This window comes from Lepidothrix coronata, unplaced genomic scaffold (genome assembly GCF_001604755.1).
Source record: "Lepidothrix coronata isolate B3197 unplaced genomic scaffold, Lepidothrix_coronata-1.0 Scaffold95, whole genome shotgun sequence".
Taxonomy (NCBI): Eukaryota; Metazoa; Chordata; class Aves; order Passeriformes; family Pipridae; genus Lepidothrix; species Lepidothrix coronata.
The window spans coordinates 669,905-814,083 of NW_016690275.1; the positions used below are offsets into that span (position 1 = coordinate 669,905).

The 144,179-nt window shown below is 39.7% G+C and overlaps 4 protein-coding genes across 15 annotated transcripts in view; all 4 read left to right on the forward strand.

Annotated features, from left to right (window-relative positions):
* Positions 1-56,126: 56,126 nt before the first annotated feature.
* Positions 56,127-83,947, forward strand: MDM1 (Mdm1 nuclear protein). Of its 8 annotated transcripts, none has more exons than XM_017822183.1 (16): positions 56,127-56,642; positions 57,527-57,623; positions 59,870-60,222; positions 60,637-60,771; positions 62,526-62,681; positions 64,688-64,821; positions 66,942-67,041; positions 73,604-73,642; positions 74,009-74,184; positions 75,579-75,857; positions 76,822-76,833; positions 77,716-77,858; positions 77,975-78,075; positions 78,916-79,174; positions 80,227-80,295; positions 82,461-83,947. In XM_017822183.1, exons 1-16 carry the CDS (start codon positions 56,487-56,489, stop codon positions 82,565-82,567), a joined length of 2,316 nt encoding a protein of 771 aa, XP_017677672.1. In that variant the 5' UTR covers positions 56,127-56,486; the 3' UTR covers positions 82,568-83,947. The 8 variants fall into 8 exon arrangements, with proteins under 8 accessions (XP_017677672.1, XP_017677674.1, XP_017677673.1 ...); XM_017822185.1 differs by having other exon boundaries at positions 56,128-56,642; positions 62,526-62,669; XM_017822187.1 differs by lacking the exon at positions 56,127-56,642 and adding an exon at positions 56,991-57,083.
* A 9,065-nt stretch (positions 83,948-93,012) lies between these two features.
* Positions 93,013-97,855, forward strand: IL22 (interleukin 22). Of its 2 annotated transcripts, XM_017822080.1 has the most exons (7): positions 93,013-93,263; positions 95,032-95,112; positions 95,192-95,440; positions 96,242-96,307; positions 96,404-96,547; positions 96,773-96,838; positions 97,247-97,855. In XM_017822080.1, exons 3-7 carry the CDS (start codon positions 95,246-95,248, stop codon positions 97,352-97,354), a joined length of 579 nt encoding a protein of 192 aa, XP_017677569.1. In that variant the 5' UTR covers positions 93,013-93,263; positions 95,032-95,112; positions 95,192-95,245; the 3' UTR covers positions 97,355-97,855. The 2 variants fall into 2 exon arrangements, with proteins under 2 accessions (XP_017677569.1, XP_017677570.1); XM_017822081.1 differs by lacking the exon at positions 93,013-93,263 and having other exon boundaries at positions 95,024-95,112.
* An 8,892-nt stretch (positions 97,856-106,747) lies between these two features.
* On the forward strand, positions 106,748-118,309 carry IL26 (interleukin 26). Of its 4 annotated transcripts, none has more exons than XM_017822207.1 (7): positions 106,748-106,775; positions 110,376-110,482; positions 112,501-112,579; positions 112,834-112,890; positions 114,340-114,405; positions 117,759-117,824; positions 117,909-118,309. In XM_017822207.1, the coding sequence occupies exons 3-7, from the start codon at positions 112,553-112,555 to the stop codon at positions 117,993-117,995; spliced, it is 303 nt and encodes a 100-aa protein (XP_017677696.1). In that variant the 5' UTR covers positions 106,748-106,775; positions 110,376-110,482; positions 112,501-112,552; the 3' UTR covers positions 117,996-118,309. The 4 variants fall into 4 exon arrangements, 3 of the variants coding, with proteins under 3 accessions (XP_017677696.1, XP_017677697.1, XP_017677698.1); XM_017822208.1 differs by lacking the exon at positions 106,748-106,775 and adding an exon at positions 106,804-106,906; XM_017822209.1 differs by lacking the exon at positions 106,748-106,775 and adding an exon at positions 109,702-109,739.
* Positions 118,310-139,865: 21,556 nt separating this feature from the next.
* The window catches only part of IFNG (interferon gamma), a 5,417-nt gene continuing 1,103 nt past the window's right edge, over positions 139,866-144,179 (forward strand). The window contains exons 1-3 of the mRNA XM_017822210.1: positions 139,866-141,487; positions 143,259-143,327; positions 143,690-143,869. Of these exons, the coding sequence (XP_017677699.1) occupies positions 141,365-141,487; positions 143,259-143,327; positions 143,690-143,869 (372 nt within the window). The 5' untranslated portion in view covers positions 139,866-141,364. The remainder of the gene's footprint in view (positions 141,488-143,258; positions 143,328-143,689; positions 143,870-144,179) is intronic.

Consider the following 144,179-nt stretch of genomic DNA (forward strand, 5'->3'; position numbering starts at 1 on the left):
AATGGGTCTGAATAACCTGGGATATTTTTTATGTGCGGCAGTACCTGGAGGAAATGTATCATCAACCAAACACAGTGTTTGGTTTCAACAGGCTGTGCACAGACTCTTCGCAACTTGGAGAGCACTGACTCCTTGGTGTCACTGCACAGCAGAGCTGAGAAGAACCTCTTTATAAGCTAATGGTTATAAACCAGGTTGAACAGCAAGATATCTCTTGGCAAACACTGAGGAGCATGTCTGTTCCTCCTCCTGCCTCCTTCCCAGCTGCCCCTTATTTCACTTCTCAGAATTATTTCTACTTCTATCTTTCAGAGGTTTTGGTGCTGAGGGCCCAAGGGCAGTTCTGGGGCATGCAGCTCCCCAAAATCAGAGACACCACCCTGAAATCACATGCTCACACAAGTGGTGAAGCTTGGCTTCGGACTTTCCAGCTCCAAAATGGGTTTTGAGCAATGCAAATTCTTGATGAGCTACCGAAGCAGGAAGCCAGCTGGCTCTGAGGCTGCATCAGCTGCTTTCCAACCCTCCTCACCATAGAGGTGGATGATAAGGGAGAAGGGTTCAGGAGGACAATAGTGACTGCTACCACGAAGGAGAAGGGACAACCAAGACTTTGTCTTTGGCCTGGCCATGGAGTTGTAGCAAGGAAACTGAGAGGCTAATTAGATCTCTACCCGACAGAATGATGAGAAGCATAGGAGCTAATTTCATATGAGGTGTTACTGTGACAACCCACAAGGCAGCAGCGCACTGAAAACAAAGTACGGAAATGTAAAGCTGAAACCAGAGGAGGGAAAAAAGAGAAGATAAAAAACATGAAAGTAAGGGGAAAACAAATACAACAGAAGCAAGAGCAAATGAAAAGGTCAAAATACAATTTGAAAGGATGGGGACAAAAAAAATGTAGGTAGTGAGGGGACACCAAGAGAGATGCACAATCAGAAATGAAGTGTTTGATAGCCTGGTTAGCAAACAAGATACCAGGATGTGGTGTCTTCACACTTAAGACCCTGAGATGTTTTGGGTTGGGTTTTTTAGTCTGATTTTAACTGCTCAAAGTTAGATGTTCAGCCTGAGGAGGTCTCTTAGGCTCTATCAGTAGTTGGCAGAGAGAAACAGGTACCAGGGGAGGTTCGGTCGTTCTGCAGTCAGTGTGGACGTGGTGGCTCCACAGATGTTTCCTTTGCTGTCAGCTATGGCTTTAATTAAATTGCAGCTCTTTTTGTCTCCTTGCCTTCTCACTCCTTTGCACTGTTGTATGACTTGTGCTGGTGAAGTTGTTGAGAGATGCAGTGAATTGTGCTGGGAAATCAAAGAGAACTCTTCTTAGTCTATGTTGCTTGTTCAATCTGGTGGTCACAGAGAGGCCACACAGAGTTTCGCTGAACTGCTGAGAGAGTCTTGTGGAGCCACAAATGAGTGGTTAGCAGAAATTGTCATACCTGGTTAAGCCCTCACTGCCAGTGGAAAAGCTGCCCACTTGCTATAGCAGTGATGGTGAGTGATTGTTCATTGGAGGTGTCTCAGTAGGGAGAGCTCTGATGCCTAGCCTGGCCTGGCAGCCTCACTCCTCCATGGCCTAGCTCTTTGCAACTAGCACTTCAGGTCAATTACTCGTTGCAATAATGGAATATCTAGGCCGCTATATACATGGAGCAGAGTTACCTTCATGGCACAGGGGTCCAGGAGAGTGTGTAGGAGCTGATCCCAAGGAGTGTTGGTTGTGGTGGACCATGGCTTTACGCGCCTGGGGGGCGTTGCACGCTGCATGATTGCTGCGTGGCTCTGAGACTCTTTGCTACCTTGAATTGCATTTCACATTGCAGGAGTTCACTTCTGTGAGTCTTCCGTATTCTTCATTTTCCTGCTGGGCTAATCACTTTGGCAGCACCAGTGCGAACAGCACCAGTGCCAGCTACCTTTCATATTTAAAAACTGCTCATATATACAATTCATTAACTAATTACACAAAGGAAACTCTGGTGCAGCAGCTGTCAGAGGGCAGTGAAAATTAATGGAAACCAGTTCAATAAAAGCCTTCATTTGGAACAGCTAAAATGCACGGTTGATTTAAGTATCTGACCAGGCTGGATTAAGTAATCTACGCTGGGCACAGACCTTCAGCAGTCACTGCACTGCTAATGAGTGAAACAATTCTCTTATTATAAAATCATTATCAGTCAATAAAATGAGCTCAAACCACAAAATGGGAGCAAAGTTCAGGGATCTGAGAATTCATAGTTTAGCCCCATCACTGAAAATGTCAGGAAATTAAAAGAAGCTCTATGTAAGTCACCACACAGTGGAACCCAACACAAAAACAATCCCCGAGTGCCATGGCAACATTTATGGACTCTTGTGAAACAAACTGCTGTTTCTAAGGTGAAAGAATGGGACCCAGTTCTCCATGCCCACCTTCCTCCCATCGGTATGGTTCATGCAGCTGCTAATTATCTAGCAAAATGCAGGCAGGAAAGACAGAGGTGAACACTTGGCTTGAAAGAAAAAAAAAGAGCAATACAGTTAAGTATCTAAATTATTGTTTAAAGACATAACATAAGAAAAAATCTGAGCTAATATTACGCCTACATGAGGGCACAGTTCTCCCTGAAGGTCCCACACTGCCTCTAGACCTAACCTGGGCTTGCACAGAGCTGTCTTAGGAATTATCAAGAGCAGTATAGATAATGATAATTAGTGATGGCCAACTGACTCTTGCTGAAGTTGAGAGTAAAAGTAACTTTTTCTCAACAAAGATTTTTCTCAACAGAGGTTATATCAGAGGAAGAGTTTATTACATATACCTCTCATTTAGTTAGGATCTGCTCCTCAGGACTTGGTTTGACTGATGTTTATTCAGCACATTCTTTCCCTTCAATTTTTTCAAAGAAAAGATGTCACTTTTAGGCAGCTTCAGCAGCTCTACACTCAGACTGGGCTGATCCCAGCTTGCCAGCTAGTCCTTGGGCTGCCTGGTTCTTCCTCCTGCACACATGGCTTTATGCCTGAGGAGCTGCAGACAGGATCTTTGACGTGCTACTTCCTTTCATGGGGATTGAAGGAGGAGTCACTTTGTCCAATTAATTTACTCCTAGAGGGTTGATAACAGGACAGATTCAGAGAGGTCATGGCAGGGCAGAAAAAGAGAAGATGGAGAGAAGATGCTGGAGAAGGTGAAATATTTTATGTAAAAAGGCAGTGCATGTTTTTTCTTAAACAGATTTCATACTCTAGCCACTGAATCAGGGCATATGTGTGGTCACCTGGAATATGAACAGGCAGTTCACTGTGCTAAATTCAGACTATTTGCAGCCTCAGGAAGACATTACTGCACCAGTTGCTGATACTGTCAAGTTTCAAGGTTACCTTTCTGACCATACAGGAGAGGAGCAGATATCAGGGCAATTCATGTTCTAAACCAGAGTCTCAAGAATGTGAATCCTTGCAAATTCTGGAGCACGATATAAGAAAATATTGAAAATACTTTCAAAAAGCACAAACCCTGTAAAAACTACTAAGAAAAAGAGAAAAAAAATCTATGAATTATAGAATATATGTATATTGATTTAAGATACACCAGTACAGTGACTTAGGACAATAGTACTTAGCTTTGTTTTACAACTTTTTTATTTATAGATCTTAAAATTCTTTATAGAAATGAAGGAAATATACTTTTATTTTGCATATTGCAGCTATCAAAGGGATTGAATCACAAAGGAGCCTAATGACTAACTCATGGAGAAACACTGGGTCTTTGTCTGTCTGGGTCTAGCCTAGACTTTTTATATGCCCAAATTTATCTTAATCTGCAGGTTTTGTTGGAAACTGATGCATATCAGTCTCCTATAAGAAACCTTTGGGTCTCTGCTACATTGCCAAGGCTAGTTTCAGACATACCATATTTAGGATACCTTATGAGTGGGCTAACCTTGTAATAGATACTTCCAAACTCTGTAACTAGGCAACTAAAAAAGAAAAAAAACCCCTCTAAGTTGGTTATCAAATTTGTCTTAGGGAACCCTTGTCCTGCTGTGCAACTTAAACCAAGAGATGATGTTGCAACATAATTACATTTTATTTTAAATTATATTGTCTCATAATTCATGCAACTGTATTATCCTTGTTTTACTCAAAACCATCAATCTGCATCATATCTACCACATCAGAGAGGCAAAATGCTAATTTTTATAGGATTTTACCTCTTGTTATTAAGTAACTCTGTTATCTAAGTAGTAAAGCATTCTGGTCTAAGTACACACATTTTATTTCATTGCACCTGACTTCTCTATTGTTAATGAATAAAAACTAAAAGAGGAAGTATAGCTCTGGGCTTTTTCTGTTTCTCTTTATGTATTGCAGTTTGTAGATCCCAAGAGTCATTTGGATTTAGTGTTTTGAATATCCATGGAAATACACAGATCACTTGTAGTGACTGCGGTCCTTGTCAGAAAGGTTCTGCAGATGAATCTTCGCTTGTCTCCACCTGCCAAGCTAACCCCTAGTTATTACTTGCTATGCTGAGTCCCAGTGAACTTCAAGAAGTTCACATGAAGCAGATGTTGTGATGCAATGCAGTGGATGAGCTCTCACAGAAAATTCAAGAAATCCGAAGCCAGATTTCTTACAGATCTTTGTAAACAAGCCCCAGCAAGACACAAAGTAGTAAGATATCCCAATTAACACTATATATCCCAATATTAAGAAAGAATAACTATGTTGCTATCAGAATGATGACTTTGAAGACTGTACAAAAAAGTTATATCCAAAGTATAATTAAATACTCTGAACTGAGTTGAAGGTGATAAAGGCCATAAATACCACAATTATCTGACACAGTAGATTATCAATTTTGATGATATCTATAAAGCTTTAAAAAAAGAAGAGAATTCTTAATATAGGGTAAAAAACCCCTTCCCAAATATTGTAAAGAAATGCAGTAGCATTTACATAGACTCATCTGTTTCTGCAGAGGGTTGAATTGCCTCCTCGGGGAACAGCAATTCCTAGGCAGAAGTGCCAGTGTGAAACCCTCTGTCCGACTGGAACCGGGAAGAAAAATCGGGCATTTCATTCTGGATGTGAACAGTTCAGGAATCTATATGTCTTTTCAGAAGGAGATTAATGATGGCCTGTTTTCCAATTATTTGTTTGTAGCAGCCAGGCTGTGTGGAACAACTCTTGTGACTTGCATCCTGAAAAGTTTGCTATTTGCAAAACATTTTGCCATTTTCCACTTCAGAAGCATCTAAATTTAGTAATAGTGCATAGCTCTGTCTCCCTGGGGGCCTCCAGTTCAAAAGTCCAGCTCTGTTTTGAATGTAAGTTTAGAGCAAACAGCACAGCATGACATAGTAGTGGCTAAGGAACAACCTGTGTCTGTTCCTCAGTGCAAAATCTTTGCCCACGCAACCTGAGGGTGCAGGAGCCCAGGTTGGATACTTGGGGGTGAGGCAATTCAAGGTATTTTCTCTCCTTCTTTCAGTGTGGACTTCACAGAGACATGGGTTGTTCTAGTTCTTCTCTGGATGTCTGTGGACCCATGTCTGCTTGCACCTCCCACCTCATGTTGTCTTGCTGAGAAGCAGTCAGTCATCTGAACGACAGCCCTATGGTCTAGTCGGCCACTCTTCCTCTGCAAAATCCTGCTTGCTGGGTCACAGTAACGTATGGAGCCATTCTGTCTCCCTCCTGCTTATACCCATGCTGTTCACCGTCCCACTGCTTCTGGGGCCTTGGTGTTCCCAGAAGGAAACAGAAAGCAGATCTGAGCTCCCTTGAACTGCAAAATCAGAATCTGTTAATCACTGCAGCAAACAGCAGTACACTGGAAAGATGGACTTTTGTAGAGGGGAAGATATTTGCACATGTTAGTGCAAAGTCAAAAGTATGAGTCTTTGACCCTTTCATTTATTATGTTTCTTGACCCAAATCTTCAGAGAAGCCATTTTGGAGTTTATAAAGGATTTTGAATTGCTTCAAACCACTTTCTGTTCCTAGTTAGTCCCATTCTGGGTCTAACTCCTCCCAGCTCCTCTTCTAACATTTTTTTGTTGAAGATCTTCGTTTCCCTCTTCCAGGTTTCTTTACAGATTCTATGGGAAAATTCTCCCCGGTCTTCCCTCCTTTCTGTCCACCTTTGACCCAACATAATCTCATCTACCTACACAAAATCAGGTAACATCCCTGTGGATATCTTGGACTCCCACCTCTCTGCCAGAGCTTTCTGTCTAAATCTCAGCACCTCACTCTGTAGGAATTCCCAAATGATGTCAGGTCAAACTGGATACACCAGCAGAGTGCAGTGGCTATTGTTGGCTAGGCTGTCCAAAGTCATCTCAGTGCTTTAGGCTCTCTGTGTTAATATAGTACAGGACCCTAAATACTTTAGTAAAACGTTTTTTCTTTTTTCTTCTCAGTAGCATTAGTAACAACAGTAGAAAAATTTCCCTAGGAACAGATTCTTAAGTTATGAACTCTAGATTTAAACAAGGAGCATTTATATCGAGTGGAAAAGAGAAGGCCTTTGTTTGAACACAACAATCAGGCGTGAAGAAAATACAGAAGTATGCTTGGCCAAATTTTTCAGCTTCATTTTCTGTCAAAAAGCTTGTGGTAACAGAATTTTTCTTGCTGAGCTTAAAGCTTGTGCTGTATTATTTTAGATATGCTCCATTACCTTATGGCACAAGGGATTTGTTTTTCTCAGTATACAATAGAATTCATGTTTCTGTTGTGAAATCATTTGAACATTATGAGAAATTGCACAGGGAACTATGTCCTTTGGCAAGAAGGAATGGTGGAAAGCAGAAGGTGCTGCTTATGAAACTCCATGGGATTGAGTCTGTCTAGCCACACGGCAGCATAAATTCAGCTCAATATTTATCGAAAAGGAATTAATCTGCACAGTCCCCCTATGCAGCCAAGTTCAGATTACTTCTTGATAACTTTTCTAATGGATTCAACTGTGCATGACGAAAAGCTTGCACCTGAAATCAGACACAAGTACTTTCACTGTTTAAAAACACGTGCTACTGTTGTGCTTCGTTGTGGGGTTTTTTGTTAGAGGTACATTTGTCTCATCTTCTGAAGGGGAATCAAACCTGTCTGCTACTCAAGGTCAAAGATCAACCTTCATTTGTCAATTCTTGAAATATATTAAAGCCAGGAACCTTAAGTAAGAACATGGAGGAGAGAATGCTGAAGATGTTACCCCCCTCACCGCAAAATGCTGTAAATGAGTAAAATTAGTGTGGGTTCCAGAGTGACTAGACATCTTAATGAAAGATGAATCTGTTGGGGGCTATTAAATGCAAAATCACTGTGTCTGGTTCAGGAATCCTCTGAACCAAAAATTGCTGTGTGCTGGATAGATATTCTGGGAACAACATGATGCACTTGCTCTGTTCCTAATTCTTTTCTAGGCATTTACTGCTGCCCACTGTTAGAGACTGGGCTGTGCTGATGTTCCTTGACTTGTGTCCCCGTTTCTATGTTTTGAAAGATTTCTGTGGATTATTTCACATTTCTTCATAGGAAAGGTGGGAAGAAGAGAGGAATCAAATGATAATGAAGAGAGGAAGGTGAATAGAGGTCACTGAGAGGGAAATTGAAAGAGAAGAAAGTTGTAAATATTGTCATATTTTCCCACTGTCCTTAGAGAGACTAAGCCCCTTTTGGATACATTGTGTGTAACTTGATGAATTATAGAAGAATGAAGAGCTTGGTGCAAGTTCTGATCTTCTTCCAGTCCAAACAGTCTGCCTCAGAGTCAAAAGAAAACAATGTGGTCAGTCTCTCTTGCTCTCTTCACATTCCCTACTGCTGCTAAATGGGTAATTTAAAAAGGCACATGTAATTCTAGCCTGCTATGCCTTACCTAATCAATTTAGGAATAGAGTACCTGTCCTCTGCTTTCCAACTTTCAAATAGCTTTCTTGATCATTTTTGTGGTATGCCTGTGTGGTCATGAAAGCTGAATATTTTGGTCCCTGTTAACTCAGACCTGTTCTTTCTCTTCTTCGTCTGCTGAACAATAATTTTTGCAGTTTCTATTTCACAAGTTAAGAGTTCCTCACTCTGCTGTTCCCTGCAGTTGGGGAAAATAAGGACAGAAGCTCTGGCCTTGTTTTCACGTAGTAGCCTGGACTAAGACCTAAAGTTTGGGAAACAGTTGAGCTATTTGGCAGCTGTTGACTACTTACTGACATGCAATGAGACTTTGAGTAACAATGTCTTATCTTTTTCTGTGTCTCAGATCTGTCTTTAAGGCAGCCCATTCTCAGTGATCTGTGGTTTCAGGCTAAATCATTTTGTGATTACAGAGGCAGTTTGGATCTGGCCAGGCTCAGTAGTTCAGACAGTGTTACACAGATAGCTATAGCATCTAAAGTAAGTTTGTCACTGAAGAAGCTCAGCCAATTTTGTACATTCTGTACACTGAACTGCTTAATCCCACCAGACTGAAGCTTGCTCTGAACAGAGCCAACTTAGGTGTCCAAACACCCCATGGCTCAAGGTGGCTTCGCACAAAGCCACTTCAGTTTAGCAAGTCTGGCTAACTCCTGCAGAGCCCTGGCTAACAACTGCACTGTGCTCCTCAGCCAGCTCTGAGGGTTCCTGCAATGTGGAGCATGAACAAAAGGCCCCAGCTGTGTGGTCCTGAAGGAATCATCATGCTCCAGAAGGGCGTATTAGCACTAATGTGGCACCAGCCATCCTGGCTGACTTCACAGCAAACCGTTCAAATGCTTTGGCACCAAGTTGCTCTGAACCATATTGCCTGCAATTTTCATTAGCTAGGTTATTTCAGACTTTTATTCCTGTTCTTCTCTCCCGTAGCTCTGGATAATGGCAAGTTGGCCACAGCATGAAAGCAATGATTTTGCCATAACTGTATGTATTATAAGACCCTGTAACATTTATGGCTATTTAATGCAGTCTTTCAATTTTTGTCCACCCTTTTTTGGCTTGGCAGCCTGCATTTTGGGATCCTAGCCACAGAGCACAAAGAAATTACTGGTTAACTCGTCCCTGTAATAAGCTGTACTTATGAGTCCTGTCTGTGGGATAGGCCAGAGAGCTGGAAATAGGACTTCATTGCATACAAAGAACCACAACAACTAGCACAATGTTGCTGCTTAGACAGTTAAATTCTGTAGCATGCACACAGAATAAAAATCAGAAGTCACCTGTCTTGATAAAGCTGGTTCCCATCAAAACATGCAGTGATTATCCATGTGGGTTTTTTTTCAAAAAGGAGTACTGAGGCTGAACATGTTCTTCAGATAAAAAAGGTAATTGTAAAGTATTACATTAAAAATAAAATCTGTGAAATGAGTAAAGAGGACTTTAAAAATTTGTCTTCCTTTGTCTACTCTCAATCAGATTTGAAAACTTTCTGGCACTGTGTTCCTCCTTTTAGATGGTGCAGTACCTTGGCAGAATTTCCTGAAGGCTTTTCATGACCTCCTACTGTAATTGCTTTGAAACCTACAGCAATCTCTATAGAGTCTTCTTAAAAGAATATTACAAAAGTTAGTAATGCAACTATTTTTCCGTAGACTTAAAAATAGAAGGATTGCATTTTCTGGTGTTTATAAGTGTCAGATATCTGCTTTGTAGATTTACCATAATTTTCCTATTCTCTTTTTCTTTTTTAAAATTCTTTCTTAAAAATATAATAGGTGTACCAAATTGCACAACTATATCAATATTTCAAAAGCTACCAAATCTTACACTTGCAAAAAAGGAAGCTTAACAATCTTTGCTAATCTCTAATGCAAGATGCATCCATTATTTATGAATATGGCAGACAAAGGGGAACTGCTCTTGAATGGAATCTTAAATACTACACAAGGGAAGCCCTGGGCAGCTACACAACACAAGATCCCTTGCTATAAAGCTACTGACCAGTGTCTCTGGAGATTAACTCTGAAAGTTAGCCTCCAGAAAACTTATACTAATTGTGTGTGAACTGGATTGATATTTATAAAAGATGGAAAGAATGAAGATAGGATCCTGCTATCCAAGCATCATTTTGTACCAACACTGATTGAGTTACAGCAGGTCAGCACTTTCTCCCTCTCATCTCAGATTTTCTGTGTCTCTTTTTTTTGTGTGTGAGGAAGGCAAATGACTTTTAGTAGTGGAACACTGGAGTGGAGGCCCTTACATGGCAGTTGGGGGAACATGTCTGGATCCAACAGCACCTATAACTTTTTTTCCCTCTATATGGGTTTCACTTACACTAGTGTATGTGGTACTAGCCTTAGTGCCTATTAATGCTTGAAAATGACACAGAGAGGCCAAATTGCAATTTCCTGAAAGCTGAGCTTAATAGACCTTTAAATACTGTTTATTTCTGCTGTGGCTGATGAAGATTTTCCATATTGATATTCCATACTGAGTTGAAGAGGAAGGGTCTGATAAGGGTGGGATCTTCTTCTCATCCATACAGAATCCATTTTTGGATATCCCGCTTCAGAAAAGGAGAAACTAATGGCAGAGTTTCATGAGTCAAGCATGATCAGAGCTCAAGGAATAATCATGAGGGCACAGACTCTGAGGAAAGGCAGGAGGAACTGAGGTTATTTTCTGTGGAGAAATGAAGAGATAGGAGTGACATGATGTCAGCTCTCAAAAGTGTTTTATCAGACACATCAAGGCCTGCCAGGGAGAGGGCAGGAAATTGTCTGACCTCTGTGTTCATGTCGGATAAGACCAGAAAAAAAGTGCTAAGGGTGCAATTCAAGTGCAGCACAGAGTTTGGACATTAGTGAAGATTTTTAATGGTAAGGATAGTAAGGTACTGGAATATATGTCCTAGGAAGCAGATCTCTAAGAGGACGCTGGTGAAGCATCTGTGAGAAGTGGCATAGGTATAGGCCATACTACTGTGGGTAATGGCATGAATTAGAGGACCTCCCAGGCTCCCTTCCTGCCTGCTATTTGTGAGTCTATTGCTATATACAAACACTTGCAGAGTATTTCAGATGGAAATATATTAAAAAAAATTTGGGACATAACCAAAACTACTCTTCTTAGCTCTTGTTTGTGCTGAATCTTCTTCCATAATCCACACACCAGGTACAAAACACCTACAAAGCCCTGAAACACCTGAATGAGGGCCCAATGTGAGGGCAGTATGAGGCATTGTGCCATACCACTGAAAATGGTGGGAAATCTTTCAAAACATTGTGAGAGGAGACTGGTGTCAGCCAACTCAAGAGCTCATTTATGGAACTGAATTAGCTCTTCCATTCCTTCCTGTGGTGCTATGTTCTGTAAAAACAATAAAAATTCAAAAATAACAAGAAGAAAAGCACAAATGTAATAGAAAATGCTTTCATCTCCCTAAGATTTCAAAATGTTAATACTTTTTAAGAACTGGGGAATAGTTTTCCTCAGGGACACTGTTTTTACCATTTCCCCCTTGTCTCATTTACTAAAAAAACCCAGTGCTTTGAACTTAAAAGGAATCACACAGAAATGATGGATTTATGAACATGACAAGGAGAACGGTGTCCGACATATTTTTTCCTTTAGAAGTATGTTCAGGTTTTCTCTTTGTGAATTTAGGCATGCTAAATTTTCCATTCTTTGTTTTAACCACATACAAAAACACTGCCTTTATAGTTTACATCAACATTAAGTATAAGCCTGTTCCTTGTAATCTGAGTGGAATGATTCTGTGTGTCAGTCTTACAAGGAGTTTGACTTCAGGGGAACAAGGTCTTAAAGGAGAACTACAAAGCACAGAGTGCTTTTGTGCCATGTAGTGAACTAAAGGGGGAAAGGTGGGATATACTCTATATTCTAAGAAGTCATGGGATAAATCTGTAAGCCTTTGTTTCTTCCTTCCACATCCTCTACTCTTTTCTCCTCTTCCCCTCTATGCTTTTTCCTCATTTTGTGACACCCTGTGAAGAGTGTAACACTTGCTCTGTACAAGTGCTCTATGGTTGGGGTGAGGTTCACCTTCAAACAATTCTTGAAAGTGAGTTTCAAATGGCCTTGAGCATTTTGGCTTGAAATTTAGAATGTATTTTGAAAAAATATGAGTATATTAGCTTTATTGCTAAACCCAATTATGTTTGCAAATACACTGGACTTTCCTTCAGGGTTATTTTTGTTGTTGTTTGTAATTTGCATATCTTTATCCTTACCTTTAGATTAGAAGACCAAGAATGCCACAGAGAGTTGTAACCATAAAGCAACTGAAGATGTTGGTTCGTATCTTTCCTTTTTTCTTTTCACCTGAAGTTGACAGTACTACATCGACTTCATGTCTTACTTATTATTGTGTGAAAAATTCAAATTAAAGAAACCAGACACTTGTAAATTGCTGGCATATGTAGTAGTAAATTAAAGAGCAGTCATCAACAGAAATAAAAGCTTAAAATGAATTGGAGTTCTGAGGATGCACTGAGAAACTGAAGAAAGACATCAAAGCCAGCAGAAAAAAAATTAACAACTTAGCAAGGAAAACTGGCTTTTAAGAAAAGACCTTGGATTCAGCAAAGTGATGCATGGCCCATAGAGTATAAAAATAATGAAGAAGAACAGCAGGGACTGCAATAAAAATGGTTGGAAATGAATACACCCTGGAAAGTAGTTGGTACAGTCTTTGCCAACAAAACTCATAGCAATTAAGCAATTATAAATGCTCAGGAAGTGTCTGAGGGTGAGATGATCTGCTATTTAATGTTGTTGTAATGTGCTTACATGTCAGGGAACAACTGGCCTTTTAAGTTAGTCAGATCAGAAGATTCATGAACCAGCTTTAGAGCTAAATCACAAGGAATCCCCCAGTAGTTTTTAGTAGTTATATGACAGCCTAGAGGGTCAGAAAAAAAGAGTGTAAGGCATTAGTAAAATTATGTCTTGGATTATCTTGTAACCCCCTTACTTATGCTTTTAGTCTCATTACCATTATGGGTTGCAAGTATCAAGTGTGTGTTTGAGAGACCCTCGTACATTCTATGCTAGGGGAAAACCTGTTTCCCAGGCTGTAGATAATTTTGCTGTATACTCTTCCATGTGGATTTGGGCTTCTGTTCAATTCTGAGAATTGTTATTGTCACCATGATGGTGATGAGTTAGATGAGAATTAACTCCAGAATACATGTATCACCAGCAGCACCTGTAACACCCTTGCACAAGTTTGCGAGCCCAATTCTGATCCCACTTAGCCTAGTTTTATGCCAGGGAACTTCAGCAAAGTGACTACTGCTTTGCTGCCATATAAGGGAGATCGAACCCAATATGACTCAGCTTGTCACTTGCCAGTCTATTCTAAGTAGAACTATAATAAGAACTTCCACAAAGGAAGCTAATATGCAAAAAAATAAAAAAGAGTAGCAAAATTGTGCCTTTATAGACATTTGTTCTACTTTTTTTTGGCTTTTGAACTGGATACGTCTACACAGACTATAAATATTTGCTCAAGGCAGATTTGGCATACTTATGAGCTACCTGTGTTAATTTTAATATACTTCCTGCAGTGGTAAAGATATGACAGCACAGGCTGGCAACTGGAGTACAGGCAGCCTCAGCACACACAATAGTCGCTTGCCCATGCCACCACTTTTTGTTACACTTGCTTAGCACTAGTCTGGATGTCATAAAATCATTTTGCCTGAAGAGTAATATGGCACATAGAAACACTCCTGAAGAGAATGTCTAGTAGGAGGGATGCAATTGTCTGGTGCTTCGAGTCACTGAAAGCTAGTTGTTTCCTAATGGACCCTTAATCAGGAGAAAGAACGACTTTGTGCTTGAGGAAAGCACTACCAATGCATGATTAACCTCACATTATGCCTCAGAGAAACATTATTTTGTTACTCCAAATTTTATAGCAAAGACATAGTGTTTGTAGTATTTTATTCATGGAAAAGCTTAATAGTTCCATTGGAAAGACAGGTTATAAAACAACTTCCACGGTGGCTGCAGCTATGGGGCTATATCCAGCAAATGCCTTAGGCATGCAGCTTTACCCACACGGGACAGGTTTGCTCATGTGACTGCTGATACTGCTTGCGTTTCACAGCAGTACACCCTGTTACCTCTACAAGGTCATGCTATTTGCATTGCATGCTGCTTTTAACACAAAAACACTTTTAATGTTAGAGGTGCTCAGCTATTCACGTAAGAAGTCATTCTGAAAGCAAGACATTATCCTGTAGAATATAGATCTAGTTATATGTACGTATAGTTTCCTCACCTGAGAAGATTATTGCAGCTATTGCTGTAAGGAGTCACTAAGGCCACTGTTCCCTTTGCTCAAATTCCTCATTGAAATAAATGTATGTCTTTTAGGAGGCCAGTAAGAAGCCAGACTATGCATAATAGGCAAGTAAAAGAGATTTGGGGAATGTGTAGAGGACCAGCCATCAACATAAATCATAAACTTATACTTCTCTTCCTCTGTCGCTTCCCTTTTTTTGAGCTATGGGACTATGAGTAAAACATTGGCTTCCCTGAATAAAGAATTAAAAACAATTTTAAAACGATGTGGACAGTTTTAACTGGATCTTTGTGGTCAGCCATAGGAAAAATGGCAAATGCACCATGATAATTAGTTAAAACTTGGAGAAGAATGCCATGCACTTCTAGCCCCAGGCTGCCTAAACTCTTAAGCCATGGGTCAGACAAAGCGATGTGATGGATGGGAGGTCTTCTGGAGAGCTGCTAAAGTGTGAGGAGTTCGTGAGGAAAGAGGAGTGACCCTGGAGGTTGGCAGTGAGTCTTTACTTGAAATCACCTCCTCCAGCTGATGGTGAAGCTCTTGGTGACCTTGAATGTGATATATGACATGATTAGCCAAGTTTATTATCTAGCCATGTCTGGAAAGTGGTAATTGATATTTCACCAATAGACCGGACAGAGGGATGCAGCAGGGTTGGACAAGGCCTCTCTGGGTCTGGCACTAGTCAGTGTGTCATTATCCACTGAGATAATGAAATGGCTTAGACTTAAAAATAATTTTGAGATATTGGAGATACAAGAGAGAAATAAAAAATCCTTGTAAGAGTGTAAGTGTAAAGTATGTCAGTTTTACAAGAATAAATGGGCTTTGCAGCAAGAAGGATTTTTTTTTTTAGCTATTTGAAAACATTCCTAATGGTGACACCCCTTCACATATGGCATGAAGAAGTTTTGCGGGCCAAAGGCCTAAAGAAACAGAGAGGAAGATTTGAGGAGCAGCACTGAAGCTACCAGCTTAGCCCTTTCATTTCTCAGGCCCTTCCTCTTTCCTCTGCACTCTTTTTGAGGATGCAGCCAGTGTCACAGCTGGTGTTAGTCACCAGCACCCCAGAGAGCCCTGCCCTGAGCCACATAGCCTTACTACATCCTAGAGAAAGGCTCAAAGAGGGAGAGAAACTCTCCTCTGTAATTACTGGTTTGAATTTGCCAAGCACAAAGGGTTTGACATCTAAGCAAATTCTAGGGACTATGCTTTAGGATTTTGTCCCTTCTTCCTGTCCTTGAGTTTAGCGGGTTTGGGAGTGACTGAGCTGTAGCTGACTATGCTCTACACAAACACCCCTGTAAGGAAGGTGTAGATTTTGGGCTGTCTCCAAGGCCAGATGACAGTTTCTTTTCCCTCAAGCTTTCCCATTAAAAGACGGATTGCCATGTATTATACTTACCAAGTGTGCTGTTTGAATAGTGTAAGCAAGTAGCTCTACATCTTGATTTGGGGGCTTACTTGCAAAGGTGTGGGGATGATATCTTACATGATGAGGCTGAAAAGTTTTAGGGTCTAATGCTCTTGGCACGGTGGCTAAAAAAAGGAAATAATTCTTTATATATCCAGGTCTGAGTGAAGACAGAAAAATAGAAACAATGTTTTTGGACTCTTCATGGCTACCACGAGTCATTTAATGATGCAGTAAAAGTCTTGCTCCCAGGTTCCTCTTCTGGGACATTACCACACATGTATACACACACACACACGCACACAGAGTGCACAGTGCAAGAAAGGTCTCTCTCATCCTGTCTGGCTTTTGCCATGTCCTTGGATGGCCTGATCCAGTTGTTACTGGTTTAGCCTTAGGCACACACAGGATGGGAAGATGGAGGGGAGTCTAAAGGCCTTACCAAAGTGCCCTGGCCCCTGGTAGACTGTAGGGAGGAGAAGCATTGCATTTATCTCCAGCTATTCCCAAACTAAATAAAAATAGCATTTGTGTCATCTAACACCCTGGTATTTATATTTCAGGAGACAGAGCTTAATTTCTTAATTAACCTGAGTAAATAATTAAAATTGTCCCAAACACTTCAAAGGAAAAAGCATTAAAAAATTATCTTAGCGTATGGGAATAAGATTATGCTAAAAAAAGAGGAAGCTACTCATGTACATTGCCATTTGTCTCTGTTGCTGCCTTGTCTGTCCCTTTGTAAGTGAAAGGAACATTTTCTGTTCTTCTATCTCATTTTATGTTTATTATATCTTGTCACCTTGTGGCACATCCAGCTAGATTTGCTAGAATTGGATGTTGATATTAATAATTACTTGTCTGAGCTAAATGAAAGTGCTAATGAAGTCAAGGCCCCTCTGGGGTTAAGGTCTGGGCTTCCATTTCTATGAAGGTATAGCTGGATTTTTGTGAAGAAAGCTAACATTATTTCCCCAAAAACACTTCTCTTGAGTGATAATACACCCTATCATCTCCCTTAGCAAATAGTAACAAGTGCTACACAGCAGCAAGCAATTTGCGAAATGTTGAGGAGGAAAAATAAAATTGCTGCAAACTACCCAAAGGCTACAGAGCTTAACTCAGCATGTGGCTGAACTGAAGACAGAGCTATTTTAAATAATTGATAGTGTTGTAAATGTACATGATGTGGTACAGGAAGAGGTCAGTGCCTAACACGTAATAAGCCTTTGCCCTGAAGGGTTTATGACCTGACAGTGCAAGTGGAGGAAAGCCTCATCAGAGGAAGGGGCTGCAGATGGCATGGCCTTTGGAACATAGATGTCTGAAGGAGCCTGGGGGTGCAAATTCAGAGTTGAGGCCAGTAGCTAGAAACGAGCAAGGGGGACCAGCAGAAAGCCAGATGCAGCTTGGAGGAGGCAATCAGACAATTCAGAGCTGTGCCATTTTAAGCAGGCTGATTAAAACACATTGGTGATTCAGGAGCAATGCTAGTGTGCCAGCAGAGCTTTGGGAGCTTGTGTGAAACACGATCACATACTCTGAACTCAAGGTTTGGTGTGATCGGTGCAAATAGGGAATCCTGTGACTGAGACCTCCTCAGCTCAGATGTAGAGTGGTTAAGGCAGTGGGTGGAGGCCTCTGAAGATGACACTAGTTATCTGAAGCATTAGAATGTAGGGAGGATTACACCACAGGTGTCAAAAAAATTTGTTGATATTTCCTACCACATTACCCCTGGATGCAGTACAGTTTAACCTGTGTGACTTAGTTCAGAGGGAAATGGCCATGCCCAGAAAGCTTCTATAAAATAATCTTGTGCTTCTAGAGCTATGTAGATGTGCTCCCCCACCCTCCCTGATCTCTCTTCTGTTGGCTCACACAGTGTGGGACACCTACTGACTGTATCGAAGCCTCAGGGGGCAGGGAGAGCAGTGCCGGTGAGACAGCCGGTTGCCAGAACATTATTTACTCCTTACCCTGGAACATAAAAATAATAATGAAACGAATGTTACTTGAAACAGGGAGAAAACAGCAAGCAAACAAGATTTTTTTAGATCTGACAGGTTCAGCTCTAACACATTTGCATCTTAAACATCTGTCTATGTGTAAAGAATTTTCATGCATTTGGATGCACAGAATCAAATCCACTTTGGTGCCACACTCAACAGCTGCCATAAGCATTTTCTGATACAACTAACTCAGTAGTATGTTAAGTAATTTATCAATATTTTAAGAAGAGGTGCTTTTGATAAAAAAACCCCTAAAACAACACCTTCTCCTTTTCCTCATTTAGCAGAGATTTTTTGAGGACAGCTTTTAACACCAGTTTTTAAACAGAATTCCCCATTCCTCTCCATAGAATCCCAGTTCTGAAAAGTGTTGTGGTACTACCATATGTCAGCTTCTCAAAAATGGTGTATTTAACCAAGCAATGAAAAGCCAATTTTGTGATACAGAACAAATATAGAGACATATGGTGAGTAGACCTGCTGGGGGAACACCAAACTTTCTGGTTTACTGAACAAAAATGTCTCGGTATTTTTACTGTCTATTGCCTAGTCTGCTTGCAAGAGAGCCCGTAAAATCAAGACATATGGGGCAGAATACATCTCACTTAACTTGAGTCATCTACAATTCAAACATCTGCATCAGAACTAGGCACCTTAGGCTATCTTTACTGTTATCAGATAGACAGGTACTTTAAAAAGTGCTTAATGTATTTCTGTTTGAGATATTTGGTTTGAGATAAAATTAACCATTTTATTTTTAGAAGGGTTTTTTTCTCCCATTGGGATCGACTATGCAGAAAGCTTAGGTCACTAATCCAGATGAAAACATCCCCAATGTCAACATGAATGTTCAGAAGAATCGCACCTATAGGTGAGATTTTTGGACCTAGAGGATGCTGAAAATGTCCAAAAGTGCAAATGAATGGTATGATTTTCACAGAAGTTGGAAGATTTATTCTTGTGGGGAAAAAAATGCCCAGCTCACCCAAAATATTTTCTGAAAAACTAATTTTGATTGAAATATTTTATTGAATCTTTGTTTTATCACACTTTTCTCTCTCTCTTAAAAAAACCACAAACAACCAACAACCAAGAACTAGGTGAAGCTGATGCATCTTTGCAGTGCTTGGTAGAATTTGGTCCTCTGATTGAATATAGGCCTCAGCATGTTTCTCTAACACACTGTGCTTTGCAATGTGAGGCCTCACTGCTTCAGAAACATTCATATTACTTCTTGAACTTTGCAATATATCCTAATGACAATATGAAATATGTGGAGTACAAGCTGTCTTTGGGAAAGCTTGGAAAATGTATTTGCAAAGTATGTCTTTGCCAGTATAAGATTTTATGGCAGTTGCTACATTAGAAACCCTCTTTATTCTGTTAAAATGTCATAACAATTTCTATCCTTGAGCTTCATTCTTTGGAGCACACCCAGACATGCACACTGTTTTGCTGCCGTTGTTCTTCTTATGATTGTGACGGAAGTCTAGCATTCTTGGTAAAGAGGAATGAAGGACTTGTCTGGAGCCAAAAATAACTAATGAGGAAGCAAGGGGGAGACTGATAATATCTTCCCCCTGTGGGGAACCCATACAGGCACTACAGTGGCTTAAGCTGGTGTCTTTTGCTTTATAAAACTGCTTAGCTCTACCAGCTCCCCTTGGCCTCTCTTCTTTAGGTCCACCAACATAGATTTTAGTTTTTTCAGACAGTGAGGGAACATTAGGTACTCTGTGCCTCCCTCCCCATGAGTGGCCATGTGCTCTGCATTTCTGAAATTGTATTTCAGCAGATCAGGGAGGAAGAGGCCACAATATTGATTTGGAAAACTGCATTACATTAATGGCAGCTCCCCTCTTTTCGGTTTAATTATAAAAAGCAGCCATGAATACAGATCTGTTCTTGTGTCTGTGGAAAACTGAAACTTCACTGAAAGCAAAATTAAAGCCCTGATTGCTTAGGTAGTCAATGGAATATCCATTTACAACTACATTTCTTGTAGCAAGAGCAAGGAATTCTATAAAATAAATGCAAATACAAAACATTACTCTTTCAAATAGGGTATGTATCAACAAATGTTAATAGTTCAGTGCAAAAGTTTCAAGGAAGGCAAAAGCATCTGCAGCTGGGAAAACAGAGCTGATGTGCTGAAGGCACAAAGATAAGGCCAACACCTGCTAGACTTCTTTGCACAGGAGTTTCCTGATGCCTCAGCAGGGTTTCAGCATGAGAACTATGGGTGAGATGTCTAGACTGTTTGTGTTCCCTGGACTGCACTTTGTTGTAGGTAACTATATAAATGGATTATGCAGTTTAGTTTTCTGCTTTCGTGGGATCCCTGTGAGCATTGAGAAACTCACAACATCAAGAGTGTGCTGTATAATCATCTTACTTGAAGTCAAAAGTGTGAAATATCAGTAGAGTAGCCTATTTACAGTAACTTTAATATTCCCTTTTAAATTCTAGGTGAAACTTCAGAGTTTTGAAGTCAGGAAAAGAAGCCACAATCTATCTATGCATTGCATATACTACCACATAAACTAAACAAACATAAGGAAATGACAAAGGAGCAGCTCTTCAACGTATGGGTAGAATGATTAGTGAAGAGGTTATTTTTAAGTATAAAACCCCTTTATCTGTCCTTAAAGTTCCCACTTGTTTAGAGGAACATTTTCTGATGCTGCTAACTTCCTTCTAAAGCTGTCTGTGCACTCTTCTGGATGATCCGTGTAACATTCAGAAATGTATACTCGTGACTAATTAAGTTGCCTGCAAACTACTTCTGACACACACAATTGTTCAACATAATGAATTCAGCAATAAAAATATAGCAAAGCAAGTAAAAATCGCACAATGAACTCTTTAGCCCCAAATATGCATTTTTCAGATTTAGTTGGGAAAAGAGCACATTTGTTTCCCATAGGACCAACCACAAATAAAGCACAAATGTAAATAGTTGTCTGAAAAATGCTACCTCTGCTAGCAGCTAAGTCAAGGCACTGCCAAATGCAGGACAGATTTTTATCTCAATTTGCAACGAGACTATTGCTGAAGTCAGAAGGAATACTGCAGGGGGGAAAAAGGCCTTTTATTCTATTAAACAAATATTGTGTGTAAGGCTGCATCCCACTGAAGCTGGAGGGTGCAAAAGAGAACTTAAAAAATAGGAGCTTAGGCAAATTAAAAAAAATGTGAGGAGATCATCACCTACAAGAGAGGCCTAGATAAAGTCAGTGAGAGCCTACAGGATAACACTTTTGGAAGTGAAATATATTTTACAATTGGAAGTAATGATAACCCTCTCCAGACTGCCAACAGAGGGAGACTAGAAAACAACTGAAAGGACAATACTTGAACAAGCCCTGAGAAGAACCTTGCACAAAGAGCTGTTCTTTGACCCACAGGCAGTAGAATGGTGGCTTGTTTGGTGAATGCCTAGGTATAATAATCTGTCTTTTTAAGGTGTTTGGAATTAAAGAGAGACTTAGCCTTTCCGAGGCTTCTTGTCAAATCATCAAAGAAGACATCTAGCTCCAGGTAATGGCTCAGTTCAAGAAGTCATAAGAAGAATCAATCAGATCATTGCTTAATATTTCAGCAAAGATCGCCTCAGACCACACGGGCCAGCAATAATCCAATGCATGATCAGAGCTCCTGTCATCCAGGTATCCAAACGACTTTCTTAGAAATGACATAAGCTTCTCAGCAGATGAGCACTATAATTTAAAGTCAGACATGCCTATGCGCATGTATGTTAAGAGAATTATACAGTTAAACAGACACTTAAAGACAGAACCAGGTGTTTTTACAGAAACACTGGATGTGGCACTCAGTGCCATGGTCTAATTGACAAGGTGGTGTTAGGTCATAGGTTGGACTCGGTGATCTCAGAGGTCTTTTCCAACCTAGCTAATACTATGATTCTGTGATTCTGTGACATAACCCAGCCTTCCTGACTCCCAGTCCCCTGTTGATATCAGCTGGATTATTTTCTTCCTTATCCTTCAAAAACAAATTATTCAGCTGTACGTCAAAATTGTATAGCAGTGTTTTCCAAAATTTGCAGGTAAAATTCTGTGCTGGATCCCCAGGAGATGTGATACACAGGGCTGGGGGTACTCACCTTTTTGTACACCTTCAGTGGCATGTACTGGACTTTTCAAAGGTAATGCAACTTACAACCAAAAGCGACCCTTGCTTTTCATCTCCTCTCGAGTCCTCTTCTAGCATTCCTTTAGGGCAGTATTGGCACAAGTGTCCAGATTTTACTACTATCTTCAGCAGTACTTTAACCAAAGGAGTATTTGCTGCTGCCAGTTTTGTGGATTTCTCTTGTTGTGCTGTCAGTACTGCATAAAGGGACTGAAACGTGCTGAAGGATCTTGCCATCGCTTACTTTTGACTCATGCGTTTTCTCCTTTCACATATTTGTAGGTTATACATAAAGTATAGTTAATAGGTAAAAAAACTTGAAGTGACCAAGCTATTTTTAAATACTACCCTTTGAAATGTTCTTTCTCCTGTAGTTAAAGCAATGTTAGCTAAATATAAGTACCTAGACATAGAATGATGAGAGTGGGCTTCTTTTTTAGCCCTTTTATGTACACTTCCCAGAGAGTTCATACAACCCACTAATGGTGAACTAATGGGATAGAGCTTGTAGCTTGTAGCAAGCTAACCTCTGGACCTACTACACTGCCTTGCCTTCTGATGGCCACGTCACCACAATTATAGAACAGGAAATTATAGAACAGAAAAAAGGAACTGTGGTACTTTAATCTACATAATACAGTTTTTAGTAGAGGACAAATACACTGTTGATGTAGGTGACTTATTACAAATACTCACACTGCATGTGGTTGACCGAAATGGCACAGATTCAGATTCTGACTGAAATGTATTAAGCTGCATGTTTCTGGCCCATCATTATAGTTTACAATTGCTAAAAATATCCATGCACTGCACAGATTGTAGAGATCATTTAGTCCAAAAGAGTCACAAAGAAACAGTTTTAATGATAATTTGGGGTTTTTTTTGCTTGTATAGTCTTTAAGGTGATTATTACAAAGAGAAGAATTAAGAGGAAAAAGGGCTGACAGTCTTTGTGTGGAAGGTAATGCTGTAGTCAGGACAGCTGTCAATTTTTTTTAGATCCATCTGTCCCTGAACTTCAAGAGAACTCTTTTCTTGACAGCATCCTGATTGAATCTCAGCCCTACACAGCACCACCTCAGAGTGAACAGACTTTGGCAGTGTCATGTAGAAGATTGCTTCCGTTTCTGGGAGAGAGGTGAAAATACTTATTGAGCGTGGTGTCCCTAGTATGACAAGGTAAGGTTGTCTCTTCCTTGCAACTCTAGTTCCTTCCTACTTGCACTTTCAGTGGCCTGGTCTGTGCTTTAACCTGGACATCTGGCAAAGACATGGATAACCAGGCTAGCAGGGTCAAATCCAGGTATGTACCTGGCCTGACTTTAGGGTTGTTTCTGGAGCTGGAAGAATTCGGAATAGTGATGACTATCCGAATAGGACACAAGTTTTCCCCTATAAAGGACAACAGAGATAATAATCAGAACAATTATGCAAAACTCACCAAAACTTTCAGGAATTTACAAGTATGTACTGATAAATATTCGAGTAGCAATTGGTGGGATTGCAAGTGCTAGTCCTTCTTTTCTAATCCAAACAAAGCAGAGAACAAACACCAAGAGACCATGAGAAAAGTAGTTACAGTGATATAAAAAAGTGCAACTGAAGTAAGAAGTGGTTGCTAAACGTTAGCAAATACAGTGTGGTAAGGAAAATCTATAAAAATAAGTACAAACAAACCAAAAGACAAGAGGGGGAACATAATTATTAAATTGTAGATAACTCTACAAACATCAGAAGGTACCTCCGTTATCGTCTTTTGAACTATAAGCAGAGGAAAAGCTGCTTGAAAAACATTGAAAGACGCTGTGTTTATACTGCTTTTATGAAATCTTTTTCCTCAGCACTTATCTGTCCATATGTTTCCATTTCAACTTTGAAAGTTACTTTTGACTCACAGCAGGTAAAAAAGAACAGGGGCTTTTTGGTTGTTGACACTGTTTAAAATGCTTTGAGAGAGTGTCTCTGTGGGTACCTTCCCTCTGTGCCTGACTGGGGGTCGAGAGAGAAGCATGGCTTATGCTCTTCCTACCTACCACCTCCTTCAGAGCTGAGAAGCCAATTTCTGTCTTTGACCAGCCCACTGTATCCAATGCCTATGGCCTCCTGCTAGCTTTTCAAACACATGCCTCCATGCTCTCATGCCACCCCGAATACTCAAGAGAATCTCTCCCAGAAACATCTGCATAGCTGCCTTGTAATTCCTCTTCAGTTCTCCCTTAAAACACTGCTTTTGCCATATTGTCTTTGTGAGTTTGCATGAGACCTACTAGATTGACGAATATTTGTTTCACCACTTCCTTAGGCTTGTTTCCTTGTCTGCTTTTCTGTCTATCTGCTGCATCTTTTCCTAGCTTTAAACTGTAGGTTTTTGGGGCCCCAAACTGCCTTCTCATGTGCTACTTAAACCACGTCCTGTACAAAGACTGTCATTCCTGGCACAAACACCTCTTGTTTCTTTAGCACACCACAGATCAGCTGTGGTAGTTGTCAATATATTAAATTATTTTTTTTTCTGGATTTAGGTCTCTCCCTAGAAACATCCTTACCATCAGTACCAAAGTCTTCAAAAGGGCTGCTGAGGTCCTGAGAGAAGAGATGAACCATGGTTTGATGTGCTTGTAGCAGACTAGATGATGCAGGAGGCATATCTGTCCTGCACAGAATCCTGCCCCTCACCTTCAAACCCAGTTTCAGGATTAATGAATTTACTGGCAAACCCATGCCATATGTCCCTGTGGGCAGGCCATCATCTGAGAAGAAGCATCTAAGGACTAGACCCTAAAGGGCATTTAGGCTCCTATTTAAGTGACCAATACACGCCAATTCCAATAGGAAGGGAGGTTTCCAAATATGAGTTATTTTTTAAAAACTGGTACTCCCTCATCACTCAGACATCATACAGTCAGATGGTAACTTGAGAACTTGTATAACTTTGATTTTCCTAAAACACCAAGAAACTTCCTAGTTACATTACAGCCCTTGTGCTGAAAGGGCACACTTCCCTTTCTTCTCAGGGGTGCATTAAAAGATATCTGTGGAGGAAACCAAAATGATGACACTGTCATTGTCTCATCAGTTCTTCTGCAACCCAGTTTTGCATTCAGAAATAGATTTGAGTCAGAGAAAATCAATTGTTACAGAAACTGTGGTGCCTTGTGAGAAGGAGACAACACCGAAACAGAACTGTGGGTGAGGGTGGGTGGTAGATAGAATCAGGATATGATCAGTGGAGAATGGACTCTCTGGGTCCTTACTAAGCACTGTGCAGGTTTTGGTGGATGGACCAGGTTACTTTCAACACCACAGGCCCTAATCTTATTGTCCACCCTGTTTATCGGATGCTGCGCACTGATACAATGTAACTGTCCTTAGATCAGACACAGATGAGCAGCTTTGCTAAAAAAAGAAAGGTCCAGCTGGAGCAGTTTCCTTCTGAGTTATGGCATAGTGGTGGTGAACAGCTTCAAACACTTTTAATAGGAAAAGTTGTGAATCTCTACCCTAGCAATCCATCTATGAACAAGGATATAATGGGTCCGTGAAACTACCCAATTAAAATATATCAGCTATATTTATCGATCTACCTGATCAGGTCACTGGGATTCGCTTGAAAGGCACTGCACACACTGCTGCAGCTGTCAGCAGCACCTGTCACCCAGCCCTGCGGAGTATGAACCTGGGGATCAGATTTCCCAGGTAAAAACAAAGATATTCTGGATTACCAAACCCCCTACAAAGCTGATATACTTTCTTTTTACGTGCACAAATTCACTGCTGAAACCTGATCCCTGAAATGTTATTATTTATTAGAACCTGAAGGGCTTGATGCTAAGCAATGCAACTAAGACATATGTACCCAAGACTGCCTGGTCCCTGTTAATATTTTTCTGGATTGGGTTAAACTTTCTGATCATATCAGCTGCTTTTCCTTCATGATAAACATAAAAAAAGCCACCAGCTCATCTGGAAAGGGAGGGACTTCCACCTCTACTGAAGTCACAGTGGAGCTGGAGTGGGAATGCCCAAGGGGATGCTGATGCAAGAGGACAGGGCAGGAGATAACCTTGGTTGTGCCTGCATGCCTACGAGGAAAGCAATGCAGAGCACATGGCTCTGGTTTCACCAAGGTTCTGTATGTGCGTGTGGAAAAGCATGCGAGAGGTACCTGTTTTGATGGGAGTCCTTATTCTTTGTCTCACAATGTTCTTGCTTTGTACAGGCTCTCCCCTCAAAGGGATTTTCTCTTTTGCAATCTAATCCTTAGCTAGTAGCTTGGCATTGAAACCTCTCCAACCACACAACACAGGACTGCCGGGTGCAATGAATCTTTGTTATCAGTCTGTCCTTGCTGAAGAAGTAGAGACCCCCATCTCTTCAGCCTAATATGGCTTATTGTTGATTAACAGCTCCTGTTAATGAAGTATGGTCTTACATAGTATGAAACACAGATAGAGACCAATCTTGAGGCTGATCCCTCACTGTCCCCTTTCACAATTTGGTTAAATTAGCAAGAAGTCCTACCTCCTTTTCTTCACATTTTTTTCTTTTTGAAGTTCATGGCACTTTGCAAAATGTTGGTAATTTTTTGTATTATTTTGTAGAAAAAGGTAAGTTGTTTGTTTGTTTGTTTGTTTACAAATCATCTCCTCTTTTTTTTTTTTTTTCCCAGTTGGAAGGGACCTTTAAATTTTTATTACAAACTCCCACAGAGTCTTCACAGAGGGATTTCTTCGTGCTGGTAGTTATTGGTGCAAATTGCATTGGTTTCTTGATGTCTTCGCCTTACTACTTCATGTTTACTAAATGAACTTTTTAAAAATCATGTTATGGGTGTTTTAAAAAGCTGCTTAGAGCCAGGAAAAAACAGTGGGTCAGCACTACGGAGAAGTGGTGGAAATTACAATGCTTGTCCATTGTATTGCCAGGCAATTTTCAGATACAAATGAGAGGATGTTAACAGCTGTTCCCAGGACACTTGGAGCCAAAGAAGTTGAGAGGCAGAGGGACAGAGAGGTAGATGGTGAAAGAGATGCTTAGAGCTGTTCAGTCAATCCATAATAGAAGAGCAAAAGGAGGATGTGAGCAAAAGGAGGATGTTACCACTTCATTGCTGGTGTCTACAGCATTTCATATTCCCTAACATGGTGAATATAAGCACGAGGGAACCTGCTGGACTCTGAGCTGCTGCTGAGCAGTTCATGAAAATTCTTTAGTGCACAATGTGTTGCCCTTAGCTGAATTAAGGCATTTAGACAAAGATCAGCATGGTGCAATTTTTGTCAGGGCAAATGGCCATAATTCTAAGTGAGAATTTTGTTTACTGCCTTAGGCTGGGTTTTGAAAGGTATTTAGGTACTGAAAGATAGAGTCAGACTTCTGCTAAGACTTTCGGAAATATTGTCTGCTTCATAAACTCTTACTTACGTCTGATTTGTTTGCACTTAAATATCTCAGAAATCTGGCTTTGTGTGGCTAATAAATACAGAAAAATAATGGGAGTTCAGATAAAAAATAGCAATGTTTTTTACAATATCAGGATTGGCATGCTGTTAAACTGTTAATACAACAGAGTCAGGATCTCTCACAAGCTGCATGGAACTAAAAAGTAAAAATAAAAAATGGCCACCCAAAAAAAAAAGAGAATGAAGAGAGTGAAGAAAATGCAAAAAGTCTACTTTATAAAGACCCTGCCATGCAGATTCAGATTATTTACCTTTTTTTTTTTTTTAACACTTTCTCTAGGGAATCATTAGATGAATGTAGAATTGTAAATTGAGTATATAGATCTTTCTACACATTTGCAGAATGAGAGATCTGAAATACCATAACCAACATTCTTAAATGTTGGTTAACTGGTAAGGACAGTTACTTGTTCAAGAAAGTTAAATATATATTCTGTGATTCTGTAATATCCTGCAACACTGAGCTAATCAAACTGAGGTGTTCTAATCATGAGTATGAGCCTCCAGTTTGTTATTTTTTTTCTTTTTTTCTTTCTAAGGGTGAGAAATAGAATGGTTCTTGAATATGTAGATCAGTATAATTTAATTAGCTTTTATGACCAGCACTCCTCAGAGATAACCATAAAAGTCAATTAGACTGTATTAAAATGCAGCCATTTCCCTGAAGCTTCTGTGAAACAGCCCTTACTTATGCAGGAAAATCGTAAAAGTCTAGATATCTTAATATAATAAAGATATGCTATTTCTATGTCTATAGCCACATAGAAAGACATGACTGTTGTTGTTTTCAATATAACTGATTTCTTTCTTCACTTTCCCAGTGCCTGAAATGCATTGTAAGGTACAGGTCGGACCTTGAATTTATGCATTTACATGCTGTCCTGGTCAGGCAGTGTTACAGCATGATCTTGCAGTCTGTTTAAAACTGGATTTGAAGAAGATGGTTAGCAAAGTGTAGTGCCTCAGGGCAAAAGCTGATTATCTGCAGGAATCAGGAAAAGACTGTGTCCCAGCTGTACTCCCCCTCCCAATTCCAGATGTTACACACACACAGCTGGCTGAGCACACAGGAAGATGTGCAAATACCTAACCACACAGTCAGATGATCACATCTTAATTGATGCCTTCTTTCCTCACCCTTGCCCCTCTGCAATGTAATCAGATCTTCATCTATGCTATGTTTAAAAGCAGCTCTGAGGTAGCACTTGGTGACCACCCAGCATTTACCTGCTTGGTCTGTCTCCACCTACCCTACCACATGGCCACAGTTAGTCTGTGCATAATGGCTCTCTGCCTTGAGATAAGGTTGCCCCCAATGGTCTTAGTCTTCAGCACACCCTGAACTTCAGGTTCCTGCTGAAGTGGACAATTTTGAAAGCAGGAATCACAAATACATTTTTGGTATCTCTAATGAACATTACAGACATATATGAGTACGTTACAGAATATTCAAGATTTAATTTTTAGGTTTGCTCATTTTCCTTGAAACAACATATTCTGGCCATTACAAAGAGCGTGATCCTACTTTTAATTGTCTTGATCAAGTACACACTCTCTTAAATATTAGTAAGCCTATTAGTGCTGGGAATGGATCATATTATTCCTTCAGGTATGGATTACCCAGAGCAGAGGTGGGGAGGGAGGGTCTATAGTATCTTGCCCACCAGCACTTTGGTCTTGAGAGAAGGAGTGGCAAAGCAGCTGGGCAGCTTCCCCATCACTGCCACATGCATCTGGCCCTGAATTCCAGCACAGCCTTATTTATTTCAATTAGCTCATTAGACCTTTCAAGCCTCCATGCTTATCTCAAAAATAAATATTTGCTGTACAGCACGTCACACTACCCGGTATTATGTTCTCTGCGTAAAGAAAGTCCTTGCAAAACATACCACAAGGAGCTTGTAAATCTATTGTGAGAATCTTCACTCTGGCTTTGTCTGATTTTATAGGATTAAAGTCTCAGAGTTGATGCTGCATTAGTGTGGTGTTTCTGTGGAAATTATTGTATTTCATAATAAAGTGTGAAGCAAACAGAACTCATATCAAACTTGCAGCAGATAAGAACAAGCATTGTCTCAGAATCTCAAGTTTTTCTCCTCTTTTTTTAAGGCATAAGGAGAAATATTTGAGAGTTAGCAACCATGACACTAAGGTGACATCCCTTGCATCGATGTAGTTAATCTGTCAGCAATTCCATCAGCAAACCTATTTTTCAGACCTGTTAACTGTGGTCTGAAAATCAATTTCAGACTTAATCATGGACAAAGGGGTGCATTCCGCTGTTCTGCATGCCAGTGATACACATATATCACTTGGAGAATAGACTCCAAAGGTCTCAGACCATGAGAAATTTAATGCTTACAATATTTATGACAGAATATCACCATCATGCTAAAAACTGCAGAAAACTGGACAGAATAGTTGATTCAAATGCAAAATAGTTTGAGCCTCTGTTAAAAATTCCTTGGCCTTTGGCCTTATTGTACAATCCAAGGCATGTAAAAATTGTGCTGGAATTTGCCTCTTGTCATATCTCATTGCTTAATTATTAAACATGTTTGGTATGGTACGGTTGCTCTATAATAAAAGTATGTCATTACCTGAGCAAACAAAATTCCTTGTGCTATTGTCCTCCTAGATAGTCAATACCTGATAAGGGCCAGGGCTGCAGCTCCTGGCTGAAGCAGGGCCACACAGCTCTCCACTGTGAAAAGGTATCATCTTGGGGCAATGCTGGCACTCACAGAGCAACCAGGCACTGCATTTTCAACTATTTATTGTTTTCTTTGTGAAGGAAAAAATCCTGCACCCTTCTGTCCAGCTGGACAGACCAAGGGGAGAAGACATGATGGTGATCCTTTGGCACTGGCAAATGCCAAAGCCTTTGGAGCAAGGGGCTGGAGATAAAACTGGCAGTGATATCACGTTAGGGCACCAAAATTACAAAGGTTGCTGCACTTCTCAGTACATAGAGGAGAGAGAGATGGGAGGCAGCATCTCTGTTTAGCACCCAAAAACTGAGACATGATACATCCAAGTTAACGGCTTTTCACTTCATTGGTTTTATCATTTCCTGTGCAAGTGCAAAACAGCACCTTGAATTAGAAAGGGAGCGAAAGAGGTGTGAGGCTCAAATCATGGCTAGGCTTCACGAACGAAGATTTGAGAAGGGCTTTACCCACGTTTTTACAAGCGCATTGGTGGCTAAAAAGGCAAATACAAGATAGACATGTCCGGTTGCACAAGGCACAGCAAAGACTCCTTAGGTGGTATATTCTGCAAGGCACGATTCTTTCTGTGTTGTCTTTTCTCCTCAGGAGTGATCCTGTGTGCTTTCTCAAAGGCATCAGCAGAGTTATAGATGGCGTGTCTCCAGACCTCCCGATTGGAGGCCAGAGTGGACCAGTTATGGTGATCAATATGGCCAAGGCTGAGATGTTGTTTCAGGGAGTCCTTGTATCTTCTCTTCGGGGCTCCTCTCTTGCGGCAGCCGGTGGCAAGTTCACCATAAAGCAAGATCTTAGGGAGGCGGTGGTCCTTCATCCTGGAGACGTGCCCTGCCCAGTGCAGCTGTGTTCTCAGCAACATGGCCTCAATGCTTGTGATTGCTGCTTGTTCTAGAACAGACGTATTGGTCACATAATCTGACCAGTGGATGTTTAGGATTGTACAGAGACAGTGTTGATGGAAGCGTTCTAGGAGTTGCAGGTGGTGGCGGTAGATGACCCATGATTCAGATCCATATAAGAGAGTAGACAGCACTATGGCTCTGTAAACACTGATCTTGGTACTTTTCTTCAAGTGTTTATTTCTCCAAACTCTTTTTTGAAGCTTTCGTCTGACCCCCCCTCATCTGAATGTCCAGCCCAGCACTGGGCCAGGCAGTGACTCTGAAGCAGCAAAAGGAAATGCCATGAATACATAGTGACCTCAGGTCCCTGCAGCATCTTTGCCAAGGTGCCTTTAGCTGCAGGGATAATGAACCCGTATGAGCTGTGCTATTGTGCAGAAAAGGACTTGACTCAGGGAGATGCTGAGCTCTGGCAGCACGACTGAGCTATTTCTGAATTGCAGGGTTTCCCTAAACAGAAAATTGTAGTTGAGGGCTGCCTGGGAATGTCTGTAGCGTACTTAGTTTTGGGTTTGTTCCTGAGTGAGTCTGGGGAGCCAGGTAGACAGCATCCTGGAAAGGGCAGCAAAGTGTGCTGTGGGTACTGCTGTGGATGTGATGCTCCTAATTTATCTTCATCTGTGGTTCATGTTACATGCCAGCCTGCAAACTGGGGCAGGTGAGGTGCACACAGACCCTTGCAGCCATGTGAGCAGTTCCCTCCAGTGCAGAACCGATGCTGGCAGCTGGGAGTGGTGACTGTGCCGGTGCCCCAGCCAGCCCTGCCATGCAGTGGGAGTCCTGCTCCTGGCTCAGTCCCCTTGATGCTTCTCCCACTCCCTGCAGCCACTGTGGGCACCAGGGTTGCTGTCAGCTGCAGTCATCCTAGAGCGAGTGTCCCTCCCCGCCATCTCAGCTCTGAGCACCACAGTGCAGGTATGGGTCTGTTCATCTGCTGCAGACATGGCAAATTTTGGCAGAGGGCAAGGAAGAAAGCTGGAGGGAGCTCTTAGGTTGGGGTCTTATTCATGGAGATACAGTTTTTCCAAGGCAGTCAAAAACCTTATACAGGAATTCTACAGTTCATATGTCATCTCTAGTGCAAGCTGTGCACAGCAATGCTATAGTTTTATAGCCATATAATCTAGCTGTATTTTCTAAAATAAAAGACCGAGGCTATTTTAAAAAAAATCTAGAAGTTAATTTCTTTTGAGGCCAAGTAACTCAGCACTTGCAAACCTAATAACTTTATAAAAAAAGAGCTCTATGCTGAACCATGGGCCATCCCACCTTATAAAGCTTTTCAATGAACTGGAAATGATTTCTCTTCAGTGTCTTGACCTCAGGGCTCAAAGGGGGATCTGGCAGCAGCCCCATACAAAAGCCCACATGGGAAACATTTCATTTCCTGAGATGCTACGCCCATGGTATACATGAAGAGGAATTGCTCCATACACTGCAAGGTAAGTTTTATGAATCATGAAACTCTGTCACAGTAGGGTAAAATACAAACAACTAAGCAATTAAATAAATACGTCTTCTCTCTCCTTTATCATGCACAGGTTGGAGGATAGCATGGACAAAAATAAAGGTCCTATAGAAAGAAGCTGATGTAAAAGCCTATTTGAGAAGGTCCTTTAGTTTTATTGAAGAATCTCTTGTCCAAACTGTAAAGGTCTGTGTAAGGCCTGGCTGTGTTTGCTGTATACAGGAGTCCTCTGTTTGCAGGGGGAGAGGCTCTAATTTGATTCTCCTGGAGTGGGAGCATACACGCTGCTGCAGTCCACAGCCTGAGACACTCTCCTGCCTCCTGTGCAAATACATTATCTCTTGGATTCATCTGTGACCTCTTGAGATGTTCTGTCTTTACCACTCAGGCTTTGCTTGTCCCTGTCCCAGGAGGAAACCTGGAGTTTTTCCCATTGTGAATTAAATTAATGAGAAAAGAATCTAGGGAAAATTGGCTATTCTTTGGCTGATTACCTTTAGTTATCCTACTAGCCGTGTTGGGGTTCAGCATTACTGAAAGAATGAACAATAATCTAATTAATATGCTTACTATACTAGAAGAGAATATAAAGATGTATTCAGCTTGTCGCAGCATGCACTTTTGAATTTTTTACTCAGCAGTAACATTAAAACAGCCAGATTTTCAGCCCTGCAAACTGTGGATAATGAATTTCTTTCATCCCAAACAATTTACTCCCCTGTGTATTTAAACACTTAACCAGATCAGTTGTATTTGTACCGATGCATGCTCTGACGTGCAGAGCAATGGAAAAAATGTGCAATCAGTGTGCGGTAATGATTATTTTCTTGGTAAATGTTTTTTTTCTTAAAATGATAGAAAAAAAGTCACATATTTTTCAGTCACAAGTGAGCACTGTTTACACAACCAACATGAATAATGATAACAAGTATATTCCCTCCTGCCCTCGCTCTCTTTGGATGCTATCCAGTGTTGACTGAAGTCAGGGAGAGCTCACTGTTGACTTCTCTGGAGCAAGATTGGATTTTCTGCCTGCAGTCGCATTCCCCTCAAATGAGCATAGCTCTGGAAATGCAGTGTGGATGGAAAAGTCCCATGGAGAAGGCAGAGTTCACTGTACTCAGGGTTAGTAGGGTTACCCTCCAGGGCCCAAAACAAGGTCAAAGATGGGAGGGAGGGGAAAAAAGAGTTTTAAAATAAAGGTTTGCATGCTTTCCCCTCGCCATTCTAGTTTCTGAGGCATTTAGCTATATTTGGTTGTATTTTTAGGCTCCATTCCAGAAGCAGATTGAAGAAAGAAAAACTTTGTGAAATGAAAGTTAGGATTTCCGCATGATCACTTCACTTGAAAAACTAATGTTCAGAAAGAAATACCCCACCCTGCCACACTTTTTAAAATACAAATATTTTGTACAAATGCAATATTAAGCTAGCCACATGAATCAGGTCTCAAGAATATAATTCTCTACTTTTTAAATTTGATATGTCAGCACAGAAATGATGCCATAAGGAGCCCGTCCTTTCATCAGGGGTTGATTTCCATGTTCTTTTACAAACTTGTGTAGGATGAGACTTTTCACTTACAATGCACATAAACAATTTTTCAAAGCAACTCCCAGAAATGCAGTTAATCATTCCAGCAAAATGGAATTTAGGGGAAAGCTTTCTGCCCTTCAGAGAACCAAAAAGGAGTGGGGCTTGGTCTGTGGGGATGGGATTCACCCTGGGTGAGGGGTGGTGTGGACTTGAAACAGGCCCAGGTCATCAGCATTTGACTGTAGTGGCAACTCTGCCTGAGCAAATAAGAGCTCACATGAACTTTTAATTTGTGCACCCGTAAGGGAAGAGATTTGGCTTTGGCTGCCAGCTTCTTCAGTCCTTCTGGCTCTCTGGGGTGGTTCCTCTTGATTTCAAAGCGTATCAGCTGGGGCTATTCATGCAGTTGTAAAAACAATGTGGGTTGATGAGAGTCACTCCCACTAGGTGACCCCTGGAAAACCTGCTTAGTCAAGGGCAAGAATTTCTATCCCATTTTGGCTGGAGAGAGATTAAATCGTTAGACTTTTTCCCATCATCAGCATCCTCGCCGTGGAAACACGGCGGTCAATTTTTATTGTGGTTCGGCAAGGCTGCCCTCAGCGCTGTGTATTTCCTGCTTGGCATCCACCTTCCTTGCTTTTAAAATTCATTACGGGTAATTTGTTGTGAAAGAGATTATTGAGTCTGTATGTCTTGACCACCCAGGTCTATACATTCCTATTGTCAGATCTATATACTTCTGCCATAACAAAAGCACTGGAGAGCAGAGCATATGATAAAGTGCTCCTAAGGAGATCACTGAATCTTAATCTTTGCCTTACACCCTGTTTAGCACCATTTCTTCTGAAGCTGTGCAGATATCAGTGCAGCTGTATATTTTCAGCATATGCCACTGCAAAATAAATTATTCAGGATTGTTAGATTACTTATAAATGACACCAATCAATTAACACTACAGCTGGCAGTCTTTGGGGCTTTTGTCACAGGACAGTATGGTACAGCTCTTGACTCCACGTTTCCCAGTCTGAAGGATTATGGTAATGACATCTTATTTTTATTGAATTTTTAATTGATGAGTAAAATCACTGGACTTGCTGTGCTAACATTAGGTCTAGGGAGAATTAATCTCTTCAAGGAGAACATGATACAAGTAGAGCTGCCCTTCTGCAAACAAAACCCCCATCTACATGTGGTACCAGGCAACCACGTGAGTTTGCTGCTGCCAGTTGTCAGTCTTTCACAATCCCTTGCACTGAAGATTTGTCCCTTTTCTTTACATGGGTTGCACAGGCCTTTGTGGAGGCCACACATTGACGTGCGCGTCAGTGCTGTCCTGTAACATGGTGAAAAAAGTAGGGTGGTTCTAGGTCATGCGAAACAAAGTGGGCAGCAGCCTGTATTGATCCCTGGGCCGAAGATCCCACGTTTCTGTTTGCAGGTTGGAAAAGCCTCAGGTCTCCCTTTTCTGCATCACTGATCTCTCCAGTGTTTCCACTGGTGCTACCAGCAAGGCCACGGGATAGCAAAGTCTGCAACCCTCTTAGAAAGGAACAAACCCTACTGGTGGCTACCAAGCCACAGAGCCATGAAATCAAATACTTGTTTCCCTTTGTTGAAGCAAAAAAAGTGGGATCCCTTCTTCCTTCCAAAATATCCAGACCTTGAGCAGACTGTGCTGGCGCGTGCTCTTGGTGTGGATATAGGATGACCCACACAGAGAGCTGTGCCTTAATACTGGCAAAGAATAACACAGCTGATCTATGTTTTCCATGTTGCTTTAAGGAGCAATAAAGTTACATGATGAGGGATAAATACTATTATCATGCATTAAATGTGTGGTTTAAGGACAGAGAGTAGTCTAATTCTAAGTTTTTCAATACAGGTCGAACATGTCATTGAACTGCTTGAGTGTTTTATATTTACATCTTCCTTGTAGCCCCATGAGCTAAAATCAGGCTGTTCAGAGTCCAGCTGAATTAACTTCATAAAGTCCCTGAGAATAGTTTAAAAACATATATATTGTGTGCTGACATGAATTGATTCATTAAAGGTGATGGTAGAATCTGAATTGGAAGGTGCAGTGAATATGATGATGAATTTTAATGTGGCCAGTGGCTACTGTTCAGCAGATATGAAATTGGAAATCAATGCTAGCTATTAAATACAAATGGATGCCTTACATCTGAAGCAGTCTTCCATTCCCAATCTTTCATTGTGCCAGGGGATGCTGAAATGAAGGAAGAAAGCCCAGCCTTGCAAGGAAGGGTCTGCCAGTGCTGCTGTCTGTACTTTGTGTTCATAGCTGGGGTACATTTCACCCTCTGTGAAATGGATCCACAGTAAATGCTCCCAACTCCCACATGCTTGATGTGGTGGCTCTATTAGGTCTAAGCTCTGTCTGAGAGCTGCATGATTGCACTTGAACAGAAACTCATACATATTTCTAGACCTCATGGTCAGAAAGAAAATCTTTGAAGGGTAATGAGTGTGTAACGGATGCAATGATGCCTGAGCTCACTGGCACCTGAAGATTAGCCCAAGGCAAATTAGAGTGCAAATCCTAAAAGGCATGAGTGACTGCACCACAGCTGGAAAGGGTTGCTGAAGGAGTGTGGCATCTCAGGTTGCCCTATCCTGGCCCATGAAAATGCTGTTGGATGGTCCTCTAGCTTCTAGTATGGTGCCAGGAGTGGCTGGTAGGTAAGTCTCTGCCTGCCAGAGACGAAAACTCCCCTATCAATGCACCATCATGTAGCAGTGGAGACACCATGTGTTCTTGGGGGAGCAGAGAAAGCCTTGGGGAACTCTGTGTTGTATTTTGCCTAGGGCATCAATTTGCTATAATCCAGTTGTGCTCCCATATAATGCAGAGACAAGGTGTTTAAGCCTCCTAAGTAGTATCTGTTGCTTTGCTTTCTACTGTCCCTCTTTTCAACACACGTGGATGACAGAAATCACTTCACTTTGTTTCTTTGTAATAAAATATTGAATGAAAAGATAGAGACCAAAGTGTCTCCTTCACCAACAGCAAAGCAATGAGGAAATAAGCATCTCAATCTTATTTAAATATTTGCTGGCTCTGTTGACACTGGAACATAGAACTAAGTCCCTAATTAAATGAGAAAACAAAACAGAGCTAGTAAACAATTGGTTTTCAAACAGTGTATAACAAAATAAGCACCATACTCTAAATGTTCACCTTCTAGATCTCTTAAGCTGTAATAAGTGAAGTTTAACACATTATTTATGAAAAAAGGAGACAAGCCTTTCCTAGGATGTGGGCAAGACGGATTTGTCGCACCTGTGCACTGGACACAGACACGAATTCTCCTGTGTGAGCATGATAGTCGTATTGGTGTAATTAGCCCATCTTAATTTCACAGACAAGTCTCAGTCAGCACAACTGGTCCACAGAGCTCGAATGGAGCAGTCCACAAAACATGAGCCCTAGTAAGGAGGGACAGAAACGCATCAGCTGTGCTACTTTATTTTTTTCTCTGTTTCAGAACTTGTCTGACTCCTGAGAAGCATCTCCCATTATGTATTTTAATTTTACCTAGCAATGGTTCCCATATGATAACATTATTTTTCTCATTTCCATGTCGTCCTTGACCTGCGTTGGCACCATGTACCTATCTCTCCTTGGCTAATGTGTATAAATTTAGCCAGTAAGGTTGAAGTATTAGGGATTTTCAGCCATTTTGGCTGACATTTTTATAATAGTAGAGGAAAATTTCTGTTTGAAGTTTATTGGAGCTGGTGATCAAAAGGCGGGGGAGGGCAGAAGCGTTGCTAAAGCATCTCTAGGAAGCATCCATTTTATGAATGTCTGAGATTTTGTTTTAATTGATATTTGACATTTCAGCCAAGTCTGAAACCTCCAGGATTTAATTGCAGTAAAATCAATGGTATACCAGGAGTAATGAGGTGTGCCTGAATCATCCTGAAATGGATATAATTGCTGTATAACTCACTCAGCAGGTCCGAGTTTCCCCAGCCACAGTCAGTATCTCATTGTTTTCCAAGAGAAAAGATGTCAGGAGCCAGTGGGATAGAGCTTCATCAGTCAGGTGCTCTTGTTGCCTGTTTCGCTTTTGAATGTCATGTAGCAAACAGCATTTGAGAAGAGGAAAGGGTGATGGAAGAAGTGATGGCTTGCTGGTACCCTCAGGGCACTTCACACACGAATGGTGGGGAAGATGAATGTGGAAGTATGATGCCAGGCTGGAGCAAGCACTGGTGCAGAGGACTTTGTTCAGCTGGGAGGTCTGGATAAATATTAATGGTGTTCTCATTAGAAATGAGTTTTGATTTTCGCTGCTGTACTAAAAAATCCCTACTACAGGCCAAGATAAAATGCTTCATGAATTATCAGCTATCATCTACTGGAGTCACAGCTCTGAGCCATGGCACTTCATGGAGATAAGGGACAACAAGGTACTTGGCCAGCAGAGCTATGAAAGCTACTGGGACTAAGGAGTCTGTCCTCATAAGGGACTCTGTAGTACATACATCCCTGCTCAGGATTTCTTGCTGTCTGATCTCTTCTTCCTTTCTTTCTTCTGAAGAGAAACATTCCTAAAATGTGATGAATCCAGGCTGGATGTCTTCTGCTGCCTGAGGATGCTTGACTCCACACATCCTCTGCTGGAGACCAGCAAGACACCAGATTTCAACTTATTTTATTGCACTGCCTCCTCTGCTGCAGGGGTTTTCTTATATGCAGAGTAACTGTGCCTTAATTAAGGGCACTCAGCTGGGAAGGCAGGATATGCAGCCTGAAGGTAGGATTTGATGTGGGTCTTGCTACTGCAGCCACCTTGGCCCCTCAGTGTTGTGTTAGATTGTGGATGAAACTTGTTTTTGAAAGAAAGACAATTTGATAATTTAAGCTTTTTTTTATTTTTTATTTTTTATTTTTTTTTTTAACAAATAGACCATTTACAAGCCCAGGGAGATGTAATGAGGGTACACAGTCATCTGGACTTCTACTAAAAATAGTACAAGATAAATTTAGCTAATGAGTTCAGCGTATATATGTCTTAATAGCCTTCCCCTGCTAGTCTTATACTGGCTCCTATCGTACATCAATGCTTCTTTCAACACATGTAAATAATACACAGAGTACAATTCAAATTCCCATAGAAAGCAACTTACATTTAGTTACAAACAGAAATAAGTGCAGTAGCAATAGCATAGATCCATTCAGGCAGTATATCAAAAACTGGGCCAAATTCTGCACCTTTTGCTCACAAAAATAATCCCTACTGACTTCCTAATGTCACTGTGATAAACAGGGTTAGATTTTCTGAAAGATCTTTATGTTGCAATATATTTCATATTAGCTCCCAATGCCAAAGGCACTTTTAAAACCTTCCATATGTCTAGCTAAAGCATGGTGGATGGGTTCCTACATTAATAGAGAACATAACCAAACAATTAATATAAAGACTCTCTCTCTCCATAATCACCCATCTTAGTCATATATCATCTAACTCCAGTGCTAGAAATGCAAAACTTTTTAAATAGCCTATTATTTGTCAACGAGGCAAAGATTTTAATGCAAGTACTCTGTATCTATCAGTATAGCTTACATGAACAGCTTGTCTAAAGTTCTCAACACTGGATAAAAATTTGAGATGTAAGTTTAACTATACTGTATGCCTCTGTGTGGTGAGCTGGGCCCCCTCTTTGGACTTGATTTAGTCTGGCCATTCCTATGTTGCTCAAAGAAGCAGAGCGCAGTGTGCTACACAAGGCCATGTGCAATGTCTGCTCCTTGCAGTGGCCGTCTTAATTCACAAGTGTCATTGAGCACCACCACGTAACAACAGTCCCCACTCCACAACAGTTACTGCTAATTTAAACCTAAGCTTATACTGTGGCCATGTTTGCAAGTTGCACTTGTAAAAATGTGTGAAGAAAATAATTTTCAGGTAGGCCTTCTTGAATATTGGTGTCCAAAATGACAAGAGTACCAATAATAGCTTAAACCTTTGTTTCTGCCTTGAGATCTAAGTGACTGGACTGTGAGGTGTTTCCTTTCTTGTCACAGGACCATTATTTTGTTTCGCTCTGTTCTCTATTTCTATGATGATACCCCACTTCCTCATCAGAGAATCATTTAGGAATGAGCTCATATGAGTAATGTGTGAAGAACAGGTGTTTGCTCTCTGATTCTTTGCAACAGCATGGCTTCTTCTGAAGTATTTTTATCTGGACAAAGGACTATATACAATTACACTACATACAATACACTGGGGGAAAGGGTCTTTCAGTATGAAAGCATGAAGCAGAAGTGGTGTATGCCTCTCTCCTTCACTTTGGTCTTAATCTACATCTTCAAGGTTTGATCTTGTCCACATGAAGATGGTTCTGTTCACTTCAGTGGGATTAAGTATTAGAAATGTGCAGAGGGAATGATATAAGAAAGTACTTTATAGCTAGTCTGCATGGAATGAATTGGAAATACCAGGTGCAAGTTCAGAGAGAAGAAAGATGCAAATGTTGCATTTTCTTCATTTAGAAACAGGCTTCCAAAAATCAATATGCTTTATACATAGTCCTGAAATATGCTGCCTAAGGTGACTTGGACACCACAGTGATGTGTGTCCTCGAAATCAGATCAATACAAACACCTGCTCCAAAGGTCTACCTTAGTCATAACAAGTATAACACCTGACTCCTCAGGACATGGGCAGCTCCTGCAGAAAGTAAGCACGGACATATCCTCCAATCAAGTGTGCTTATTGGGAGTAACATTTCAGGTACAGTTTGCCTGCTAACCCACTCATTGTAGGAAGTTCTGTGAAGATCAGACCTGCTTGTAAGAAGTAGAAAATATATGCTTAATGCAGCGAACTTTGATGACAAACATATGCTATATTGCTTCATTCAAATGTGCATGCTTGTTCTTTTTCTCCTCAAAACCTAAATTTGTTGTTTAGGCATATATAATAAATATAAAAAAATAATAGGATGTCTTTTCTAGTACCTCTTGTTTTCTAATATGACCTTACAAAATTTTCAAATTGAAAAATGATGGGAAGCAGTGAGGCAGAGTTTTCAGATTAACTGTTATAAGAGCAATGGAAAATTTCTAAGGCATTCCCAAAAATGTTTCCATGTTCAAGTGGATGTTGCACCAGAACATTTACCATTTTATGACATTCTTACTTGTGTTCATCCAATCACCACTTTTCCTAGGAAACCCACTTAGGGCTAGATTTGCTATACCTGCAGAAATCATGGAGACTGAACCTATAGGAGGACACTCATGTGTTAAGCTTTTCTGGCCTCTTGTGTTTTGGGTGAGGTGGACTAATATAGATTCTCATCTTCCTATGCCAAAGAAAGAAAAATATGCTAGAAATTCACATATGTGACACAATCATCAGAGAGAAGTAGAAAAAGAATTTCAAAATTCACCCCCAATCCCAACTGGAAGCACACAAATCCCAATTACTTCTGTAGTACTGCATCCTTTTTAAAAACTATTTACATCTGAACTCAATTAAAACCAAATCTGATCAGAGCAATCAGTTCAAAGGCAAGATTACTTTACCATCAGTTATATTTATGGACACTGATTAGAAACGTACTGTGCATGCTAGGGATCTCTTTTCAGATAAATATTTGCTTTCTTTAATTCAGACCTTTAATTCAAGGTATTTGCACTACCAGCATGCTGTGCAGTGACATTCCCACACCAGCAAACTCCAGGCCTCATTACTGGAGGGAATATCTGTTTAAAAGGAGACCATATCTGTTAAAAAGTATGTTTTTAGATGCTTGGGTTTTTTTGAGGGGGTGGTGAAACTGCATGTCCAAAAGCACCATTCAAATGCAGCATGATGCATCAGCAAGATGGTATAGTTTGAAAGGAGTATCTGTTATAAGTGATTTTGCTCTCAGGAACTAAGGCAAATGCATTTGTTTTTCTAAAACAATCACCCTTAATAATCCTGCAAAGAAGCTATTTCTGAGAGGGGCATATTTGAGTGCAGCAAACTGGTCATATTGCATCATCAACACAGAACAATGAAACTAAAGAGCCAGGACCATAATTTGCTCTCTTGCATACTGGTGTAACTCCACTGAGTCTGATCTTTGGGCACACCCGGGCTCAGCAGAGATGTCTTGGAAAAGCCAGTTACAGCCTGAAGGCTGCTCTGCTCTCCTGAGGAGTGGGTGTCTCACTAGACTGCACAACAGATGGACGGAGCACCACTGGCTTGGCCACCTCCCTCCCTGCCTTTCCTCTTCCGATGTGCCAAGAGGTACATGGCAGCTTGGTGCTGGACGGGAGCTCCCTAGGGAGAGGGCAACCAGCTCAGGAGACTGGCCGTTTCCCACCTCCCTCTCTACTGTGGGGCTGAGGCAATGCAGGGAAGCAAATATTGAATCAGATGGAATCACTCCCCTTTCCTGGCATAGAACAGTTGCCAAAGCCCATCGTCTCTTATGCCTGTTGAAAAATAAGAAAAAAATCAGTATAATTTGGTAGAGTTTGGAGAAAGATGCCTTTCTTCTCTGTTCAAATACTACAGTGGTCTGTGTCCTCATTGACCTCTGCTATATTAACATTTTAAAAACATATTTTTTAATTAAAATGGGCTGGAACAAATTTCCATTCTTGGTCCTGGATTGAGCACTTGGATTCAAACTGTGCACTCAGTGAGGTTTCCAGCAAAACATTTGACAAAGTGTGGAGATACTTCAGATTTCCATGCAGAGAATTAAGATCAAGATCTGCCCTTGACATTTGAGCCTTCCTCCAGTATAGATCAGGGGTTTTGACACTAATCCATCTTTAAGACTAGAATCTCATTCTATTTTTGCTATCAAAAACCCTCTCCTGTGCTCTCTTTAGCAACTCTGCAACTTTATGCTTGTGAATAAACTGTAGAGTAAAAAAGTAAAACTAGTAACTAAAATAGCAGGAATATGATCTACTAAGCATCATCATCATCATCATCATCATCATCATCATCATCATCATCTAAGCAGTTCCTTCCCTCATGTGCCACCTTGTTCTCAAGTATTTAATCACATCCTGAAGTCTGCCCTACAAAGGAGCACCTGAGGAAAGCAGCTGTAGTACACTAGGGCCAGTTACATCCCTATGTGTGTATTCACAACCATGACAGATGAGAGTGAGAAAGCTACGGGGGCAGGGAAGTAATTGGAAGTAATCACAAAACAGGCTTGCATGAGTGAAATGATGCATACAAGTAGTCTTTGGAGATTAAAGATATTTGGGTTGGGAGAGGAGCTTTAATTGGAATTGACCTTGTAAAACATGTTCCCTTATGTTCAGGCTTATAATCATGGGTGGGCCAGCTGATCTATTTAAAAATGCCTGGTTCACATTAACCACCCAGGTTTTAGAGACGGTTTTTAGATGCTTGGTAGTATCACAGAGAACAAATGACCATGTTTGAATATTGATCCAGCTTACTCGCAGTTAATGGAAACAAGTGCAGATGTTTGGTGTAGCACCTCAGCACTATCATGCAATATTTTGACATAAGAAAACACTGGATAATATAAATAATATATATATATATAATATATATACTATATAAAATAGTAATAATCCAATCGCTTCTTCTAGGACTACAGATTTCCAGTTGCTGATCTCTAGACAGATTTTTAGCTGGAACAGATGTTAGAGAAAAAGATCTAGTAAGTCCAGAGATTGTCCCTGGAAGATTTGGTCAAAATGAGTTGCTTTGTAACACAGATCTAAATGTAATGGGACCAACACTAAGAAACGGACTATTTTGCTCAGGAAAGCTGTGCATAAAAGAAATGCTGCATCTTTTTGCATTCTGGGTGGGGGCATGTGAAGGATGGTGCTGGAAAGGGGCAAAGCAGATTTTTATGAGGAAGTCCTGGGCTGCACTTTGCAGGATCTAGCCACAACAAGTGCCCCTCTCTGACTTTCTTTTGACCTCTAAAATAGCACACACCAATTGTCTGTGAAACAGCCCAAATTTCCGCCTCTCTTAAAGGAAGAGTGTGAATACTGGATATTTTGAATTTGCAGAATTTTAATTATGCATCCCTGATGCAAGCTGGTAGGCTCTTTTTTTTAAAATTAATTTCTTTGGTAAATACTGAGTCCTAGTAATTCACTGTCTGCCTTTGCAGGTACTGTTTAAAGGTTTGCTCCCTGGGCTGTTCCCTCCCTCTGTTGTACCCCTGTCACTACTGTGGGGCCCTGGGAGCCTGGTGCCTCACAAGGGGTGAGCACTGCCTATGGGAAATAGGGTGAGACCAAGCTCTGGCTCCACAGACAGGGAAATAGGATGGTGAAACACCACTGTCTGAGCTGAAAGCTTGCTCCAAGCAAAGACCCTTGAGCAAAATCCTGCCCCTGTGCAAGCTTCAGGGCTTCTGTGGTTATTATCATGTGTTTTTAAATGTCCACATTAAATCTGTAGCTAAATTGCATAGAATTTGGAAGTGTAAAGAAACTGTAGTCCTTCTCAGGCAGGGTCCTTCTAGTGTGAGAATACACAAAATGCCTTAAACACGTTTGAGAATTGATGACTGAAACTTGTGCTGATGAAAACTCAGGTTTTAGCAAAATGAAATTTTTCTCAGAAATAGTTTGCTTTTCTCTGCGTTATATATGAAAAGGTATTCCCCCTGTTCTTATCTCATTGGCCAAAATTGAGAACTTACTTTGTTTTCTGCCAAAAACCAAGTTTCCTGTAAGGAAACTTTTTCTTACCCCGGCATACAGTTTCTGACTGGCTTTATGTGTATAACATTCGTCACTGTAGTGTCTGGGTGTAGCATCACACTTCCAGGAAACCAAACCAAATTCACATTTGACACAAATGACTCAGAAACTTAGATCAAAGTAATATATTAAAGCATGCCGTCTGTGTAAGAAATGAGAATTGTTAAAAATATTTTTAAAGAAATAGTCTCTGATCTTTTTCTTCCTGCAGCCTCAGACTCCCTTAAAATCTTTTGACATGCCTCAATTTTTTTTCAAACAATCTTCTATTGCTGAGTTCTGCACAGGCTTTCAGAGTGGATGCTGTCCAGAAATCCTATTACAATAAATTTACTGTATTAAAAAATCTGAGGAGGAAATAAGATATGGTCATATTATTAAGTCCGACTGTTCACCACTGCCAGTTTTTCATCCAGCCCTTTGTTTATTGTCATTTTATCTTGCACTTAATCTCATTTAAAGCATAGGTGCTTTAGTATAAAGACCTTCCCTTTTCTTTATTTTGAGTGCCTTTTGCATATATGATACCACATTTAAAGCACATATTCTATGTATTTAAAGTGCTTTCCACATCTGTGATGCTGTAGAAATAAATTGTTACAAAAGCTTAAGAGTTGTAAGCCTAACCAAAATGTATTTCTGTGGCTCTCAGTCTCCTTTGTCATAAATAGCAAGGCCAGACTTCCTGTATTTTAGGAGAGATCAAATACCATATTTGTCTAGAAATCCTGCTTAAAGGAATGGATTAGATACTAGCAAATCTGAATAAGAAATCAGCGGTATACTAGAGTGCATATCCCAAAAGAAATTTTAAGGATCACCTGTTTTAACTGGAATTATCTTGGGATCTCTAATATCTACTTGGAGGGCCCATCATTTGGAGTCTTCCAGGTTGACAGTCCACTCAGAGGACACACCATGAGAGGAGCTCTCCCCAGATCTGCAGTGCAGGGTCAGCGCTGACTTGGAGGCAAAGTGCTGCTGGGATACTTCAATTTACAGCCTTGAGGCCTAAACACAGGGTTGCACTGAGTGAGCTGTGCAGCCACAGCCAAAGGGAATGTGATCACCATGGCAGCCAGCTGGTCTCAATTTTTTGACACAGTCCTAGCTGTCCACATCATTGCAGCTCCAAGTCGGGAAAAAAATGTGTGATTTAAATACCTGGCTGCAGAAATACAGAAAAAACATATTATTAGCAATGGATTTTCATTTTGCCTTTGGGGAAGGAGGCAACACAGAAGTTCTGTTCCAAACACATCCTCCTTTCCCTGTTATCTAGAAGACTGTTGGGCAAACCAGAATGAAGTGGACTCTTCAAACGAGTCCTGTGCTGATGGCTAGTGTGGTGGTGGTGGTGGTAGTAGTCTTTTCACTTACTGGATGGCAGCTATTCAGCAAACCATTAAGTGCTCCAGCATTTTTTGAGACGTGTTTTCTGCTGCATCAGGTTCGTGCCACCTAGTGGTGATAGTCCCACCCTGCCGAGTCCCATCAGCAGACACTATACAGTGGTTTTCACATCTCTTCATGAAAAACAAAAATAACCAAAGTATACTTTCAAATAAAAAAGCACAAGGTCCTAAGTTATTAAGCAGTACGCTGGATGCTCTGTAAGTTTTGTTTTTCATCTCCAAACTGCACATTGGCCCTTAGAAGACTGCAGATGATATCCTGGACTTCGGTGAAAGAAAATGCCAAAGGCATGGGTTAACATCTGGAAATTTGCCTGCCCACTCCAGCTGGCTCTGACAGGGTCTTGAAGCCAGAGGCAATGCAGTAATAAAACAGAAGAATGGAGAAGTGCTTCACTCTGGCAGTTCTCACCATTGCCACTTCTTCAGCTGCCCAAGTCATCACGCAGTTGTCAACAGTCTGTGCATTGCCTATAAGCCCTGAAAGGTATATCTGAGAAAATAAATGTTTCTAAGTAGCTTTATTTAACTGATCTTGTCTTTCACTTTGATTTATGATTATTGTCTAAACTTAACGTGGAATAGATTGGCTTAACAACCAGTTGTCAGCAAACCTGCAGTAAATTTTAAATTAAAATTCCTCCATTTGTCTTTGTTCAATGATACTTCCAGCCTTGCTTATGCAAAGTACTTTTGAAGATTTGTCATCTTTTTGGTTAGATAATTTAATTTAGGGAGGGAGAAAAATAAATACAACATCTATCCACATTGCCGAATTGGAGTTGTACCAGGAACGAATCTGGACCAGTAGATTTATTGACCAAAACACAACAGAAGAAACTTTTTACTTCAGTCTTTCTGCTGATCAAGTGACAGAACAGACTGCAGTCTTAATGAATAGGCTGCAGTGGAACATTTCTAGTATTGTGCATTCGTGTATGGTTTAATGGATTCAGGCCAACACTGAAAAGAAAGTCAGCACTCAAGTCTTCAGAGAAACTGTCATGTCATAAAATCTGCATTGTTCCCACTCAGAGATCAAAGATTTGACTTGCCCTGGTGAGGAGGTAGGAAGAATTCTGAAACCCTAAGTTGCTTTACTTCCCAGGAACACAGGAAAATGTGGTGCTTCTGCCACTCTTTTCTGGAAACTGTTAGATTTAGCTTTAAATTAATAGTGAGAGCCTCAATGAATTCTAATGTTAGAAACTGTTGATTGATAAAAGCTCCTGTTAATACGTAACCTTTACTCTGGTTCCTCAGTAGTTGTCTGTGTCCTCCTGCTGTCTGTGTGATGTGTGGTCCCTGGTCTTGTTCCCTGCCATACATCCTTCTTCCAACAAGTCTTTCCACTATTGAAATTGCCCAAAGTGCCCAGGAAGAAAATAAAACTTCTGAGTATAACAGAAATGCTACTATGCCAATAAAGGCTTTTAGGGATTTAATTGCTGTTCCTTGAATAACCCAGTTCAAAACACAATGAGAACTATGTCTGAGAGATGAGCCATGGATCACAATGAATGTAAAAAATGGATTAGAGAAGTGTCATTTGTTGAGGAATAAATATTTTATAGACAGTAGAATTGTGAGAAATATGGCTCCTTTAAGCTGTCTTAATACCATGTTATCAGTGTTCAATGAGCATCAGAGGTGGATGGAGCAAATGCAGACGTAAATTAGGAGGAAAATAATCTGGAAGAGCTGCTGCATTAGAGTTACATTTAAAATTTAAAATCAGGACAGATGCAGCGTGCTATGACAGAAACCAACAGAAGATCTTTAACAACAAATTGTTTATTTGAGGATGACTATGTCTGGGCGGGAGCAGAAAAAAAAATTAAACATTAAATCTCAAATAATTTTTTTAAGTTTGAAAAGGCAACAGACTTCACAGAAGCTGCCAGCATGGCCCACACTTAAAGTAGAGACCCAAAATGGAGAGAAAACAAAAAAAATACCCATTTTATAAAGTAGAGAACAACATATTAGCTGTCACAATGCAATCAAACTGGATTAACTTCTTGGATCCTGTTGCTAGCGTTCAATTAACATGTCAAGTTAATTCTTCAATTAACAAGTCAAGATTTTCAAACTTCTTTCTGCTATTATTTTTATAAAGTCTAATTTCTGATAATACCAGAGTAGACTGAGACTCTTCTGTCTTTCAGTTGGAAAATTTAGGTGGGTTTATTTCATCAGGTGATTGCCTATGGAACATTAAATTTTCAAATATTTCCACATTATATTGTATTTACCACAGAAAATATTCTGTGGGAAGTTAATGCCCCACTGCAGACAATGTTTTCCCCTGGACCCTTTCTTCCGAATATAAGTTTTCTGCTGCAAATGGGTGTTAATTAGCCACAAAGGGCCCGTATTTACTATGCTGCTACACTGGACACTGTGCAGTGTCAGGGAGGTATTTACCCATAAAAAAAAATTATGACCACTGGGATATTCTGAAAATGTTAACTTTTCTTTTTTGTATGTGCAAATCCAAATTCAAATGGAAACTTCCAGCATAAGTAAGCCACAAGAATGAGAGCTTTTCTACATACTTCTATTTTAAAATATATATTTAAAAATCTATGTACTACTCACATGGCTTCTTTCCTGAAACTTTACATCCTGGTGGGGATGAAGAACTGCTTTGTTCTGCTGAGAGCATTTTAACTTGGCTATGCAAGTAGAAGTGGTGGAACACCTGCCTGAACTAACCTTTAAAAACAATTAAGAACTGCCACTGTTGATTTTAATTCACCATGACATTGCTCTTTAGGTTAATGCTTTCACCATCCTTCTCTTCAGAACAGGATGTTCTTCCTTCTCTTGAGGTCGTCAGGAATGTTCTTCCTTACATTAGCAGGACTTTCAGGACATGATAGTTACAACTTTATCTCTTCACCCAATATTGTAATTAAGGAATGGATTTTGACAGCTCATGTCAACTAATGATAGTGAGACCTAGCACATCTGCAGGTGGGGGAGGTATGTATTTCAATCACAAAACCTTTTGCTGCCATTCCAGATTAAAAAACAATGAAGTTTATTTAAATTTTATCTGGGACAGTCTATCTACTTGAGAAAAAGCTTCGCTAGAATTCATGACTACAGAATGAAGTAGTCCCATGAATGACATCAAACCACTGCTCTCATGGGCCAGGTTCAAGCCACTGGCTAGAACATAAAAGGTTATAATGCATACTCCTTTTTAGATCTCTGAGCAGAGATGATCAGCCAATGGCCCCATGTCTAGATTTGGCCTGCAAAGCAGTTAATCTAGTCTGTGGAAGAAAAAGAGCTACCTTCGGCAGACTGTGCCTTTGAGGTTGCGCCCTTGATTTCAGTGGGAGACACTTATGAGAAGTAAATTGTAGGATTTTGTTCCAAGTAGTGTCACAGAAAGAAAAACCCTAATGAAATTATCTTTGGAAGTGTACCACAGCAAGTCAGGTATTTTGAAATGGATCCAAAGTATCATATTTAATTGCATATATTTTCTAAAAGCTGCTAAGTACTGAAAGCTTTGGTTTATCTGAAGTTGAAAAAGCATCCAAGAGTTAATTAATTTGAAACTTGACTTTTTGGTACTGAGATTCAGCAGCTGTGATAAGGACCAGACTGCTGGTTAGGTGGCATTTTCATTTCCAACAGTATTTGTAACTTTAGATTTTGATACAGATTGAAAGAAAATACTAGAAAGCACCATGCACCATGTTTGTGCAGAGCAGCTGTAAAACCTGTGCCCATGTTATAAAGGTCCTGAGAGCCCCCCACAGCAGGAGGTCTGGCTGCCAGGGCTTAGGGACAATGCAGAGTCAGTGCAGCCAAGGCAGAGGTCCCCAGGCAGTGCCACAGGGAGGCTACAGCTGGGACCCAGCCCTGTCCTGGGGGAGCTGCTTCCAGTCCAGTCTTCACCGGAGAGACAGTGCCACTGCCTGGCCTCAGCCCATCCCCAAATGGTCGTTTTCTTTTAGCTGGTAAAGTGTGGAGTCAGGAACAACCGCACGGGTCTTGCATTCAGCAAATCCCATTAGCAAGTCCACAAAGAGCAACAGGGACCACCGGGCCTCTCCCTGGAACCACCAGGGGTAGAGCCAGGCTCAGCCTGTAACTCCACACTTGCGTTCCCTGCAGCCAACACAAAGACTGATGCTGTTTTCAGACAGAGATGAATAAGGCACTCCAGGAACACCCTCAGCTTGTTCAGTTTCCCCGGTGGGCATTATGGAGGAAATAATTTTTTTGAGAAACTTGAGATATGTGTGTCACAGTGATGTCATATCTGCCATAGAAGGGACTTCAATATTTTTGGCAACTGCTGTTTACACAAGACGCTATTAGAATGGTGTCCTGGGGGGCTGCAGATGGGGAAGGAGGTAGAAAACAGCTGTGCTGGTAAATATTGAGATTTCTTTGTGCTTGTATATATGTCAGATGCCGGTGAAGCTCAGACAATTATGAAATTTCAGCTTTAGTAAGGACATGCTGACAAGATTATTAAGATTTGATTTGTGTAGCACTGGATCATCTACCAGTCCAAATGAATGGGGCAGGAGCACATGATGGCACTTCTGGTGAATTATGCAGAGTACAGAGATCGTTATTTATACTGGCTTTATATTGTCTGGGGGGAACTGGCAATACCTAGTCAGGCATAAAACTGGCGTGGTATGGATAGAATATACTCAAACCAATAAAAACTGGAACACTTTTTTAGCACATTCAAATCACGTGCCTGCAGCACTTTGCACCATAAGGCTGCAGTGTTTTGGTGCACCATTTAGTGTCCTAAAATATTCTTGTGTATTGCCTAACATAATTCCAACTGTAGAGCTGAGCTGTGGTAACCAAAGGCTTATACAGGATGTTCAGAAGTTCTCATCCTCAGGAACAGCCAGAACCATGTGTCAGAACCAGGTACACACTCAGATTCCTTGCAACCTAAATACAGTTAAGAAACGTGTACACCAGCTGATGTGTGTGGACTTAGTGCAGACAAAGTCCAGGAGAACAAGGAGCTCATTCGGCAGGTGGCAGTCCAGGACTACAAGATCCTGCCTACTTGCAGATTTGTATTTGGCTATCAACTAAGGGCAGCTAGAGCAGGGTGCACTCAGATGTCTTGCTTATCTATATTTACTGGCACTCTTTGAGGGGAGACAAGTTTCTAAATTTGGCTTTCATAAACTTTTAAAGTCAGGTACTGGCAGGGACACCAGTGGCAGCAGTGCTGGTGACAACAGGTCACATACCTGTCTGCAAATTATACATACTTGAGGGGAATGCAAGAACACAATTTGGGAACATCTGCTACGGTACTTCAATCAATGCCTTCAAGTCACCTTATTAGAAGGCATTGGATCTAGTCAAGTAATTGTGTACATCACATCTAGTTTTCCTATTTATGATGTAGCTGGCACGGTAATATCTAACAGCTTTTGTAGTTTGTGGATAAAGGTAGGTTTGCATATGCAACTGCTGGAGCATTATTAATCCTATGGGCTGGTAGGATTCAGGAGGGAAGAGGCAAACATTGAAAAAAAAGAATCAAAGTCTGATCTGTGTTTAGTGCAGCTATATGAGCAAGCAGTACCACTAAATGCTTGCCCTCCGCTGACACTTTACTTAACAAAAAAGGAAAACAAGAACAAGGAGACTTGCATCGCAGTTAGTAGAGGATTAATGGATAAAAGGACAGATAAAAAAGTTTATATGGTTCAGGATCTTGAGAACTACTGCCCCTTCATAAAAATAATTATGTATCTCTGTGATAGAAAACCCTCACCATAAGCTGCTGCAGTGACCCAAGGAATGCATCTTACAGTGGAATATGTAACTTCTCCAGATGCCACCAGTAAGGTAAAGGGTGTAACAAGCTATCTGTGAGGAGCTAGCTACCCCTGCTATATACAGTGAATGAGTTCCTGATAAGGAGGGAGAATATATGATCTATGAAAATGCCACTGGCTTTTTCTGCAGCTGGGTGCCGAAGTTCTTTCTTCTTTGATTATCTCCTTACCAGTCTGTCCTCAAGACTGTTATAGCTACTGGTACAGTGTATTTCAAGCTATGAATAATGTGTCTTTCAATTTTCTGTACTATAAACCACAGCAGGTTTACAAAATGTTACTCTATTGTATTACCATCTTTTTTGTAGAGAATAGATACAGATATCAGCACAAATGACAGACACTGTGGCAAATTGCACTGACAGACACTATTACCAAAGCAAGAACAATTTTTAGATGTTCCTTTACCACGGTGCTGCCAGATTAACTCTGTTGACCTAGACATACAAAACTTGAACTTGTTTGAACATTTTCATTCTGTCCTACAGGGCTGTGGAAATAGACTTCTGTCTGTCTACCTCCTGAAGGACGCTGCCCAGAGCAGCAGGGAAGACAGAGAGCTGCTCACATCTGAATTCCAAAATGGAAAGGATAATCTCCTTCGGATAGTGTGGCTAATTCCCACTCCCTTAATACGTCTTCCCTTCTAAATGGCTATGAGTCAGCATCAAGGAAGTGTAATTTCTTACTGATGTACGCATGTGTGATGACAGGTTACTGTTACAAATGGCATGTAGAGCAAAGTAAGAAATGAAAAGAGAAATGACACAAGTTTCATTCAACAGGAAGTTCAGCACATCTCTTACAAAATGTTTTCTTAATACATCATAGAGAGTTTTGGCTGTCTAGCAGATGGCTCTCTGCAGCGACTTTTAGCTTCTTTGCTTTCCCTTTTGAAGTTGAGCTGCATTACCTCACCAACCCAGCTGAGCCTGCCCACCAAATCCATGAGGTACTTGAGGCCCAGCTCCTGTTTTCATTGTTACGGTGCAGTTACCAGGGCATCAGACCATCCTGGGATTACACACACGCATCTTGCCAACAGGAGTTAGTCCCCGAGGGGTTGTCAGAACAGATTATTTATGTCAGCACTGCACAATTTTGCTATTGCACTGTGCAAATCTTACGCACCTTTAAAAACAGAAGGGAGATTATTTCTACAGTATGAACAGCCACGTGGACTGGTAATGACTGAGCGCACAGAACTCCACAGATATCACAAAGTAATGCCCTATGCTTCTTACAGAAACAGAGAGCACTGTTTATATTTACGAGCTGGGTGTAAGCTTCTTTGCTAAAGAATGAGCAGCTGTGGTTTCACTGTGTTCTTCAGGCAAACCTGAAGAATTAGAATTAGACCAGAATTACATCAAAATGACACATCCTCTCCTACTTTCCTTTTTCTTCTAATATAAAAAATGAAGTTAGCAACTGTTGCCCTTGCATCAGCTACACGCATCTGATGTAGCAGAACACACACTCTGTTCTGCTTTTGAACCTGAACCACTTTTTAAAAATTACCTTGTGCTTTTATATAAAAAATAAGCTCATTATTAGGAGATACCAAACTATGGTTAGGAATCTCATTCTCACTTTAAAGAGGAAGGAATCACAGTCTAAGGATGCTGGTTTCAAAAGTGGTCTGATCTGAGACATTTTAGAGTTCCAAGATCACTCTGGGTTGCCATAGAGGTTGGCAGCCCTTGGTTATGGAAAGCCCTGCTGTATGTATCTGGCCCTAGGGGTTAAAAATTAAGTTCTCAAAGGCAGCCATCACTTTTGGCAGTGTTTTGCCCTAAGAGATAGCATACTATGCACAAATAAGTAGATGCTGGATTGAGAATTGGACCTGTCTATCCATATTTCATGTTCATTTTATGAGTTCTTTTACAGTTATAAAGAACAACTACATGGGCTTCTCTGCAATTCAGAATGAAATTGTACCAGAGAGACAGACTAGTTTAGGATGATAAGAGTTTATACTTTTGCCAAGCTCGAGGACATGAAGCCAAGATATCTTCAAATCCAGACCTCTGTAGGCAACAAAACACTGCCCTTTAATGACTGCTGCATCAGCTCAGTCACTTGAAAAAGGGATTAAAATGAGTTCTAAAATTAAAGTAGTTTTAACACTGCAGTTTCTAAATGAGTTGTAAAATAAGCTAGGACAAGTTTGCACGAGAAACATTTGCTATTAAGCGTAAAACCATGGGACCTGTGCCAGGCCAGCTGTGCTACTGCTCCTCCTACTAGTGGGTGCCAGAGGCTACAGACTCTGGCGGTAGAAAACAAGTTTCATTGCTCTCATTTGCTTCCCTCAGGCTGACACATGGAGTGGAGTTGTCAGGCTTCACAGCAAGCTGCATCAAGTCTTCTTTGGCTGGAGGGAGAGTTGCTGATACATCACGCTCTGAGTTTTGGCAGGAGAGACCACCAATGTTAAATGAAAAGAGACTTCAGGTTATCAGCTCTTTAAGGCAGGGTTGCCTGTGGTATACGAGTTTATGAGCAGCAAGAGAAACAGGTCATAGGAAGGTCCCTATCTAGTTAGATACACTAATTAGCTATCCACAAGCTGAAGTTCAGGTGAAAGCTGCTCAAGCACTTGAAGTCAGGACTCAAGAATGCTGGGGTCAAGAGTCAGAAAGGGTCAAAGATAAAGGTGTGGAAATGCAGCAAGATGTAGTGAAGCTAATGGGCAAACAAACAACATGAAAAGAAAAATTTATAGCTCACAAATTACTCATTTGAAATTATACATATAAAAAATCAAAAGAATTTTCATATGTGGTTTACCAAAAGAAACCACATCTCTTGATTCATTTGAAGAATAGCAACAGGAAGATCTAAATCTGGAGTAAGTATCAGCAAGGCAAATTAAAATACTTATATTTGCTTTATTGGAAATAAAGGAGGAAGATGGTCAACCTCTCAAGTGTTACAGAAATGTGAAGTGACTTGAACTCAAAACTACTTAGATGTGTTATGTAGCAACATAAGCTTTAAATGCTTGTTTTTTTAAAACAATGGGATCCAATAAATGATAAAGACCAGCTTTAAATGCTTGTTTTTTTTTAAAACAATGGGATCCAATAAATGATACAGACCAGCTTTAAATGCTTGTTTTTTTAAAACAATGGGATCCAATAAATGATACAGACCAGTTACTGAGGGAGGCACATTTACATCAGTTGTAGCTAGTTCATTTTCCAGAAAGCTGGAAACAATCTTTTCTTTCTTTTCCAGACTGTGAGTTTGTGAATGCAATGTAACTTCTTCTACACATGGGTCCATTCTTATGCTTTCATTATTTATTCAACACTCATATGAAAATACTGTAACTGGCCTAAGCATCTTAGCATTCTTACATCATATTACCTTGAATAACTGAATATTCAGCAATGTATATACATTGAACCTGAAGTGGCTGGTGTATCAGCAGTGATAAAGAACATGAGATAAAGATACAGATAGTTCAGTGGTTGACATATTTATCCACATAAGCTGTTCCTGTCTATTAGCTATAAGGAGAAGATTTAACATACAATTTAAATCAATCACTGCACAGAGAGGAATGTGAATTCTATTGTTTCAGGATAGCTTATTGTGTTTCATCTTGAAAAAAGAGAAAGATATTGTTAATACATATAATAATCCGCTTTCAGGATGTGTCCTACTATTATATTTCTGCACTAAAGAATCAAATTCATCTCCAAATTCAGACAACCCCAAACCATCTATAAAAGCATTATTATAGCTTGGTAATTGAAAAACACCCTAAAAACATACTGAAATTATGTTTGGCCTGGTTTCCATACATATCAAAGAGGAGAGATGATTCCTGGCATACCTGGAATCTGTATTTTGAACAAGGTGTTTGCCAGCTGGCTCTTCACATTCTGTAGCAAGTCTGTGCATTACTTTAGCAAATGTACTGAACTAGACCCCCTTGAACATTACAAAACCCATCACTGTAATAACAAAACAAACTACTTTATTTGGTGGACCTAGCAGTTTCAAGTGTAATCAGGAAGTAAATTATAAAAAAAATATTGTCTTGATCTTGAAATTCATAAATAAAGATGTGTGAAACTCGGAAACTATCAACACAGCAAATTTCTTCCGTTCCTCCCCCACCGTTCACATCGCAGAAAAACATTTTACTTTGCTCGCAAGCGTTTCGTTACAGATTGGTGCTTTCTCCTGTCTCACATCGACAGTAAAAAATTGTTGCTCACCAGTTACAGAGAGTCCCACCGGACCTAAACTCTGCTTGAGTCAGTGGGACTGGCACTGTCTGGCAGGGTGCTTTGCAGAGATAGAAGTGACAAAGCCCTTGCTCAAAGAGCTTACGCAGCTCTAGAGGCATCAGCGACCAGCAACAGGCTCTGCTAACAGGGAGCGCAGGGGAGGGTCAGCAGCCAGGGGCAACGCGGATATAAACAGACTGCCTGGACCGGTTTGGGTCAGTACGTCTATCCGAGCACTTTTTTACCACCCTCTCACTTCTTTTTATTTTGATACAGTAAAGCCAGTCAGGATGGAGATTAGAAGGAGGAAGGCAGTCAAAAAAGGGACCCCTGAGGGAAGATCTGAACAAGAAGGTGGATTAGGATCTCCTGACCGGGTGGCGGGGTCGGGTGAGGTGGCGAAGGCGGACCGGCCGCTGGCACGGCATCGCATACGCTCCAGAACGGTAAGAAGTCTTGTTTTATTCTTTCTCCAAACACTATTTTTGTACCAAAATACAGCTGCGTGCGCGGACACGTGATTTTCCCGTAACCAGCCGCTCAACATCCCCCCGGCCTTGCGAGGCATTAGCACCGGGTGCCCCGCCGTCCTGCATCCCCACACACACGGCGCTGGCCGTACAGCGCCATTATCCTGCCACAGGCGGGGGATCAGGCTTTTAATAAGATACCACGGCCCCAAGGACTGCGCTGCCAGGGGAAGCGGCGGCGGCCGCCGGCCAACATGGCCTTGAGGGCAGGGCCGGGAGGGGAAGCGGCGCGGTCGCTGCTGCGCAGGCGCCCGGCGAGGGGAGGCGAAGAGAAGCGAGGGGAGCCGGGCCCGGTCGGGCCGGGGCCGCGAGCGGCGGGGCTGCGGGCGCGGCTTCGCCATGCCCGTGCGGTTCGGGGTGAGGCGGGAGGGGACACCGGGCCCAGGGGGCGGCAGGAATGGGAGTGCGGCCGATTCTGTGGGAAAGGGGAGACCCCTGCGCCGCGGGCACCGGCCAATAAAGATATAAACAGTTCGGTCGTGCAGGTGACAGCGGGTCCAGGCTGTGCTCGTTCCTGGAACTGTTCGCTTAAAGATATAAATAAGGGCTGAGTGTTTGTTCCTTTGTTCGTTTGTTTTGGTTTTGTGGTTTTGTTTTTATTTTTTATATTTTGGTGCGTGAAATGCAGTAGTTTTTGTTCTCCGATGGGGGTGGGTTTGGAAGGCGCAGAGCAGCCTGCCAGCTTAGCTCATCCCGAGCAGCGTGTTGGTGTTTTTTCCACTCGGAGATCTGTTACTAACAGGAGCAGTGGAGCACGATATGCACCGGTGGCTTGACAGACTCCTCTCTGTTTGCTGCAGGGACTGAGTGAATATAAGAGAAACTTCAAATGGAGAAGCCCAGAATTTTGTAGCCCAGAGAAATCCTTGTGGGCAGGACTTCGGTCGGACCAGTTTGGTAAGCGCCTCTGGAAGCTGTCCACCTTGACTGCAGCCAAAGCCCAGAAAGGTTTGCCGTCATGAGTGCATGGCCACAGTAACTGGTGGTATTTGCAGTTTATGCATTTTGTACAGTTAAAAGTATATTCTTGGGTCATCATTTAGTATATGTTTTTGAACTCCATATTTTTTCTGGCTACACTGAAACTTTCTTTCTTTTAATTAGTGCTATTTATATGTACCCTGAAAAAAAGTAATTTCTGACTTTTAGTGGCATAAGCCAAGGCCCAAACAGATGCAGTGTAAACTCATACAGGGTGTGCAGAGAATGATACTGGATTACCTGTGGTGTATGGAAACAGTAAGTAGAATTCCATATTTCGCATGAGACTAACTTGGGGCAAGGTTTGATACAACATAAAATTGTTCTGAAGACTAACAGGTACAGCTGACGGAAAGAAAAGGACAACCATTAAGTCTGGGATTTAAGGATTGTAGACATTGTCATGGCAGGGAAATGTGGGGATAGGAGTTCGAAGACGGAGGAAATAGCATCTGGATTGAGAGGCCTGTAGGGAGTTGAGGAGTAGGAGTAAGCTGGACAGTGATGGCAGCTGTGATGCTTTGAAGAGTAGTAGTAAAAGATAGTAATTATTCTAGTGGCACAAGGCAGATTAAAAACAATAAATTGTGCAGTTCAGTGCAACTGCACTATGCAGTCTATGTAATTAAGACTACAATGTATTGATTCCTACAATATGATAAGTACTATAAATTATTGCCTAGTAATTAAGAACCAAATACTGGGAGTAGGCTTTTTTTTTAGTCAAGATGGTAGACATTTTAATAAATAATTTAATTTTATCAAAGATTATTTATATTACTGCTTTCTTCCATTACTGCAAAATGTATCTTTCTTTAACCTTGCTTTCCCTAGCACACGGGTCTGTGTGTGGGTACCTGTATTGAGAACTGTAATTTTCACAAATTCTGAAATGCTTAAGCATACAAACACATTAACATCTTTTTAAAATTGCAATCTATGCCTATTTTCCAGTCAAACTAAACTGCAAATTTTACAAGACTTGCAATAAACCCATGAGTTAGCAATACAGCAGTTTCTCCTCTTTCTGATGTTGTAGTGGTGGTTTTGTGCATGCTTGGTTAGTTTTTCTATATATTTATGTTAATTTTCTTTTCCCACCATTTAACCACCATATCTTTAAATGGCACTGTTGGAACAGTGGACTTGCAGATTGTTATTGATAATTTACTTATGGTTCTTCTTGGTGAAACACATAGTTGGCAGTTTTAGGAGTCGCTTGGAACATCACTGCAGAAAGTTTACAGCTGCAGGTGCTCAGAGGTCCTTACTGCTACTTTTCCAGTGTTTTGCCACTGGTATTATTTCCTATTCCCTGTGTGTATAGTCAGACATCCAGACATTCTGTATATCTTTCACCATAGGTTGTTCTCTCTGTGTTGCTTCTTCATGAGATAGGAGTGGCTCTCTCTCTCTCCTAGAAAGTATTTCTTTAAGGCGTAAGTGAATTTCACTTACTTTTCCATCACAGTTGAGCACTTTGAAGTGGATTCCTGCTTTGAATATGTTCAGTCATTCAATACTCTTCTTAAAATGGTGGGGTAATTTTATTTTCACCTGCCTGTGTAAAGGCCAGCAATTCTTAAAAATAACTTGATACCTGGTTTTCTTACAAAGTATTTTTCTATTTTTGGAAATGTTTTTGTGTTCGTACTGTAAAAAGGCACCAGGTATCTGAGATGGTGCTAAACTGCAAGGTGGGTGGGGATCTGTCACAGTCATTGAGAACCTGTTCAGCAAGGTATGTTGTGCACGAGTAATGAGAAGTGCTTCTAGCATAATTTATGGCTGCAGGTTGTTTGTTCTGTATCTGTGTTAGCCACATTCTTTTTGCTGGTTGTGTTAGTTTTCTTCTTGTTCAACTCCCAGAATCAACTTGCACAAGATTGTCCTGTGGACAGTTTTACTTTATAGGGTTTTATCCAATATTGTCCTGGAGCACCATGTTCCTGTCTTTTTAGTGGAAAGTCATTTTCAGATAGGAAAGAACACAGAACTTCACAGCCATGCCCATAGTTCATAGTCTGTCATTGCTCAAAGATACGAAAACAGTGCTTTCTAATAATTAGTTGTATGATAAACTTTCAGTTTATTATTGTAATAGAGTGATATTATGTCTTCAGTAGAATGTTTTTGTTAAACCTAATGCGCTTTTTTTTCAGGAATCACTAGAGAACCAAAATTCATTTCCAAGAGAAGGGTACCTTACTATGATCCACAGATTTCGAAGTCCTTTGAATGGACAGCAGATTGTGATTTGAATGACCCACTTGAACCTGAAGCTGCAGAGTTGCACACAGACCACAACAACAATGATGTGAACCAGGAAGAAATTGAAACAGTAGAAGGACCCAGACTCCCCCCAAAAGTTCGGTCACACTTGGTAGATTCTAGCGGTGAAACAGCTCTTGCCCTTGCAGAGAACAACATGAAGAAATCACCCTATGAAGCTCCACCAAATCAAAATGAAGCATTTTCATCTCCGAAAAAGGAATTAGAAAAAATGGGTAATGGGGTAAGGGAATATTTTTTTTTAATTGACCAGTATAAAAATTGCTAACAGTGTTTTCATGCACATGCTCAGACTCTCTTGTCTAACTCTTTCTTTAGTTGTGTATTTTGGTACTCTATGTTGTAGCTTCTCTGTTGGGAGGGCAGTACTTTTGAGATCAGATTTTGGTGCTACTTAATTCAAGAGGAATTTGCTCTTCTTTGCCATCGCTGTTGTTTTCAATTAAACTAGCCAATAATATGTAAACATTTTGGGCTTGGTGACTGTAATGAGAAAATGTACTTTGCATTAATTTTGTTCATAAAACTGAAATGCCAACGACTGGTTTGAAAGTGTGTGTTGAAAGATGTCTGACTTGTAAAACATTGTAGGAAAGGCAAGAATCATTGTTATATTTTTCTTGTTTTATGTTACCAGCTTCACAGAGCCCTTCAGAGGAAAGCAGACTTGAATATTTCACGTTTAAATACTTTCCCTAGAAATTCTGAATATCAAAGCCAATTTATCTGGAAGAGTCCTCATGAAAAGTCACCAATACTTGCAGCTGAACAGGTAACTTTAAGGAATCCAAAAAGTAAATTAATACTTCCTTTTATGTATCAGCAGAGTTGCTTACCTTCCAAGATTTGGGTTTTTCCTTTTTTGGTGGGGGAACAACAAACTTTAATGTTGTTACGTGATTTCTTTTTTTTTCTCTCACTGTATGAAAGTGCATTATAATGGGATTTATTTCCATGTGATTCTTTATTGTGGTCAGGTCTACTTATTTGTTCTCCTTATGCCTGATTGTGTTTTATTCTGTTTGCATTAATTTACCTGTGTTGTCACAGTTTCTTATTGTCAGTCTCCATCTCTGTGCACATGTACTTCTAAGCCCTAAAGTGCGTCTCTGCAGTGGTTTTTTCTTTTATGAGAACATTTTATATTTAAAAGTGGAGTCTTCCAATTTAAAGATACTCTTCTGGCATTTTACTACATCTCATGAGCTTTGGGGTTTTTTAGGGTTGAAAATGCTATTTCTAGTCAGACCACAAAGAGTAACTGATCGTGAGACTACTTTGTGTTTTCAGTTAATTGTTACTGGGACTGGGACTTGAGAGACTGTTTTTACAGTATAAAATAGGCACTTTTGCTTTTATTTTGTCTTCTGTTAGTAGGATTACTAGAGTTGGTGCGCTCTCTCTTTTTATCCACAGGTAGCAGATTTGTTCAGTAACAGCTTTCAGGGGAAGTAAATGTTGATACCTAAGATCAGTCACTGTCCTGTCTTTTTCCGTTGAAGTGCCAGGCAGGTGGATTTACTATAAGATATGCTTCCCAGCAGTCCCTTATCCAAGGAAAACTCTTTGAAATGCATGACGGTAGTATAGAAGTCAAAGAATCCTTTGAGAAAGAGGCAGGTCCCAGAAAGTCACCTTATGGAAAATTTCAAAGAGAATTCTGTTTGGTTCTGTGTGGAATCAGTTCGATAATGTCATTATTGATGCTTGTTTATCTGCCTTTTTCAGAGGATAGACTTTGAAATCTAAAACAGCAAACTTTTTATCATAGCTTAGAGAAAATTTCATTATAAAAATGATACACATTAACACATTAACGAATTGATATTTTTGATGTTGATATGACAGAGAATATACCTGAAAACTGAATAATGACAATACCTTTCCCTTGAAGAGATTCAGTGAAAATCTCAACGTTATCAAGTCAGACCCAAATTCTCATAGCAAAGCTGGGGAAAATGTGTGCTTGTCACACATGGCATGGTGTTTAAATTCAGCACTCCAGCAAGATACTCGACCACATAGCAAATTCTCTACCTTGGTTTATAGTACTATATTGATTGGAAAATAATGGATTTTTAATTTACCCAGCCCTAAGCATCCAGCTCTAGAACACAGAGCAGTTGTCTGCTACTTACGGACTGGACATGTACTGAGGAGGCGTAGGGAAGTTTTATGGCGTGCCTTTCAAAAAGCATGATTCTGCATACAACTCTGAAGGTGAACTGTCTTCCCAAATAAACAAAACCTCTGATAGCAAACTTTAGTAAGAACAGCATTTGATCACAGGTTTAACTGTGTCTGACTTGATCACTTTTAAATTTATTTTCATCAGTTTTAATTAAAATTTAATTTTAAATTTTTCCTGGATTTGTCCTAAGAGTTCATGCTGTATTTTACCCACAACTATCTCTCTGCTCATACATGAGTGTATTGGCGTGAATCAGTTAACAGATTTTGAAAATTTACTCTCATGGTAAGCAAATCTCACTTTTTTCTTTGTTTTATTTTCTTTCTCTCCCCAAGGTTATTTACAACACAAGGAAATCCACACCTGTGGTTAAATCTCCTGCAATTACTTCTGAAACTGCATATGAGAGAAATTTCAAAGGGTCTCCTCCTGTTAAGGATCCACAAGAGAGAGGTGTTTCAGAAGAGAAAGAATTTCCGGTTTGTGAACAAGTAAATCTTTCCCTGAATGAAAGGCTTTAGTAGTACTTATATAGTTTTGATCTATTTTACAATGAGGTGGGTTTATTTTGAAATTTTTTAGTTACATTGTAGAGCCTTTGCTAATGACACTGGACTCAATAGTGGTTTTGCTATAAAAGACTGAAAATAACACTGTACAGCTCTGCTCTTTGGGGTTTCTGTAGTGGGTTTTGTAGTTTCTTTTGTAGTTAATTTTTTTCAGTTTACAATGAAATTTTAAGTGTGTATTTCTGAGTTTTCAAGTGGTTTAATTTATTTTTTTAAATATTCAATTCTTTTGTTCCCACTTGAAACTTTGTTTTTAGTTATTAGGACAGTTTCTGAAGTTTAAATCTCTGATTTATACTCTCGTTGCTACCAGTGTTGTCTCTTGGTGTGCAGGAGGGCTAAATGGGAGGTCTGGTACTTTTTGAATGTCATAAATTAGAGATAGTGTAAATAAAAAATAATGTCGATGTATGGAAATTGTTACAATTGGAACTGATTTTCAGCCAATAGTTGTAATTTGAAGAAACATGGAGGAAGGGTTACAGTTAATAAGTTGAAAGGGTAAGTAATTGTATGGGGCTATAACAGGACATTATGTAGCCTATGTAGATTCTGTTACTCAGTTCAAAATATTATCATCTTTTGTAAGAGTAAAAGACATTTTTAAATTTCTATTTTTAAAAGACATTAAAACAACAATTTTAAATGACATTTTAAAGTAAATTTTAAATATTAAAATGTCTTTTATGAAAATTTGGCTGTCTTGCATTTCCTTGTCTTGCTGTTGACTTGTACAAACTTCAGTGGACATTTAGGAAACATTCCTATGTCATTTTTACAAGATACATGAAATGAAATGGAATTGTTTCAGACTGAGACCTTCTAAAAATAGGTGAGAGCAATTTAGAGTGCATGACTGAACCTATTTTGCAAAGGGGATGTACGAATGTTTATTTTTGTAGCAAGCTGCCAAGTATAGTGTTGTCTAAACTCCTGCAGGTTAGCTAGCCATCCTTCTGGTACAAGGACCACAAATGAGTCTCCTCACTACTCATCTCTGTTCCTGAGAAAACAGAAAGGGCCACTGTCAGACAACATGTTCCCTAGGATGACTGCTGAGCAAAATGTGTACTTCATATGCAGGGCCTGTGGCTTAGTTTAAAGCCATTGGTACTTCTGAGGTGATTGTTGGCTTGGAGGTTTTGTCATATAAAACTCAGACCTGCCCAGTGCTTTAAATCCCATTTGGGAATGAGGAATTTTATGTCCCCTTTTGCCTCTTTTAGCAGATACAAAGAAAGCTTGAAAAGCCTGAGGCTTTCAGGAAGCATTTGTCTGGTTTTAATATTGGAATTTCAGGTTGTTTTTTGAGAACAGCTAATACAGTGAAGTAAGAGAAGTCATGAGAAGGGAATTTTGTTGAAAGTGTCTAAAAAACTGGTTGTTTATACCAGTATCTCTTCTCTGATTGGTATCTTGAAAGAGTTTTGGGGGATTTTGGTGGATTTTTTTTCCCTTGAATTTGAACAGTATCTGTGAGGATCTCTAGCAGAATCAGAAGTCATGCATGAGATTTCCAAGAGAATAAAATAAATCAGGAAAAAAGAATCTTTTGTGTAAAACCAAACAGATCAATCTAATAATTTGTAAAACATAATGGCAGGAAATAAAAAATTTGCCTTTTGGACTCAGGTTAGAATGTGCAGGTATTGTATTATTTTATTTCTGTGTTTCATGTTAATTTTGTAAAATGTACAAAACGGATCATCTAACTAACTGAATGTTGTACTCAGAGACTTAGCTTTGGCATTTTGTTAGTTTATTTTTGTATTAACAAAAGAATGTGATATTTTTGTTTGTATTAAATATGCAAAAGAGCTAACACTAAAATAAAATTAACTATTTGCAAGAGCTTGATGTCAAAAAGAAATATGAGGGTTTTCAGATTGTTAGCTAATGTGGTATTTTTAAAATTATCTTTGCCTTAGAGTAAGAGGGAAGAACCGTTTCAAAAACCAGCAGAAGATGCAGCAAAACAAGGGAAGTCAGAACAGAAACATCCTAAACAAAAAAATAAGCACCATATCAGTCCAAAGCCCCTCTCTTTACATACAAGTCATGGGTATGTATAAAATAGGAAAACCTAGACTAGTGAGTAGGTGTACAGCAGCCTAATATTTAGAATGATGGACAGTGGACCTTTAACCACACCATGGTATAGTTGCAGGGGCAAATGCCCCCTTGCAGCGCTGGGATTGTGTCCTGTGGTTACATCTAAACCTGGTGTTAATTTCCAGCCTCTTCCCTGGTCAACAGAAGTGGAAACTTTGTAGCCACTCCTGTTCAGTTGAACCTTGTGATGCAATAATAGTATTACTAATAAATTTAACGTGAATGAAATTAAATTGGTGCAGTGCTGCTACTAAACTTTTAGCAAGTCCTTCAGAAGTCATAGTCACCTCTCAAACTGCTCTCCTGTGCTTGCTCCACACCTTAAAACTGTGGTAATTGTACTTGATCTCTGCTTTTTCTGGTCCCTACTGCCTTCTGTCCCTGAGTAACAAAAGCAGACACATGAGGTAAAGAGGAGTAGAGAGATCTGTCCCATTTAGGGTGATCTGACAAGCATGGAAATGAAATGAAATTGTATGTTACTGAGCACTATCAAAGTATCTTTTTTTTCTGCCACATGCCTACATTGCGGGAATTGAACTCATATTTCCATTTTATACACATCTGAGATATGTCAAAAGAAATAAAGGGCAAGAATAGACGTGGGCTTTAAAATGCAAAAATGAACCATCTCTCTTGTCTTTGTGCTTAATATATGTTCCAGGAATTGCTTTCATTCTTTCTGGCAGTGTTAAGGCATTAAATTAAAAATGGGAGAGGAGACTTACTGAGTCTTAATGCTGTTGGATATTGGGAGTTGATTACAAAATTCTGTGAAATAAAATTGCTTTATGAAAAAGTAAGCGGATATAGTGTAGCTAAAATCTTTAACTCTTTGGTTTTCTTAGCACTCTGATGTGGTGGATTGTAGTCAGTTTTGCAGTGAGTACTGTGTAAAATTCTTGATCAGATGGTGTGGCTCTTTTCATTTAAGGGTGAATTTCTTCCTCTTATGCCTTCAGTGTGATAGCATAAGACAGATTTTTCTTAAAAAATCACTGGGCAAATAGCTGTCAAAATGTGCAAGTTCTCAACATGCAGACAGAATGCAAGCTGTGTTGCATGGCCTGCTTTTGCAGAGTGACTGCAATCAAGGCATAGCAGTGATGTGTTTTTTGAGCTAATCCATTAGTTTTGCAACCAAAACTGAAAAAATTCAATTGGTTTTAAAGAAAGAGACATATTGAAAGAAATTTTGAGTATAAAGGGTTTGTGACCTTGGTATTTTTCTTTTGAAAAGGTGCTTTTTATTCTGTGGCTTCAGGCTTTTATGACCTATTTCTGAAGAAGGATTTAAAAAGAGGGCTTTTTCACCCAATGCTGAATATATTAAAATAAAGTTAGTAATGTTCTGAAGCAAGATTAAAACCAAAAATGTCTTTAGATTTAAGCTGATACATCCACAGTTCAGTGCTTAAGGAAGTACTACTCGTTGCTTGCTATAGGTTAGATGATGTTAATTTTTCTGTGTATGTATGTGTGTGGCAGAAGGGAAAATGAACCCATCTTTTCAAGTAAAGAGGCCTTTTGAAGATCAAAGCCAGTAGGACATAGTTAAATGAATTATACTGACCAGTGTTCTGGAAGTCAGATGTTTCTAGCCCCAGCAGTTCACCCCACCCATATGCAGAGTGCCTTTAAAGTGGAGTTCATAGAAGGAAATTCTCAGACACATTAATGCCAAAACAGCATTTTTACTTAAATATACCTTTATTAGCGATTTGAGTCAAGATGCTGCACTTTACATTGAAGTGATTGAGGCTTATGTGTGTATCACGTTCTCCTGATTTGGCTGTCAGAGCAAAAGCTTCAGGTAAAAGTGTTGTGAGGAAAAAACAGTATGAATATGTACTTAAAGGGCCACCAACTGAATGAGTTTTTTTTCACAGCTTTCCTAGTTGTGTTGGTTTGAGTTGTTTGTGCATGTGTTTTTCACATCTCACTGGCATGTAAGTGCAAGTACATATGTGTTTATTGATGTAACTTTAAAAGTGCTCTTAAAGAGTATTCTAGATATCAAGCTTTACCCTTTCTGTCTTTTTTTTCCTCTCCTCATTCTTGATTTCTTAGGAAGATGAACACTGAATATAGGTCAAAATTTTTGTCCCCTGCCCAGTATTTCTACAAAGATGGAACTTGGTCTCGTATTAGGAGTAAAGTTCACAACCAGGTGAGTACTCTTAGAAAACCTGAAGCCTAAGTATGCTTTGTATTTTGATTTTTAGATGCAAAAACTTCGAATTGTGGTGTTTATAAGATAGAGTTTTGAGATTGTAATGCTAATGATTCAAGCTCCCTAAGGTGAGTATACAAAGACAATTAGGTTCTGACAAGTCAGTATAATACATAACAAGAAAAAAAAGAGATGGTGAGACTTAAAAAATATATTAATGTGACATCCAAAGTGAGGGAGGAGTTTTGTTTCCCTTACAATCAGAATCATTCAGAACAGAGTCTCTTCTGGCAGGTAATCTTGCTATTGATGTTCAGCCCAGTTTTAATAAGTAGAAGTGTTCAAAATACAGAGTTGAATGATAGGAGATTCCAAGGGAATAAAAGGAGAAGGCCACCATAGTATCAGCCTAGATCAGCTTGATGGTCAGGCTCAGTTTCATAGCTTACGATGCTGAATCCATTCAAAGCAGTCAACTGAATTCAGTCATACACAGCATAAAATTGACAATTTTTCTTGCAAGTTTCAGCCAGACCATGTATTTCCTTGTAGTTATTCAGTAGCTGCAATCCATATTACACTGTGTAGGAACTCATTTGACAGAACTCTGAAAATGGTGGGCAGCCTTTGGACCATAGGATTACTTAGCAGCATTATTAATTATGATTTCCTGAGATAGTTAAGTAAATCAAAACCCTTAGTGTGCTAAGAAACTTCTAGAGCTAGTTATGCAACTCTGATTTCATTTAATTGACTTAGGTTTCTCCCAGCTGATAGAGGGAGCCTTTGTGAGACACTGCACTGCTAACTGTGTGGCAGGTACTTGGAAATGTGAGTTTTCTCACCAGTCAGGACTAAGGTGATGTGGAAGGTAGAACTGGAGCAGATGGTTCTAGGATGCTGAGCTTTGAGAATTTGCAAATAAGGTTCTCTGAGAATTGCAGGAGTAGTGTGGTAGCATTCAGTTCTGTGTTTTCTCACTGGACTTAATCTAGAAGGTCATTTTCATTTTAGGCAGAAGGAAATATTTTATAGAATACATAAAAAGTACGTAACGAGGAATAGGTCTCTAAGTTTAAAGTATATTGTAGTATAAGATGATTCATAATCAGATTTTGTATATGCATGCATGAGATAATCCATTCTGTGGAAACAGCCTCAAGAGAATGTTAGAGGACTGAAAACAAGCAACAGTTTTATATGTATCAATACATGCATTAGATTTACTGTAACTGAGGCTGTAGAATATTGTGAACTATTGCATGCAGCCTAAGTGGTATACAGAACGTTTCTATAGAATATTATATCATTTTTCTGGCATGTAAGATTTTAATTTGTTCATATTGCATCAGTAACATTCAAAACAATAAGGAGTGGTGCTCAGCTTCAAGAGTGACTGAGTTGTAGGCAAATAAAGGGAAAGGGATACATTGCCTTGAGGTATATTGTGTTTGTGGCACAGTAAGCTGGGAGGAGTCACTGCAGTATAGTCAAGGGAAAGAATGAGGAGACTGCAGCTAGAGAATGGATGTTTAGCTTTACATGCAGCATTTAATTAAGGATTTCCCACACTGTAGCAAAGTGTTTTGGGTGTGTCAGACTTTTCCACGGAGATTTTCGTGCTGAAAAGGGAATTGCAGGAAACTAGAAAGAAGTTACTTGCCAGTAGGCATGAAGAATTAAAAAAAAGAATTATTGTGATTTTTGGGGTCTTCTAAATGAAGGAATTGTGCTGGGTAGCTGGAAGAGCCAAATTAATTTTAAGACTATAATAACAAATATTGATGACAAGTGTGCTTTAATTGCATACACGTTTTCATGTGTGCATATCTACATTAGATCCTGGTATGAATTCATATAGAAGAGATTTTTATAGTTGCAATTACCTGTCTCTGTTAGACTTTAAAATCACATGCCTGTCAGGGTTTAACCCCAGTAAGGAGCTGAGCTCCACAGAACCAATTGTTCACTCCTGCACAGTGGGATGGGGGAGAGAATTTGGAGGGTAAAAGTGTAAAGGGGTAAAACTCGTGTTGAGATAAAGGTAGTTAAATAGGTAAAGCAAAAGTCATGCATGCAAGGAAAGCAGAACAAGGAATCTCCAGGAAAGCAGGGCTCCATCACATGTAATGGTTACTTGGGAATACAAACGCTGTCATTCCAAATATTCCTGCCATCCTCCTTTCCCCAGCTTTTCTTTCTGGGCACAGCAAGAATATCTCTTTGGTTAGTTGGGGTCAGCTGTCCCAGCTGTGTGCCCTCTCAGCTTCTTGTGCTCCCCCAGCCAGTTTGCTGACAGGGCAGGGTGAGAAACAGAAAAGGCCTTTTAGCTCCATTCAGCAACAGCTAAAACATCTATGTTGTCAACTGTTTTCAGCATAAACCCAAAACATAGCCCCATAGGAGCTACTTAATTTAACACATATGACTTGTATCATAAAGAAATTTATCCCAGCCAAAAGCAGCGCAGCATATCAAACCAGTTTTGCTAATAGACAAAGAATAATTAATTGTGTGAATGTGTTACTGTGTGGGATATTTTCTATATAGAGTTCTTTAAATTTGGTATTATCTTATTATTTCCATATGTATCATTGAGGGTTGTAATTCTTAATAAAGCTTTTTGTGGGTAGAGGGAAAGCAAAGAAGAAGGTTAATGCTTGTAATTTTCTGGTCTTCAGGATTGGTTGTAAGAAAAACAAGCTTAAATCTTAAAACTTCTGTTAACACAAGAATAAAAATCCTGATAGACCTGATTCTTGGCCAGGCTTTTTTTTATCTCCTCTCTGTAGGATCCGTCAATATTTGTGTTCTAAGAATGATAAAATGGGATCCAGTATGGCAATTCCAAAATGTTGGAAGTCAAGCAGATAAGGCAGAAGCCTGTCTTGGCCGAGCTGGGATCTTCTTTTGGAGCTAAGGCAAAAATGGAAAGTGTATGCCCAGTGGAAGCAAGGTTATGTGACACGGGAGGACTCCAGAAAATCTGTGTGGCTGAAGCTCAGTTGAAGTTGAAGCTGAACAGTACTGTGTTGGATAATAAAAAGAGTTTTTTTAAATATGTTAATAGCAAAAGGCAGTGCAGAAACAACACTGACCTGTTACAGAATGAGGATGGTCACCTCACAAACAGGCATAGACAAGGCAGAGATCTTTAATGCTTTCTTTTCCTCTGCTTTCAACACTGGTGATGGGCTAAGGGGTCCCAGTGCCCTGAGCTGAAGGACCATGTCTGTGAGAGTGATAAACTGCCAGTTGACCCTGAACTTGTGTGGGATCTACTGCTTGAACTGGATCCCTGGAAATCTAGGGGACCTGATGAGGTTCCTCCGAGAATACTCAGCTGAAGGGTGATTGTCATTGCAAAGCCTCTCTTAATGACTTTTTCGAATGATCTTGAGAATCTGGAGAGTTGACTGCAATTGACTTGAAGCTGGCTAATGTTGTCCCAATTTTCAAGAAGGTCAAGTCAGATGACCCTGGAAACCATAGGCCTGTCAGTCTCACTTCAATTACTGGTAAAATTATATGGAAGATTATCCTGGGAGGTACTGAGAAACACCTGAAGTCATTAGTCACAGCCAGCATGGCTTCATGAAGGGAAAGTCCTGCTTGTCAAACTTAATTTCCTTTTATGACAAGGTAACCCACCTGGTTGATCACAGGAAACCAGGTGATCTAATCTTTTTGGATTTCAGTAAAGCTTTCAATACTGTCTCTCACATGATTCTTCTGGACAAAATGTCCAGCACACAACTGGATAAACACATCATGTGGTGAGTGACCAATTGGCTCATGGGTCAAGCACAGAGAGTAATAGTGAATGGGTAACATCAGACTGGTGAGTTGTCCCTAGTGGTTCCACAGGGCCTGTGCTCTTCAACATCTTCATAAATGACTTGGATGTGGGACTGGAAGGGATACTGAGTAGGTTTGGTGATGATACTAAATTGGGAGGAACTGTTGACTCCCTCAAAGGCAGGGAGGCCCTGCAGAGAGACCTCGATGAATTAGAGGACTGGGCAATCATTAGCTGTATAAAGCTGAACAAAGACAAATGCCAGGTTCTGCACCTGGGATGGGGCAACCCCAGATGTTTGTACAGACTGGGAAATGAGATGCTGGAAAGCGGTGCCGCAAAAAGGAACCTGGGGGTCTTGGTCGATGACAAGTTGAAGATGAGTCAGCAGAGCCCTGGCAGCCAGGAGGGCCAACCGTGTCCTGGGGGGCATCAGGCACAGCATTACCAGCTGGTCAAGGGAGGAGATTGTCCTGCTCTGCTCTGCACTGGGGCAGCCTCACCTGGAGTACTGTGTGCAGTTTTGGGTGCCACAGCATAAGAAAGATATTAAGCTATTAGAGAGTGTCCCAAGGAGGAAAAGCCATATGAGGAGCAGCTGAAGTCACTGCTGAGGAAGAGACTGAGGGAAGACATTACAATCTACCGCTTCCTCACGGGGGGGAAGAGAGTGGGGGACACTGATCTTTCTGGTGGCCAGTGACAGGACCCGAGGGAATGGCATGAAGCTGTGTCAGGAGAGGTTTAGGTTAGAAGTTAGGAAAAGGTTCTTTACCCAGAGGGTGGTTGGGCACTGGAACAGGCTCCCCAGAGAAATAGTCAGAGTACCACTTGACAGAGATCAAGAAGCATTTGGACAATGCTCTCAGGCATGTGGTGTGACTCTTGGGGGTGTCCTGTGCAGGGCCAGGAGTTGGACTTCGATGATCCCTGTGGGTCCCTTCCAACTCAGGATATTCTATGGTTCTGTAAGATAAGAGGACTGAATGAAATATTCATTCATGGTCGAGACGTAAGAAAGAATCCAGCCATATGAGAAATATATTAACAGCAGATTAATGAAAGTCTGCATAACTTGAAAAACAGTGCCAAGTGCATTGATTTTGTTGTAAAGCAACAAAGGTACTTTGGCCATTTACAGTACAGGCTGTCCAACAGTTCTTTTGGTTTCTACATGATTCCACACCTTTTCCCATACTAATGAAATGTTCTTCAAAACTGTATCTAACCTCTCTACATCTGGTGAGTTGTTGACACTCACCCTTACCAAGGGTGCCTACAGAATATCTCTAGCTTAGCATAAGTACTTAGATGATAGGCTCTGCTGATCCAGTCTTGTTTCTGCCTTAGTTGGGACCGCACATGAGTAACTTTGGGTCCAAAGCAGAGTTTCTGAAGTTCTGAGTCCAAACAGGCAAATGCCATAGTAGAATCCTGGTGTGACCTTAGCCATAGTGATTACTGCTAGACTGCTTCTCTGCAATTTATTATTAAGCATTTCTTTTCAGCAGTCATATGAAAAAAAAGTCACTTTGAATTATGCTTTTGAAAAATTAATGTGGGCAATTAATGATTACAGTAGGGCTCTCTGGGGCCTGTGTCCTGCTGAGTTAATGCTGCCTCCTGAGTCACTGAAGGAGATGGTTGTCCTTTGTACTTCTTCACAATTCACTGGAGACATAGTATTCTTCCTCCCCCTGCAGTACCCTGTTGCTCTGGATTTATATTCCTTCCGTTGTGGCTATCATAATTAATTTTTCATTCTTCTACTTAAGACGAGTAATCCAATAAATCACTTGCACATCAAACTTTAAATTCCCCTCTGAAAATGACAGGCATATATTTTTAATGGGCTATTCTTTGCGAGTTTAGTGGGTCAAATTGTGGATGTTAGCTGGATATCCATCTGCTGCATCCAGTTACTTTCAGTGGGATTAGCAGAATTTAGCCCACTAAGAAGGAATGATGTGAAATCTATCATGAAAGAAGAATAAAAAAGAAAAGCTAGGAAAACGGGCCAGGGAAAGTGTCAGTATTACTTTCCTGCTATTTTACAAAATGCTTATTTCCTGCGTACCATTTTTAGTAAGCCAGAATTCACATGGTATCACAAAGTTATTTTTAATAAATTAAATATAAAAATTTTGTTTTTCCTTTTTCTTCTTGCACTTTAATTGTGTTTGGGTGAAGGACACAAGATAGCATGTGTGTTTAAATAGTCTTAACCATAAAAATTATAGTGTATGATGTCTGAAGAGAGGGGTTATCACTTTTTTATTTAAACTAAAATTGAACAGTTTTGTGTCTCATTCTTACAGTTACTGATAGCCTAGAATGAATAATTTTGATATTACGTCTTACATACAGTAGCTCCAACAGTTATCAGCTTCTCACTAAGATGAATGTAGCTAGAGACAGTTGCAGTGTTTGCAGCATACAAACTCAGTATTGTACATGCACATAGATCTGTTAACTTGAAATAATTATAAATTAGTGGTGAATGTATTTTTTAGTATTTTGCTGATGCTTAGGAATCTAAATTGATTTCCTCAAGTTGGCAGAAAACTGGTGAAATACCAGTGCTGATATATTTGTTTTAGAGCTTTTTATTGAATCTCAGGGAGGCAGCATAGAGCTATGTTGGCAGGCTTTTCGTATTTAATTTCTTAGACTGAAGTAAAGTTACAAGGGTGATAGTAACAATACAATGTTGAGAGAAAAATAAGAAATTTAAAAATAATTCTGTATTCTTCTCCTTAGGCATCTCAAAACACTCTAAATTCCATGTGGTATATGGAGGTTGGTTGCATAGAAATTCCTCTTTCAGTGTTTAGAGCACTGTGTCTGAGCGCTGATGGAAAGACTAGAATCCAGCATTAAACTTATTCATAGTTACTGCATAAATTTTTGTGCTTATGGAATGAATAATTAACAATTTTGCTTTGGCTTCGTGGCTCAAACATGCTTACTGAATATATGCTTTTGTTATTTTTGCTTTCCTTTTGTTACCTTTTTTGCAGCATGCAGTGTTTGTGCTGTGGCTGGCCCTGTATTATGAGTAACTTGCCTTTCTCTTCTAGCTACCAATAGCTAATGCAAATACTTTGTAGTCGGCTAATAGCGAACTTTAAACAGACATGCAACTTATGAAACTTTGATGTATAGGTGAGAGAACTTCGAGAAAGAGCAAAGACTTACAGGCAACGAGTAGAGGGAACACACTTCTCCCGATACCATTTCAATCAGATCCTGTCTGATAATAACAGTCTTTGGGATGTGTCCTCAACTTCCAGTTCAGAAGAAGGGATCAGCAACAACATCAGAGCACTAGATCTTGCTGGGTAAGGTCATCATTCCTGCCTGTTATTCTGCAGCTTTGAAACAGAGCAAAATGCTGAATATAGGCTCATCAGATGTGTGCGATCTTGGATGTTTGACTGCGTTCAAGATGCAATTGGACAGCGTGTCCAGAAATCATCTAGGCTCTCTTTCCCCATGGAGGGTTGGACTAGTTGGTCTTTTGGGGACCCTTCCAACCTGGGCTGTTCTGCAATTCTGTGATATGCAAAGTCTCTGGAAGAGGTGAGGGCATTTATCAGTTGCTGTGTGCTCAAATGGAAAATGAGGCACAGTCCAGTCTTCTGGAAGAAGAGAAAGTTATATAATTCTTCACAAATGCATATTTAGTGTGGCAACCTTAGTCTCATCAAATCTGGAAGATTTTTGCACTGAGTCATACTGAGGTAATACTCTTCTTTCCACTGGAATGATATGAAATTTGTTTTGTCTACTTAGATGTTATTGATATTCTCATCAGGATTGGTTAATTTTGTGGTTGAATCTTAGACACTGTTTAGTTTGGAGCTGAAAACCTAGGAACTGGAATGATGTACATCCATTTTCTCCTTTCTTTGAAGGCTATCAGAATTGACAGATATTAAATCCCTTGCTAGGAAAATTCAGAATTAGTATGTTAGTAAAATGTACAGACAGCTATAGCTGAAACAGGGAGGGGGAAAAAAAAGTAATTTGTGTCTTCTCTGAGATTTGATATTTAAGAACAAAGCCTTGGATGCCTCTGTATTCCACTGTAGAGTGCTGTACACACACTACTTGTGTGTCAGAGATCTACCCATTTGCATGACTGTAACTCTAATAAGGGTTGTGGGATGACATGTAAAATAATATTTATTACAATGTAATTTGTTAAATGTGGTGTAAATGTTTTGGTCTACTGGTTTGTTTTCTTTTCCTGTAAAATACAGATCCTCTTACTGATCTCATTTCTCTGCACTGGGCTAATTTGCACTGATTTCTGTCAGCAGTTGAGAGTTTAATACTTTGAAAAGTTGGGCCTGAAGGAGAGTCTTCTAAACTTCTTGGCTTTTAAAAGTATGCCATCAGAGAGTCCCTTTGTGCAGAAATAATTATTTTTTAAGCACTTATGATAATCTAACTTGTTGTTTAAATTGAAAATAGAGCACTAATTTACATTGCATTTTTGGAACTGGTAATCCAGAAAGAGTCTTCATAGACTCTAGTTTGAAAACGAGTTGTTCTTAAACATCAGTTGAAACTTCAGTGGCAATTTAACCATTCATTATGTCAACTGTACTACTTTTTAATATCTGAGCTGTACTTTTTGCAAAGGACTGAACTGGATGAATGTATTCTACATAGAACACATATATCGTGCAAATCAGTGATATGAGATGCTGTGTTCTTTGTTACCTAGAGTTTCTGAAAAAGAGGCTGTACCAAGCCCTCAAGGGCTACAGCAGCCTGACTCCAGAGAACAATCACACCAGAATAACACTGGAAAGAAAGACATGTCAGATGCTTTAACTGTTCCAGTCAAAAGACGTTTAGTTTGGGATGAACAAGAAGATACTGAAGAAAGAGAAAAATGTCAATCAACAGAAGAGGAAGAAAAACAAGATGAACAGGGTGCAGTTGTGGCTCAGCAGTTAGAAGAAAACAATAAGGATGCCAAAGAAGATATGAAAACTGAAGGGTAAAATGGAACATTTTAGTGATGTATATATGTATGTGTGTGTGTATATATATATATATATTTTTTTTTCCTTTAACAGCTCAGAAATTTGTAGGTTAACTAATTTATGTTTTAAAACTGGATTTAATTAAGAGAAGAAGTTGGTTTAAGTTGGTGTGACACTATTTTTGTTTTTAACAGTATCATAAGTAATGAGAAAGTTTAAGACATTGAGCTGGTTGATGGAAATGGATCCATCATTAGGAATACTGGATTTCTAACTTACAGGACAGGTGTTTGTAGATGCATGAGCAATTCTAATGTTTTTCTCCAAAACTATAAAATTTGCAGTATGAGCCTCTTGGAACTGAGTATTCATTACACAGCAGCCAAGTTCAAGTTTAGTGAAAGTTAAAACTCACAATTTGCTTCAAGTTGACAACGGAGGATTGATAGGAGTGAAAGGATAGGATACATGCTAATCTTCACAGAATCAGAAGGATTGGAAGGGACCCACAAGGATCATCAAGTCCAACACCTGGCCCTGCACAGGACCATCCCCAAGAGTCACACCATGTGCCTGAGAGTATCATCCAATCTTGTACTTAAGCATCTATTTGAAAAAAAAAAATCATGAACAAAGATGAAGGACTTGGCAGAAAAAAAAATAATTAGCATCCATTAATCACTGATCTTTATGTTACTGAGCACAGGTTGGAAAAAGGTGGAGGGGTGTTGGAGGAGTATTTATAAATGATGAGAGATCAATTCAGCATGTGTGTAGTACTGTATTTGACAGTTCAAAGATCCAAATTGTATTTAGTTACAGAAGTCTCTGGCTTTTTGCTGTGCAGGTTTTGCATACCTTTTTTTTTATACCATATTTTAGTTTAATAGATATTTAAATCTCAGTAACTTTGACTCTTGTTACCATGCAATCTAAGCATTTTATATTCCTCATTTGGTTTTATTTTTGGTGTTGCAGCACTAATCAAAGGTAAGGAGCTGTGATAATCTCCTTTGGGAGTAATACCCTGTGTGCAAAACCCAGACAAAGAAAAATTGAGATGCTAGATCCAAGTAGAAATTAAGTGCAGACTTTCAAAACTATCATCTGGAAAACCCCTCTAAGTTTCTCTGCCTCACTTATGCCTCTGATTGACATTGAAGGTTTTCTTTCATCCTGAAATATGGTTCTATGTCTGCTGAGATGTGTGCTAGACTTGGCCATGCAGAGCAGCTTAACACTTGCATGTTATCTAAGCCTTCTTGAGAGCTAGAAATGAGGAATTCTTTGCCTAGATTCATCTAGCATGCACTGAGAGGAGCAGGTTCTTTGCCCAGTGTGGGTGTGCTGCCCACCTCCTTTTGAAATGCACCTGGAGGAAGAATGAAGTGGTAGTGCTGATTTATTTAATAACCTGGGGGCTATAGCGATTACATACATGTGGGATATTTGATTTCAGTTCGACCACATTGACTGAAAAGTGTCAAACCCACACTTCCATCTCAAAGGTGGCAACCAGATTCAGGGTTTTTCTGGGTGAATACCTTTTCCAACCCTCCTGCTGAGACTCTGTATTGTGTAGCAATAGGGGTTTACTGGGACAGAGGGAGCCTGCATTTGCAGCTTGAGACCATTTATGTATTTTATCCATTTACACAAAAAAATTAAAATACACAAACTGAGGCTCAAGGGCTGGAATCCAGGACTCCCCTTTTCAAGCAGATATTTTAGCTGTAGGCTGTTGGGGTTTTATGGCCTTAACTGTCTTGCCTTAGGCTTCCTTGTAGGAGTTGATTAGAAACAAAAAGCTTGATTGCAAGACTCCTGAGTCCTTAGCTAGTCCTTTAATAATTTCTCTTTTTTTTTTTTCAGTGAAAATTTAGAATTGAATACTTCTGCAACTGTGTCAGATTCTTCTGTATCCTCAAGGACTGGTGGCAGGCTTCCTACTCCAAAGCTGAGAGCTCTTGGTGGAACTCAGAGGACTCATCATGATCGCACTACCCCAACTGTTGGTAAAAAGACTTCTAAATGCAAAGCAGTATTTCAAGAACTGAAGAATAAAAAACATATATGAATCAGTTTATTAGGTTATTTAATGTAATACAGTATTTTTCATCTTCTCCAATAGGAGGTACAGTTTTAGTGTCTCCTCCTAAATTCAAGTTTTCATCTTCACCACAGAGAAAACGAGACTTAGGAACAGACCCTTCGAAAAGAAGGTCCTTCCGGGTGAGCCAGAAAAGACACTTAACCATTATGAATTTTAGGAATGTGCTGTTTAAGTAATAGTGAATAATTTGTTTGATACATCTTTCTCTTGAGTAGTCATTTGCTATCCTAAAATTCTCAGTATCTGTGACTGAAAAAGGCCCATGTCTGAATAAATAATTTTTTGAGGGTATCAAGCAAAGGGGTTGAGACTACTGGAGCTGTTGATTTCCCCATTAATGTTATTGTAGCCACTGACATAGGGCACAGCTCCAGACTGCTTGATTTGAAAGAAATTCAAGAGAGAGAGGTTGGGTGCTTATGTACAAGATAGGTTAATGTGCCAGAGTAGTTTCACTCTTCCTTTCCTTTACTTTCATGCTACTTTTACTTAGCAGCTTGCATAGTTACTAAAAGAAAAATAGAAACATTTAGTTGTCATTCTCAAAATTGGGATACTTTTTGTCAAGTTGTGCTTGGTCTGGGTTCTACAGAGACAGCTACCATTCAACTGCATACATCCTCTGTAGTAAGTTCTGTAATAGAAGCAGATACAATCACATGAGAAGTTGGTTATGTTGTTTCAAAATCTAAAAACACAGTTTTTTGTTGTGAGGAAAAGAAGCTCTTGGTTTGACCTGATTAGATTACTTTCAGACCATGTTAAACACTTATTATTAGCAACAGATTCTCTTTAGGCTGTCTCACAAGTTTGGAATACTTATTGTTTTATTACTCTTATAAGAAGTGTAACTGTAAAGCCAACATTTGCTGCATATGTGAAGATCTGTACTGTAAGACTGTGTATGAGATGCTGGGATTTTGTGGGTTTTTTGATCCTTTTTTTTCTTCTTTCTATAGCCTGACATGAAAATGAAAGCTGTTTCACTGTTTAACTCTCCACCTGCTGGGCTGAGAACTGTGGATCCTCTGCCACTTAGGCAGGATCCGTGGCCTCCTAACAGGGTTGCTGATGAGCAAGTTCCTCTTGCTTCAGCTCATCAAGAACATTCCTCTGCAACTTCCGTGCTCAAGTCAGCAAAAAGCTCCTCTGTGCCTTGGTGGAGTCCCTCTCATCGTATTCAAGGGACTCTCAAGGATCCAGAATTCCAGCATAATGGTGGGTTTTGTGTATTAACCATCTTTGTTAGAGTGCTGCAGGATGGAAATGACCACACTGCAGTATTCAGGCCAAGAGAATGCTGAACTTGCTGCGTTACACTTTCTACAAAGAATGTGTTGTTTGTAAACGAAAGCTTTTCTACTGTATGGTTAGTCTTGCTGAGGAAATGTGCACAACACTCCACCTTAGTTTCAGATTCCACTAATATCATTACATTCTAGTAGTCTGTCTAATTTTGCCTTATGAGTTTCAATAAGTACTTACCATGAGAATAATTTGGTTTAGCATAAGCTCCTCTAATTTTTAGTATCTAAGCTACAACTGGATGCTTTAACACTTCTCCAGCTGCAATTGCCAACATCAATGTGTAACTGAGACCTTTATGGTGCAGTATTACTTTGCAGGAGTTTTCGATTTCTGAGAGATAAGCTCCTTAAATATTTCTGCAGGATATGGAAATAAAAAAGTCACCTATAGAAGATTTATTGGATATTGAGAAAAGCCTTTTCTTGGCTGAGGAGGAATTTGTGCTGGAGCATTTCAGAGATTGTTAACAATGTTTAAGAGTACTGAGGATGTAAACTGGATTAAGAAAAGAATCCTCCCCCCTTAGTCTTCATTCCAGAAAGACTTTGTATAGCTGCTTAAGGTCCCACAATTCTTGCTCTCTTGATTATAGAGATTAGCTCAAAAGTAGTATTTCCATTCTAGAATGGAACAAGTAGTTGTCCAGTTAAGTGGGAACATGAAATCCAGAGAATTTCCTCAGAAAGAGGTTCGAATCAGTGCTGGATTCTAGCTCTGCACATTGAGTGCAGTTCCTTAAGTAACTTGTAGCATGTACTAAAGAGGTGTCTTGAGAAGAATACAATGGAGTAAATTTATTTTACCTCAGCTTAGAGTCTGGTGGATTTTTGGGTATTTTTGCTATTAATAACACTCTTGTTTCAGAAATAACGTTGCAACATTTTTAAATATTCTAAAATGAATTACTATCCTGTATCTATTTTGAAATTATTCAAAATTGTGCCTTTGACTTTTTGTCTTAGGGAATCTTGGCAATCCAAAAATGAGAACTTTCCAGTTGCCCCTTCGGGAAAGAAACTGTAATGATGAAGGTATTTCTTGTCCCAAAGTATTATTGTATATCATATGTATATAATCTAGATTAATTTTAACTTTTGCATGAGTGTTAGAGATTTTTTGAAGCAGTAAGTAATACTGGTTTATGTGTTTGCTTGAATAACTACTGCATTTTTTCATCAAAATAATTTAAAAATGTTCATCCTAGTAATCTGAAATTTGAACATGATGATATAGTGTAGCATGAATAAACCATTAAATGTGACTGAGCATTAAATAGACCATTGTGGCTCAATATGTGGCTTACTGTAGGTTGCTTAGTTCCATACCTAAAATTGTTTCCTCCCCACACATTTTAAGCCTCTGTGTTGATAGCAACAGAAGCAAACTGCAAAATGATCACAGCCCAGATTGCAGCTGCAGTAACTTTGGATGCAACCTAAAACATACCACAAACCTTCAGATAAAGGTTTTGCTTGTGAGACTTTAGCACCAGATGTGCAGCATAAAATGATCCCCTGACTTTAATTTTCACACCTGTTCTCTGCTCAGTGTATTACGGATACTTAAGGCATCCTGCTATTCCGATTGCTGTTTTGGCCTTTTTTCTGTTTTGTGTAAAGTTAGTCTGGGAGAGCAGCCAATGCACAGCCCACCAGTGCATCTGCTTGGCCCTTTTGTAGGCAGACACAAACTCTTTCAGTAGCATGAGTCAACCAAGGGCACTGTAGCCTCATTAGCTTGAGCTGCCATATACTTTTTCTTAGTGTGATGTCTGAGGTTGAGCTTGGCGCTGTGCTATTGGCACTCATGTTTGTTTGGTTCAGATGAGATTATGGACAGACCAACCTTATATCTGATTACAGTTTATTTATAGTTATACCCCAGAACGACCAACAGCTTTTTTCTGTACCCCTTGTGCTTCCTTTGCTCCTTGGTTTTAACCAAGTTTCAGGCCGATTCTCTATCTTACTCATTGCAGTTGCCTGAAAAATATGTGGGTTGTGCAGATGGCTCAGACAAGAATCTGTGTAAATACATAAAACATGCAAAATCCTGTAGTACTCTGCAGCTTCCCACAAGCTTTGCCACACACAGATTAAATGTTGTAACTGCTGTGTTATTTTTTTTCCCCTATGAGCTGAGTGATGATGTATGAGCTTTCAGAAACAGATTAAATGTGCCAGCTCACAGATATTTTGTACGTTCATATTTGTTCATGTACATACAAACCTGGGAGTTATTCCAGTGACATGTCTGTTTGCAGAAGTGCAGTTAGCAGTTTTCTCATGCATGAGAATATAGTTGTTATGCATAGTGTCTGAGCCTATTTAAGAATTTAGAAATGCTGCTAAAAAGTTAATTCAAACACTGACAAAGTAGAGGTGCCGTTTGGATTTAGTTGAGGAATTTTTTCTTGGGTTATTTTGTTGGTGAGGGGGCTGGAAGGTAGTGATACAGTTCTTTTTAATCCATTTGAGGAAAATGAGTATAATTAAGGATATTTTTCATAGATAGCATCTTGACAGAGCTGTTGCAACATTTTAATAATGCTGTTAAAGAATTATAGTGTGCTTTGTCAGACAAGCAATTGATCAATTTTAAGAGTTCTACTGTGTGTGAAGTGGACCTTGTATTCAAATGGAAGACCCTTCCAAAGTATATTTCTAAAGCCTACTTCTTGTTGTCTTTGTGATAAATTTTTTTCAGAATACACGTTTCTTTCAACAGCTTGTGACACAAGTTGCATTTGGCACAGAAGGACTCTTGGCAACATGGGTTCTGATATTTTAGTCACGTTATTCTAAGGTTATCTAAGAATATATTACTGTCTGAGTCTAGTCTATACAGATTTCAGTGGCAGAGGAACAATTCCTGAGCTCTTCTGACACAGGAGAGTAAATGTAAAAATGACTTGGAGGATTGGGTGACACTAGGGATCTCGTTCTGAAGTTTGTCAAGAGTTGGGCTTGTAACTCTCTTAAACTTATCTAACATCCTAGAAGCTTTCTAGTGAGGTTCTTCTCCAGCACATCAGATGCCAACTAATTGCATTAAAGTGTATTGTGGTACTATTTTAACATTCATTGTGAAAGAGGGCATAAAAATATTTACACTCTCAAAGTCTGCCAAGAGTGTCAGCTGTGTTTTGATATGTATATTTAATCTTCCTATTTTTCCCTTATTGCTTTCCCCACAGATGACAGGTTGTCTCAGATCTCTGCTCGCTCGGCAGCATCTAGCTCTCTTGCATCTCAGATACTGGAACGAGCTCAGAAGAGGAAGGATTTCTGGGGCAAGACATAGTCTCTTCCCACCTGTCGTGTAGAAACTGTTCTGTAAAATGATTTATCTTTTATAGTTTGTAGTGTACATTTAAAAAAAAATGTGATTGTAGATCACATGTTAATGCTGCATTCTTTCACTTTACCACTGATATGGCCCAAGTTTTAGGGCTTGCCATCCCAATTGGAAATTAAGTATTTAAACTGATGTTGAAAATGAATGTCCTTTATATCTGAGAGTTCAGTCTTAATTCACTATGTCTCTACAGCCATATGAGGCTTTTTTTTTTTTTTACTGTGGCACCTCTTGAAACTGAGATAATTATTTTTTTATGGAAACTGTGTGTTACTTTTCAAGGTATTCTGCTGCAGTCAGGCAAGTATGACCTGGAACAGTATTCAGGGGCGACACCATCATTTATCAAATACCTCAGTTGCATTATTTTAACTAGTTATCTTAAAGGCAACAATGGTATATTTGTTTATGTCACTGTATGAATTGTCACCACAACACAGTACTGTGACAAAAAGTTACTTTTGCTACTTAACTGTCTTTAACCTGTTACAAAAAAATTCCTATTTCCTAATGATGCAAACATGGAACGTACAGGAGTTTGAGAAAAGGACATGAAGCATTAGAATTTGTTTGTTGTCCACAGATTTTTGGCCAGGAAGACTATTAGAGTTCAGTGTGTGCAGTACTGCAGTTTGTCAGATATACTGATTTAAATGCTTGTCTTGTGGACTGAGACCACAAGATGTTTACTGTTAATTTCAGCTTCTCTAGAAAAAGCAAACTCAGCCACCTTAACCAGTGGTGTTCCCCAGCCCCTCTTCAGACTCAGGTATTTAGGAGGAGTTGATTTCTTAAAGTAATCTCAAAAGAATGGTTTTTTTCTTGACTTTGACATTTTAATTACCTCTTATCCTAGTTGCCTGTTGCAGACAGATTGATACTGTTATGACTGTCACAGTGAAAAGTGTTTGTGATTTATGCTGACAGCTCATTTTATTTTTCCAAGTGATGCAGACAAGTTAATATGAAGTAGAAGAAATGAGTGGTTAACAAGCAGTTTGGTTCTTGTGTGGCTTCAAGTTTTAGTATTACTTCATTTGGAAATTTTATACAAGAACAATTTGAATTTTGTACATATTTGATTACATTTCGATTTTGTATGCAATTATGTATGCATATTGCTGAAAATAAAAAAGATGGTTTGATTTGTTTTTATGGAAGTTATGCTGGATAATTTTCAGGGCTTATTACATTGGCACTTCTCTGTTTAGTTCTCTTTTTCACCTGTTCAGCTGGAATATCTGTGGACTTACGAAAGCCAAGATGTTACCTCAGAAATCTTCAGAAAGAGTAATTTATTAAAGCTAGATATGCTGATACCTGAAATCATGACTGACTGCAGATCCTTTAAATGGTGACCTGGAGCAGATGGGTGCTACACAGGCTGGATAGGCTGCAGTGCCCAAAGGGTCAGTCCCCAACAAATTATTTAAAGTGTTGATTTAAGGAGTGAATGAATGAGTGCTATCTAGCATTGATCATGTTAGAAAACAGCGTCCACTTCTTCCAGAAATGGTACATTACAGTAGCTTCCTACCAGTGGAGTTGTTTGAAACAAATCAAGGTATTTTATTTTATCTCAAGAACTTCTGGGATTATTCCATGGCGTGCACTTCATGACCAATTATAACTTACACATTAAGTTTCTACTGAAAGGGAAACTCTACGCTTCAGCCTTTATGAAAAAATTGCCAGTTTTCCTCTATAAATATAGTTTTATAGGGGAAAACTTAATGGCTGAAAGTGGAAATACTTTTGTTTAAGAGGGAATGTTGCTGTGATGTTGTGGGTGGTTTAATTTTGGTATCTTCTATCTACATTATTCATACTCAACATGTTCTCATTGTTTTCCAGGCCAAGAGGTTTCATCATCCACTACTTCTCTGTGATACCTGTAACCTGAGTTTTATGAACTGTGCCCTCTTTTTTAGTGTTTTATTTTTGTTTTTCTATGTTTGCCTGGGTTTCCTGGCTATCTGACAGCTCTGTCAGGGTGTTTGTACAGGTCTGATTTTGAGGTCTTTAAGTTATAGATATTATAACACCGTATGTTCCAGTTCTGCTTACAGTATTGCATGAAGAGTCTGGTACATCTAGGTAGCTCTGAGTTTGTTAGATGTGTGCAGTATGCTACTTATTTGATTTCTGCCGAGGAGAAAGTACACATGGTAAAGGAGGGAGAAGTTTTGTTACATGGGGTTACACACCCAATTTAGATATGAGAACGGAAATTCCTGGTGTCTCACACACATCATTGAACAATATTTCCCATCTAAAAAACTTTTGCCTGAAATGTTCTAATTGAATTTACTTCTGGAAGAAGTATTTAAAGGTAAGTGTAGACAAAATACCTGTTACTGAGTTACGCTAGTGCAAAGCTGCTGAAGTGTGCTTTTCTGTAGTGTTCAAGGCAGATGTAAAATTCTTAATGCCTGTTTTCTGCTATTGTTTATCTTGTTCAAGAGAGATTTTTTGTTGTTTTTCTAAATACTTCAGATCAACCTGCAAACATACTTCCTGTTGTGTTTTCCAGCAAGCTGAAAATAGGAAAAAAGGTTCAAAAGTGTACCCTTTATTAGTAATTACAAGTGCGTGCTGTACAGTGAATGTGTATTGTTTTCTGTCAAGAAAACTATAGAAGCCTTAAAGTGGAGAGACCAAGTAAGATAAACTGGGATGAAGGCAGTTGCCAATAGGAGATGTATCTAAGGAATAAAGAGCTTTGGGAGCTTGTCAACTTAAGGTCAAGATTTACAAATCCAGCACATTAATAACTGATCCAGTCATAGTATAACCAAGTAAGTGTTGAATTGTCTTCAGCTGCTGTTCCCAAGTTGTAGATACCTGCGGGTGAATCTCGCTGAGGGGGGTTCACAGCTCTTGACTACCCGTACAAGTAAATAAGCCATCTCATCCTCACTGACTGCTGCCAAGAATTTACCGTCTTGCCAAACAATAAGCCTGTTGCCTGTCTGTGAGAATGAGAAGTGATCTCTCAATTTCTACTACTGAATCAGGAGAGCAGTGGTTGGTGGCCTAGGGGTTGGAACTAAGACCTCCCTGTTCCCAAAGCTCTGCTCACTCTGGCATTCGCTTCTCCTCCCTCTGGCCAAATCACTCAGGTTGGAATGACTTCAGCAGGAGGGATGAAGCACCTTTGTCAGTACTTTTGCAATTCCTCCAGGGAGGTTTTGATGCTGCTGGGCATGAGGAGAGTTGAGAATTTAGCTAGTTGCTTACAGTAGCAGCAAGGTAGTATTTAGGCACTTGCATCCTTTTATGGCTCTGGGCTTTAATTTCTAATTTCTTTTACAGAGTCTCCATTTTCAGTGCCTTTCATGAAGCATCAGCCTTCTCTACTTAAAATCGTGAAAATAATTCCAAACCCCTGGATTGAACAGTTTAAGAAGAGTTGACTGGGGTTTTTTGGCTCTGCAGGAAAGTTTGGGAGAATGTTGGACTGTGGATAATCCCATCCAATTAAATAAATACTGCTAAAATGCATAAGTTTTGCAATAATATTTTTTGTTACTTTCCAATTTTAATGCCTTACTGAGGTGAGTTCTGAAACATAATGTGAAGTATATAAATGTTGTTAACCTGATAAATGTAAAAAGTCAAGTTTCTTTAGTCATCAGAGGTAGATTGCTTTTAAGGAGGGTGCAGGCTACAAGACTGTTTTTGGGACATACAGTCTGGATTAAGTCATAAGGGCACCCAGTAAGTTTTCCAGTGATACTTAAGTCACTACGGGTATGTTGTATAGGGACTTTTCAGCATTTTTTGATGAATAGATCCACATGTCTTCCGTATTGCTGATGGATCTCTATGTAGTGAGTAACAACATCCCGAAAACACGTTTGACTTCACCGATGTCTTACAGGTAACCTGAGTTCCCTCTGCACCCAAGGGCCACAGCCCGAAACCCAGTGTGTTGCAGTAAGGTGAAGGGAAGCTACCACCAGCTTTCTCCTTCGCTCACAAATTCTTGGAGTCCAGGTACTAATATGTTCTCCCTGTCTGACTCTTGATGTCAGTGCTTTCTGGCAGATAGCAGTGGAGGAAAAAGGGATTTCCAAATCGGTAATACTTGACGGGCAAATCTGTAGTACTAGAAGATGGGGCAGGAAGCACAGCTTCTTGAACAATTTAGTATGTGCTTATTTGCATGATGTCATATTGCTTCATTCCATCTTCCTGTTCTGCAAGGCTGAGCTGGCACCTTGGTAAAATTTGTCAGCAAAGAGCCCCATCACTATCTTATGCAAGTGGAAGTTTTGCTATAACCTTGTTGACCAATTTTTACTGTAGCCTGAAGTAAAATTGTTTCGTTATCTGGATGCACACAAATATGTGATAAAGAAAACAAGCTGAACAGTAATTTTAATGGAAAGTGACCAAAAATTAATGTCCTAATTCTAGCAGTTATTCAAACCTTTTTAGACAGGAGCCTCAGGAAGAGAGGGTAGGATGGTGGAGCTGTGGTTAACTCTTTGGGATGCAGTCATTTCTTGGGTTATATCTGAAACCCAGTGGGAAAGTGTTAGTCACATAGCAGTGATCACACCAAAAGCAAAACTTGCAGAGGGGCCAATGGATGGTAGCTAACAAGAAAACTCCAATTTCATAGAAATCCAAGTTTTGGATTGCTTTTTGATCCGAATTTTCTATTGTGTTGAAGAAGGACATCTGGAGTTCTATGTTAAAAATGTAAATGAGCTTCCTAAATATATTAGTATATATACAGTTCATCTGTGTCAGATATGAGCTGACCTTGTGAGGTTTCTGTTTCAGTCTGTGTTATAGAGAAGCTTGTGGAGTGACTGAACAAGCCTGAACTTTGCATGCTTAATGTGCTGCACCTGGGAAACTGAAGGATGGTTCTTGGTGGCCTTGCAGTGTCATGTTAGGGTGGAGGACTGAGAACTACATAAGATTCACCTGGAGACTGATAGTCCTTTGAGAAGGCAAGCAAGGCCTGATAGTGCTTACAGCTTTCACCCCTCTGTTGGATCACTTATTCCGTTCATGGAGCTGGATTAAGAGTGTAAGAGCAAAAGGACTAATTTACAAAGAGATTGCTAGTTGCAGGGAGAGTCTGTTCGTACAGTCAGGGCAGCAGATCCTCCTTAGCGCAGACAATTCTTTGGTGGAGGGGGAAAAGGACAACTCAAGCTTTTTGCTCTCCATTTTCATCAGAGGTCTTCATCAAGTCTTCTGGTAAAACGTGTCAGCTTCCTATATGCATCTTATTTACATTTATGCCAGTTTACCTTTCCTAAGGTAACTAAGGCAGTGACCTGTAAAGGTTTCAAGTGGGCCTCAAAACTTTTTAACCATGTTTAAATCTGATATGCTCACATACTGTATGTGTTTCTGTGCATGTGCATGAATATATATATGTGTGTGCTGGTTTTGGCTGGGATAGAGGGTTTCTTTTCATAGTAGCTAGTGTGGTGCTTTGTTTTGGATTTGTGCTGAAAATAATGTTGATAATAGAGATGTTTTCTTATTGCTCAGCAGTGCTTATACAGAGTCAAGACCTTTTCTGCTTCTCACCCCACTCCATCAGCATGTAGGCTGGGGGTGCACAAGTTGGGAGGGGACATAACCAAGACAGCTGACCCCAACTGACCCAAGGGATATACCTTATCCTGTGGTGCCATGCTTAGCATATAAAGCTGGGGGAAGAGGAAGGAAGTGTGGGGACATTCTGAGTGATGGCATTTATCTTCCCAAGTAGTCATTACACATGATGGGATGACCGAACACTTGCCAGCCCATGGGAAATGGTGAATGAATTCCTTGTTTTGCTTTGCTTGCGTGTAGCTTTTCCTTCATCTGTTAAACTGCCTTTATCTCAACCCACAAGTTTTCTCACTTTTACTCTTCTAATTCTCTCCCATCCCTCCAGAGAGCAGTAAGTGAGTGGCTGCGTGGGACTTAGTTGCTGTCTGGCGTTAAATCACAACAGTGTGGGTGTGCATATATATAGATATATAGGTATATATATAGGTATGTATATATATATATATATATATGTATATATAGGTATATATATTTCTTTAAATTCATGGTGTCTTTGTTTAATACTATTGTGTGCTGGGATGTCTCCAAAGCACCTACTTTAAAATCTGAAGTAGAATAGGAGTGGCTGGCAGGATCCAGAAAGCCTGTACTTCTGGATTTCTCTCTTCCTAGGTCCCTTTCTGGTCACTGGGTTCTTGTAGCACATATATGCAGCCATCTGCAGATGTACCGTGTTCTGGAGAGCTGGATGTCCAGATCTCACTGCAAGTTTGCTGCTGTGGACTGGGGAAACCTGCTGAGACTCAGTGCACCCCCCAGCTAGAGTGGGACTGTGAGTTTCCAGAACAGTGCTCTTGTGAGGAGCACACATCTGTGTTTCCAGTGAGAAGCTGGCTCCAGCCTGTTTATGTATTTTAGCTTACATGACATGTGGCTAAAAACAGATAACCCCAGAAAACAGCATTATAATTCCTATGCTGTAGCTATTTTGTTTAGTCTCATTTTGGCCCCATGAATCTCACAATCTTGACAATAGTTCTGCTCCAAGAGGAAACTTGCTGGCTCAGAGGACTCTCTTGGGAGATGGGCAATAGCATAACCTGTCTGGGGAGGGGCTGGGGCATGGACTGTTGGCTTCCTAGAGATGGGCACTATTTAGAAGACTACTGTTAGCAACATGGGAACCAGGAACCGTCACCTTCTGTAATGGCTCTGTAATACAGAATAACTGAGCAGCCACGGGCTCACCCTCAGGCGATGATGCTGAGCTCAGAGCCTCAGTGAAAGTGCTGGTGTATGGGCAATGTCAGGCACAATTATTTCACCTTAAATTACATTGCTTCCTTTCAAGATGGATTTATTTAATTACACAAGATGGTGTTGATTTATTACATGATAACTGATGGTACTTGGTAAACCAAGGTGCAGAATGCTGGGGCTATTTCTTAATCTGAGTAACTGTGTGTCACTTAATTTGGATTATAAACCAGCTTGCAAAATTCTGCTCCCAATTAGAGTGGTTTTCTTTGAGATAACGCTATGTCAGTAATTCCACTTTGCCACTGAGTCGCGGCTGTGCAACCACACCACATTAACAGGAAGCACAGAAGTTTCAGTTCACCTGATCTGACTATTCGCAAGACATAGCTGGATAGATGTAGGTCACTATATAAAGTAACAGAGTTTTATAGTACGTACGTGACTTTACACACCGAATTCAAAGAACTAGCCATCTGGTGGAAGGGTTAATAGTGGTGCCTTTGGTGGCATGACATGGTGTGTGCACTGACATGGTCTGCATTCCCTTTTCTCTCATCTGTGTCAACTAAGTGATGGCTCCTATTGATAAATTCTTCTTTTTATGCTTTACTGATGTTGGCAGGAGTTGTCTGAAGAGGCAAGACCACCGGACTAACATCTATTGCACTTTAATTGACACTGTTCTTTGGGTGTTTGTTTTCATATTAATCACTGAATCCTTCTGGCACTGTAATAGAAATTATGACATCAGTGGTTCTGGTAATAATGTTGTATCAACACATTAATAGTGTTGTCTCTGGATGACTTTCTCTTGGATCTTCACTACATGAATGTTTCTGAGGCGAGAATAAAGTTATTTAAACCAAGGAGGTTTTGTTTGGTATTTTTGTTTTTTGGGGGGTGGTGGTGGTGTGTTGTTTTTTTTTTGTCCCAGAATGTAACTTAAAATTGAAGCCACAATGAACTATTAGTTCCCTTCCTCTTGGATGTTTTATGGTATGAAATACCAGTTTTATGATATTTTCTATATAGTATTTTATACTTAGAAGACCTAAAAATTATATAATAAAACCAAGTGAAGGTCAAAGACAAAGATCTCTGATGAAATATCAAATATGTAAGCTGAACTGTTACTGTCAGAGGAAATGTATTACTCTGTGTTACAAAAATGTTACTGTCAGGGGAGGTAGGAAGTTGTACATCCTCTCCAAAGTCCTGAGTCAGCAGTGCTTCTACTGAGAGCTGACACCAGAGTCTTTTCTGGTCACCTAATATTCCCAGGCTAAGCAATTTTAGTACTATTCCTCCTTCTTCCAAAAGGTTCACAATTTCTTAACATTAAACCTAGTATGAAAAAAAAGAAAAAAACCAAGCAAAAATATAATGATGAAATGCTACATGTCCTCTCCCAGTTTCTGTGTTGATATAATTTTCTCTACAGAAATTGAATTCCTTCTACCATTCCTAGTGATCATACACAGAAGACACTTGTCTGTGTACTAGGACATTTCCATAATGAATAGCTGGATTATGGAAAAGCTTATTTTCAAATTTTATGAGGAAAAATCAAATTCCATTACTGATGTTTTCATTGCTGGGCAGAGAGCTGACTAAAATAAGACTTTACTGGAGCTTGAGCTGAAACATTATTATAGTCGGCTTTAATCTTTGCAAGCTTGAAAGTCTGGGCAAGAGCTGAGGAGAACTAAAATAAATGCAGCCAACTAGCTCACAAATGAGGTGGAGCAAAATAAGGGTATGAGTGTGACTTGAAACTTGAGATTGCATGTTCAGTTTTAGGTGTTAAGTGACCTGTGGTCCATTCACACAGATGTTTAAGAGGGGAGAATTGCATCACCAAATAGAAGATCCAACAGGATGATACAGAGGCTCACTCTTTCACGTGCCTAGTCTTGGCAGTGTTTCTAGCCCAGTGACCAATTCTGACTTTTCGAATAATGCAGCATAATCCTGGCTGATTCAAAGTGTACTAAAGCTCAAGGAAATTCCTGCGTGCCAGTGCGCTGCTGCTGATACTCAACAGCTGAACATCAAAGTACAGTGTTGGTTATTCACCTGTGGCCTCATTCGAAGTCAGAAGGAAATGTCTGTGGCTTGTGAGGCAGATGTGAGGTAGAGTTCCAGTCATCCTCAAAAAATCCTGTTTTCAATGTGGGTCAAGAAGTCATTGTCGAGAATATTCTACCACTATAGTTTCTTAATGAATTTGGGAAACAAACTTTAAATGTTTATAGGTGAGTTTACTGACAGAACATTTAACTCTTGGAACAGTACCAGGGAAAAAAAATGACCTGTGAACATTTTTTATTAATTATACTTAAAAAAACAGCACAAGAGGGTATTTTATAGAAGATGGGAGGTCTTTGGTAGTTTTTAATTAAAATGAAAGCATAACAGGTATCTTTCCTTGTAGGAATTTTGTACTTTAAACAGTGCTACTAGCCTTAAACATTAAAAATATCATTAAACGTAGAAAAAAATCATAAAATTAGAGTGGGAAATTACTTCCCCCTTGTTCTTAAGATATATTTTGTCCGGTATATTCTTTCTCCCCAGAGTAAGACCCACCAGTGATGGTTTCAACCAGAGTACCACATTTTAAATTAAAGGCAGATTTCCTTCCACTGGTCTCTCTCCTGCCAGCTCTACAGTTCAGAATAGCCTGTTCAGGAAGCAATTTCCCTGAAGTTCACATTCAGTACTGGCTTAGCACTTAGACCTTATTTTTCAGAAGTTGATTGTACTTCCTTCTCAAACAAGAAGAAAAAGAAATTATTCCTCAAATGTTAGCAGAAAATCTTTATATTCTTTCCTCTTTCTTAGGACTTCTGAGGACTGGAGTATGATCCAGTAGTAGTGCAGGTTTTTAGCTCCATCTTTACATAGGATGTAATGCTGGATTCACATCTCCCATACAGGGTGTGGTGAGCTAGTCAAAAGAGGTGATAGCCATGACAAGTCACATTTTCGTTCTATGCAATCTCATAACAGAAGACCCTGGGAATGGGAGGCATATCCACACTTCCAAAGAAATTCTTTTGACATGTAGCAGGAAATAACAGCAGCCATGACTGCGGCTATACCATAATTCTGTGGTACATCCAGGACCAACAGTCATTTGGTAGAAGATGGTTAAGAAGAGGCCAGGAATGGACTGATGAGCATGCTAAAATTAGTGTCCAGTAAGGTTTTGACTGTTTGTTTTTGCATTGGACCATACTCACAGTAAACTAGAGTAAGCACAGTAAGCACTAACAGAAAGTTAAATAATGCAAAGACTTTCAAAATGTCATAAAAAAAAATTTCATGCAGAACATGAATTAATGAACTTACAATATGTACTTCAGCATCTCAGTGTGTGGAAAATAAAGGTGATAACAGAAGTAGCCAGGTAAACTAAACTGAAACAAAGCTTTTCTAAAGTGTCAGAAGGAAGACATCATGGCACAACGAAAAAGTAGCATGACAGAGAGATGGCTAACAATACAGATGGGAGAAAGAGAGCTTTATCAAGGCTAACAAGGTTTTCTATGAAAATAGATGTGTCATAGTGTATGGTTTCAAATAATAGAGAAGACAGACAAAAGACATCCTGCATTGACTGCATAAAAAAGGGTAGAAGAAAGATTCAACGTCTAATTCCTCATTCATCTGCCTGATGTTGTTTATATGTCCATCAGGATGCATGGGAAGCTTGGGACCAGCAGGGCTCCTCACAGTGGTTTGAAGAGATGAGAGTGGCACAGCACCTACTTACCTAGGTCATGCACCCTTTCCATGGGATTGGAGCCACAAGAAGACATAAGGCAAGCTAGATCTGTGTCTGACAAGAGTAAGTGTCCAAAGGGATGGAGAGGTGGCATGTGCCAGAAAGACAAGGACAGGGAATCTGAACCAGGGAGGGTCTGAATGCCTGTTCACAGATTTTATTCTGGGTATGGCACTTCAGTTGTGATGGATGAGCTGATGGAGAAGTGTGAGAAACCTCAGTTAGAAACAGATTTTGGTTATCAGGCTGTATTTAAAACCTGGAGAGGAGTTTGTGGAAATGCGCTTCAGAGGAGGCCAATCCTTTGAAACAGCCTATCTGTCAGGATTTCTCACAATTTGGTCTTTAATGTCTGTCTTTTGGCTAAGTAAAGTATAACTCAGCATTTCATCTTCTCATTAACTTGCACCACCACTAGGACTATTAGCCTCCAAATGAAACATATGTGGAAAAGAGTTTAAAAATATTTTCTTGAATAGCTTTGTGGTACATTTGGGTGTGAATGAGACTGTTGACATCCTGGGTCCAGACTTGCTTTCTGCTGCCTGCTGCAGTCAGGATGCTGTTGGAGGTTGGTCATGGGAATGGGAACCTGAGAGGGGCACAGAAAGGGAGGGGGTGATGGTGGCTCCAGGGTGAGAGGGTGCAGTTTCAAGGGCACTGATCTGTGCAGAGCTGATGTGGCAGGTGTCCGAGGGAAACTGAGGCAGGACTGAGACCTGGAAAGATGAATTTCTGCTGCAGATGTATCAGGGGAGGCTAAAGAATAAACCTAGTGCCACCTAGCCTTTAAGTGCTTCCTAAGGAAAAGAGCTGGGCATTTCAGACCATGGGGTAAGGTTGATTATGGCTTTTGTCCTGAGAACCTCAGCCACAAAGGTTCGAGCCCAGCCACAGGGATGCCCACTCTCAGAGTTCTCAGATGTTCACTCTCAGAGGCAGAGCTGAAGTGTTGGTTTTCCAGGTCTGATTTCTCCTCTTTGTCTCCTGTGCCTTGTGTGTATTATACAACCAGAAGCTGGCATTTGTACCAGTTCTGTGTTCTCATGAACTGCTGTCTACAGCTGGGTTACAACTTAGTCTCTAAAAAGAGCACTGTTTCTCTTTAACACTGTGCATAATATTTCAGACTGAAGGTGCAGAACTACCTTAATGTTACCAGAAGAGGCTTAGGAATATGAAAATCACCTGGATAAGAAAGGACATGACCACAGTTCTGGTCATTGCACATGATTACAGCCTGGAATATGGATAATTTTTGAAAAAAACAGGAATTTGGAAATCAGGGATGTGAAAAATGCAGTGTTCGTCCTACACAGTTTCTGATCTCTCAGAGAGGATTTCACAGTGATGGGCAGATGGCTAGTGACCCAATGGGCCACTGTGTGGGAAAGGGTATTTGCAGGGTAGGAACCATAGGTGGTCAGTGCTTTGGGTCTTTTGCAGTCTCTGACCACTTGTGTACACCAGTCCAGCAGCAGAGAAACACCAGTCTTTTACTACAGAAGATGAACAAAAGTTTAGATAAGTTACATTATCTGCTATCAAATTGTCAATCCAATAAGTGCGTTACAATTGGGACAGGAGGCGCAAACTCATAAAGCTCTCAAATATTTTTATGCAAAAAGAATTCAGGATTCCTACCCTGGTAAAAGCCCCTGCTTTGCCCCATGTTAATATTTGGTTTGTTTTATAGGAAACTAAGGATTATGATGCCCTTTGAAGTTGTATTTGTGGGTTTTGAGGTGGTTAGGTAGTTCTCAGAAGAGGATACTGGAAAGTAAGAGACTTGCTGATGTCATTTTTATTTCACCACCGGTACCCAAAAAAGAAAAAAAGCTGAGAGAGATGTTGCTGGCCCTATATAAGGTGCAGTCACCTCCTGCAGAGTGCATCACGAATCACAGCAAAGGTAAGGCTTGCAGCCTTCGTGCTGCTCTCACTTTACCTTGCCCACTCTCCCTGATGCTAACGCTGCTCTCTCTCATCAGTGCTGAGTGCTGTAGCTGCAACCTGCTGGAACGGACGATCTCGGACCGTGAGCCATGGCCTACCTGCAGACCTTGTCCAAGAGCTTCCCAGGATGGGTTTTCTTCTGTTGCTGTTGCTGTCTCCCTCTTCTTCTCACCAACTCTCTGCCTCTGAAAGGGGCTTCTACTGCCCATCATGCCTGCAGGCTCAGGAAGATCAACTTTCAGCAGCCCTACATTAGGAATCGGACCTACACCTTGGCTAAAATGGTACAGTAACCCACATATTCTTCATAGTGGGATCTGAGGACTTACTTCTCTGTCTCGGCTTCTAGCCTTTGGCATTGCTCTCTCTTTACCATGCCTTTCTCCAGAGAAAAAATGTGCATTTGCAGTTAAGGCAGAGCTTGGGTGTGTGGAGTGGGTCTGTTGCCTGCTGGTTGTGTAGGCAGGGGAAGCTGTTGCCTCTCCTCCTCCTGCTCCTGCTCCCCAAAGGAAAGGAAGCCCCTGGAACAGCATGGCTCCTTCTCTTCAAGCAGCTGGTGCTAAAATGGGACAATTGTGAAACATGAGATTAAATTTCTCAATTTGCCCAGTCCATTTGGAGCTGGGCTTGTCCATGACTCCAGTCACAGCCAGGCAGATGCTCAGGCATCTTACAGTGCTCTGCTTGGGCAGGTTTCTTGGCTGCTCTTGCCATGGGTGGGTCTCCCGCAGTGTACACCATCGAGGGCTGCAGCACCTCCCAGCAGCACTGTGGGCCACCGCGAGGTCGGCCACCTGCAGCATCTGGTTTAGTCATCGTAACCACTACAACATCGGATGTTTAAGAGGGGGCATGAATTCAGACTTTTGCTTATTTATTTTCCAGTGATACTGTCCTTAAATCTCATCCAATTGAAGGGAGAAATAGACACAATATCCAGGTTTATCTACCTGTAACAGACTGCCCGTGGCGTCCATTCCCTCATTTCATCTGCACTTTCATTACTGATGAAGACCTTAGGGTTTATTATTCAATTTTAGGCAAGGTTCCCATCCTCATCTGATGTTTCCTTTTTTTACTCTCAGGCCAGTGCCTCGGACAAGGACACAGATAACAGACTGATTGGGCAGCAGCTCTATGTTAACATCAAGGTAAGCCTTACTCAAGGAGTCTGCTCTTTACATATCTCTGCAGCACTCATTGATCTCTTGCTTTGATTTAACATGATCTCTTGCTTTCACACGTAGGAAAACAACCGCTGCTACCTGATGAAGAGGGTTGTGGAGATTGTGGTAAAAGATGTTCTCCTCACTGAGGTCAAGAATCAGTACCCATATGTTGAGGAGGTTGCACAGTTCTTGGCATCCCTGACCTCGGAGCTGAGCAGATGTGTGAGTAACATTGGGTTTCTTTCCCTGCAAGTGTTGACTCTTGTTGCTGCTCCTGAATCTCAGAATGTTACAAACAGTGGCAAAAGGCAGTGATACAAAAGGAAACCTCAGATCAAAGATATGAAACTCAGAGTTGATAGAAAGGTGTGAAAAAGAAAAAAAAAAAATCAAGCACATTGTTGCGTACAGCTGTCAATCTTATGTCTGGATGTTTCCTTTTTTTAGAAATTCTCAGGAAACAGAGAACACATTGAAAAGAACCTGGAACAAATGAAGAACAAAATGGAACAGGTACATTTTTTTCCAAACATTTAAAAAGAGCAGTTTCAAACCCCAATCATTTAGTTGGATTAAGTCTGACCTGACTATGAAACAAACTCTGGAGATTATTTAGGAGGTGAAGCTTGCAGGGGCATTAAGGAGGGGATTAGTAACATTTCCCCTTCCAACCCTCCTTCACTTGTCCTGGTAACTCTGCACATGTTATGGTAATTTAAACCTTAAAAAGTTATGTTGCAGGAACTGTATATACTAGTCTAGATTTGAACAAGCTAGTTTATATCTTATGACATAATGACTAACAGAACTATGTGAGAGAATTAGGAAAGTTAAGTTCTTGAATCACTTTCTATGACAATCCTAATTTCAATTTTCTGAGAAATCATGAGTTGCTAAGACTTGCATTCTGCTCTTTTCTAGTTGGGAGAAAATGGAAAGACTAAAGCCGTTGGAGAATTGGATTTACTGTTTGACTACATGGAAAATGCCTGCACTGGTATCGCAAAGAAGGGAGGGAACAAGGATTAAAACTGAGAAAATTTCAGATCAGGCTTGAAGAGATGACTCTGAAATTCTCTTGTGATAACTCAAACTGATTAGCTGTTACAGCAACTACACCCATTCCCCCCAGATGCAATATGTTTTTCACTTGTGTCAAAACTAGCAAACTAAGTGGGCAGAGACAGGATGCATATTGCTGCCTTCTTTGAAAATGAAAACTCCAGGACACTGCAGCTCCATTTAAACACGGGCCATTAGTTATTTTCAAAGGCACGCTCCTGTCCTCCCCATCTCCATAGGAATGAGGCAACTGTTTCTGTCTTTTATATGCTGAAATTTGACACCTATGGATCAGCTTTGATCAAGGTAGGCAGTTAAAGGTAGCCAGGAAGTTTTGAGCCTCTTACCTGGAAGTCTATCTTGAATATGTTGTCCTTTTCTGACCTTTGCCTGAAAAGTTGGTATTTCAGACTAATTCAGAAATATTTTTTGTCATTTGTATTTAATGGTAACTTATTTTAAAGTAATAATTATACAATACCTTTATTTATATAGATTAGTTGAAAAATATTCAAGGAAATATATTTATGAAACTGTACCAGAAAGTTTTAGGTGAACTATGAAAGTAACACTGCTGTGTGATATTTATATGCAAATTGAATATTTTATAAATGCTTGCACTTTAATTTATTATAATAAATATTTTAGTCCTCAAACATTGCCATTTGCAGAGCTTTTATCTTTTCTTCAGACACAAGGGATATGATACACATTACGCCTGTGGTGTTGCTGGACTAATGGCTGTACTTTTGTATCTACAAAGCATGCAACCTCAGTTTGGGGACATGCTTCCTTACCATAAGGCTGCAATTTCAACTTATCACAGGCCAGGGCTTAGCGAGGAGCATGTCAATCAGCCTTTCTTGTAGGGGGCAGTGGGAAAAACAACATCACTCCTGAGAGTCATTGGTTTGGTTCATTGTTCTGCCTGAGAATGCCCAGAGAAAAGATCCCATCTTGAATAGCTGCTGGTGAAAGGCCCCAAACTGTCCCTCTGGGTCAGATGAAATGGAGACAGTAAGGAAGCAGTTGCTACTGAAAACTCTAGGATGCTGCATTCTCACTGATCTATCCATAGGCACGCTGAGCACAAACGGTGTTCTACAGCATTAGGAATTTGAAAGTCCTTTAGAAGAGAATGTTTGGTACCTACTCTTGACACAAGCTCCAAGACAGAAAACAGCCCAAGTCACTGAAGAGCAGTTTAATGTCATTATCGTGTCCTTCAGCCATGTCTCCTGCGCAAAGACAGAAGAGTTGCTCTAGTGCAGCTGGAGAAATTGGTGACTGGACCAAGGTTAAAGGTTTGAAAAGCATCCAAATAGTCAGAAAGCCAGAGGAGATATGTAATAGCAGATTTTCAGCAACTGCTGAAGTGTTCTTGAGCAAGGCCTTACTATTTATTCATCAGGGCAACAGATATTCTGTCCACATTTAAAAATTGCTGCTCCTGAGCCAGAGCAATTTAAAGATGCATTTAAAAGCATCCATCCATACCTATTTTAAACAAGGTTTATGTGAACTGAAATCGTAACACTTTCTTGTAGGAAATCACATATTAGACTGGCATATGATCCATTTGAGTGATGGATGCCTGTCAAATTAGATGCATTCAACGTGGTTTACTTTTCTCCATACACTCTCATTTGCATCTCACAATATATGATTTACATGCCTGTTCACAGTCAAGGCAGAAGTGACCCAACAGAGACAGCCAACCATGATTTGGTACGACATGACAGTGTCAGGGGTTTAACCTTTTGCTATATTCAGTAGAATACATATTTCCTTTCTTGTGGAATATGCAGTGATGTTGTCAAGAGCTGTTGGCCAACATCCTTTCTCTTATCACTCAAGCTTGTGTCAGCTGACAGCAAAGCGAGGGAATTTAGACATCAAATGAGCAGTTCACTTCACTGACCTTTGAAATACACTGTCTTTCCCCAAACTATGCCTGTCTCTATATATAGTCAGTGGAAGGTAAGAGGAATTATTCAGGTGTCATTCCTCTGGTCTACATTAGAAGCTTATGAAGATTGTGATTTTTGACAGCATAACATGACTTTGCCCTAAAAGTACCTGTTTTCTTCCTTAATTATAAATAGAGACTCGATCATGAGCCACACACGGGCTCCATGATATAATTGCTTCACAGATGGATAAATAACTTATTTCCTTGTTCTACTTCCTCTAGGCCTCTTCTACATTTTCCTTGTTGAGCTGCCCTACCCAGAAATTCCAAATCAATCTCTCAAGTTTTCCAGTGCTTCATTTGGGCTAAACCCAAATGAAAACCCATTTGTCCACGAAAGTGTAAAAATGAAGTCAACTAATTATTAACTTCTCTAACCCTAAAAACCACCAGCTGGAAGACACTACTACAGAAACCTCATGAGCTGGTGCCCTGGAAATGCCACAGAGCAAATTTTGCAGAATTTCCTTCATAGGTTTTCTTGCAGGGTACGTGTGACTTGTGGGTGTGTGAAGGGTGGTGGGGATGGTCAGTTTTGAACAGATGAAGGAAGTAGAAGTCGGAGGAGGTTTCCCTTACAACAGGGGGAAATATCTGGGACAAACAATTACTGACTAAAAGAAAATAGAAATATAGTTTCAGGAAAGCTGGGTTTCAATTCAGTTAATAGGTACAGCTCAAAAAAGGAAAATCATGCTGAAATGTTTCATTTTGACATTTTTCTAAATAAATAATGTTTTGGTTTAGAATTTTATGTGCATTTCTTTCAAAGGTTGAAAAGAGATTTGAAAGCAAAATGAGCTGTTTCATTTTGAGTTGAACAAGTGCTTTGGGCTGACCCAAAATGAATTTTCTTGGTTTAATTTTTCAGTTGGGTCACCAAAAAGAAACTCCATTATTCATGTAATTCTAATTTCCATTGCCCTATTTTCCTTTCCATTCTCTACCTCCCAGTCATGAACTATTTGTAATTCCAAGAGGTCCTTGATCTAGCGCTGGTAGGGAAAGCACCTGATCCACATCCTTCACCGAGGGCACCTCCACTGGAGAGGCTGGAGAACCTCTTCCCTAGCAAAAATTGACAGACCACCCCACTGTCAAATTTGCATTTTGTTGGCTCTTCCTCCCCTTTCTTACATTAGGTGACCAGAACAGGCACTTTTTTTGCTACACAGATAATCATAAAACATTTAAACTGCCTCTGAAACTTCATATCGTGAAGAGAGAGGAACCCAAAGCATGAACAGAAGTTGCCACATCCTGCTGAGTAAGTATTGGTGACAGTTTAAGAAACATCTCTTAAATACGTTGCTTGGAGTGTTATTCAGTTATGAGATCTACATATTCAGTGTATGAATATATACTTCCCGAGTGACCTAGAATAATAAAGCGTTGATATTTCCAATTTGTCACTGGAGGTGTACTCTAGGCAATGTAAAATGCTGAAGCTATCCTGATCAGAAACCAATGGCGTGTGATTATGTCAGCTTTTGCTTTCCAGCACAATTAGCTAAACAATTAGCTGCTCTGGAGAAGGTATGGACTGCACTGAACAGCAGTAAATGCCTGACAACCTTCTCAATTGCAGCCATCATCACTATGGATGTTTGTAAAGTCAGTGTAACTGGGAGCAGAACTGGCCTGCTAAAGTGAAGTAAGATTGGCAGAGACATTAGAGGCAATTTCAGGCTCATATCTGATGCTGCCAGAAAGAATGTAATGACCATGGAAATAAAGAAAAACCTACAGTGCAGTTGTATGGAACCCAGGGTACTTTTGGCAGACCGCTACCCAACGATATATTTCATAAAATTGTGTATTTAGGACAGAAAATAATGCAGCCTCTCAGGGGATCCAGACCAGAATTCTGAGCCATTCAAGAATATGTTAGGAAGTTGTAGTTGGATGAGGTGAATTACAAAATACAAACTATGCTAAGGTTGATGACATTTCTGGGGCTAAACATGACTCAGCACATATCCATTTGTAACACCTTTTTCTTGATTAACACAGAGCTGCAGATATTATCAGATTAACTGTATGAACTTCACCACTAATAAAAGTGTTAAACAGCTACGTAAGTGAAAAGATTTCTTTTGAAGCCTGGGAAATCACTCTGTTAGCCTTTAAATTCAAAATCCCCGGCCAAATTCACAGATGTCAATTTCTATAATTTAATCATTGCTGACGAATGGCTTAGAAAATATTTCTACGTATTTCCTTCTCTAAGGAAAGATTAAAATAAAAATTATTTTGAGAAGTACCATCCATTTAACTTCAGCAAATTAACCCATGATACCCAAATGTAAACATTTTTTCAGTATGAAAGATTAAGGCAGAACATTAAATATTTCCAAGATCTGGCCATTTTTCTCCTTTAAATTTGAATTAAAAAAAAGGGCAAATCTAAACTAAAAACATTTTCTGTTTAGTGCAGGGCAGCATGGATCAAACTATTTTGAAAAAAACAGACCAATAAATATGTCTTTAACTATCTGTCTTAAAACTGTTGTACAGTTATTTTCTGCAAGAACCAGTAAGGTTTTTCAATGGAAATTGTAACCCTGGTTTCAAGTCAGTGAAAGTGATGTGCAAAGGGATATTGTTTTCCAAAAACTGCAAAATTGCACCAATTTAAAGTTCATTTTATTTTACAGTTTTCCGAAAGAGAATCACTTCTGACTCTTACAGCACATCTAAAGAATGGTGATGATGTTCATTAAGAAGTGAAAAGAATGGGGTAATTGTGTCTGTGGTAAGTCTAAAAGCTGTGCAATCATGAAGATTGACTTTCTGATTTGTATTTTGCATTAGACCTTGGCATATAAGAACACTCCACTGGATTAGCTTATCCTGTATCTGGTCCTGCTCCACAGAAGACAGAAAGAAAACTCTTATTGACTTCAAAGTGTATAAGGTCAGTCTTGTAGTTTATGTGCTTATCAAGTTAATTATATAACAAAGAAAAAATTGAAGATTTCAACACAGGTGCTAAAATGGAAGTGATGAATTGCACTGCTCTGATGAAAGACTTGTTCCATAAATTCTCTTGTACAGACACTTATTTGGGAAATAGAGGTCCCAAAATAAAGTTTAGATGCTGCTTGTCATTGCAGTGATCTTTTATCGTTGGTGTAAAACTATCCTGGCCTTGTCTTAGGTTAATAATTTTTATCAAACACATCTATAAAATTTCTGGTTTTGCCAACTTCTCCTTTAGTAGTTATACTGTGACTCCTGGCAGTCTTGAATAGGAGAAGAAATTTCAGATTCTCTCTTTTTCATAATCTATCACCAAAGAAAATTGGATAGCTGAGGTTTTAGGTAGATATTCCCAGATTTAGGGATTATCAACTTAAATGCATTTTTTTACTTTGGTAACTCAAAAATGGAGAATGCCTCTTTGTCAAGCACATTTGGCAAAAAATATGACTATAACTACATATAACTATTTTGTAGTTATGAACGTGTTAACATCAACGCAGTGATCATTTCTCCTGCATGTAACAGAGATTCCATTAAGTTTAGGAAAGTATCTTGCTTGGTTTAATGGGACCCATGAGTGGCTCAGAAAATGCAAGGCAGTTACTTGCACATGGAATAGCTGGTTTAACTTGACATTTTAGATTAAAGCTCCTAAACAGGGAGCTGCTCAAAATATTCATCATGCTCTCATTTTAGTATCTGCCAATGCTTCAGTTGTTACATGACAGCGATTTCTGAGCAGATATTGGGAACAGAAGAGAAACCAGTGACCAGGACTCTGATCCTGCAAATTGCCAAAACACTACATATTTCCCTCATCTTGATGGTAGCCTGTATCTGTCATCTGCCCCAGCTTTGATGCAAGAAAACCAGATAGCAAATACTGAGGTGCTGCCCATGGGCTCTCATAGAGCCCGTCTCTTAGCCCTGCCACCAACAAGGAGGTTGGGCAGGTGAGGGGAGGTGTTCTCTGAGAGCCTAGTTCCCTCCATCAGCCCTGGGTAATCAGCACAGACTCAGACATCCAACTTCTAGTGGTCTATTGTTGGGTGTTACAAATTCCAGGCATAGACTTCAGGGTGTTTGTTATGTTGCTCATGGGTCAACCTACTAGCAAGTGAAAGAAGTAAAACCAAGCAGATTTATGTCATTTTACTTTGGAAACCTTTTGGCAGTAAGAATGTAACTGCGTTGGATTTCGATTTTCATTTCTTAGCTGTTTTCCACTGGTACTTGCAATTATGGGCTTCACTTTCTGTTGGTGACCCATTGATACTGGAAATGAATAAATAATAGAGAATGTTTTTTAGGTGAGGTGAACATGTGAGGTTTCTCTGAAAATAGGAAGACAGGAGCAACTCATTTTTTCTGCACTTCTGAAAAGTAAACTGGAGAATTTCTTAGACCTGCAGTATGAAGTTTTGACTGGCAGGGTTAGGTTTATGCTGTAACCTCATTATCAGAACTGAGATGAGAGAGGTGGCAGATTGGTAAATTATCTCCTGTTCCTTGCTCTGTGGTTACAAGAGTATATGATAAATAAAAGGTTTGCTTTTCCAAAGAGACAGATTAGTAAAAATAAACCTTAGTATATTCAGAGATTTGGGCAAACATTTCAGACCTGGGGTACTTTGCAGGGCTTGCCTGAGAGTTTTGGAACATGTTGGCTGAAGATCAAGGCAAAAAATGTGATTTTTATGGAGTTGCTAGGCTGAATGAAGGGAAATCTGCTACAAAAGTGCTTTTTCTCAAGAAAAAGAGTTCTCATGTGTAAAAATTTGCTTTCAAATAATCTAATCTAAACCTGGAAATCTGAGGAAACTTTTTACAACCCCTGAAGAGTGTACTTGGAGACTGATAAAAGCTTCTTCCAAAATGGGTACAAGTAATTGACTGTTTTTCTTAGAGATGGGAAAAAAGTAATTAAAACTAAGGCTGCCATGTGATTTTTCCAGCCCACACAGTGCCCTATGGAATGAGCCTCTTTCTGGTGATCCAAGAATACAAATAATCAGAAAAATTATGGCAAACAATTTTTTTTGTAGGAAATGGTAGCTCTGAAGCTTTAAATAAGACTGAAGGGTATTTTTTACTGGATTTTTTTTTAACACTTTTGCTGCTTTTCTACGTAAGTATGATTTTCTCCTGGAAATTCAAAAAAATGAAAAGCCCAGTACTGATATTAAATTGTAAAGAAAAAAAGGTTTCCATTGGTTGTTCACAGGAAACTATATTTAAAAAAAATTAAAAGTACCTCTTTTCTTATGGAGAACATCAAGAACTTACTCATTAGTTTTGCTTCACTCCTACAAGCATATTAGATGATTTAAACTTCTATCACAGTTACAAAATTTATTGCATATATGGGAATATATGGGAATTATTGCATATATGGGAACTCAATGCTCAGGTCTCTATTTGTAGTTTTGCACATAAGAATTCCCTGAAAACCTTACTAAATCTACAAATATTAAGAGATGGAATATTTCTGTTTTGTTTAGGAAGCTCTAAAAGAAGATGTTTTTTAAAACATTTACATAACTTCAAATGTGCATGTTTTTGCATATTGTGCTACAAATTAAGTGAAAAGTAAACCCTAAAAATAGGCTAAAGATAATAAGCAATGCTGCCTTTTAGATGGTAACCTAAAGTTTCCCCATTGTTCTAATTGTAAAAAAACCTCAAAATTTTCCTGATCTGAAGTGAGAATCTCAATGCATATTTTGACATCTCTGGCATCTGTTCTTTCTTTCTAGTTATATTTTGTGATATTTTATTTTTCTATTACTTTTATGAGTCTTTACAATATAATCTCTATTTTATAAATACTGCAAACATGAAACTCAGGTTTTACAGCACCATCAGGTACTTCTCTAGTGGCTTGTGCCATAGCATTTAACATGCTTTGGAATCTCTCATAAGTAAAACATTATTTGGCTCCTATATAACTTCTAGGAAAAAAGTGTGATGTGACCATATCTGATAACTAAATAAATAAATTTTCCCCCCAAAATGCCCCTACTGATGAGATTCATTGAAAGCCCCACTTTACAAAGAAGGAAGACACATAGTGGGAAGTGGAGAAATCTGGAGACATGAAGGCATTATTGAATGAAAGCTGGGGAGATGGCCCCATGGCAGCAATCTTTGACTGAAGGCCACAGACTATTCAGAGCTCAAGGACTGCTTATGAGGGAAAGATAACAGAGGGAAACACATTTATTGCCAAAAGGTTTAAGTTCATTGGAAGCAGAATGGCACTTCCAATGGAAAAATACTCTGGAAAATCGTTTTGTTGCCTACCGCACTGTTGTTTCTCTTGCTTTTGTTCTTGGTGCTACCATTGGAGAATCAAGGCTGCAGCCATTCTGCAGCAGTCAGACCAACAGCATCCAGGATTTTGGTACTCACTTGTAAGAAAGCTGTCCTGAGAGATGACTTGGCAAGTATTTCACATTTTCCTGTGCAGGAGGTTTTTTTGGTGTTCAAAGTTGGAAGGCTAAAGCTAAGACTCAGCTTTCACTGAACAGAAAAGCTTTAGCTCCCAACCAAATGGATGACTTCAATTCTTTACTGAAACTATGGAAATACACTGCAAGCAAACATTTTTCTGCATAGTTTTTGGTTTGGTTTGGTGTTTTTTTGAGGAAAGACTATTTTTTCCCATAAAGATCAACTATAATGATTTTCTTAATATGGTTCAATTTGTTGCCTGTCATGTCAGCTGAAAGATTCAGTGCCAGTATTGTTCACCAATGTCTGGTTAGGTTACTTATACCTCTGTATGTCCTAACGTATCACTGTAGTATCTGAACATTGTCCAGAAATTCTATTAAATTACTCTTTTAAATTACATTTCATAATTTTTTTCTTACAGGAGACAATTGCCTCTGAACAGTCTGCTCAGTTCATGTCTTAAATAATGTTCTTTTCCAACACCAAGAAATCTTTCCAGGATGTAGACTGTAGTTTCTGTATCTTCACAGTCTCCCAGTTGATGTTGCTCATAGAGCTGCATGGGCAGCCTGTGTTGGCATTGCCATGATGCTCAGAGATGTCCTGGGTTAAAAGAACAGAGAGGGAAAAAACCTTTAAACAAAATTGAAAAGAGAAGCAAGAAAGGTGGAAAAAAATAATGAGGAGAGAGAAAACCAGAAAATGGTGCACAAAGGTAGAAGGAGAGAGAACTTTCCAGTACAGGAGTGGTGCCATGCAAACTGACATACTTCTACCAGCCTAGCAGCTGTGGACATCCTCCTCCCCCAGAACTGAGCCCAGATTTTTGTGTGGTTGGCTTTTTCCTTTCCTAATTTTAGTACAACCCTTTTATAAAGCCATGACGACATCACAAGAGAAAGCAGGTCACAGACTCTTGAACATCCTGTACATCACAGGAGATTGGAGTTTGGAATAACCACCTGCCTACACTGGGTAAGCTGAGCTGTCTGTTGTTGCTGAACACATCTGTACACTCTGTAGTAATACTGCTGTACAGGGAGTGAGTTTGGTGGTGGCAGATGAATGTTTTCTGAAGAGTTTGGGGACTGAATCACTGTAGCTAAGTGAGATCACTTGACTGGTTAATAGGAACAAAGTGAACATGCTCAAACACTTTCATATCTGTTTCTTTCATAATCTCTCTTCTCAAATATAAGTCTACAAGAATGTCAATAGTAAAAGCTATATACAGAATGGTTTTATGTCAAATTCATCTCCTTGTCTAGCCATGAAGTGATGGCTAATTTTTAACTACATAACTGGACATTTGAAAAGTATCTTGAATTATACAGGTAGTGCTGCACATTCTTTCAAAGCCGTTAATTGCTGGCCATAAAAAGTGCTAATGCTTAGAGAACTTGAACTGTTGTCTGTTTCTGTGCAGAGAGGCAAAATTTTAGTATCTTGGTGTTTTCAAACTGGACTCTGAGTATATTGTGTAATCTGCCTCTGAAAAAACTGAATGTACTGAACCTTCCTATCAGATGCCTGAAGTAAAAGTAGCTTGACAGACAATTTTTGGCCACCTATCATCAAACTGAAACAACACAGCAGGCCAGTAGCACTGGGAGATCCACCACTTGAATCAGTCTGTGCTTTTTCTTGAGGATGAGAGCAGATAGACAGTATGTTTTACACCAACTCACATTTGAAGCTTACTCAAAAGTTGTTATTAATAAAGTGCGAAGAAATGCAAATGCCCAGAAGAAACGCAATTGGCTTTGGTTTTTTTATTTGCTTTGGTATGGGTTGGTTTGGTTTGTCTTCTTCATCTGGGTTTGAATTTGATTTCTGCTTTACTTAATACCTTAAAATTTTTATGAAGCTTGTCTAAGGCATAGAGTGAAAAAATTCCAAGTGCCTTAGATATATAATTAAATATTAGATGGTGAAGTAGCACAGAGATAAATAAGGGACTGGACTATCTGTTATCTGAGGTGAGGCAGTGAGAAATTCCACTTGGGGTAGAGTCAGGGAGATCTTACCAATGTACATAAATGCCTGAGAATGGAAAGTAAAGAAGAGAGACAATCTCCTCTCAGTGGTGCCCAGTGACAGGACAAGAGGCAAAAGGCACAAATTAAAATCCATGAAAATCCATCTGAACATGGTAAGACAGTTTTTTGCTGTGAAGGTGACCAAAAATTGGCACAGGTTGACCAGAGAAGTTGTGGAATCTTATCTTTGGAGGTATTCAAATCCTGACTGGACATATTTCCAGGCAAACAACTGTAGGTGGCCCTTCTTGAATAGGAGTGTTGGACAAGATGACCTCCAGAGGTCACTTCTGACCTAAACCTTTGTCGCTCCTCAGCAAAGGCAGTTGAGGAGCACCTAGACAGGCACTATGTAATGTAGGTGTGTCATGAGAACAAACATAGGGATTTTGTGTTTAAGGATGGGAAAGGCACCAGACTGACATCCAGTCCTAGGCATTCAAAGTTTTTAGTTTTCTTTGCAGTGTCCCAGTTCCATATATATGGGGTTTTTTTCCTAACCAGAGCAGTGTATGTATAATATGTAGGCTGGAGCTGCTAATACCATCTGTTTGCATTATTCTGTTGTTCCTCTGACTTTTATGACTATTGAAGCTGCTGGCAGTGAATTGTCAGGTGTCTATATGCTGAGTTTGCATGGGTAATTTAGGAACCTTTGTCTGAAAAATTGGCTTATAATAGTTCAGTAATTGTACAAAGTCTATAGGAGGTCCAAAAGTTCCTATTATACTAATAGAAGGTTACAAGAAACAGAGGTTAAACACTGGTGGGTATGGAAGGCTTACCTACATGCCTATATTCATTACAACCATTTTCAGAAAATTGCAGAATCAGTTTTGAATACTGGGAGCTTCTCTGATCCAAACTTCTCTCTCCAATGGAGGCACTATGGTATCTCAATTTTCTTATGTCCTAACAGTGGTGTTGTCATGCTCAGTTTTTGTAAAATCTCGCTAAACCTATATTTTACTTATCAAATCACATTTCTGAAGACAAATACTGCAGCTCTTCATGTAGACCTCTTTTTTTCAGAAGACCAAAGTGAATCAAACAGGATGAGGGAACAATACAAATAGTAGAGAATAGTCTTAAGAGACAGCACAACATTAACAGCAGCTAAGCAAATATGAGTAACATTTATAAGAAGTACACGACTAATTTAGTCCTAGTTATACTAACAGGAAATGAAATAAACATAAAATGTGAAAAATGAGAAGATTCGTAAGTAAGAAACTAGACTGGGCTTTTTATGTATGGAGATTAGAAAGCCGTTTAAGTTGCAAAACAACCAGCAGATATGATTGTTACTTTAAATGGACTAATGGAACTTTGCAGCAGTGGTAGATGTATCTGTTTGTTCTACATAAATCAAGAGAATTTAATATTAATAATATCTACTGGAGTCATGTAGATCAAGACAATTCCATGGTTCACAATAAGACAGTGAAGAAAGGATCTTCTTCAGCTGGTGGCCTCATGCACTCATGTGGAGCAGAGGTCATCATAGCCTTCTTTGAAACTTAGTTGTTAGTCAGGGTAAATCAGGCAAGATTTTCTTATTTAATAAGCTGGCTGCTCTGTTAATTTTTCTTATTCTTTTTTCTTAGTTATTTTCTTTCTCTTTCATTCTCATGATTATAAGCTTTACAGATTTTGTGTAAACATAACACATGAACTTTGCTTGTGTTATCAGTATTGAATTGTTCCTTAATTACTTGTTGATATTGTACATCTAAAATTTTCCATATGAGAGAGAACCCATTTTCTCCGGGGCAGGCTCCTTGAACTCCTGTGGTTTCCAGCCCAGGTCTAGAAGCCAACTTGCTTTGTGATGTGCTTTGCTATTGTCTCAGACTATCTCTGGATACATCAGTTCCACTGCATATGCAAAGCTTTGGAGGTATTTTCTGTCTTCATTGCTGAAGTTGTTTCTTCTTCTGCTTCTTATAACTTTAAAATACTGAGTAATATGGGTTCTTTGGTATTCTATATAATTTATACCATAACTATGTCTGAGTGCCTACGTGGCAGTAAAACACAGTGTACAAAATGCTACACGAGATCCAGAAAGACAAGACCATCTCTGTTCTGAACAAATAACATATGAAAAATTTGAAGAATATTGGCTATTTTTTGACTAGAAATTAAATCAGCATATCAAAAATTGTGGTTATTAAATACTAGCCACCATTCTTTTATGAAAGGAAAGATGGGAAAGCCCTATTTCCTTCTTATTTATTAATTTTTTTAAGTAAGGTCTCCATGCAATTGCATCCTTTTACACCACTCAGTGGAAAAGTTTACTAATTCAGTAATATATGTACTGTTTCACGTGCAGAGGTGTCTAGAGCCCAGTGCAAGTGTCACTGCTCCAGCCACGTGAGCATGGTGGTACAAGTTCAAAGAAGAGACAAAATGAAACTTGTGGGCTCAAGGGTTTTCAGCAACATTAGAAGTTTCAGAGATGTTGAAAATTATTGATTTTCTTATGAAAAGCTATTACAGACTGTTTACATGACCCATTTATTCCATTTAGATGAAAACTGTTGACTGAGGAGTACCACACCTTTGGAAACCCAAGACAGTTTTGCATTCTAACTCTACTGTTTTCACCCAAGATCCTCTTCTATGAACAAATTAGGAGTAAGTGGCTAATCTTCTGTCCATATACCATGTGTGCTGAGGTTTACTGCACCTCACCTGGCAAGCCTTACCGGCATTCAGAGAATTTAAATACAGACCACAGTTCACACAAGCACTAAAATGCACATAGAGCTTCAGGTCTCCATCTACTTCACTTCCCAAAAGTCTAATCTCTCTTCGCCTTGTTGGTTCTTTTTGTCCATTGACCCCATCAGAACTTCAGTGCTGGTGAAGCTACTATGATGTGTAGATGGTTCTATGGAAAAATGCATTTCCCAGAGCTGTTACAGGTGGGATCCTTGAAGCTGAATGTGAGTCAAGCTTGGCTTGGAGGATGCATGCATGCTTGTTTGTGTAAATGGTCAGTGGGATCAAGGCTGGGGTGAGTTCATTACCTAGCTTGTCTCACCCTTCTTCCTTTCAGAGCTGACAATGTCCCTGGCACTGGCACACCGGTGGTGCCATAGAGGGACATACAGCTCTGCCACTGGATCTGGCAAATCATGGTCCCTTTGAGTCATTTCAGTTGCAGTTGAAACTATTTTCTCTGATCTCTTTAAGGCCTTCTGTGTTGCTCTTCAAACATTAAAGGAGTAAAAAACTCTGTCCTTGGTGAACATTTCACGGGCTTGTTTTTGCTTCCAAAAAAATGGTATCAGGGAAGTATTGTTGTGCTAGACCAAAACCTGCTTTCTTCCTCTTCTTGTATAAACCTCAGCCAGTTTCTGGGATCTTGACATTTGGCTTACAATCCTCCCTGGCTTTAACAGCCTCACATTGCTGATGTTACTTTGTGATTTCCAAGTCTATCCTTGAAGTGATGTTCTTGCATGTCTGGAGTGATATCTGAGAATCCCTCAGCATTTGGCTATCTTGGAAACAGGCCAGAGACATAGACTGTCCAATCTCTGTTTAGCACCTCTGTAGAAGAGTGATCATCTGATTCTATGGTTTTACTTTTACCACCTCTGTGATGGGTATGCTGGGATCTTGCACTGGGATTATTTCTCAGTGCCTATGTCTCTCAGTGGGCTTTTAAAGTGACTTGATAGCCAGGGATGCTCTGGCCCTTTCACAGAGCCCTCCCTGGAGCCCTCACTTTCACATTAAACAGCCTACTGGTTCCTACTGGGCCAAATCCTGCCCTGGCAAAAAGTTAATTACAGACATTAAAACAGGCAGCAAACACCCTTGCTATTACCTGCAGTGCCCCTGAAAAAAACGCTTCTCAAAAACTGAACAACGAAGTTTAAAAGGCAGTGCAGTCCAGCTTCCTTATAGATAAGAGATTTTCTAATGCTTTTCAGAGTAAATTAACAAAGATTTTTTTTTTCTCTTTGGACCATTACCGTTCAGAAAAGTGCTGCCGTAATGTTTTGTGGGAAAATAAAAAAAACCACCTCAAAAACACGCATTTGGTATATTTTGTTATGAAACCAAACTAACACTCAACTACCTTTTCCTCACTTGACCACCACTTAAATGAAAGAAGGCTTATCACATGATAGGGAAGTTCTTCTTTCTTGGAAACCTTGACCCTGCTGCTGGTAAATATGGAGATACCGTTTAGAAAAACGTCATAGATGATTGTGGTCAAATTTATTGAAAGTGGAGCAAGATGTATAAAAAAGCACAGCAAAAGCACTGATCAGCCACCACATGAGCAATAGGTTATCTACGTGAGCATCTTGGCGCAGAAGCTGCTTTGAGGGTTAACAAAATTAGGTTAACCTCTGTCATCTAAGAGTTTGGCTGTGTCACATATGCTGCTGTGACTGTAGAGGCACGAAGATTTGGGAGCAAAGATGAAAATATGTTCTATTTTCAGATCTGGGCATTTTTTATTTTTGCTTTGTCTTTTCACTGTGGAAGGCAAAAAGTCACCTACAGGAAAGCATACCTGCCGAAAAGAACTCCTCTCCCAGGTGACAGAGAACCTGTATATCAAGGCAACTAGTTTAAAATCATCTGTTCCTGTAAGTTGATCCCACCAGTCAAAAAGTTTATTTTATTTATAGATGCTTCTTTACCAGTTTCATTACTGAACTCCTGGAAACTTTAAGAAGCTGAATGATCTCTACAGTCCTAAGAGACAGGGTAATGTAGCTACTTCTTTTGTAAAGCTGAGAAAAAATGATGCATAGAAGATGCATAGAGAGGCTAGATGAGTTTGCCATGGAAGAAGTTTGTAGCTAGGCTAGGATTGGAACACAGATTTACTGAGTCCTCATCCTGATGAAGGATGATGAAGATTATTGTTATTACTACTAAGTTTTGTACAAACCAGACTTGAAATTCTGTCTCCTTTCTTCTGCTCAGGTTAATTAATACTAGCACATTATATTTTACAGAAGGATCTCATCAAGACCACAAGACTGCTTAAAAAGTCTATGAAAATGCTGTTTATGGTAAGATTTATACTGGTTTTCCAGTTTCTTATTTTGATTTTCCTTTTATCAATAGAGACAGGAATATGTCATCAAAAGGAATTACAGGTGATGCAAAAATTGCTTGTGTGTAATTAGATGGACATTTATGAAAGCCATATGCTTAATGAAGTCCTCTGCTTAGAGGAAGAATGTTATTTCTATGCCACATATTCTCACATGAGGAGACAGTTGATCACAGTACAGGGAGAAAGAGGTGAATTTGGAAAGCCTATCTGGAGGTACTTCTTTCTAGGTAGTTGCAGTGGTGCTCTGTCAAGGAAGTTGGGGTGAGAGTATTTGTCGTGTCAGGTAGGAGTGTGTGCTCATGGTAGCATTTGCTCCTCCTGTGAGCCCCTGGCTGCACACCAGCCTCCCCAGCAATGCTCTCAAGCACTAGCCCATTCACATGAGGGCCAGGGCTGCAGCCACTGTCCCGGCAGCTGAAGCACTTTCTTTTGAGGGCATGCAGTACCATGGATAGCCCAGGGATGCTGCAGAGAGTCAGGACACTCAAGGAGCTGCTTTGAGCTTAGATCTCTGCAGGTGCACTGGAAGAGAGAGATCAGAGTTCCCAGGAAGACTCAGCAAGGGAGTGAGAAACAAACTTTGGGGTGTCTAATTGTAGGTGACTACAAGTGTATGAGATATTTTAGTTTTCTTTGTACAGAGATCTAGTCAGCAGGGCCAACAGAGTCAGTTTATCCTTAAGTACAGACCGACTAGTCTTCAGTGTCCCTTGGATTTCACTGATTACCTTGGGAGTGAAGGCTCCTCACTTGGCTGTGGGACCTACATGTGGGACATCTGCATTTGGGTGGTGTAATATGCAGTTGCATTACCCTTCCAATGGGAATTTCACACCTGATACTTGGTCCTATTGCCGAAAAAATAGGGCACGTATCAATTTGAATTAACTTTGGATGCCCAAGAGAACCGCTGGGCCAGGCAGGTGTGACACGGGGTTGACAGGATGACTGGTCTCTTCTGGAGTAGCAGTTGGGGGTGGGCAGGATACCCTACAGCATATCAAATGGCATTGGACATGATGCGGAGGAATGGAATGATGATACCCACAATGACTCCTACAATTTGAACAAGATGGTCTGACTTAACTTCTCAATTCATCTCCCATTTTTTCTTTGTGTGTTAAGTACATTTGTTGCTGTCATTTCTGTTCATGGTTGGTCATACCAATACTTCTGTGCCTGCCAGCACAACACCTTCCTGTCTTTCTTTCAGAAACTACAACTAGATTGAGCTAGTTGTAGCTCAAAAAGGAAGCAGGACAAGGGGATACTACAGTACATAAAAATGGTTTTATTCATTGCACGCTTTCCAAACATGCGTATTTCTGTGAGGCTGAAATTTTCAGCTGAAGTTGACTTGTGAGGTTTTCATTTGGAAACTCATCACTTGATTTGTTTTCAGACAAACTGCAGTGTTCGAGATCAGCTCCTCTCCTTCTACGTGAAAAACGTTTTCAGTCGTCTTGAGGTAGGAAGAGACAAGCTGAACATTATTAGTGCCTTCCAGGTCCTGCAAGTGAACATGGATGCCTGTGTGAGTATATTCCAGAGAGCTAAACTAACTTTGTCCATCTGAAAAGTTAGAGAAGGGCTCCCTCTCAGTTTTTCAGCAGATAGGTGATTCAGTCATGGTGTGTCCCACACCACAGGGGGCCCAAATTCACGAGGGCTTCCCCACTGGGCCAGGGAAGTTTAACACTGCTCATTTCTTCCCAGAGTGAGCCTGTGGGGAGTGGTCAAGGTGGTGGAGATCCCATGGAGGAAAGCCATTTCCCTACTGATTATATCACCTTGTGCTCCCCTCTCATCACCAAAGCTGCAAAGAGGAAGGGTGATCACAGAGAGAGATGTGGCTCCTCAAGTTTCCGTGATGTAACACTGGTGATGTTTTCCTTCTTCAACAGCGTACTCACTGGAAGTGTGCAGCCTTTACTCATATGTCCTCTCTTCTCCTCCACACTGAATTTTGAAAGAACTGGTGAAAGAACTTACTCTCATGAGTAAGCAGGAACCACAATTAGGAAGCACATTGGAGCAGTTCCCCTGTGCCCAGAGTTGGAGCAGGTTTTCAGGAAGTGATGCTGCCCACTGGCAAAATGTCCCCAGAATGGACCAGGTGCAGTTAAAAGACACTTTTGCCTACACAAATACACATACTAGGTAGGATGCTAAGATGACACCAATACTTGTCGATCATTTCTCATCTTATTTTTAATGGTAGACCAATAACAACAGAGTGTGTCTTCAACTTATATATCCTATGGATGTTTTTTTAATTCCCTAAACCTGTAATCTTCACAAGTCACAGTGTCCCAAAAAGTGCAGCATGACTTAGGGTGAAATATAGCCATGGATATCCAGGCAAATGTATATAGTGATTTTAAAAAGTGAGACCAGGATGAGAAGTCAATGAATTAGTGAAGTTTATGAATTAAAAGAATTTAAACTTTGTCTAATCTGAATTGTATGGTAGCATGAAAGAAAAGGATATTGATTCTATGCTCACACAAATATTTGCTATGCAAGAATAAACAGCTTCAGAGATCTCTTTGCAGAGTTGTAACTCAGAAGCCAACTGGGATATTTGTATAACGTAAAAAGATTCAAATCCCAATGGTAGAAAACTTTACCAGTTTTCAGGTTCTACATTTAAAACCATGCTAAACAGTTACGATTTACAGCCATTATTCACAGCATTTATCATACTGCTGTGCTTATCTGTGTCTGTCAAAATTCCGGATAATGTACTATAACTCCAGAATACTATAATATAATATAATTCCAGATGCTATAATATACTTAAAGAGATTTCATTCTTGTCTGGAAAAGCAATTACACTCCATGCAAGGGCCAGTACACACTGAGGAATTTAGACTGTCAACTGTGACTGAATTCAGAATATCAGTTATTCTAAAATACCGCCAATGACTGTAGCTTGCTGGACAGCTTAGTAATACGTTTGTTTCTGTGCTGTATGGAGATAAAATGATGCAGATTTCTCAGAGTTCTTGTGTTCTTTTTCATAATTAGTGCCAGTGTTTTACCCAACACAAGTCTAAACATAACAACTTATGTTTCTGAATCATAGAAAGTGCTGGTAGGAGAGATAAGTCTTCCCCTGGTAGTAGAAAAGCAGTAGGTCTTTGAGAAATGATGGCTTGCCTTGATTTTCTAGGAGATATCTCATTTCTGGAAACTAACACCTGAATTCTTTGTATTAATTTATATTAATTTAAACCCAACAATAAAAAAAAACATGTGAAAGAATAATAGAAACTGTGAATGGAATTAAAGTACTAGATCCTTTGCTAATACCAAGCTTGAGATTTCTCCATCATATTATTCCTCAATAAATTAGCACTCATTCACCCACCTACATAAGCTTTTTAATGGTTATCATGTAGTTGAGTTATAAGATTTTTATCTGAAGGGATTTCCAACACGACAACATACTTACGTAATGAATTTGTTACCTTTCAAGAATAAAGTTCTCTACATAATTAAGCATAACAGTGATACCTTTGTATATATATATCCACCCTATACTCTCACAAACTCAGGCTGTAATTCAGCCAGCTAGAGACATGCATGCTATTTAAATATCTTAACAATATTTGTCTCCAAACCACTTTCAAATACTTTATACTACAATGTTATGATTCTTACCCTGCTAGACATTTTGTCCGGACAAAGAAGCTTTAGTATTTTCCAGTGATACAGGGGCCCTAGTTCAATACATAGACTTTAAAATCTCTGAACCCATTTTCTGCAGTGAAATCAGACGTTTTCATTTGGTGTAAGACTACATGGCAAAGGGAACAGGCATTTTTCCTTGGATACTGGGAGTATCCACCTGTAGCATCACTAACCTCTTGGCTCAAGTGCCCTACTCAGCATTGCTGAGAACAGTATGAAGTTGCTTTGGAGGTCAGACTTCTGTGACTACATCAGTAGTGGATTATGGAAGTGTTTTCTCATGTTTGGGTGGAGTGTAGAAAGACAATATGTTCCCTGCAGTATCTTAAATCATTTCTCTTTCATTGTTGTAGGCCTTGAACAGATATTGAGTATTGTTTGCAGTAGTTAAGCTAACTTGCTAGTTCACTTATTTACCTGTTTATGCAGGAAGAATAGAGTTTGTAATCTGTATTACCACTAAAGCCAGCATAGTCATTTAAGGTCAGTTTTGCTACCAATCTTTTTTTTTTTTGTGGAAATCTGCATCGTACAAGCAGACTTTAAAAAAAAATAATCAAGAAAAAAAAAACAACACCAAGTCAGAAAGAACTGTCCTGGTTAGAAGATTTTAAAAAATTTACTTCTATTTACATTTTTTAAAATGTTTGCTTTTATTTTCACTTTCATCATGTGACGTGCCTTTAGGAAGCACAAAAGGTACCTTGAAAATGTCTGTGCTCCTTTTTAAAGTACTGTGTGTGAGAAAGAAAGGTCTGATCATCCATTTCAGTGGAGTCATCTCCTTCCATATGAGTTGAAGACCTTTGCCTTTTTCTTTTTCAAACGTGTTGTCCTTGTTTGTAGATTGGAAAACACCTCGTTTTTCCATGTTTTTTCCCCTGGAAGAATGTATCTTCCTCTTTCAAAATCCACGGAGCTCATATTACCAATTTTTTGTGCTGTGAACTCAACTTGGCAGGAAGCATGCAGTTAAAAGAATACATTTGAAGTAGAGGGAGAAGTGGAAACGATGCTGAGTTCACACATTTTACTGGTAGCCCTATAGTGCCACACTGTGGGTTTGATTCTTCTTCATCACTATTTCTTTACATCAGCATCTTTGGATTTCTTTTCATCCTTCAGCTTCCATGTGCTCCATCCACAAGGTTAACGTCTGCAGTCAAAAAATTAAGGAGAATGGTTTTTAAGGTAAGAACAGGAGGCACTGGCTCCCTCTGTGCTGTTCCAGGGCTGTAGGTAGTTTCTTTTCTAATGCCTTTATCTTCTCAACAGCTCGGAGATAAGGGAATCTACAAGGCCATACATGAGCTGGACATTCTCCTTCCCTGGATTCAGGCCTACATACAAACCATCGTATGAAGAATGAGGAGGTGACAGACAACATGCTGCTGCTGTGCTAAAAACAGATCCTTACCCAAAAGGCCTGAAAATGAATCAAGAGTCAGACGTGTAATGTGTCTGTCAGTAACTGCGTTCCATGGAAGGAGATTCTCTGTAACACAGCAGCATAAAGAGGGATTTTCATGAATTTTCACAGTTAGCCTGGCATAGCAGCTATGCCTGCTCTGCCTCTGGAGCAGCTACAGCATGCTGCTGTCCTTCTCATCCTGCCTGCCTGCCTACCAGCTGCCACACAGGCAGCGCCCGAACACATCACGCCAGCTTAAGTTAGAATCTGCTACCCTAAGGATCAGACACAATGTCCCATGTGCCATGGGCATGATCTAGACGTGCCATGGGCATGATCTAGGCATGCCTTTTGTCACCCTGCGTGAATACAGTTCAAATAAATGAGGAACAGTTTTGAAAATCCCTCCCCTAAGCTAAATTTCTTTTGGGTTTTTTTGTTGTAGATATATAACAGTATACCCAAGCCATTCTATATAAAAATAAGAAAAATAATTACATACTGCTTATCTTTATTATTAATTTAAGATAATAATTGTTCCCTAATAAACATACACCAATTAATGTAAAAACTTTGGTTGAGTTTTCGTGCATGGCCTTCAGATGTCACATGATCTACATGAGATCAGACATGCAAAAAACACAATAAGTGGATTGGTTTGACTAGGATTGTAAAAAGTTTTAAGAGAGATTTATGGAAGCTGATGGTAGTGGTTTGCAAAATGTCTCTCATATAGTACAGAATGAAGATGGATTTCTAATTTTCTCACATTTTTTAATATTTACCAGGCTTATGAACATATTCCCAAATCTGTATGTTTGGCACTTCCATGGGGCTGAGATTCTGAAAAATTTCGAATCTCATAGTTCTATTATTTAAGGAGCGTTGATGTCAGTGTGCTGACATCAACAAACCTGAGCCAGTTCCCCTTCTGCATTGTGGCCTTCTGCAGCCAAGGGGTGTTGGCTGATTTCTGACAGGTGGTCTTTTGATTCCAAGGTCCAATTAAATGTGCTCCCTAACTGGGCTATGATCAGAACTCCTTCATTTTCATTCCTTCAGGGACCATTCAGAAACTCTCTGTGGTTGACGCACCTGTGGTAGCTAGAGCAGTAGGAGACAGCCTAGCTATTCCCACTCCTAACTCCTGAAAGGGCCACCACTGCTGCCAAAGGGCTGTTGATTTTTATCCACGTGAGTTGTTAGTGGCTGGTGAGGGTTTAGGAAGAGAAGAACATCATCTCTTATTTAAACTGGCAAATCACTGCCCAGCGTTGTGGAGGGGAGAAAGGGGAAAGCTGTGAGTAAATCAAGCTTATGACCTGCTTCTGGCGCCAGCCTGTATTCTAGCAGTTCCTTGCAACCCCACCTCACCTCTCCTTGTCTGCAAACCGTGTGTGACTTGTCCTTTCTGATGCCTCATAAACTGCTTCAGGTTACTTTAACGTCAAAGAATCATATTAGTTACATGTTGAAATATAGGACAAAGTACAATGGTGGGTGCTCTTTGGAAATGCTTTCTGACTGACTGCGGTACTGGGACAAGCAAAAACAGTGTGCACTTCATGTGCTCAGTGTATTCCAGAGTTCAGCAGTCAGTGCNTGGAAATGCTTTCTGACTGACTGCGGTACTGGGACAAGCAAAAACAGTGTGCACTTCATGTGCTCAGTGTATTCCAGAGTTCAGCAGTCAGTGCCGTGGCACTTCTGCACATCTTTTGCAGGGGCCTCTTGATGTCTCTGTGTTGATTTCAGTCATCACATATTAAATATCTCAGTTCAGGGAACCTGACTAGATGCACCTGTTAATGCACTGGGATAAACACTGGAGGTGGTTTGGTCTAACACTTATATAAAGAAATGTACATATGTGCTAGTTTCTGTTTGTTGAACATTTTCTTCTTTTACTATGTTTTTGCCTGATTATGTGTATCCCACAGGTCTGATAAAAAAAAGGGCTGACTCAAAGAACTCTAAAAGGAGGAAAACATCATGCAATCTCTGATATAGACAATTCTCAGGTAAATTCCATTGGTTGTTGCTCTTCTGAAGATGGGAAATCAGTTATGCAGACAAAAGGAAATAGGATGCATGAATAAACCAATGTTACACCTCAAATAACGAGTCAGATAGTGACTGAAATCTCTTTGCAGAGTTAGTATTTTTTTTAGCTATATGATTTTCACATCCTCTTTGATCTCCATGTTCCTCAGACACTGACTTAAAAGGACAGAGCTTGGGAATAGACTGCCAGGTGCCCATGGCAGAAGTAGAAGAGAAGAGCAAGAATATTTTGTCAGATAAATTCAGTTGTAAACTGTCCTATAAAAGCTAGTCAGTAAATAATTCACAAACCCCCCACAATTAAAAGAAAAAAGATAGAGGAACTCAACCAAAGAGTAACATATAATCTACTAAAATTGTTCCTTGGTGCTAAAAATTTAAACCTTTTCCTTTTGAAGGATAATAGAGATGCCTAACAAAAATGTTCTTATGCATATATGTTCTTACTCCCTGAGACAACAAACGTAATGTCCTGCCCTACCAGTGATTTTTAAATTTTAGAGGGACCTGCCAATCCACAACATACACAGACTAATATATAAAAGGCACAGGTGAGGAGATAAAAATACCAGCTCCAACGGAATGCCTTGTATGTTTAGCAGTGAGACACAGATTTACTCATCTGTTTTATAAGATGTTATATTGTTTCATTATTTGTATTTTATTACTAGAGGGAGTTGCAGTATATGGCACACTAAGTTTTGTTGCAGTACCTTACCAGGCAACTGTATTTTATTTGAACAAACTATACTATAAACAAAAGTCTGAACATAACATTCCTGGCTCTGAGGAATCATTTCCAAATTATTTAGATCTTATTGTATTTCCTTTTTTTTGGTGATTTGAAATTCTCTCCTTTACACAGTAAGATGAGACCTAGGAGGTCTCATCTTACCAAAACACATTTCTGACTCATTCTTCTAGAATTCATGAAGCCGATTTTTGCCAAAATAGCACATTCAGGGAGAAGAAACAGAAAAAGCTGGCCCAGTGCTTTAATTAACAGGAGATTGCCAAGACAGGCCTTGGCACATACAAGACACCACTGCCCTAAAGTGAAGGGCCCATCCTGGCCACACATGGCTGGAGCAGGAGCCTGAATGTTTCCCATGGTGTGATGGTTGTTCCATGGTGAGCTGGGCAGCAGGGGAACCCCGGGAAAGGAAGGTATGGCTGCCTGAGTGTATATTCACTTGCTCACCCATAAGAGCATAACTCCATGATTTCAAATGTTTGTCCTGCAGACAAACAACTACATTGTGGTCCCACTGTCCTGTGGAGTCAATATTCAACATCAGCTTGCAAATGTCAGGGTAAATGTCTAACTAATAGAAGGAGATTGCTACACAAAATAATTTTTTTTGATTGAAAACAAAATGGTTAATTAGATAGACAGTGATAAAGGTTATACATTTAATGTCATGGTCTTTTTTGAGCATGTAATTTAATTTTCAATCAACACAATGTCCTTTTTCATGGATTTATTCACACAACTCACCCATTTATTTGTGAAGTTTAGATCTGCTCTTGGTTTTAATGGTTTTTGTCCAAACTTTGGTGTATGGGAGAGAAAATTTACCATGGGTATGGTTTCACCAGCCTTCATCAGACATCACTGTCCAGTCATTGCCACTGTCAGTGAGCAGTAGCTGGGATCTGGGGGCCCCTATGGCTGAAGGCACTGCTCCTTCTCTGTCACAGAAGAGAGCCAGTGACTCCTGCAAACAGGAAAAACTGCCACATTTAATTGAGAGGGTCCATGGGGAATGGTTTCCAGTGATTTAGGTTGCCAAAGATTTTTCTTGTGGAAATTTTGCTGAGCTACCACATCCAGTCAGTGGGTGACACACGAAGAGACAGATGAACTTTGAAAAGGGCAAGTAACAACTTCGCCACTGTGCTGCATGCATGGAGGTCAGCCCTGCAGTGAGTATGGGCAATCAGCAGACCTCCTGCAGCAGGGTTTGAGGTCAGGCTGCAGCAAGGCTCAGGCCAGTTGCCTCCACTCATCTGACAAAGAAATCAAGTTATTTTATGACATAAAAGCTCAAGACTTGCGTATTTTAGCCCTCATTTTCCATACGGCTTAGGACACTTTCCACTCTTAGTCGCCTTGTCTATAAAATGAGAGCACTTCTGGACATGATGCATCCCTTCATGCAGTAATGAAAATCACATTTCCAAACCAATTAAACACTCCTGAATGAAAGGCAAAAATAGCATCTGCAAAATAAAATTCTTGCGATAAGTGACACATGCCATATGCAGGCTACCAGCAATAAATACTGTGTTGCATCTTCGCAAGAACATAGGAAAATAATTCCTATTAAAGACCTTTAACAGACAAGTCAAAGTCATAAGTACGGAAGAAAGTTTCTTGCTTTTTAAAACTGGACAAGCGAAGGAGCACATTTTAATTCTACTGATGAGACTCTAGGTGTCACTCTTCGAAAACAAGACTCATGTCGGTCTCAGTTTACTTCTGACTTCAGTTGACGGAGAAAGTGTTAGAGCATATTTCATAGGTAGTTTCCTTGGACAGAAACTGAGATTAGAAAGAGTTGGATTAGAAAGACTGAATTATTTAAATTCAATTCCCACAAACATAGAATTGAAATTGAAAATGAAGGGGAAGAAACATGGGCATATAGCCAAAGACTAGGTTTATAAACCAGCTATGAATTCAGTCTATAGTTTTACTACAGAATTCTGACCATAGACAAGTTCCTTTATTAAAGTACTGTTCTCCTTTGGCAAATGGGAAAATTGTCTATCAATTTATAGCCCAAGGTAATTTATCTTTGCTTAGCATACAGAAATCCTTAGAAGGAAATTAACGCAGATGTAGTGTTATTTGTTGTCACTTTTGCTTAATGTGGCTTGTCTTATCACAGTGTTTTGGTCTTTTTGAAGCAGTGATTCTTAGTACACGGAATAAAAAGGTATTTTATGACTGTTACTGCAAAAGCAAGCATGAAAAACTTGTCTGTGTATTAAAATTGTCACTAGATCATGATTTCTTGAAAAACACTGATCTAGTGGAAAGTAGCAGCTGCACGTGTAATTTTGGTGTTATGTAAATAATACAGGAACAGTCAGCAAAGACAACAATTTCCATCATAGACAAGCAGACAGTTTTCTGCTTTCCCTGAAGTGTTTTTTTTTTTTTCTCTGAAGTGCAAAATATTCAGACCAGAGATTATCACTTAATAAGTAATTTCTGCTGTAACCTTAACCACCTACAGCAAATTCCTGATCTCAGCCAGAGTCCTGAGGTGGTGTTATAATGTAGTCATAGATTCATGGAATTACAACATCATAGAATAATTTAGGTTGGAAAAGACCTTTCAGATCACTGAGTCCAACCATTAACTCAGCACTGCCAAGTCCATCACTAAACCATGACCCCAAGTGCCACAACTACAAGTCTTTTAAATACCTCCAGGGATGACAACTCAACCACTTCCCTGGGCAACCTGTTACAGTGCTTGATAACCCTATTTGGAGAAGAAATTTTTTCTAATATCCAACCTAAACTTCTGACAAACATTGGGATTACCTCCCTCAGAAAGGATTAGAAGAATTAGAAGATTAGGTTGGAAGACTTTTTCCTAAAACTTGGAAATAAGAATGGGATTTGGACAATGATATAACTTACGTTGGATGTGGCCGTTTCATCCCTGTTTCTTTGTGCAACATGGGCCGGTTTCTAAAGACTGCAGTAGCAGGCTCTTTACTGCAAAGATGCATGGCCAAAGGGGAAACATGCAGACTTTTGATCTAGTTATTATTAAGATGCTTCCCAAATAGCCCCCTGTAGCCAGGTACTGCTTGAGTCATCTTTCCCAGCAGCAATCATGGGACTCTGAAGAGAAGGGGTGCCTGGGCAGGCAGTGCTGTTACAGGAATGGAAGTGTTACAGCAGGACTTACCATTGCAGTGGTCACCTTAGAGTGTATCCCATCTCTAGCCAAGCTTCTTCATATTGCAAATAATGACTGCCACTGGGGTATCACCTCCTAAAAACTACTAGGAGCTGCTGAGCTGTAGAAAACTCACTCTCCAAGAACAAGTGTAGAGAACGGTTTTACCTTAATTCAGTTTTCATTTAAAAATAAGTATTTGGATTGACATTAATATTCTGTTGGCTCTACTGGAAGAGAGATTTGGAAATGTAAAGGCAGTTAGTAGGTCTACGAGGAGCATTGCCAGAGGGAAAAGGAAGGTAATGGAATTATAATACCATTGAGTGAAGGTGGAGACTATTGTGGAGTAAAGATGCTGGTGACATATGAGGAGTAGGTTTGAATTGCAAACATTATGGATAACATTTTTTCAGCCCTTTGGTTGGAGGGAAATGCATCTTTGAAAGGCAGCAATGATTAGAAAGCCACAGCGTCCACAGGGTAAGTGAGGCTGACTAGGGCCTCCGGAGGCTTCTGGTCTGACCTCCTGCTCAAATCAGGGCACACCAGGAGGTCAGACCAGGCTGTGCAGGGTTTTATATCATTGGATCTTGAAAATTCTCTGATAGAAGCCACAGAAGGCTGACTTTGAAGGACCATTGCATCATTCCTGGTCGGGGTAAAGTGTTACAGAGCTGAATGGAGCCACAGCTGAAGGGCAAGGGGCTTTGTGTCCATAGTAGAAAGGAGAACTAGGAGCAACTGTCCAGCCACAAATGTTTGTGTGAGGTGAATGACAAGCTGCAGGCAAATGTCAAATCCTCCAAGAGGAAAGGGTTGAATGAATTTTAAAATAGAATTAAGACAGATGAAAAGTCACAGATGCTTCACTTTTGGTAAATTATTTCTGAAGGTTGCAGGTCCCTTGCAAGTGATACTGAGGCTTTTGGTCCAAGGCCCTGGGGGTGGAAACCAACCCAATCCTATCTTGCTCCTGCTCCTCTCCTTGCAGCATGAGCATTGCCAGAGAGGTTTTTCGTGTGTGGCCCATAAAAGGGTCACACAGATCTCCCTTATCCTTGGCCATTGACTCTGGATGGCCTCAAAGTGCCTTCCATTCTCACCCTAAGTTATGATGCCCTTTTCAGAGATGTGTTGGCTTCTGGTGGGGGAAAACCAGTTTTCTGTGTCAGCAAACTGGCATAGCAGCAGAAGAACATGCCATGTTAAGATGTTTAAGTAATATCAGCTATCTGATTGTGGTTTCCTGATTTTTGAATAATCAGAGGTAGAAACCTGAGAAAATCTAAATTTAATATGGTTTAGTGAAAGAGGATGTATAGAGGTAGAGGGAATCAGAGGAAGAAGAGTGTAGAAGAGCAGTGATGGTGGGTCAGTAGGGAGCCTGGGGGGTGTTTGGCTCTTATCTGTAACTTCAGCATGTTGCTGTATTTTGCACATTAAAAAAATCTACTTAAAGACAGCACAAAGTAAAGTTTCTAGCAGCTGGAGTTGCAGAGAAAAGAATGGAACTCGAACAGAGATTATGAATGAGGTTCTATATAGGTACTAGAGATGTATGTAGGTGCTATAGATACTAATATATTGAGGTGTGGACAGGTTTTGCTTTTCAAACTGCCCTTTAATCAATTATCATATTTTTCTTCCATTTAAGACCTCAAAAAGACCTTCACACTTGACATAACAGAGTTTGGGATCATTAGCATGCATCACTTTTTCATGTTAACTGATAGATACTTTTCCTTCCACTTTCTCCCAGTGCTGCTTGTTCAGCCATACTTTCAACCTAGCTGATGAGAAGGAAACAAATTCCTTGAAGTAGCCATGGTGCAGAGAGGGGTTTTGTTTGCTTGTTTCTCCTAAAGATTCAATGAGCAGTAGTTAACAGCAGAATATACCATGATGGTTTTATTGTCTTAGGTGAAGCTTGTAGCCCAAGTCCATCGTTAATAAAGCATCATCAATTATTTCCTGTTTTCTCCCTCATAGCTTGAAAGATGAAGTGGTTTGTGCCAGCCCAGCACATTGTCCCTAACCACATGCGAAGAACCCACTGACGTCTCCTAGACAAATTTTGTCATGTCAGTGTAAATGTTTTCTCTGTTCCTGTATAGCGATTAAGGAATAACTAGCAGCACTTTCCAAGTGATGAAGAAAGCTCACAGAGATAAACCACAGGTACCTTAAATTAGTCATTTGATAAAACTATTTACAAGCGAGCCTCCTAGATGTGAGGAAAAAAAATTCTTTGTGAATGAGAAACCGCAGGCTGTCAGTGGAAAAGACAATTTGTTTTTCTACCCACAGAAGGGGAAAGAGTGCTTCATATACAACGATACCCACGAGGGCTTGCAGATGTGAATCCCAAGCCAGAGGACAACTGAGGTGGGGAAGGAGAAGGGCAGCCCATGCCAGCCATCAATTTGGAGTCTCTTGGGCAGGTACCATGTGTTGCCCTTGCTCCACAAAGGCTCCCCTGTTCTCTCCTTCCTTTCCTGCATGCAAGAGGGCCATGACATGAACAAAAACAGGATGACCATGCTTCTTAGTTTCAGGCTGTTCCTGAAGTCTTGGGGCAAGCTTGAGGTCTGTGTGGGAATGGAGGATGTTTTCTCACTCTATGAAACATTGGGGCTTTTTTTACAAAAATTTCCCACTCCACTTAAGCATAGCCAAGAGCATTCAGAGTTTGGAGAAATTGCAGGGTTGCAAAAGGACACAAAAAGGGGGTGTAGCATCAGGTGCAGAGCTGCAATCTGAATCAATGATTTTGCCTCTCAGACCAGCAACATGGGCTTGCATGCCCTGTACTCCTGAAAAGGTCTGCTGATACCAAAGGGTAATTGAGGCAAACATCTTTCTGACATGAACCATACTCAACTGATAGATAAGTTCAGCACAATCTGGTTTCAGATCATGGGAAGCAAGATTCTGGTGCTTCTTCTTCTGCATAGAGAAAAAACAAGTGACTCTTTGGGGGAGGTTTTATAGAGGGAAGGGAGGAGGGCACACTAATGTACTGGATAACTGCAATCTATTAAAGAGTTTCCCAGACCTCAACTCCAGAATAAGTGTTTCACCGAGTGTAATAAAACTGAAGAATTGTTATAAACTGCATGTGTTGTAGTATGGCAAATAAAGTGAACAAAGGTGCTCAACTCACCCATGAGTGATGACTACTGAGAGGAAACAGAGTGCAGTAATTTCTGCATATGGTTTCACTATTGATATTCTGCTCCAGCTTTTCATTTCTTTGAAACATTGGAATATTGCAAAGGATTTAAGGAAGAACCATAAGAAAATGTGCCCTTTGGTACAAGACACTAAAGAGATCTGTTCAACTCCACCCATGAGAGGGAAGATAAAAAAATCAACCAGATTGTAGTTCATCTACAGAATTGACTTAATAAGATACACTATGTTTCTTTGGTAAGACAGAAGAAAGCACAGCAACGTTATACTCTTCAGTATTAAAATCAGGAAATTCAATTAGCCTGAAACTAGCTAACTAGCTGAAATAAGACAGCCATTCACCAGACCAACTGGTACAAATGACCAGTTTGTACTTTTAAGACTGTAAATGAAATGTCTAAATTTCTTTATAAGTTACATCGTCCAAATACCGAGCACAGGGTTGGAATGAGATGACGTGAAGTTTTGTACCTATGAACCCTTCTCTGTTTTTTTGGAAAGGCTGTTGCAAAGCTTCACACTCATTGTCAGAAGTCTTTAATTTCTGGTCTAAATTTTCTCACAGACAGTTTATAGTCATTTTCTCTATATCAGTTTATTCTGTTAGCTTACATCACTTACTGAATTTGCTGTTTACCCACTCTAATCTAGTTCAGATAACAATTAGATTTTTTTCTCAGCTTTTATTTATCTGAAGTTGAACAAGGCAAACTCTTCTAGACTTCTTTTATAAAACAGGAGCTTTCTACTTGTTTTCTGGACCATTTCTGTCTTGAACTAATCTATACCACTGGATTAACACAAAACTGTACATTGGCATTGCTCCCTTCCTCAATCTTCTGGAAACACCTTGCCCAGTTAACATTCATAGCATCCATTTCTATTGCAGCATTGCCTTGATGGTGCCTGGGATGAGTGATGGCACCATGGAGTTGTTATCCTTCTCCAAAGGGTGTCCTCCCAACTTCTTCTGACTATAAGCCACACACCCTGACTGACACACAATCACATATCTCCCTATTTTATTAATTCCATCCTTGAGTAAACCAAATTCTTCTCACTTCAGTTTGCCTTTGATTGAACCCACGCTTTCCCCTCGTCTTTAATGGTTCATTATTTCATAATTTGTTCTAAAGCTTTGCAAACCACTCTTGTCAGACAACATATCTGTTTCTGCCTTGCTTGTCATTTCTCCCTTTCTTAATGACAGCTATTACACTTCGTGTTCTCAAATCTGAAAGTGCTACCAATCTTTAATGGATGGATTAAAATTTCTCTCTAATGCAACTGCAATTTTATGTGCCCATTTGTTCAGTTTGTTTCCTTGATGGGAGAATCTTTAACTCTACCTTCCTGCTCATGCTTCTGCCTTAGAGGAGATTGTTTCCATTCCTGTTGCCTTCAGTCATCTTGACTTTACTTCTGTGTTTTATTTCAATAAATCTCAAAATAATCTTTCTCACCTATTACATTCACCAATGCTTCTTAATGTCCCTGTTCTTATTAAAAATTGACATGAATTGTCTATTTAATTTGGGGTTTGAATGTATACAACATCCAGCCCACTCTTAATCTGCATCAACCTCACTTCTTTCCTTATGCTCCTCTTGTTTTCATTATGATGACTTCTGTTTTTACATGGGCTGATTTGTTGTGAACTTGGAAAGTTAGTTCACGCCCCTTTTTGACACCTGAGAGGCATTTGTCACTGCTGATCAGGCCTCTTCTCTGTCCTTCAGGGCCCTTCTATCCTTTTGTGGTTCTTGAGGAAGTGGTTGGATTGGCTGCTCTCATCAGAATAGTATCATGGAAAAGCCTAGGAGCCCTGGAGATACCTGGTCCAACCTTCTGCTGTGAGTGGATTAAGTTATCTAAGGACCCTATCAAACCCAGTGTTGAATACTTGAAGCCGAGTTCTGCCACTTCTTTGGGAAACCCACTCTGACATTTACTTTTTCTTATGCTGAAGATCCTCCTGAGGCAACTTGAGCCTGTTGCACCCTGTCCATTCATCACGCATCTGTGTGAAAAGAATACCTCCATCTTCTTTGTAACTACCCTTTGGGTAGTGGAAAATTGTAATTAGATACCCCTGAACCTTCTTGTCTTGTGGCTGGACAAACACAATTCCTTCAGTCTTTCTTCATAAGCAGAGATCTTCAACCCTCTAATCACGTTAGAGGCCATTGGTAGAACCTTCTCCCACTTTTCAGTGTCTCTCTTGAGCTGGGGAGACTAAGCTGGGTGCACTATACTGGGTGTGGACTGAGAAGTGCCAAGCAAAATGGGAGAAGAAAACATCCCATGACCCACTGGCTGCAGTTCTGCTGATGCAGCCCAGGATACATTTTGCCTTTGCTGCTGTAAAGATGAAATCCACTTCCATTCTGCTGTCCACCAGCACTTCCAGGTTCTCATCAGCAGACCTACGCTCCTGTCTGTCATATTTTATTTCTTTACTTTTAGGGTAAATTCTAAAGAATTTTGTACTTATGACTTGCAGAAACCCTGGTCTTGCTTCATATTTATCTTTACCTTCTGACCCATTGATGAATTCCTTCTAATTAGAAACTTGTCAAAATGTTTCTTTTTAAAATTAAAACATAATTGTTTAACTGAAACATTACAACTCATGTGACAACATCCAGTCTTCTTAAGAGAATTAGCACCTACATAATGACATCTTCCCCAGTAATACTTACCTTCTCAGTCATACTGTATTTTATTATAATTCATCTTTATCCAACCAGGGGACTGGATAGTGGATATCTTATATGACTCCAGAGGAATGATAATTTTATCCAGACCCATTTTTTTTTTTTTACTCCAAGTTATTCCTTCAGACATTCTGAGTTTTAGTTCTTTCTGTGATATAAAAATTTCTTCATCATCCCAGCTTTTACTTCTGCTCTTCCTAAACTTTTTTGTCTGTACTTTAGGCATGTCTGCTACTTCCCTATTTCATTTTCATTATTTCAGCAACAGTTCTGGAGTTACTACAAGTCCTATAGACTTCCTAAGCCTGTGAATATCAGTAAAGTATAACCTTCTGATTTGAGGTGACTAGAAAATGTGAATGCATTCCTTCTTCACCTAACCAACACTTCTTTATTGCTGACTCCTTGACAGTTCCTGCAAAGACAAGCAGAGGAGGAACTGATGCATCCCACCAGAGCCTCCTTTGAGTGCATTTCAAGCTGCGATACTAGAAATTAGAGGTCTTTTAATAGTTTTCCATGTTTACCTGTGTATGAGAAGATTCATGACTTCCTTCAAATATTTAATTGCTTCTTCCATCAGTATTTATTTCTGTACACGTGTCTGTCTACTTGATTATTCTGATTTAGAATCTAGTGTAAACATTATTTTAATTTCATGCTTCCCATTTCTTAGACCATTCATGTTGTGTTCTTAAACATTTCAGGTAAGATTAGGAATTGTTGCAAGATAACTCATGTTTTCATTAGCAAAATGTGCAATACTGTAGGAACAGATTAGTAAATTAAAAAAAATGGCATTGAGGATCCAACTTCCAGATTGTGTTTGAGATTATTTTGAACTAGCTCTACTCTGGTCCTGTGGCCTGAGCTCATGTTAACAACTGGAGAACACCAAGAGAGTTTCTGAAAACATTTACCAGATTTATTTTATCTGAAGGGAACTAATTTTTGGAGACTGCAAGAGTGCTCCCAAATACAACTCAAATTTCAGTGAGTGGTGATCGGGAGACTTGTTTTAAGTTGCCATGTGTAGAACAATTGGCATACTAACGTAGAGTATCTCACTGATATGTCATTTTAACTTATATGGGCAGGAAAAAAATGATAAGCCAGTCTGAAAAGTCTTTGGTAATTTTTTTTAGCAACTATTGTACCAGAATTGCTGGTTTTCCAAAAGGAAATTCTCTTATGGAAAGGCGAGAGCAGTTCAAGTGCACTGATGGAAACCAGAGTTGGTGTGCCTGAATTCTGAGCCCTTTGCAGTTGAAACTCAACTTGTATATTTACTTATGCAAAGCTGTGAAAGGGCTGTTGTACTTTGCCTGTGCACGTGGAGACAGAGGTAGACCACCACAGCTAAAACCTGGTGTGTCACGGCTCCTCTGCTACAGATATCCACACAAGCTAGATTAGAATAAACCAACAATAGCTGTCGTGACACATATACAGTTTCTCCTTCAATTTTACTGCACGGATATACACAGAATAGGCTGATGTGGCAAACCAGAGATATAGAATAAGGATGAAGTAAGAGTCTAGAGCCCTTTACACATTAATATGAAACAGTAAGATTAGTTTAAGTGGGAGGGGAAAGTTCCTTTCACAACTCTTTTTTATAAGTTTTGGAAGTTTTTTGTAATTGCCATATAGATTTTCCTAGATATTAATAACTCTCAAACAATAGATAAAATTAATACTCTTTCACAACAACCAAATAATGGTGCCAGGAAACCTATTCCCCCCTTTATGGTAACTGACTCATATAGAATTTAAAATACGAACACATGGCCCTTTGCAGTGAATGAATCCATGCTGAGACAGACTTTGTCCAGGCAGAACTAACTTGTAACTTTATTACCCCATATATATACAGAATACGAGTCTGAGCTATCAAGCCAGGCCAGGTGTTTGTTATCCCCACACATACCACACGTGCCCACGTGATTGCCTTCAGTCACAAAGAACATGCTTCAAGCGGCTTTCCAGCTTGATCTTGTAATTCTTTTCACATGCACTATTCTTAGCTTGGGCTCGCTCAGGACCACAACATTTTTACTTCAGTATTTTATTTTTCTTCTTTTATCATCCAAGTGTCCAGTGCTATCTGTCCAGATGCTCGTACAGCCCCTCATTATTAGAGCAATCTTGCTGTTGCTTAGCTGTCAAATTTAATGAAGGTAGCAGGAGTTTAATTTGCTCTGAGACTTTTGAGCCTCTCAAATTCGAAAGAAATAGCTGACTTCACTCAGAAGTTACTGACGAGGAAGGAATTAACATCTAAAAAAACTGCCTAAGTCTCATTTCCTTAGGAAAAAAGATTAGCAACCCAACCTGCCACAGTACCTACATTTTAATTACTTTGAAGTATGCTACTTGAGATTGTATTTTGTTATTTTTGAAAATAATGTCTTTGTAGTTTTGGAAACAAAATATTTATTTGCTTTACTATCTTTTTAAAAACTTGCTTTATTTTAGTTTGGGGTCAGATACTTATTAGACTCTTCAAAAAAGTAACGGAAATGTAGTTCTCTCCTTTCTTGTTTTTGTGTTTTTGGTTTGGTTTGGTTTGGTTTTTTGTTTGCTTGTTTGTTTTTTCATTTAAAAATAGTTATTACTAGCTAATTCAATCTTTACATTGCCTTAAGAGGATTAGAGGGTGTTCATTCAGAGCACTTCACAGTTGTTAGTCCAGGCCTTTGAAAAAGGAAGATACACAACTTTAAAATAAAGTGCATCTACACTTGACTCACAGTAGCTTTTCTACAGGCAGACTTATTTCCTGTGGAGATGAAGAGGAAATGTTCTTAGGGTGTGAAGTACCTTCATTTTTTAACTACTAAAAAGCAAAGGTCTTGCGTATTTCTCCTTTCACTTTAAATTTGGAATCTAACTGGAAAGTCTTCGCAAGCAGACTCCTCTCATGAAGTTCTGTTCTAAGTAAAATGTTATCCGTTGATGAATTTCTTGTATGCCTGACTTTCTGGTGTTCTTGTACGTGTTCTGGAGGCTGGACGAAAACAGGTAGGACCAAACCTGAGATCTGATTTGCTTTTTTTCTGTGAGTAAAAATGACTAGCTTGCTTAGTCACACAATTATGAATGGCACTAAAGAGAATGGTGGGTAAGGGGAATCCCCACCAAACTGTCTCTTGGACTGTTTTAGAAGAGAAGATTGCACCACGCAGTAGATTTCTTCTAGGAAATGTCCCATGCATGTTTCCAAACGGTTGTGACAGAAAATGCCCACTCTGTGGGCTGGTTTCAAACACTTAATGGATATTTTCTTACTGATGCTTGAAACACATCATTGACTTACCCACCAACAGGTGCCCACACCCACACACTTGTGTTTGCACATACATATGTTATAATTATTATAAATTTTGTAGGGAATAACATGGAAATTATCAGATTCCCCCCCATGATCACATTTCAACTTGAAATATTCAATAAGAAATTAAAGCATCACAGCATTGCTTTCACATCTGTTTTCTTCCAAATTTAAATACAAATATTAATTTCTAACAATAAATGTCTGTGTGATAAAGTACTTAAACTGTGAAAACAAATGCAACTGTAAAATGGAAACTCGAATGGCACTTCAATTCCTTCTAAAAACTAGACCAAAAAGCTCCAGTGCAAATAAAAGCCAACAGCACAGAAAATCAGTGTAAGGAGAAGGAATGAATCACAAAACCCAACAAGTGGAGAAAATTCTACAAACATATTGAGAGTAATATGAGCAGGGCTGGCTCACTGACAGGTTGATGGTCTGAAAAGTACCATTTTGATTTAGTATTGACAATGTATGCAAAGTATTAGGTTGATTGAGGGCTATGATTTCCAATGTTATCAATTTGCAATGAATTTTCAGCAGAGTTTGTGCTGTTTCATGAGGTTGCATGCTGGCCTCTGATGAGGTCAATGGACTGACCTAGCACATACAGAAATCAACAGCTGATCCAAGATTAGCATCCTTTGGTCTTCTCTCTTTAAAAATCTTTTGAAAAAGAGCCATGGGGTATTATCACACATACTTGGATAGGGAAGTTCAGATGGCTTCTTGCTTCTTTCAAAGGTGGATCTGATCCTTTGAAAATGAAACTGAATAGTAGACCTCTGTGTGAAAATACCAGAGGTCTCGGTACGGAGAGTTACTAAAGTATAGAGGAAAATATACACTCATTTACCAGGAATTGGGGAAAGACACTGTGAGCAATACATGTGATATTTTTTCTATCTATTAATATAGACATATGCATATATATTCACAGGAAACATCAGAAAGTCAGAACCACAGACAACATACGAAGTTACAGTGGAATTGTTTTCTTAATGAATTAACTCTCTCAAAGTGTATTAAAATATTACCTTAAAACTCATGGAAATATTTGTGGAAAAGGTTATGGAAATACTAGCATGCTTGTCTTATGAAGAGCAGGGTTATTATGGAATCATAGAATATCCAGAGTTTGAAAAATTAGAAAAAGTATTTCAAAGATCTTATGAAAGAACACTGAAACTATTATGTTTAAATCATATCTTTTTCTATTTGCCTTATTCTGCTTTTAGAAGTTCTTGTTTTCCATATTTTCCCTGCAACCATGATGATTAAAAAGTGATTAGAAAAAAATCCCAACACCAAAACTCTAAAATAAACCCTGCAATTAATGAAATCACTTAAGACAAGAAGCTGAGGTTTTAAAGTGGAAACAAATACTGTAAGATCCATAATATAATGCTCAGAATCAGCAGTACCTTCAAAGGATATTATGGTGAAAGGAGAAAACTATCAAGAGTATTTTATTCCTCATGGAAAAATGAAGAATATCTTGTGAAAATGGAAGATTTTATGCAGAAAAACCTGTAGACATTCTGTGGTTATAGCACAGGTGGTGTGTTTTATGATACCAACCATACTTCGGGTTGCTGCTGTGCCAACAGTTGTGCTGCTTTTCCATTGATATGGACTCAAACTAAATATGAATAAGATTTGGAATTTTATCCTATTTTATAGGCAATAGATTTTAATCAGGAGTTGGATACATGGAAAGATTCTAAACAGTAGAATCCTAGAGTAAAAACACACACCATGTTTGTCTATCACTGTCTTCTACAATGCCATCATTATTTTCCATACTTTACTACAAGAAAAATAGTATTTCAGAATTGCACCTGCCTTTCTCATGGTTAGCTCCCACTATTAGCTTATAGTTCCTATAACATTCGTACATGCAGACTGTGTATTCTTTGAGATCTGGAGAACCGGTTTGTACCAATTTGAAATATGGCACGAGAAATAAGAAGGAATATTTGGTCTCCATTACATGTTGCATTCCATACACAATCAGCAATGAGAAAATGTATGTTACAGGTCCCTCTTTCCAGATTCATATGTCAGTTGAACAGTCTTTCAAGGAAAGGAATAGAAGACAGCATTATGCCGATTTTATAAACAGGGACATTAACAGCTATTAATAATGATAGATGTTCTGAGAAAAATATTTGTTATCATCTCTATACTCTCCAGAAAATTATTTTAACGTGTGTCCTGAATATTCATAATATGCTATTTCTGGAGTCTCTAGACAATAGAGAGCTGATAGTCATACAGTTAAGAATTACCAAAAAGTCCACAACAGTGTTGGAGAAAGGCCGACCCAGAACAGCTATTCATGGCTGTCCTCTTGTTCTTGAGCAAAGCAAAAGCTTAAAGTCCTACTTACAGGATGGATGAGTACCCAGACCATGAGGGGGGTAGTTAGTCCCTCTTGATAATTCAGAAATCAATAATTAGTGTTTGATGGGGAAAGGTTTTCCCAATCTATATACTTCTTTCCATCCTGCATGAGTTTACCAAATTAAAAAACTTAAGGGAACTACAAAACAGATGGCTTGTGTCAGTCAAGGTACCATGATTTTAATAATTTTGAACTTTCACTCCAATCACTTTGCACCCATCAGCTCATTACCTATCTGGACATCTGTCTAACATCACTGAGTGTTAGTTTCCTCTTCCCTTTCGTTGTAAGACTCAACAGCTAATGTGTGTGAGCAATTTTGTTATTGGAAAGAGGGATCAATAATACGCATTTTCACATTGCCAATTGCATGCAGACGGGAGTATGTAATGGAGACCAAAGGGTCTTCCTTGTGTCACATTTCAGATGGTACAAACTGTTTTTTCAATACTCTAAAACAATATAATCTCCAAAAAGTCCTTGGAATGGGCAAAATACAGTGTTTTGTTTAGAAAATTGTCAAAACAGGTAATTTTGAGCATTTCAGAACTTCCCTTTGCCCTGGAAGCTTATTCTTACAAGACACAGTAGATGTTTTCTGCCAACATTATCCCTACTGATCATTTGAAACATCCTTTAAATCACAGAGATCCAGTGGTCACAAGGAATAGATAACTACATTCTTCATGATGTGTAGCACTGATGAAGCACATAATTATTTGTAGGAGAATGGTGGGTTGCTTTTTTTTTATTTTTAGTTTTAGTTTGGTTGTTGGTAGTGGTGGTGGTGGGGTTTGTTTTTATTGTTTGGGGGGGGGTTGTGTTTTTGTCGGGGAGTTTTTTTGTTCATTTGTTTTTTTCTTTTTGCTGTAGGAAAAATGGGAAAATGATAGTATTACAATGTGTTTGCAAGGGTCAGTTGCAAAGTTATAGAATAATAAAATGATTTGGGTTGGAAGGGATCTTAAAGATCACCTAGTTCCAACCCTTCTGCCATGGGCAGGGAACCTTACACTAGACCACATTGTTCAGAGACCCATCTAACCTGGTCTTGAACATTTCCAGGGACGGGGAATCCACAGCTTCTCTGGGCCACATGTTGCAGCATCTCACCGCCCTCACAGTAAAGAATTTCATCCTAATACCTAGTATAAACCTTCCCTCTGTCACTTTGAAGGCATTTCCCCTTGTCCTATGACTACATGCTCTTGCAAAAAGTCCCTTGCTGGCTTTCTTGTAAGTCCCCTTAGTCCCCCCTAGTCATGAAGCCTGATTATCAAGGCTTTGCAGAAAGTAGTAACATGAATAACAATGCTTAGTAATTACATAGCACTGGTACAAGGTGTAGGCAAGGTTTTCATCGCTTAACACCCTCAAGTGTGCCAACACCTGCCCTTCACCCCTCCTCCCCAGCACTGTGAAGGAGGAACCAAAGGAGTTGCTTTATGAGAAAGGGAGACTAACAGGTGAAGTGTGATATAAAGTCAGAACAACTCAGAGAGGGTTTTCCAACCATGAGCTGCTTCCTTTGGGCAGTGGTAATAGAGGAAGTCACTAAATTTTAGAGAAATAAAAGTCTGGTGGGGTTCTGCTGAACTAGCATGGGCAGTTGCTTACTAACCACTCTGCCGGCGCCCTCAGGGGTATGCATAACACAAAAAATGAAAGGGAAAAAGCTGTAATCAGTGGTCATGGTGAAATTTGACATGACTTTGCAAGGCCATAATTGGGTATTTGGTTTAAGGTGTTGTATGAACAGAAGGGTGTGAAACCTCTGCTTTGCATGAAGAGTCAGATGACTTCCAGGCAGAAAAATGAAAAAATGCCTTAGTTTCATTTCACGCTGTGTTTGGAAGAGATGATGGTCCAGCTGTGACCATGAAGTCATACATGAGGACCACGTTAATTCTATGCAACACAGGACTTTTCAATACTATTTAGACATCTCTTTCAGCTAGATTAGGAGTAGCGCTCAGACAAAGAGCTTGTGTTAGTGCTGGGTGTTCAATCCTCTCCAGCATGCACTCAGTAGATATCTGCTAAGGAGCACAAATAAAATATTGGAAACTCTTATGCCCTTGGCTTTGTGTCATAAAGGGCAGATATTTTCAGGATCCTCCCCTGTGCTGTTTGTAACCCCACTTATTCTCAGGAAAGGCAGAGCAGAGGAGCCCTCTAAACCTGGGCCTTCTCTTCAATCTGACACTTCACAGTTCTTGGGCAACAAAACATACACTGGGCAATGGTGACCTGGTTTATCACTTCTGGGTGGAATAGGTAACAAAACAGGGTTGGAAGATACATAGGACCCGTAGGACTCAAGGACTCTCATGTTCTGACCGTCTGCTCTAGGCCGTTGCCTAATTTCAAAATGATTGCAGAGATGTGCTATTGTGTGTCAACAGGAGAGAACCTTATGGGACAAATATGTCAGCATTAACATGACACCATTTATTCAAATGTAAGGGATTTGGAAAAGGGATCCTAAATTTATCTATTAAAACACATTTCTGTACAGCTGATGATTTATCACAGAACATTCAATACTTTATGTGATAATTTGAATGTGGAGATAAGTAAAAGGCCTGAATGTAGCCTCTACAGGCAGGAGAGTGTACCTAGAAGTCAGACCTGCACTCAGAAGATAGTGTGACAGAGCTTGATGTCATGGGTTTCTTTGTTCTTTGCTAAATTTCTTGCCTCAGTTTATGATATAATACTTGTAGCGCTGCAGAGTGTGCTAAGGACCAGAATCGGACTGGGATACCCTATTTTGTTCCTAAATTTGCCTTTCCTAGATGCTGAATGATCATGAATGATACCATTGCTCTGTCCTTCTATTTTCTTACCTGCAAAATTGGATGCGTGGCAGTGGCCTCCTGAAATGTGAGGAGATTTAGTGATCAAATTAGCCATATAACCCCCCAAAACTCAGCATCTACAAAAGCTGAGTTGGAAAAATAATTTCTTTCTGATACTTCACCCCCCTGTTATTCTTAGAAGTTTAGTAGCAGTGTCAGATGAAAGAGGGGTCACTTGGGAGATACAGCCTGCTCTGGATGAGATGCATGTCTGACAGATTTAGCCAGGCAGTCTAATCCAGCACAGTCGCTCTGGGCGAATAGTTCTCTGTAGAGGGCAGTATTACTGACTTAATATATCAGTTCCTGGAATCTTCTGTCTGGCTGGGTAATTATAGCAATTCATTGTGTTCAGTTGTGTTGTGTTTTGTCCTCAACATGTTAAGAAGATCGAGGTGTTTGAGTAATGAATCTCTTCCCAAACTCCCTGCTTGCAGCTCTTCTTTACACACTCTCCAGTAATTCAACAGAAAAGCACTGCTCAAATTAAGCCCTTTTTGCCAAATTAGGCAAAAATTGGGCTTGATGACCCAGTCTCCCTTCTAGCCGTGTGTTTCTGACAGCATAAAGAGTGCCGTATGTAACTAGAATCAGTTTCCCTCTGCCTCTTAACGTCTCTTCCAACACTTTGCCAAAGAATTGCTCTATAGACTCGTGGCCAGTCACTGAACCTCAGTATGTGCCCCATCTTGTAAAATATGCTTTATTTTCCTGTATGTATGAAACTACATGTAGCTGTGCCATAATATGTCATTTGACTCTGCTTGCCTTGCATAGCAATCCAGATGTTCCAACATTACCTGTAGGTCTGTTCAGTGTGCTGATGTTTGTGAGTTCAGTTTGAACTGTAAGTCCACTTTGAATCTTGGTGGGACCACCATTTTATAGCCATCCTTGGAGGTATTTAAAAGACATGTAGATGTGGTGCTTGGGAACTTGGTTTAGAGATGGACTTAGTAGTGCTAGATTAGCAATTGCACTCAATGATTTAAGGGTCTTTTCCAAACTAAATGATTCTATGATTCTGATTTCTAGCATAGAATGATAAAATCAAAATGGTTTGGGTTGGAAGGGACTTTTGAAGATCATCTAGTTCAACCCCTCTGCCATGGGTGGGCATGTTAACTTTGCATTTATTTATAGGTTTTTGAAACATCCTTGAATTATCACCTTACCTTCATGTCAACACTTCCAGCAATCAAGTTACTGCTGAATCAGTTTTAACTTCTTAAACTAAAACAGGATGTGTGTTGCATAGTGCTACAATCCCAAGCATATTACAGCCCTAATTGTTGTGCAGTACCAGTGTACCTGTTGTGAGATATGTCCCATCTGTCTATGCTACTGTTCCCAGAGAGATGTAGCATTCAGCTTTTGGGCCTGCGATTGTTGGTGAAATTTGCTTCTTGTCCCTGTAAAATGGCAATTCCCTGTTCGCAATGGTTCTAGTAGCCTAGATCTCTTCCACAGATGGAAGTCCTCTTTCAAACTGCAGATAAAAATATTTAATGGCATTAGTGGTCATTTGCTGAAAGAGGAGGAGTTGCTGGGGAACAGGAGAGCTTCTTGCAAGGAATACCTAAGAGCCATGTAGAGCTGTGCTGAAGAGTTCAAATATATCTGTTGACGGCCAGTTTAATTCTCATCTGTTTCTTACGAACTACAGATATCTTTCATTTCACCTCTGTGAACTGAGCCTGCAAGTGCCCTCTTCCTGGTCTACTTTTTTTCTTTTTCCCTGTAGGCTCCTTCTTTCTTTCCCTTTTATGCTCCTGCCTACCCTGCATTAATATACTACACCCTAAAATTATCTGATTTGTTCATAAGACTCTTCAGAGTAAGCTCTTATCTGATTACATCCATCAAAGCAGCATTTAAACATATAAAAACATTTTCCTCAGCTATCATTAATACAGTTGTTTCAGGGTTCTGTATGCATGAGGAGATTATCCTGTCTGTCTTCTTCACCTGGGCTTATTTCTTCCATGTCTTTCATATCCTACACACATTAGTGCAAATGAATGGGAAGGTGGGGAACTTTATTATTGCCAAGCAGAAATTAATGTCTTAACTGCTAAATATTCTCCCAGAGTAGACAACCATAGAGGAATTTAATATGACACATAATTTCATCCATGCTAGAACTTCATTTCCCCAAGTTTATTTTGAATCTGGAGGTAAAGAATGAGAAAGCAGCAGAAATACATTTTAGACCATGGAAAGAATGCAAACAGTGTTTCCAAAAGGACAGCAGTAGGAAGAATGTTTAAATCTCTAAGTGACTCTGAAGAATGCCATGGCAATCTCAGTGGTTACTTTAAAAGAATACCAGAAATGAGTTGACTGTTATACTGACCCTTTAACCACAACATATGATTTTTTTTTTCAGCTAGCACGTATGAATAGGCTTGAGCCACAATGTGTACTACTCTATCAGTACCATAATTTCCCCCCTTTCCCCAACCACGTGTAAAAGAAACTTCAGAATCTGCCACGTAAATGTTACCCATTGACGAACCACTGAAATTTTTTCCAGGACCATGCTTTAACAAAAATGCTTTCGAGGGATTCCCTTGTTCAGCCAAAAATGAAGAGTTCTTATCTAACACTATCTTGTCTAAATATACACAGCCTGTGATGACGAAATAAAAAAATTTTGAGACCAGGTATAAATACCACTGACAGGCAGATGAAGTTCATTCGTCTACTTTCTTCTAATAGAGGGCTTAACCTATTAGAAGTTGAAGTACACTGCTCTTAGAACTGACATCTCCCAGAACTTGTCTGAGCCATTTAACTGAACCATCACCAAGAAAATGACTTTCCAAACCTACAACTTGTTTGTTCTGTCTATCATCATGGTTTATTCTGGACGTGTTGAAAATAGATTAAATCTGCTTCAACTTCAAGATGATATAGACAAACTGAAAGCTGATTTTGTAAGTATAGTTTTCCACTGCATTTCTCTTCTCCTTCTGCTTGTGCTTTATATATCATCTAAACTTGAGCACTGCTTGACATAGTCAGTATGTCCCAATAGAGGGTAATAATTGATTATATGGAATATTTTATAACAAGAAATCTTAATGCAATGTTTGGAGAATGTATGAATATTTCTTTAATCCAGACTAGATGTAATTTACTGACTTTAAATTTTATGTTAGCAATGTTATTGGGGAGCTTAGTATTAGTTAGCAATATAAAAAAAATGGAGATGAACTTTTGCTATAACAAATGCACTTTTGTTACTTATTATTAGTAGCAGTAGTGTATTGCCCAAAGGTGGTTCCTACTTCTTATTCTTTTGCATCTTCCAGTCATTCCAATTCCACATCTGTGACTATGATCTGGCATAGGAATGTAATCTGGCATGATATTCTTTCTTTTCATGTAGAGTTTTGGTAACTTGATAACTGTAATGTTAATTCACCAGCCTTCATCTAGGAGGCATTAAAGTAGTTCACAGTTGAATTCAGCTGGGATTAGTCATAGAGATAGCAGATCTATAAGGGAGTTACTTCTAATTAACAGGTTTTATTCTCCATATATTTTTGTTGGGTTTTTTCCTTAAACGCACGAAAGCAACTGCAACAGTCTGCTGCTATTTTCATCTATGATTTTGTCATAATTTTGTGCAAACGACAGTTGAAATTCAGTAGTCAAAGAACCACTCTGAAGTGGTGAAGACTAGCGTGATACTTCAGGGTTTGCAGATTGGTTGGAAAGTGGATGTAAAATTTATAATATCTTAAATTTGTTATTAGCACAGACCAGAGAGAGTCTCACTAGGATATAAATAACTCTGTTGAAGACATCCTGAGCCATGGTGAGGTTTTTACACTGACATTAAAACTCTGGTTCACAGCAGGTGCTCGCCGCCTTTCAGAAGAACAAAACAAAGTTTGGCAGTGTGGTCAGCATGGGGAGCCAATCAGGCTAGAAGGTTTCTGTCAGCCTGCAAGTTTTCCCTTTGCACTCACTGTATTTAAATTACTAAGCAGACAAAAGAAGGAAATAGTCACTGTTGTATACAAAAAAAAAAAAAAAAGAAAAGACGCAGAAGAGGAAGTGATTCAATTTACCTTTCCTTGGTAGGAGAATTGTATTGCTCTTTGTTTCCTAGAATATGACACAGTGTGTGGCTAACATTGGATAGTTAAACGCTGTCCCTATGAGCTTCTCAGTAGCCTACTAATCTTGCATATATTCATGCCTGATTGTGGGCTACTGGGCTATTCACCAGTTCTATAAACTATAGTTTTGTAGCAAAATTAGTTTGTTCTTTTTTCATATGAGATTTTACTAAGACTGGATGAATTTAAGGCCACAGATGACTACATACTGCTGGACTTTGACTTACCAGAAGACGTGCCAAGTTCAGGCCTAATGATTTTCTAGCCAGTTGCTGTGTTTATGAGCTTTTATTTTCATCTGTCGATAGCAAAAGCATTTGGGAAAACAGATGTGTTCAACATCTCTATTTAGGTGAGCTATAGCAGAATCATTGAAAAGCAGAAAAATGCCATTTCTGATACTAGACAGCCATGCAATGGGATTTGGTGCTTAGAGAAGTGAAAGCATTGTGATAGCTATAGGCCAGTGGTACAAAAATCTGGATTTTACCGCTTATTTGATTAGAGAACAGAAATTTGCCTAGTGATAAGTATTGTTTGTATAATATAAGTATTGTATATTTGTTCTTTGTTGCAGAACTCAAGCCGTTCAGATGTAGGTGATGGTGGATCTATCTTTACGGAGAGATTGTCAAACTGGACAGAAGTGAGTCAGAAACAGATATGAAAAAGCATCTTAGGCACTTTGCAGGGTTCTTTTGGTACAAAGCAGCTCTTAGAACCAGTGTAATTAGCTGCAGTAGAATGAGCATGAGCAGAGTTCCCTTTGGTAATTTGGAAATGAGAAAAAATCCCCATAAAAATTCTTCCCATAAGGGTCAAGGTGCTTTGTACTGCACCATGAAATGATCTGAGATACAGACAAGCCCAGGGGGTGATTTACAACATCTTCTTTATCATCTTGTTTCAAGTGGCAGTGAGAACCCCTGCATGCTATGTTTTATCTTCATTCATTTTCCTGCTGATGAGCACTCACAGACCTTTCCTTCTGATTGTATTTTTTAACAGAGAAATGAAAAAAGGATCATCCTGAGTCAGATTGTTTCCATGTACTTGAAAATCCTTGAAAACACTGACAAGTCAAAGGCACATGTCAGGAACATATCTGAGGAGCTCTACACTTTGAAAGAAAGCCTTTCTGATGACTCAAAGAAGATGGAATATCTCAAGAACCTGACAGAGCTTCAGGTAAGGCTCTTCCTTTGCCTCCAAGGCTCATCACGTTATATTTTCCAGTTGTGATTTGAGTGTGATTCAAGCCAATAGTGCTTCAGCAACCCATATGGTAACGCTTGTCTAGCCCACTTCACACTGGGAAACCTAATGTTTCCAGCTGCAGGGGCTGCTGCACGTCTACGGTGTGGGGTAGACCTCTGAGTCTTGCTGGAGTTTGGCACAAAGGTGCTGACAGCACCTCCACCCAGGCTGCATGCCAGAGCTGACATTGACAGAACCTTTGTGGTTTAGAAATTGGGTGGGAAAGTTGTGCCCAGCTAGG

Coding starts and splice junctions, on each gene's coding strand:
- MDM1 (XM_017822183.1), top strand. CDS start 56,487: ATGGAGATTAGAAGGAGGAAGGCAGTCAAAAAAGGGACCCCTGAGGGA. Junction 73,643..74,008: donor ATTCCATGTGGTATATGGAG/GTTGGTTGCATA, acceptor TTTGATGTATAG/GTGAGAGAACTTCGAGAAAG. Junction 79,175..80,226: donor TCCAGAATTCCAGCATAATG/GTGGGTTTTGTG, acceptor TTTTTGTCTTAG/GGAATCTTGGCAATCCAAAA.
- IL22 (XM_017822080.1), top strand. CDS start 95,246: ATGGCCTACCTGCAGACCTTGTCCAAGAGCTTCCCAGGATGGGTTTTC. Junction 96,308..96,403: donor AGCTCTATGTTAACATCAAG/GTAAGCCTTACT, acceptor TTTCACACGTAG/GAAAACAACCGCTGCTACCT. Junction 96,548..96,772: donor CCTCGGAGCTGAGCAGATGT/GTGAGTAACATT, acceptor TCCTTTTTTTAG/AAATTCTCAGGAAACAGAGA.
- IL26 (XM_017822207.1), top strand. CDS start 112,553: ATGATCTCTACAGTCCTAAGAGACAGG. Junction 112,580..112,833: donor CTACAGTCCTAAGAGACAGG/GTAATGTAGCTA, acceptor TATATTTTACAG/AAGGATCTCATCAAGACCAC. Junction 117,825..117,908: donor TAAGGAGAATGGTTTTTAAG/GTAAGAACAGGA, acceptor TCTTCTCAACAG/CTCGGAGATAAGGGAATCTA.